The 143,286-nt window shown below is 45.3% G+C and overlaps 5 protein-coding genes and 1 pseudogene across 9 annotated transcripts; 5 read left to right on the top strand and 1 right to left on the bottom strand.

Moving 5' to 3' along the window:
- Window positions 1-9,990: 9,990 nt before the first annotated feature.
- LOC144121551 (techylectin-5A-like) lies at window positions 9,991-25,359 on the top strand. 3 transcript variants are annotated; one of them, XM_077654820.1, is made up of 6 exons: window positions 9,991-10,166; window positions 17,951-18,117; window positions 19,425-19,567; window positions 21,300-21,405; window positions 24,279-24,446; window positions 25,023-25,359. In XM_077654820.1, exons 2-6 carry the CDS (start codon window positions 17,976-17,978, stop codon window positions 25,301-25,303), a joined length of 840 nt encoding a protein of 279 aa, XP_077510946.1. In that variant the 5' UTR covers window positions 9,991-10,166; window positions 17,951-17,975; the 3' UTR covers window positions 25,304-25,359. The 3 variants fall into 3 exon arrangements, with proteins under 3 accessions (XP_077510946.1, XP_077510945.1, XP_077510944.1); XM_077654819.1 differs by having other exon boundaries at window positions 17,944-18,117; XM_077654818.1 differs by lacking the exon at window positions 9,991-10,166 and adding an exon at window positions 10,658-10,778 and having other exon boundaries at window positions 17,944-18,117.
- Window positions 25,360-35,631: 10,272 nt separating this feature from the next.
- On the top strand, window positions 35,632-45,643 carry LOC144121550 (techylectin-5A-like). Of its 2 annotated transcripts, none has more exons than XM_077654816.1 (6): window positions 35,632-35,786; window positions 38,190-38,369; window positions 39,797-39,939; window positions 40,294-40,399; window positions 42,288-42,455; window positions 43,217-45,643. In XM_077654816.1, exons 1-6 carry the CDS (start codon window positions 35,693-35,695, stop codon window positions 43,528-43,530), a joined length of 1,005 nt encoding a protein of 334 aa, XP_077510942.1. In that variant the 5' UTR covers window positions 35,632-35,692; the 3' UTR covers window positions 43,531-45,643. The 2 variants fall into 2 exon arrangements, with proteins under 2 accessions (XP_077510942.1, XP_077510943.1); XM_077654817.1 differs by having other exon boundaries at window positions 35,691-35,826; window positions 43,217-45,089.
- Window positions 45,644-49,598: 3,955 nt separating this feature from the next.
- Window positions 49,599-60,977, top strand: LOC144118769 (techylectin-5A-like). Its single transcript, XM_077651598.1, has 6 exons — window positions 49,599-49,741; window positions 51,069-51,252; window positions 54,614-54,756; window positions 55,942-56,047; window positions 57,325-57,492; window positions 59,785-60,977. The coding sequence occupies exons 2-6, from the start codon at window positions 51,111-51,113 to the stop codon at window positions 60,054-60,056; spliced, it is 831 nt and encodes a 276-aa protein (XP_077507724.1). The 5' UTR covers window positions 49,599-49,741; window positions 51,069-51,110; the 3' UTR covers window positions 60,057-60,977.
- Window positions 60,978-66,384: 5,407 nt separating this feature from the next.
- Window positions 66,385-78,723, top strand: LOC144121548 (techylectin-5A-like). 2 transcript variants are annotated; one of them, XM_077654815.1, is made up of 6 exons: window positions 66,385-66,660; window positions 67,013-67,164; window positions 72,812-72,954; window positions 73,667-73,772; window positions 77,142-77,309; window positions 78,341-78,723. In XM_077654815.1, the coding sequence occupies exons 2-6, from the start codon at window positions 67,023-67,025 to the stop codon at window positions 78,652-78,654; spliced, it is 873 nt and encodes a 290-aa protein (XP_077510941.1). In that variant the 5' UTR covers window positions 66,385-66,660; window positions 67,013-67,022; the 3' UTR covers window positions 78,655-78,723. The 2 variants fall into 2 exon arrangements, with proteins under 2 accessions (XP_077510941.1, XP_077510940.1); XM_077654814.1 differs by having other exon boundaries at window positions 66,608-66,764; window positions 78,341-78,722.
- Window positions 78,724-88,110: 9,387 nt separating this feature from the next.
- LOC144118768 (techylectin-5A-like) lies at window positions 88,111-112,108 on the top strand. Its single transcript, XM_077651597.1, has 6 exons — window positions 88,111-88,364; window positions 88,590-88,747; window positions 99,280-99,422; window positions 103,283-103,388; window positions 109,866-110,033; window positions 111,760-112,108. Exons 2-6 carry the CDS (start codon window positions 88,603-88,605, stop codon window positions 112,068-112,070), a joined length of 873 nt encoding a protein of 290 aa, XP_077507723.1. The 5' UTR covers window positions 88,111-88,364; window positions 88,590-88,602; the 3' UTR covers window positions 112,071-112,108.
- A 9,700-nt stretch (window positions 112,109-121,808) lies between these two features.
- On the bottom strand, window positions 121,809-122,871 carry LOC144118767 (ubiquitin-conjugating enzyme E2 Z pseudogene; annotated as a pseudogene).
- Window positions 122,872-143,286: the final 20,415 nt, after the last annotated feature.

Here is a 143,286-nt window from a genome sequence, read left to right as displayed (position 1 = left end):
CGCAAGCTGCTTTTTGAAATATCGGCATTCATCGACTGTAATTGGTTTAATAATTTGTGCATATTGTAGCGTAACATTTTAATCCCATAGTTGGTGCGGCAAAAAGGAATAAACCATTTTTCGGTATTGCGCAGGGCATAACCCGGTACAGTTTCAGTGAGGCAAGTCATGTTTAGAAACCCTCGATAATTATATTGTAGAGATTTTTTGTGTCTTGTTGCTAAGCGATATTGGTGCAAGCTGTGAACTGGCATAATCCGGTAGTGTGAAAATAGGTGATCGGCAGGGGCATGGTAATAAACATTGGCAATGTAACGGACAGCTTTCTTTTGCAGCATGTAAATTTTATGCATATTTGTTTCTGTTTTAGTACCCCACACCAAAAAAACAGTACCTTAAATGAGACAAAAAATGGCATTATATATCTTTAACTTGATTGAGACAGGAAGGAAGTATCGAAATTTAGCTAGAATACCAACACACCGTGACAGTTGAGCGACGACAGAATCAACTTGGGCGTTCCAGTTCATGTGATTGTGAAAAAGTATTCCTAGAGTTTTTATCATGTCTTTGAATTCTACGTTGGTGCTCCCAAGCTTTATGTCGAAGTTCTGAATAACTGTTGATTGTCTTGCATAAAAAAGTACGGCTTAGTTTTTTCAGTATTTTAAAGTAGTACATTATTTTCACTCCAGATTTTTAATCGATTTATTGCGTCATTTATAATTGGGAGAAGAAGCTGTAATGAGGTGCCTTGAAAAAATAAGCTCGTATCATTTGCGTAAATGACATATTTTGATTTATCATGTATTGTGACTATATCATTTATATATAATATGAACAGGAGAGGCCCTAAAATGCTGCCTTGCGGCACACTAGTACAAACGGCTTGAGCTGATGACAGATGGCACCCTATTTGTACTTTGTGATAACGATCTTGAAGGTAAGTCTTTTTAAGGTTTAGGGGCGTTCCGCGTATGCCGTAAAATTCCAGTTTCTGCAGTAAAACACCATGATTGAGGCGGTCGAAAGCGTGCAACTTCCTCCAGCGTAACCTTAGTATCCTGGAAATTGACGACCCTTTCCTCGTGATATGCTCCAAAGAAGTCATTGAAGAGCTAGAGTTCTATACGACGCGAACCTCAGCCTTATTCATTGACGTTGATTATCTCTACTATTCAGTACCACATCCAGGTCTCTTCAAGGCCGTCAGGAACATGGTGGAAGCTGCAGGAGCGGTCTGTTTCCAGAATGTGACAGGGATAAGTAGCGACAGTTTTTTTGCCCATTAGAGTTCTACCTTCAGTCAACGGTAATAGAACAGAATGGCCAGCACTTCGTCCAAAGACGGGGATATACATCGGTTCATCCCTGGAACCGGCATCTTGTAACATCTTTCTGGAGGCAATGGACAAACGCATAGCGAAAGAACATGACGATACGAAAGTGCAAAGGGTGTTACGGTATGTAGATGAATTTCTTGTACTTGTAGAGGGCTAACCGGATATCATGGCAGTTGTAAATATTTTTACTAGAATATGTGGTAGTATTAAATTTACTTAGGAAGCGCCAAAGAATGACAGCATCAACTTTCTATATGCACGCCTGAGTTTTTTGGAGCGTAGGCTGTGTGGGATGTATAATCTGCGCTCACAAAATCCTCCCTTCCATACGACAGCCCCAACTCGAAGAACATAAAAAGAGGCATAATTTTGAACAACTTTCAAGCGGTCTTAACAAAAACCTGTTAGCACTGCATCGCTGACAGCTTGGAGGCGCAGGGGATGCGATTGAAGGGAGCAGGCTATCCCAGCAAATGCTATCGCCAGCGCTTCGGACAGCCTTCTACAACGGATGAAAGGGAAAAACAGCGCAAATGTGAGGAAGAAGGGCAACGAATGCATGTAATCTCTTGCCACTACAAGCTTTCGCACAATATAAGAAAATCGCCAAGCTCAATAAGGTGAATGTGCTGTTTCTGCGCCTTGTAAGCTGTCAGGTGCTTGCAGTATCTTGACTAAAAAGAACAAAAAGCGTGAAGAATGTTCTAAAAAGCATTCTGTGAAGCTGTGCTACTTGCGTGGTGTGCGAGATTCCCTAGCTATGTGCCATCTAGCGGATAATTGCAAGAAATGCAAAAAAATGTGACTGCGATTTTGCTTCTGGGCCAGAATGCGCTTTCCAGTGTGAACCATTGTTCAATGAGTCGTAGATAAGGGCACTTGAGAAAGAAAACCGTCAGAGGGAAGTGATTGAAGCAGGGCTTACAAGTATATCTATAGGCGGTGAATAGTGCGCCAGTACACGCTCAATCTTTTTGTCCTGTAAAAAAAAAATGCCTTTCTGGATGGCGGCATCTAACGATAACATACTTTTGCTTTCACATTACCTCAATGTTATGATGGTATTTTAGAATTACTTTTACCTCCCACACTGGTTATTTTGGTTGCCTGTACTTCATTTTGTTTTCCTTGAGGGTTTTACTTTGACTCTGCTTTTGCTATGGCTTGAAGTTTTGAGTGTGCTTTTGCTAAGACCTGTTGACTCTACTTTTGCTTCGATGTGTTGACTCTGCTTTCGCAAAGACGTGTCGACTTTGCTTTTTGCTATGACGTCAAGACGCGTTCTGTACTTTTGCACCGCAGTCTTCCCTTCCGCGTTTGGTAGCACACCCTTGAGGTAGTTGCAGGTATCTGGCCTCAAGTGATGACGTTAGTGTTGCGTCGGCACTGGTTGCACATTCATGGTTGCTCATGTCACTGGGCACATGATGTATCGTATTGTATATAATCTGGGCTGTTTTCAATAAAAATTCAGTTGGTAGTTCAGCGCTTGTCCTCTGTGTTCTCGTGTCTCTCTTTCGTCCTTGCTGCTTCGCGCTGCCGCTTTCTTTGCTGACATTAATCTTTTGGGTGAATGTTGCCCCTAAAGTTTTTAAGAGAGAGAGAGCTAAGAATAGGCGAGAACCAAAATCAGTATAAAATGGAATACAGCGTTGAGGAGGAAACCATGAAAAGAGATTTGAAAGCCTAGCAGAAGCAGTGGTGTGGGCTAGTAGGTGTTGTTGAATGCCAATCACACTAATTGAACACACAAACAGCTAAGGGGGCCGAACAGCCCTGATGTTTTCTGAATCGCGTTCAATGAAGAAGTCGAGGCGAGCTGCGCGCTCTGAGCACTCCACGTATGCGGGTGGCTAGAGCTCAATGTGAGGCGGGTCGACAAACGCTCTCGGAACTCTGCAGCCCCTCTGCCCAACAAGATGCTCATGTCCACGCTAACACATTTCTAATGCCATAAAACACTCGTTGTAGCCTGCTACATGTTCCCAATCATGCTTACGCAAATGTTGGATTAACTTTTAGTTCTCCTGCCACGCATCGGTGCATGAAAAGTTTTTGCTTTGCAAGAAAATTTACAGCTTCTTTTCACAATGTGCATTCGTGCATGACAGCAGCCCTCAGACCAAATGCAACAGTTATAAAAGCAGAGTGTGCATCAGCTAGCCCTTAACATCTTCATTGCCGAAGCAATGCGGAAGAAATGGGTAGCTTATCGCCTTTAAATGTTTGTCATGACGTTCACTAGATGATGACGGCCTCATTTGATACTGCAAAATACTTCACGCTTACATCTGTACCCAAAGTCAACGAAGAATCATATAGGGGCCTGGGGAAAATTTTTGTCCAGTGAGTCCCCGGAGAATTTATCCTTTGGGTAATTTTTCACATGGGCCTTTTGTTCCTAGAGGACGCTTCCTCAAGGGGCAGTTTTCCGGAGACATTTTTTTCCGGGGAGGTCTCTTCGTGGGACATTTTTCCTACACCCATGTAAAAGTCACTTAAGTGACATAACTTGTCAACGTGCGAAATGCTTGCATTTATAGCAAGTCAACATGCGTACGCTGCTCTAAAGCTTTTTATTTCTAGTCATTAAGCGCAAGCAACCCTAATCGTACTACGCTCACAATGTCCCGTTGGCTCCAGTTCTTATTTTTGGCAGCTGCCACTAAAATCATCGGCCTAAATTCGGCAGCCTTCGCAAGCCTTCGCAGTCAGGGACGCCGCAGGTCGTGTTGAAGAAGCGGCACAGCTGCTTAGCATCATTAAAGGTGAGTTTTCTTCTCCATGATTGAGCGTGCCGATCGCCTCAAATTGTTCGAAGTTAAGAAAGCGAGTGTTTACTGTGTTCTAAACTCATCCATAAAGCTATATAATCCGGGTTACATATGTTACACATAATTTACAAGCTTGTACCAATAGCAGGCTTTGAATTACACACGCTATAGAACCTTGAGCAAAGTATACCTAGGTGTGAGAGTTTCCAGTGTGGACGAACACGAAGAGTAGTCAAAAGCATGTATTAGCATTATATTGCGAAATCTGGCCCAATACACGACAGCGTGTCTACATATCATGAGCCAGTCCGCTGAGTAAGTTACTAACCTAGGCGATTGACCTAGGGTAGGGCTTCGGTCTTCTAAACGAAGATTGTGCCTAATGGTCTTGCCACCGACTTCAATCATCTTTGCAAAGAAGAGCGCACAGTGACCATCCAGTGTGGACCCATGAAGTGCGGTAACAAGTAAAACCCCGTTTGCCGAGCGCACGAAAGCACGAACCGACTTTTTTAATAATGTGTGCTCGTATCTAGGACCAGGATGCGTAAAAATATTGGCTACTTAAATTCCTCCATTCGCCCGACAAGTTTAGGCACTTTACCTTATGGTCAGCAGCAGAACACCAAAAGTATTGGCTTCAAATCGTGAACCCTCCTACAGTACTTTACCACCAGAGCGAGATGGAAAGCGCGTGTGCCAAAAATGCAACTGTGTTTTGCAGCAGACAGGCCTTACACGACAAGGGTAGGGGAAACCTTACGGTTTGATTAGGTGACACAGCGAGGCAATTGCTGACACACCAGCAATAAGCTTAATCGCGCCTGCATATAGAAGTTCGCCACCACCAGAGCGAGATTGAAAGTTAGCGCTAGAAGAAGGCTAAACCAATCACTGCTTGCTGAACTCTGCCAGAAATCAGCAACATCTTAGGTTGAAAAAGAATATTTCAGAGGTTCGAACCAAGTCGTAGTGGCGGATCATAGCTAGTGACTTCAAACTGAACGTAAGGTGGATTAAATATAATAATTCACGGCCGAGAAAGTTACCGAAAGCAGGAAAAAAAATTCTCTTTGAGAACTAACGTTGAGCGTTCAAACGGTAGATATAATAACAACAATGGCCCTTTGAAGAGACACACCACTTTCTGCCATCAGTGAGTTCTCACAGCTGTACATTTTATTAAGAGTATATGCCGTTGTGCTGAGGTCACGGCGGGTAGTAGGCACGATTCCTTGAATTTCAGAACCTTGACTTCACTGAACGCTGTGACATTGCATAGTGACTTTAACTTCCTGCAACTGTCTTTTCCCCTTCATCTTTTTCTCCCCTCACCCCTTTCCCCCGTGCAGGGTAGCAAACCAGCTATTCTTCTGGTTAACCTCCCTGCCTTTCCTCCTCCTCCTCTCGCAGCTAACACTAAAAGAAGTCGAACACTCATGCAGTGTTGGCGGAGAATTTTTTCTTGCTCACTGAAAGTGAGTGCAATGTGTGCCGATATTTATAGCCAACTTGAGGATTTCGGTGAGAGTATAAGGTTTTCATCGCTTGAGAGCACGTTCGGGTTCAAAGTAATTTGCTTTCATTTCAAGGCTCTGCTGTGATGCGAGAAAACCGTCGGTGCCTTCTGAGAATCTTGATGAAAAAAAAAATGATAGTCTTTCTACCACTCCTGGTATCCAACAGTCACCGAAACGAGGGGATATCCTTTTTTGTAATTTTATCGATGGGAGAATAATAAAAGCAGAACAAAAACCAGCCACATTCTGCCGGTTGGATCTAAATTAACGACCTCCGAATCACACGTCCGGTGCTCTGCCTATCGAGCTACAGCGAGGGCTGTCCAATACTCTGGTTTCAGGTGTTTGATGTGTAGCGTCCGCGAACCTTAAGAGTGTTCACCAGCGCCACCCGCGTCCATTGTGGCGTATGCAGTCCGTCATTGTATTACCGCGCGGGCGACGTATGCACCAGGTTGAACGGTGAAGGCGGAAGCTGTGCGAGAGCCCTGTTATGCTACCTGCGGCATCAAGACTGCCAGACTCAAGGCCCTTGATGAATTAATCAGCAGACAAGGGAATGGAAAAAGAGCTGTTCGTTATGACATACATGACGGAAGCCAACAGTCACCAAAACCAAGGGGTCCAGCGGATGTCTTTTTTGTTTTTTGTATTGACCTCCCATTGATAAAACTACAAGAAAAAGACATTCCCTATGCCCATTGGTTTTGGTGACTGTTGGCTTCCGTCATGTATGTCATAAAGAGCACCTCTGTCCATTCCCTTCTATGCTGACCACTTCTAGTTGGAAGAGCCGTCTGGTGGCTCAGTGGTTATGACGCTCGGCTCCTCATCCGAAAGACGCTGGTTTGATCCCGACCGCAGTGGTTGGATTTCGCTGGAGGCGAAATTCTAGGGGTTAAAGAACCCCAGCCGCTCGCTACGGCGTCCCTCATAGGCTGCGTCGCTTTGAGACGTTAAAGCCCCATGAACCAAACCAAACTCTAGGTAGGAAGTCTATCGTTTTTTTTAAAAAGAGGACACGTGCGGACTCACGAGTGATCAGGAAACCTTCGATGACAAGATGGAATCCCTGTAGCACATAACTATTATAGTTCTGATGCCGGGAACCCAATTTTTAGCATTGATAGAAGGCCTTTACAAAGCTCACACCGCATGTGGTTTTGCAATCTTTGCTTCCGGCTGTCCCTCCGTTTCGCCGCGTTTCTCGCAGGACGTTGGACTCAGTTTTTGAGAACGGGAGCTAAAAGGATTTCATGCCTAAATTTGCCCCTGCAGGCTATACAACAGATAACTTAGCAGTTCGCGAAGTGCTGTGAATGTGTTCCCAAATGACTTTGATCTGCGGGGCATGTGACAAGTTTTCAGCTCTTTTTCTGTCGGGCCGAAAAGAAAAAAAAAAGGTTTCCGAATGTTTCGTCTCCCGGTGTTAAGTTCGTGACGTAGCTCTTATGTTGACAACTGTTTTATGAAACTTCAAAGGTTCGCGTCATTGATAAGTTCATGTGGCCCTGTCCGTAGGATTTGTATATAGTGCTAGACCGTAAAACTGCGAATCAGGTAACTTAGCCTACCTACACTGACTTAATCTGACGTAGGCTTGTATATTTAACCCAAGCACGTATACCTTCGGAAGCTATTCGAATATCGGATGTCGGAACCTATTCGCATAGAGAAACAGAAAGGAAAACGTAGGCCACAAAACGCGGTAAGGAAAACATCCTGTATTCATTTTTACTGCAAAGAACCATTAAGATGCGCTTTTCATTCACGACGTTTGAACACACTCCAAATTGACGAGAGCTGCGGCACGCACAGGAGTTTATTGAGAGCAGCAGCCACGCTGTCGAAAAATTTTTATGCTCTTTCAGTCTGACGTCGAAACATCGCTCCATCTGGCGGATATACCCCTGTCCGCATGAAATCTCGGTCTGGTAAATCACGCCGATGGCGCAGGAGGCAAAGTTGACAGAGTGCGCGACGTCGCAACTACGCTTCCATGTGTATCTGCTTGAGTTTTTTTTTTATTAGGGGCAGATTTATGTTTTAAAAACAGCCAGAAATCAAAGCTGGTGTATCGTACATCAGTAAGGACTGTATGTAGCTGATATAATTCAAGAAAAGGATAATTAATAAAGAAAAATTACTATTCAGCCTCGAAAAGTTTTATTCAAAGGCGCAAGGTCATATTGCTAAATTCAAGGCCGTCCACCCCAAATAACGAAGGTAAATAAAGCCCCTTTAAATGCTTGTCAAACTGGCTTTGCCACGTTGCACATTGGTAAAATGGCGTCTTCAGCATTTCTAACATAAAATACAGGCGCATTTTGAGCATTTTATGACAAAAAAAAAACCCACGCGAGAGAGCCAATTCAACGAGGTGAGCTTTGAAAAAGATATCCTTGGGCGCCAGCATTTGCAGATATGAGGCGCTAACTTGAACACTCACTCGGCGATCTCAGCTCGGGAAATGTCTCACACTTGGTCTCACGGAAGATTCGTGCCTTGGTGAGTGTGTTTTCTGTTCCTTGAGCTACCATTGCACCTCATTCTCCGACTGAATGCGTACCGGTTTCCTGCCTCGATACCGCCCTCGAAAGCTTCCAGATTTTGGTGGTTGGTTTATTAGGACGTGAGAGCTTCAGCCGCAGCACTCCGTCGCATTGCGCCCTTTCCGATCGCTGCATTGGTAGGATTTGCGAGACAGAGTATTGAAAATGGTGCTCGCAATGCATGCGATCGTATCGCATCCATTTCTTTTCGCCTTCTTCTTTTCAAAGTAGAGCCCTTGGAAATAAGAGTGCCCAGAAGTGAGGCTTCCGTAATTGCTCTTCATGACGCATTTTTCTTTTGTAGCGATAGCTACATTACGGCAGCATTTCGAGCCTTCAGTGTGGCGGCGGCACGTGACCGTGGCTGGTGACTTTGTTGGTCACATGACCAGCCACGTGGTGGGTCACGTGGTGCGGAGCAGCTGCTGCTGCTGACGGCGCGGCGCGAAGGTGAAACCGAGCTGCCACAGTTGCGCATGCGTCGTGCAAAGTGAGGCGAGGATGAAGGAGCAACGCCCAGCGAAACGGGGCGGCGAAAGACCAACTTTGCAATTCTACCCAGTGAGTTCCACTCGGCCAGCTGTAGCTTGCGCGTCACTACAGGTTTAAACAGAGCTAAACCACCGCCAAATTTTTTGTTCAGTTGCTAGTCAAGGTGCAATGTGATGAAAACTGAAGAATTTAATTTTTCCTTTTATGGATGCTACTTTGACACACGTACCAGATTGTACCATTATAAGGCAGTGATTAGAACTTTTTAAATGCAGATTAGTTTAGACTCTCGAGCCTGTCTGAAATCGTGTGGACCACACAGAGGGTAATACCTTCGCTTACTGTTCAGGACAGTTGCGAAAAATAAGAACAAAAATGGAAAGGAAATATATGGCGATGTGCGTTTCTTATGTACATCAGCCTTTTTGTGCAGATCCTTTGTCCATTTAAGAAAATAATGATTTACGAATTACTCCAATCAGTCGCTCTTAGTAGTTTCAGTAAGCTGGATATGAGAAAAGCGAGAAAAACTGTGAGCATAACAATCTACCCGCGGGCAGCAGTTCTTGAAATAATTCTCGTTCATTATGTTGGGCAAATCACTAAATTAGTCTACATGCTGAGTGCAATTTCTATGGAGGCGCAATTCTAGAGGCCCTTGTACTGTGCCATGTCTGTGGAAGTTAATGATCCCCAGGTGGTCGAAATTTCCGGAGACCTTCACTGCGGCGTCTTTCATAGCCTGAGACGATAAACTCACATAAAGTAAAGTTTACATGCTGGGTCACTTCAGTGAAGCCTACATTGGGAGCGCTAAAGGAGCACTTGTCAAGCTGTTTGACAAACAACCGGCGGGAAAAAAGCTGCGGCAGAAAGGGTCAAAGTGAAGAGTTAGTAAACCGGTGTCTTCGCCAAACCCCTCCCCTGTCCACTATACATTGAAGGTTGTCCTCAACAGTTTGCCCGAGAAGGCGAACAGCTCGTCGAGATATCCGCGAAAACATGGCGCGTCCATGTTGTCGGATAGAAGAAGAGAGATAGTGTACAAACAGCCACCCAGAAAAAGAAAGAAAATGGGCAGGAGAGCACCTTGGAGAGCTCTGCAGCTCTCGGCGCCGACGAGTACTCCTGCTCACAAGCGGAGCCGACTATCTGCGGCGGCCGCACACGAATATAGAAACCTCATGTGACGGCACGTTGCCGCATTGGTTTGCAACGTTTTCGTTGCTCTCTAGTTCCACTGGCTGAGGGACACTCAAGGTGTCACGTGCCCCAAGACAGATATAGTGTGAGCTTTGGTTCTTGCCGAGGTAAATGTTGAGTAAGAGTATCTCTGCTGCCACCACAAGGGTTTCGCTGACGGCAGGCGAGCCTACTTAGGCTGCAGGGCGCATTTCACCTTTCCATTGGGTCCCCGCTTCTTAGGTGGGGGCACGCGTCTTCTCGCGGGAAGTAACAGAGTACAATTGAATCAAGCGAGTTCAAGTAAGTTGCTGGCCTCCCCTTGCCTTATCTATTTCTACCAGATGGGATATTCTTCTCCAAGCAACGTCACCATTTTCGCTAAAAAACAACATAAGTATATGCTTTTTCCTGCAACGCTCAGCCGGGAAATGAATGTAAGAAATGATGTGCCAGTAATATTGATCTGATGCCGCTGTAGTGCCCGACAGTATTGATGAAACGTGGTGTTCCTTTATTTGATGTCGTAAGTGGCTTAAAGAAGGGCCTGACTTTTATTTTATGGGCGCACAGACATTCACTGCTTCACGCTTTGAAACGCTAGCAGAACCTGTACCCTATATTGTTAAGCAGTTTTTGAACAGATGTAAAACGTTGGGGTGGGCAGAATAGCTAAGAACACCTACACAATTAAATAATGAATCTTAAATACGGGACTGTGAGATTTCACTCATTAATCTTCGGCAAGCTGCAGTGTGAAAACGTTCGATTGTGCACACGCAGTATTTTTATGCAAGGCTCTAATCAAAATGTTTTTTCAAGCTGGAACCAAGACTCAAGTCTGTACTGGCTTCTTTGCAAATTGGCTACTCTCGCTTTTTGCCTTTCGTGAGTTTTCCTACGCTGCTACAACTGGTAAATAACCCTACATTAAATACTGACAGTATACTGTTCAATACTGCTCGGCGGTTATGAATATCAAGAACTACGAATAGTATAGGGGGGGGGGGGGGGAGGGGGGAGTAGAATAACTACCGTCATTACAGCGCTTAGTGCATATATGCCCAATGCAGGGGCAAGGCCTCTCCTCGCGACGCTTAGTAAGCACTAGCTTGCAACGTCCTCCCCCTTCCCAATTTGTGACCTCGCAGAAGAAGTGAAAAGATTGCCTTCAAAAAAATAAAAGAGTCGGCCCGGCTTTATTTTCGGGGGGTAACACCAGACTGTCTGCTGTCACTCTTGAACGCGTGCTCTATGAGGTAGGGTTTTTCAATTAGAAATGCTTGGAATGAAGACACTGCTTCCCTTTTTGCTACAAGTTATTCTCAACTAGAAATGAAATTCAGCAAAAATGTCTAGTTTCATTTTTTATTGACATCTGTCCATTTGACAATGCCGCCCCCTGCTGCGATTACCTTGTGTTACCGTAATAAACCTTCGGCTATCTTGTGTTCGCATAATATATGCCCTGCCCTTGTTCAATTCCTCTTGTTTCTTTCGTCTAGGATGTATTTCTGTGTATTGCTTAACCCAGACAGCATTGTTCTTTCTCTTAGCGTTATCTGCCCTCTGTCGTTTTCCTTTTTTTTTCTTTCTACAGCTTCATGCGCTGTCTACAGTTTGATTTCAGCGGCCCTTTCGCTGACCTGCAAGCTTTCACTTCTTAACCGAGGGCTGAAGAGATACAATATCATATATTATCCCTTCATTGCTGATAGAAAGCTGCTATTCATGGTTTGAGAGCGCCTGCTAGAGAAACTTCACTCAGCTTTAGCTTTCCCAATCTCTGATGATCCGCATCTGCGTGTAACCGCCCCACATAGGCCGACGTAATCACGCGAGCGTTGACGGTTCGCTAGACTAGCGTCGTATGGCGGAGCGAAACGAGAAAATCGGCAAGGGTTGCCTCATGCGCACGAAGCACAGGGCGGACGACCGTCGTCTCCCACAGGATGGTCCATAAGCTGTGCGCAGAGCAAAAATTTTCCATACACTTGTCTCAGTGACTGACATGTTGAAGGCAACACACAGGGCTTTAACTCCTAGCAGCATGATAAGCGTCTCTAGCGAATCTAACAATCAATGACTTTCTTGCACTTACACTTCTGAGACCTACCACAGCGCTATCCTTGGTCCTTTACCGCGAACCAGTTCGTCGAGGCGAAAGTTACGCATGAGCAGATGACCTTGAGAGGCGTCCAGTTTCCACTGAGCAAAAGCAGTTCGGTTCTCATCAACGCGGATAATAGTAGCAATTCGCGGGTCGCGCAAGGTTCAGTCTCTTTCGTGTTTTCAAATTTTTACAGCAACGATTTGGGCCCGTGGTTTTGACAAGCGGGGGGTAAAAAACTTGGCGAAATTCTTAACCACATTCGTAAATAAGAAAATGCGATAGCATTTTGGTTGACTGGTATGGCGTCTGAAATTAATGTGTCTTGTTGTTCTTGCGATTTCAAGATTCTAGTTGAAACTGGCTCCATTTCCTTTACATGATATGCATCAGTCATCACCTTCTAGAATGTTCGAGTACCTTTCATTGGATTATAAAATGGGATTATAATAATTCGACCCACGAATCCACCTTAATACACTTTGTGAGGTGGGCCTGCTCCCCAAATTTTGGCGTTCGTTAGAAGATATTTGGAGTGGGGCAGCTTCCAAATCTTCGGGTACTCATAATTTTCGTTTTGGCTGCGCCCTATGACTAGTGCACTGGTCTTCCCGAGGTCCTGCAAGGATCATGCGCAGCGCTGTGCAGGGCAGGTGGCCTCTGCATTGAATTTCGCATCATTGAGCAGTTTGATCAGAATTTGGTAGGCAGGTTGTGATGACGTCGAAGCGTTGCGTGACGTCTTCCCACCAATGTGAGAATTTAGTGAGTAACTAAAATTCTCAGCGTTCTCTTATTGGGTAACAGGGGTCACGTGCCTGTTATGACGTCGTCGGAAAATTCACCAATAAGGAAATTTCGGTACGGAGAAGCCGGAAATTTTTTGTGCGATGACAGTCTTATTCGGATGGCATTACAATGGAAAGAAACAATTTCAACTCCATGTCAACGCAACTGAGTACCAAAAGTGACATTCAGACTTTCGGCAGCGACTCTGCAAAACATCGCCATTAAGCGAGTAAAGAAATCGGGGGGCTTCGCGTAGCTTTAAGAACAGCCTAGTAGAGACGGCTGCATGGCCTGAGCATTGTGCGCATGCGGCTACTCTCACTGAATTTACCGGCTCGCTCCGTCATGGGCACTGATCAAACGAACAGTCGCTCATCGCGTTGTATTGCTAAAAAGATTGGAAGTGTGTACAAACACACGCAGTTAACACGCGGAAAAAACAGCACATCTGCTGCCCTGCTGTCTTTCATTGTGTCCCGTTGAAGTAGGCTGTTCACTTTATTTAGGGCTTTCGACTAAAATGCGATTAAGCAGCTATTATATTGTCGCTGACAAACGTAGCAAGAAGCAAGACCGCACAGACGACTACTGGGGCGAGGATCGCCGAACAGCCGCGCTCATTCGAGACATAGAAGACGCTCGGCCACGCCCTAAGATACTGTTAGGTTCGGCCACAAGGTGGCGCCGGCAGAGTGTCAGTAGCGTGGCATTGCCCCCCTCCCTGCCAGAAGTCATCGACTAGGTGCCACGTATGTGGAGAAAACATTAGGTAAGAATGCAAGTTAAGGGCGCGAGTGTTTTCGGCTCCGGAGGTGGACCCTGGAAAAGAGCTAACGGGTGTAATATGGCTTCATTCTCGCCACATGGACTACTTCGGACATCACCTGTCTAGAGGAGCGGACGGTTCTTTGAGGGAGCACCTCGTAGTTCACCTCGCTGAGGCGGCGTAACACCCCATATGGGCCAAAGAAACGGTGAAGAAGCTTCTCAGAGCACCCTCGCAAACGGATCAGGCTCCACACTGTTAGGGCTCGGGTAGCATGGTCAGTTGTTTTGATGCATGGTAACGTTGTTTGGCCGGAGAAGGGATGAGGAAGGATGGAAGCTGACATTTGGGAGCGATAAACACAAACAGGCTTACTAGCACTTTGGAGAAACTTATCTGCATATTTTACGAAAGAAAGAACAAAAAGTCAAGAATTAAGAGTTCATAGCTTCGGGCGACTGGATGAGCCTTGTCGCCAAGGCCCAGAGCTTTCGTTCCGGCTAAGGATGCGTGTTAAATACACTAAGGCTCCGCCTCTTTTATCAGGCGCAGGACAATTGAACACGAGGCGCCGATCGGGGAGTGACACAGCTCATATCACGCGGAGCACCGTGGGAACGGGTGAGGAGGTTTCGGAGGTCCGCTGCTACTGCGCCCCAAGCTGCACATGTCCATCGAAAACACCGGTGCTGCACTCTAGCTACAACTTCGGCGGGCTCTCCTTGCAGTCGGGATGGCACTTATCAGATACGGTTAATTAAAGGAAGGCACCATCCCCTCTTTCCTCCGTCGTCTTGTCCATCGTCGGTCGCGCCTCGCGGCGAACCAGACAAAGGGAAGGTCATCTCCCCCCTCCTGAAAAGCATGGGAAAGATTCCGCAGGCAGGTTCCCAGCTCATCTTTTTTTTTCGTGGTGTCCTCGTGGGGTCAAACTACCTGTCGAAATTTCCGCTACCGCGTGATCATCTAGGTCGATGGAATCTTCTCCTTAATCCTCCTCGGCTGGTGTTCATCCCGTTCATAACAGCACCCATACATGGTCACCGCGCGTGTAAATCCCCTCCCTGCGGCGGAGGTTGTAACGCTCCGCTTCGCGTTGTTGTTGGCGCCGGATTCGCTGTAGAGCAACTTGGCGAGCGGCTTCCACGTCACGAAAAAACTGGTCAGCGCCCACGACAGAAGAGGGAGCAGGATCCGGAAGAAGCACGGCGTCCAGCATGGTCAAGGCTTCGCGACCGTGCACCAAATGAAACGGAGTGAAGCGCGTCGTTTCATGGAGCGCAGTGTTGCACGCGAACGTTATGTAGGGCAGTATCTGGTCCCATTTTCCATCGTAATCGTCGACATACGTTAAAATCATATCGGCAATGTTCTTTTAAGCCGCTTAGTCAGTCCATTTGTTTGAGGATCGTAAGCTGTTGTCTTTCGATGGCTGATGCCACTGAGTCGAAGTACCTGGCTCGCAAGTGCCGACGTAGGCGCGGTTCACCTGCCATTTAATACGACTCTTGGAGCACCATTGACGGAGCACAATGTTGTGAATGAAGAAATGTGCAACTTCGGCTGCGGTACCAAGGAAGAGGGCCTTGGTCTCATAGTAGCGGCTGAGATAGTCAGTGGCAACCACAATATACCGGTTACTCATGGAGGACGCCGGAAATGGGCCGAGCAAGTCCAGGCCGACGTCTTGAAATAGGAGGTGCGGGGGATCGATAGGCTGCAGGAGCCCGGCCGATTTAGTCGGCGGCGTCTTCCGACGCTGGCATTCACGGCAGGTTCGTACGTAGTGTTGCGGCTACTGTTACTAGAGGCAAGTCATCAAAGCGCAGCATATAGAAGAAAATATTACTCCGGAATCAAGACTAGGGAAGAAACATTTTTAATGCGAAAGCATTTCTAGGCTATATCGGCGGGGTCGCGTCACCAAAACGTGTCACTGAAACGTGTCCGCAGCGATTGCGACGTTCTTAGAAGAGGTAGCCTCAAACGAATGGTTGTTATCGATAGAGGATGATGTGGGGATGATGCGCAAAAAAATGATGTCAATAGGCTGATTAGTTAATTAATTAGAGCCAATAATGAAAAAAAAACGTTGAAATAGCGCGAACGCCGATATGGTGAGTGGACGGGAAAAGAGCCGTGGACGAGAAAATAGTGAAAAAATATGCAAAGAGGTGAAAATTAAGTTTGAATTGAATATATTTGCGTTCGGTGAGTGATAATATTTGAAAAAAATTTGATTGGCATAGAATAATTAGTTAATTAATTAGAAACAAAAGTCAATGGACGGTTGAATAGGCTAGACGGGTATATAGAAAGTGGAGAGTAAAGCAACCATGGCGCCAAATTTAAAAGGCAACGAGCGTCGAGGAGGCGTCCACACTTTTTTCCTTCCTTGAATGCGGGCACTGCAGTTTTCTAATTTTTTCAGTCCAGTTTACTGTAGAAACAATGTCTGCGCGCACGAAATTTGCTTGTCTATGAATAAACATCGCGAGGTTTTTTTGTTGCTTTCTCATCAGAATTCATTCCTTGCGACTGCCCAACATAAAATACCTTCAACCTACCGGAAATATTCCACGGTTGTTTTGCTCAGTAGAAACTAAAATTTGTAGGGCCTGGTACAGCCCAAGCAGTGCAGCTAATCGCCCCAAGATTGAAAATATATTGAAAAAGGTCGGTCTAACAAAGGACCAGAGTGAAATCAGTCATACCCAATACTATGCCGATTACCTGATCTGCTTGGGAGGCGTAAACATGATGATTCACCGCCACTATGAGAAAACTTACATGACTGCGTTTTTGCACCTTTAAGATTCGAGTGCGTTCCTCGAACGATAACGGGCAGAAATCGATCAGAGGAGGCGGAGAGTTATATCTACAGGGCTATCTAAAGAAGCCTTCTTTTACGGTGTTCAGTGGCTTTTGCTCTCGCGACCGAGAGTGCTTCGTATAGCTTTTTAATTGAAGGGCGTCAGAGCTTATCGTTGGTGCAGTCTGGACTACAGCATAGGCCACTGGCCCGCTAAGGCATGATGCCACAGGAAATTCCACGTGGGAGGCTAATTCTTGATAAGACACAGAGCAGGCTTTCTAATGATAAACCGGAAAGTTAACCCATCAACCAACATTAGCGACAACCTACTCTGCAAATAAGTTAGCGGGGATACGGTGACCGCAGCTGGCACAGGACCAGGTTAATTGAAGAGGTATTGGAGAGGCCTTTTTCTTGCAGTGGATGTGGTCAGGCTGGTGATAATTAATGATGACTCTGCATTAGAAATGTGCAGTACGGTGAGGAAGACTGTATATGGAAAGTGAATAGAATAACATAAAGAAAAAATGATATCGCGGGAGCATTGAATTAGCCTAAATACACTTCAGTGGGGTAAAAAACGATTTTTTTAGAATATTCAGAGTTCTATCCTTCCGCAGACAGGCAAACAGAAAGTTCGGTTCACTGTGCTGCTGCATAGGGCAAGGTGGGAAACCTAATGAGGTGGCACTGGTGAAAAGGCCACCATTTCACAGCAGTAACATGTCTTCCATAAGAAACAGTTGGGCAACAATAACACTTTCAACTGAAACGCAGTTATCTGAATACTAATGGAGAAACTATCCCAAGTGGTGCCAACAGCTGTTCGTGAATGCGATCCTTGAATGGTGTCCACGGTAGAGAGTTTCCATTTGGCAGGGAAGCCTGTGCAGAGCAATCGATTCTAAATACCAGCTTAGATTAGCAATGCGCAATCATAGGATACTGTGCCTAGCAGGCCGTCCAGGTGTTCATACGCCTGTATATGTGTCCGTAGTGATGTCCAAGAAGATGTCCAACATTCTTGAACAAAAATGTTGAATATTGAAAAATTGTAAAGTACTCTTATGCAAATACTGAATGTAATGGTCCATTCTTCCAATGTGGAGTATAATCGTTCTATTAAATTTTTTCCATCCGTCGCATTGAGAAGTTAAAACTGCCATACAAAACCAATGGCCCTCTTTGGATAATAGAAAAAAACGTTAACAGCAAAAAAATGGAGGGCTGTCGACGATAGATCTGGGGATATATTGATTGTTCTAGCTAAACCTTACAATATCTGAAAAAATTGTGCTCGTCAAATTTTTCCGTTCAAAAATGCTTTTTCCAGAATTGCCCGGTATGATTTACGAAGAACGCAATTTCCCAACGTTCTCGGTGTTTCCTTATTGAATAGTGGGATACGTCTGCATTAAGATATCTCCAATCTTGAGCACGCTAATGCAGGAAGCGATGATGACAAATCGGATGGAACAGTGCAAGTTGTTGGCGGTGACACTGGAAGCGAAACGAGCGAGGCATTTGTTCAGTGACTAGTGATCTGAAAGAGGACATTGAAAAGCCAGCTGATAAAAACTTGCAGTGCTGTTCTCTCCAGCCGACAGGTACCACCGACCAACGTCGCTTACCATGGCAGGCTGTCTTCGCTTCATATTCGTGGTGGCTGCTGCCACAACCTTCTCCGTGCAGTCGGCGGCTGTTGAAAGACCGTCAAATGACGACGCCGTGGAACGTGTCTGGAAGTTCGCGCAGTTACTGAGCGACATTAAAAGTAAGTGTTTTTCCTGTTGCTAAGAGTTCTAATTAGAGCGTAGATATTGAAACGAAATGTATTTCTGCAGTCCAAAATTCTTAACAAAATTGAAATCGCGAGCGTGGCACTCGGCGCTCAGATACTGTTATTTGCGTTCTGGTTGTGATTTTACTTAATGCGCCCTTTTCATGGGAGTGCCGTTACGTAGGCATCTACAAGCATTGTGACACAACAACCACGAGAAGAGAAGTGGTGGAAAAGCTTCAATGCCACACCCTCTCAGATGCTCAGTGTTCGTGCAGCAAAATCTAAGTGACGATACCAAATGCACTGTTGTTATTTTTTTAATACTTTAGACAATAAACTGTAACTAAGTGCTCAGCAAGAGAATTTCTCCACCACAGCATTGGTAAAGAGCTTTGTAATATCTTATCGCCTAAAATGAGTACCTTTTTGTCAACACATACCCTTTTGATGCATATGGAAATCGTTGGAAAATTGTTCCTTTGAGTTACAGTTTAAGTACCGTAACATGCAACCTATAGCTCACACGCGGCTAAATGAAACGTGTGGAACATTAGAAAATAGTTAAAAGTGTTTACACTGCAGGCAGAGCAGATCGATGGGTCTAAAAATTAACATACAGAAAACCAAGGTAATGTTCAACAGGCTAGCAAGGGAACAACAGTTCACAATTGGCAGCGAGAGCCTAGAAATTGTGCCGGAATACGTCTACTTAGGGCAGGTAGTGACAGCTGATCCGGATCATGAGAGGGAGATAACTAGAAGGATAAGAATGGGGTGGAGCGCATATGGCAAATTCTCGCAGATCATGAGTGGCAGTTTATCAATTTCCCTCAAGAGGAAAGTGTACAACAGCATAATCTTACCGGTGCTCACGAAAAGAGTTCAGCTTAAGTTAGGGACAACGCAGCGAGCCATGGAAAGAAAAATGATAGGTGTAACGTTAAGAGATCGGAAGCGGGCAGAGTGGGTGAGGGGACAAACACGGGTTAATGACATCCTAGTCGAAATCAAGAGAAAGAAATGGGTTTGGGCAGGGCATGTAATGCGAAGGCAAGATAACCGCTGGTCTTTAAGGGTAACGGAGTGGGTTCCAAGAGAAAGTAAGCGTAGCAGGGGGCGGCAGAAGGTTAGATGGGCGGATGAGATTAAGAAGTTTGCAGGCAAAGGGTGGATGCAGCTGGCAAAGGATAGGGTTAATTGGAGAGACATGGGAGAGGCCTTTGCCCTGCAGTGGGTGTAGTAAGGCTGATGATGATGATGACACTGCATTTTAAGCCATTTCCGTATATCATTTTCAGACAGAATTCAGCCTCGGCACTGCACTGATCTGCTACGTGCTGGTCAGCGTAGGAGTGGCATCTACACCGTGTTCCACAAGGCTGCAGGCCCGTCAGGTCAAAGCGTGTACTGCGATATGGACACTGACGGCGGGGGCTGGACGGTGAGGCACTTTTTTTCATCCGTGGTTTAAGCCACGTTCGCTCGTAAATTCCGCCTTCCCAGCATAGAACTTGCGTGGCGGAAGGGTAACAAGGGGCGCTTCCCACAGGAACTGCGAATGAGTGCAGGATGTTGAGAGGGCGAGGAGAAAGAAGGGAAAAGGTGAACGGAATAAGTGACTGGTTGCTATCACTCAGCAAAAATAACGAGAACAACGGCCCGGGAAAACAGCTAAAACTCTGCTTCTGGTCATCGCCAAGGGGCGGCTGCTGCTCTTCTCGGCATGAAGAAAAGAAAGCGTCCGGGCAAGTTCTGTGCGGTCTTTATCTCGCCATTTCTTGTTTACCCCTCTCCGGGTTAAAAGCCTGGAGGAGGCACAACCGCTCTAGTCATAGAAACTACTTTGCAGGCCGTTACCAACACCGCTCGGACAAGATGGGCTCCACTAGCAGTTGATTTCTACCAAGTTTTTCTCCCGGAGAGCACAGTTGGAAGGGCCTCTTCTGTCTTTGCCCTCCTCAGTTCTAGCCGACTATTGGAGCCGCACAGCAGTACTGCGCGCAACTTCTCTGCAGGACTACGAGGGAAGGAGAGAGCGAATAGAAAGAGTTACACCTGCTGGTCAGACAAAGATCATGTAAGAAGACACAAGCAACAGTGAAGTCGGAGGAGTGGCCTAGGCGAAAGGAAGGAGTCGAATTTTCGTATTACTTGTCTAATACTTGAGCCACACAGCGCTGTTGCACATAGCAGCTGCGAAGATGATAAGAAAGGAGAAGGGAACGAGCACAATGCCGATTGCGCGGTGTCGACTTGAGCAAACAGCAGTAGAGGCGGTAATAGAGGCGGAAGGTGACCAGCGCAAACTGGGTGGCTCATATATGTGTAAAAGGCGGTGACGACAGGTACCACTGGAGTTATTTTTGTCGAAAGAAGAAAGCTGCCTGCCAACGTTCTTCAGCTCTTCTTTAACGGTGGCCACAGGCATCACCGTAGTCGCCACTATAAAAGGTCGCTGCTTATTGCGGCTATTTTAACAATTACATATATGGACGCCTGGCCGTCTGAAAGCAGCATGAAAGGACGTACCCGTAGATATAAAAGTGGATAGGATGATTTTGCTTCCATCTATTGGTTTGTTCTTTCTTCACCGGTGTGTCATCGCGCAGCTTTTAGTCGCCAATATCTCCAAACTAGCCCTGACAAACCTTTTAGGCAGAATGCAGCTCGTGTGCCCGTTGCAGAGTGAAGTGTGCACTGGAATACGAGGTGCGTGCTATAGTCCGAGTCCCGTGGTAAGCGACGAATGTCGAATTTTGTAGCGTGAGCTACACTGGCCGAGGTTGAGCAGTTTCGCGTGGCTCCTGAAGAGCCGTGCTGTGCATGCGCGAGCAGCAGTGACGTCACACGGCGCACAGCTGGCGCGCAGGAGCCGCCGACGCTCGTCATTGCCACGGCAGACGCACTGGCGCCGGCGCGTGCCCAGCTGTGCGCCTCCGTTGCGCAGTAGCCAAGTCTGACGCTGCGCCGGAGCCGCTTGATAGCGCTTCTCATTCTGTGCGCATGCGCAGAGGTATCAGTGGTGGTATAGATATAGCGGGGCGTTTGCCAGTGTGGTATAGCCATGGAGAAGAAGAGCGAAATTGCTGCTTGCGCTATGTATACCCTGGCATCGCCGAGCTAAGCCACTGCTAGTTTTTTTAAGCCAGACTAACTTATGTTTTCCTTTTCAGGTCATCCAAAGACGAGGGCAGTTCGGTAACAGCGCTTTTCATTTCTACCGGAACTGGACCAAGTACGCCAGTGGATTCGGCGATCCCTCACAAGAGCACTGGATTGGTAAGGTTTTCAGCTATCGCCTTAAGAGGAAGTTGAGGCGCGTGTCGTTTAGAATTAGACGAGGTTCAACGATTCTAATGCGCGAAGGTTGTAGGCAAAGCAAGATAAATATTGCGCAGGAGTTTACAGAACGTTGACGTAATCGCCGTTTAAAGCTGTTGTGCAAGATTCTCCTTATACTTATGTCTCCTGCTTAAAAGCTCTGTGATAACGTCGTATTTAGGGAGATTTTGACTTTCAGCGCCTTCAGCCACCTATTTCCGCACCACGCCGAATGCCGCCGAGCAACGCTCCGCGGGATTTATCTTCTATGGTGTTTGAATTTCCTCATTTGAACCGCGGCGGTCGAATTTCGATGAAGGCGAAATTCTAGAGGCCCGTGTACTGTGCGATGTCAGTGCACGTTAAAGAACCCCAAGTGGTCGAAATTTCCGGAGCCCTTCACTACGGCGTCTCTCATAGCCTGAGTCGCTTTGGGACGTTAAACCCCCATAAACCAAACCAATTTCCTCATTTGAGGAAGCGTTCCTACATTAGAAATAGCGCGCCTCCTTAGTAGGACGTCATCAGGCACTATCTTCTCGATGCTGAGCATTGTGAAAAAGGCCCACTGCCACCGCGGCAGTTACGTAACCATTACGAAAGCAAGCACCAAAAGACCACGTGGCACATTTGATCGCTTTAAGGTCACCAAATTTTAAAACCTCTTTGTGTTCCGCTTAATTAAGCATAAAATAACTGGACTGGTTTTTAAAACTCATCCCATGTTGAAATAGGGAACCGTTCCAACTGTACTGTTATACTGAAAGAAAGTGGCCTGTTTGACTGGCCGATTAGTGTCGCTATTTTAGTGAGTAGAAACTCTAGATATCACAGGCAAGCTGAAGCGGTGGCATCGAATACGTAGATTGCCTTCAGAAATGGTGTAAAACATTTAAAAGAACCCCCCCCCCCCCCCCCCCGAGAGACTACTGCAGCACATCTTTTCGCTCCTTACATCAAACGCCAAGCCGTTCAAAAGAAGCTACAATTCACACAAGATTGAGAGAATCTCGAGGATATCCGCTATAATTCACACTTAGTCTCCGGTAAGTTGAAGAAATGCGTCAGATTACCGAAGTGCACTTAATTTTATCACGTGTCTATTAAGCAGCGCGGTGCTTGAACAGCAGAATACAGCTTCGTTTTGAAGTACTTTCAGTTTCAGTCATTTAAGCAGCTAGTTAGATCCTTTCGTAGGGCTTCAACGATATTTTCTTTTTTATAGCGCCAGCTCAGCATCTTACTCCCGAAGATGCCGCGCTACGACTTCGTACCACAATCATAGCGTAATTTGAGGCATGAGGGACCTCGCTCTACGAAAGCTAATGTGAGTGCGCGTCTGGGTTGGGATTACAAGTACCCGCTTAATAATGAAGGAACGGCGCTGGCTTACTTTCGCGATTTACACAATAAAAATAAGGGTTGTAAATTTTTCTCGCGTAATATGTGTGTGCTAATGAAATAATTAACAATAAAATGTCATCGCGCCTCTTTTGTGACTTTTTTACACATACACTTTACAATTCTCAACACATTGCCTTGATAGTGACAGTTAGCAAACGCAAGCACATGTGCACTTACCGGTGCGATAAGCTTCAGCAGCCTACCTTACGGTCTTATGCACTTGTATGTACGCGACCGACACATTTATATTCATTATCACGGCAGTGCAGTGCAGTTCTCCCGGTGTTTACAATGAAACCAATTAAACCTCCAATTTTTACTCGTCTCTGGTTAAGGATGGTACAGCTGATCTGGATCGCTCATTAACACAGGCCGCGATGTCTCACTTAAAGCGTTCTCTCTGTCACCCTTTCTAGCGTTCCGCACAGCGAATGTGGCATAAACATCACCTTCCCAGCCAGTGATTGCTTTCGAACATTAGGGAAACTTCAGTCCGCAGGAAGCATTATTTCGCAACTTGTAAGCTTTTTTAGTAGTAGAGTATCACTGTAGACCTGATGTACGCCGCCAGGTCCTTCACCTAGCATTCAATGGAACGCGCCTGTTGTTGGCAAAATTATGAAGCGTTAATAGCTTCGCCGCAAAGTTGCCTGCATACTCCTCAGATGCATTGTCCGCGACTGACTCTGTGCTCAGGTGTCTACCGAATAAACGGGGTAGGTTAGTGTTCAACATGGGTGAAGCTTGGGGCAGCCTCTCTCTCCAATACCCGTCATCCTTTCCTTCACCTCTTTCAGGCAAAGAATCACATGATCAGCCGAATAATGGGACCATCATGCATTTCATAACCTTCAGAAGACAGTCATTGCGGGTACTAGTGTGTATCTGTAAAACTTGTACCTAAACCCGCCGCGGTGGCTCAGCGGTTAGGGCGCTCGGCTATTGATCCGGAGTTCACGGGCTCAAACCCGACCGCGGCGGCTGCGTTTTTATGAAGGCAAAACGCCAAGGCGCCCGTGTGCTGTGCGATGTCAGTGCGCGTTAAAGATCCCCAGGTGGTCGAAATTATTCCGGAGCCCTCCACTACGGCAATTCTTTCTTCCTTTATTCTTTCACTCCCTGCTTTATCTCTTCCCTTACGGCGTGGTTCAGGTGTCCAACGATATATGAGACAGATACTGCGCCATTTCCTTCCCCAAAAACCAATTATTATTATTATTATTATTATTATTATTATTATTATTATTAATATTATTATTATTAATATTATTATTATTATTATTATTATTATTAATATTATTATTATTATTATTATTATTATTATTATTATTATTATTATTATTATTATTATTATTATTATTATTATTATTATTATTATTATTATTATTATTATTATTATTATTACTATTATTATTATTACTGCCCAGGCAACCGCGCTCTGCACGCATTGACGACGGGCGACGAACAGATGACTCTCCGAGTGGTGCTCAGCAACAGCACTGAAGACAACGTGTCGGTCGACTACGAGACTCTCTTGGTGGGAGACGAAGAGGCCTTCTTCAAGTTGCATGTAGGAAAGCACTTGGGACCGAAAGGTGCAGTCTTCTTAGCACTAGATTTACCTGGGCGTTGTTAAAAACACATTTTGCAAACGGCTGTATCTAGCTGACAAGGCACAGATTTAGACAAATTGGAGCCTGGCCCCACCGTTTTGGATTGTTTGGCTCAAGGTTGAGTGGAAACAAACTTCTTTTACGGAATGCTCGACAGTAAAGGGAATGATTTGTGTCTTCAGAAGAGGCCATGATATAGTGGACTTTTGCGTCTCGTGGTGGGCTTGATAGCTTTCTGGGCTGTTTACAGAAAGGTAAGGGTATTTGAATGCGCTTCACCCAGGTTGCGACGCTGTACTACGAAGTCCCAACGGCTGCATGGCTGTCAACGTAGGACTCGTGGGAAGTCATGCTAAACAGTTATGTCAGAGTTGTTCTTTCAGCTTGTATAGCTATTCTATAACGTACTAATCTTGTGTCTCGGCCACATAAATATTGACGTCTGCAGGCAAAGCTGTCTAAAGGGCGAAGGAAACTTGACACGAGGCATATCTGACTGGAAGGCAAGCGAGAGAATGAGCGTGCTGAGTAACTCAAGACCAACACTTTCCTCTTCAGGCTGGGATGGCATGAGGAGCGCCAGCGGTCAGAAGTTTTCCACTTTCGACCTCGACAACGACGCGGTGTCGGACGACTGTGCCCAGAGATTTCGTGGCGGCTGGTGGTACGCCCAGTGCCACACGGCCAACCTGAATGGCCTGAACCTGAATGGCCCACACGACAGCTACGCAGACGGTATCGAGTGGAGTGTGCGAGACGGCGCGACCCGCTTCTATCACTACTCCTACCCTGAGGTCCATATGATGATTCGACCCGCAGGGTCATCGCAAGACGTCTGAAGTAGCATGCTGGCTTCACCGCATTTGTAATTAGTAAACAGCTTTGGTGAGTAGAAGTCGTGTGAATTATTCGTGCACCGCAGTGGTGTTAAAAAAAAATCGGCCGATAATTTAGAACAGAGGGCAAAGCACTTGCCCAGAACTAGCAAACCTCCTGACATGGACTGCGAATGCGCCTGCCAAGTAAACAGAAAAGAGTAAGAGAAAACAAGGCGATTTAATCCCACAAGTGCAGCTGCGCATGCTGACTTCCGGCCACTTTCGAACAAAGTGTTTTTGCCGAATGTCGCGTGTGTGCTGCGGAGTTCGTTCAGAGCAACAAGCCATTTTCCCTCGGTACATGAATTTTCACGAACTGCCCCTTGTATCATTCTAGGCAAGCCTAGGCTGAAACGATTATCTTCGAATGAACCGAGAATGGGGAATAAAAAGCAGTAAATGGACGCTTCACTACTCTGAAACATTGTGGTGTGCGCATCAGTGGAGTGTTTTTTTTTTCTGGTCAGACGATAGAAATAACGCTGTCTGCTGTGATTTTTCGGCTCTTATTCTGTCCATGACGGAGCGCGTTTCACGACCGTGTTGCACGAGGGGAGCTGTGAGCGAGGAGGAAGAGAACGTTATGCTGCAGGCAACTACCGCAATGATAAAACTGTGCCCATCTCTGTAATATGCGCAGATGAAAGTCGCACAAGAGGCAAAGCAATGTCTTACTTAAACTCTCAGACACGTATGGATTCTGTATAAGACAGCGAGTGAGCCAGTGGATTTTGTGTGTGTATCAGCATGCTAACCATGATTAACTGCGAGAATTTTTAAAATTTTGCATTGAGGGTTTCCGAAAAACTGCCTTTCTGACAACCGTATTGTGCACAAGTAGGAGCCAAAGACATGTGTGTACAGAGCGTCAAAGCAACCAGCTTTTGAAACAACTGGTATAGGTTGGGAAGTGATCACGAGCAGCGGAGAAGATTACATTCAACTGATAGCTGAGTCTTTCGTGCGACACCTGCAAACTAGATTCTTCTGACCAGTACCCGCCATTTAGGCAACAGTGAACCACCTTTGGGGAAATTGACCTGCACTTTGGGCAGCGCAAAACCCACATTTACTCAGCCAGGGCCGCCGCCCAAATCATCCGCCAGACACACGGATGTTGACAAATCGATAGAATACCAGCTCCTGATCACAAAAGCGCCGCTATTACTGAAAACAAAGCTCTTGTAAGGTAGAAAATAGCAAGAACCGAAATACAGGTATCGCCACCACAGGCCAATCTCGCAAGTACCAGCGTGGCGACGTCATAGGACAAGAGACGCCACCTTGGAGGAATTTTCTTTCCTACATGGGAGGCGAATCTCTGAGGCTGACAAAGGAAGGTTGCGCGGTTCAATATTGAAGTAAGTTTAGTTTTAAAACCGATAGCGCACTTTTATCACACAAGGAAGGCAGACATAGGACAACCAGAATGTTAGAAGCAAAGAAAACCGATGCTTGGCGGCGCCACAGGCGGCCAGGAGAATTTCGATTTTTTATGGCGCTTTGCGTGCCCCGTGGTTTTAGTTTTGATGCGCCTCGATTTACAAGCGCCGAACATCAGAGGAACTCCAAGTGCCGCTTCAAGTTCAGGTTAACCTTTGAAGGATCTTGTTAAGGCTTGTCAGATGATCGCCACGGTTGATGAAAAACTATGATTGCACGATGGTCGTGATCGTACAAGGTAGTTCGCAGTATAAAGTCACTTGTGACTTCGCGCTCTCGCCCGGCGAACCATTCCCGGCTGTGCCAGTCAACTTCGAACTACTTAACGGAAATCGTTTATTAGGGACGGGAGCCAAGGCACAAGGCAGTTAAGAAGAGTTGCTGATGACCTAGCCCTGTTAGGCCAGGATATACATTTGCGAAAGCGCGGTGATTTCTGCATCGGAAGACTGCATTTACTAGATACGCCTTTATAGATGATTACATCCTGAGACGTCGTGGCGGAGTGGCAGAGTCTCCGCCCTAAACAGCAAAGGCCCTGGTTCGATTCCGAGCCTCAGCACAGGATTCTTTTTTATTCAGTGAGTGGGCGGGGGGGCTTCAGTGGCTCCCATAGATGCCGCCACCGAATACGTTGGTTAGCGGTTAAGCGAAGGCTCTGTTAAGGCGCGTTTATGCTCCGGCGTAACACGCGCGCGCGCGCTGCACGGCGACGTCACGTCGGCCAAAGCGACACCCTCTATACTCCAACTACGCTTGACCGCCGACTCGTTCGGCGGCTTCGGTGCACTCGGACCGCACTGGCGGAGACTTCGAACGTGTCTCTATTTCGCGCCGAGTGCGCCAGCCGCCGCCGGCCCGGCGAGACTGATTCGGCTACCGCGGTAAGGTGCGCGTTGTGACGTAATTCAACAGCTTCTGCAGTTGGGCGGAGCTGTTCTTTTCGAGCTCTCGGCTAATTTAATCCATTCACAGTACACATCTGAAGGCACATGCAAGTGGGCGTGAGAGCCCGATCCAGTGGACCCGTTGCATCTAGCGGAAGCCGTTGAGGCGGCGTGCGCAGGCTTTAGTTTCAAGCCGCCAACTTTAAACGCGACCGCCCTTGAGCACCCACCCGTTTTTTGTGGCAAAAAGATAAATAAGTAACTTGGCCCTTCCGCGCCGTTCAAGGAATTACAGTCCGTTGGCCCCAAAGCCCCGGCCAGCCTCCGATGGGTGCAACACGCCGACCTTGTCCTGGCCCCTCGCGACTCCCCGCACTGGGGTTATGATATTTAGTTTGCAACGGCTGCTCACTGAGGAAGAGGGAAAAGACCCGCCGGCGCCTAACCTAACCGTGCTCCCTCAAAAGCATCGCACGCTCTGTGGGGCTGAGGTCGCTGAAATGCAGGCCGGAGTTTTTGCGAAAACTACGTCGTCGTGCTCGGGGACGGGATCCATCGTAACACTGGCAAGACGCCGGTGCAATCGTGAACGAAGTGACGGCAGCGACCCCCGATAGATGCCTTCAACGTGCGGCGGCGGTAGCTTTCATTTCGGTAGCTGCTAGACCGCACCGCTACTCACCAGAAATCACGGAGTCTGCGTTTACGTCACGTTTCACATCACTCCGTCCTACGACGTCATAAGAGTTCTCCGGGACGTCATAAGAGTTCTCGGGCTTGAATCGGCGCGGCGGGAAAAACTTCTTCAAATTCGAATCCAAATTTCTTTAAAATAAATGCATCTTTCGCTCCCGGACAAGCGGCAACAAAGCTATGAAATGCCGAACTATAAGATTTTGCTAACGAAAAAAGTCTGATCTGAGTTCTCCTCAGTGTCCCTTTAAACGCCGTCGGAATGTTTACACCCCTTCCACAGTCAAGACAGCAAAAGGTTTCTTAAGCATGGTAGTAACGGGCTCAGATACGCTGAATACACAGTAGAACGTACCCCGATAAACTGTATTGGTGTCACCCAGATTTCCTTCAGTGCTGTTGAGACTATTGGAAAGCGTCGCCGGTAACTTTGGCAACGCGGAATAGGCTACGTACATATGACCTCTGTAGACATTGACATTCTGCGTTCTTTCCCATTCGCTGAAAAGTAGGGTCCTCTCGAAGATTTTAAGGTGTAAAGGTGGTCTATGTTTACAATAATCAACTATCCAAAATTGTTTTACAATTAGAGATAACACACATCTGAGAGATTGATAAAACCCTGTGAGAACCCAGAGCACGGGCCAAAAGTCAGGAGACTTAGCGGAAGCCTAAAAAGAGCTGAACAGGGTGGCGTCACAAGATTACAGTTAGGCCCGTATGCGACAACAAAGAGCACTGACATTTCTCGCCCCCTAGGATATAGGTAAATGACGCGTTTCTCCTTGCTGTTCTAAGAGCCCTACTATTGGCTCCTTATGCCCTTTGCCTGTGCCACCGCTGTTAGAAAATCTCTACATCACAAGAAGCAGATTGCCATTTTGATTTGTAGATATAGCGGAGTATAGTTACCGTCTACCGGATGGCTACAACAAAGGAAAGAATGCGAAAAATGATATAACATATGACCCTGCGCTGGAAAGCTTGCCTGAGAGCCCTGACAGTTGATAGAAACCATGGTCTCGTTTTTACTCGTGCACTGAATAGAGAGCAAAGGCACTTTCAAGACTTCTACAGGACTTCGCAAGATAAAGGAAGGTTTTAGGCATCAAGCCCCGACTGTAAGCATAATAAGCAAAATAGACAAAAAGGGTCCACAAAAGGCAAGAAAATAATAGACATGTACACTACCCAGATGTGCCTATATTTCAGGGTGCCCCTGGAGAGCACAACGAAGCTAGGAAAAAAAAAACAAAACAGAAACAACAAAAGACATCAGAAAGAAGAGAGAGGACGCGAGAGGGAGAGAGAGAGACGGATGTAAAGGACGCAAGAGGGAAGTATTTAGCAGCATAAGCTCAAAACAATGCTAAGCAAATACTTGCCTCTGGATAGTTCACTGATCCCGAAGGTAGGTTTGCAGGTTTCGCTTGGAGTGCAATTTTATATCTCCAGTTTTAGAATACTACCCCACACAAGCCAAGCACATGCACATTACAGGATGCGACTTCACCTTCAGAGTACGGGGAAAAAAATCAAAGCTTGGGGAGATGGAGATTGTGTTGCATAAGTTCTCTCTTCCTTCTGCCGGGTTCGGTTGGCGTGAGCCCGTTAAGCAAGCCGAAGGCTGGCTGAGATTGCGTTCCCAAGAACACTGGTAAACTCTACCCGCAGCGACCCTATTGAAAATAGGGCTAATCTGAGCTCTCTAAGTGGGGTATGGCGCCTCGGGTTTAACGGTTGTTGGGAGTGGTGAACCGCGGCCCCAACCAGAACGTTAGCAGTGTCACCGATGATGGGCTGGACTGACTTTTGCGCAGTTGTCGGCTGTTCACCGTAGGGTCGGCTACCTGGGCACAGTCTAAGTCTGTGACCGGGGTTGAACAGTACTATAAGTTTGCTTCCATGACGGTTATCACTGCGAGGGGTAGCGTCCTCCTGTAGCCTAGCGGGGTGCTGGTTTTGGCGATGAAGGCTGTAGATATAACGCTGGGAGTAGTTGCGCGCTCGTGTAATCCAGTCAATAGGAGGCGACCGTAATGATGATCCTGCAAAGGGCAGGTGATGACCCTTCGCGGGACCCGAATAGAGAGAGTTCATACGCCGTGGCAACCTAGGAATAGGCTGCAGCGGCTGTCTCAAACACATTCGTTGCAGATAAATCCTCTGTCTAAAGTCGTCGGGGGTAGGGGGGTCACTGTGTAACCCGAGCCCTTAGATCACTCGGGAGTGCTGCTTGAGCCATGCCCTCGTTCCTGCTCCGGGAAACCAGGGCCATCTCTTGGAAACGCTGAGGCCTATGGGCGTCTCAGTAGGCTAATAGAATGAGGGCGAAGCGAAAGCTCAACTGGCGCTTGCGTCCTTTGAGAGTCTGTGAGTAGTACGACTGTGTGACCATAGGGGTGAGAGATGAAGCCCACACTCGCGCTTCCCGGTACGTAGGCAGTAGGTCCTGACTGACCACCAGGGCCGGCGTCAAATCCAAGACGCTTAAAAAAGTTGGAAGAATCGGGCTCTGGCTTCGAGCACGGCACGAAGAGACTACCCGAAGTCGAGGGCGCTTCGGCGTCTGGCACAGGTGTGCAACACAGACGCACACCACGGGGAGTAGCGACCCCGCCTATCCGAAAGCCCTTGGTTGGACCCACACACGACCAACGAGGAGGCAGTAGTGGACGAGTCCGCCACGCTTGTTGGGAGGGCTTTCAAGCCCTAGGATGGCCAAACCTAAACTGGTACAAGAGAAGTCTCTGGTGTGGGGATCCATCATTATAGGGAGTCGCTCTTGGGAAGTGGTCCGGCTCTGGCCTACTCCGTGTACGGCTGCGAGGGAACTCTTTGGCAGACTGAAAGCATCTCGACCGAAGCGGTGGCCTTGTGATGGAGCATCCACCTCGCATTCGTGAGATGTTGGGTTCGATCCTCAGTGCTGCAGGGTACCCACCGGTTTTCTTATGAATACGGGTTTTCTCCCGGCCTAGTGCTCGGCTCTTCTAGGGTGAAATACTTGAGAAAAGGGTCTTTACCGAACTGCTGCGTTGGCGGGCCAGTGATTCGTTCCGCCGCCGAACCCTAAATCCGCCTTGTGCGGTAAAAGCCCACTTGTAGCCATTTTTTTTATCGCAAACTCAAACATCCGGAAAAACAAGACTTACCGAATATAGCAGTGATACTGTGAAGTTCTCTCTTCGAAAGAAGGATCATACTCAAGGTGGGGTAAAAGACCCATTTCCCAAGCATTTCACCCTAAATAAGTCAAGCACAATGCCAGGGGAAAGCTTGCACTCATTGTATCAGCACCCGGCGACACTGGAGATCCAACACCGCACCTCCCGTATGTGAGGCGGATGTTAAAAAAAAATAGCTTGCTTTTTTTTTTGGCATCAGGAGTCTGCGGTGCGTAGAATATTTTTTCAACTTCGAGTTTTTGACCACAGCAATTCATTTGTAATAGTGGAAATGCATGCAGATCTTCAAGCGACTCCGGTCAGTTGAACGCCTCTCATTCACGGGTATGAAGAATGCCAACAGTCAGCGAAGCCATGGAAAACGTCACGCAATGTTTTGTGTGTTTGTTTTTGCTGTTGATGAATGGGTAATAATTAGTGTGATCATTCTAACCTGAAGAATTATGGCTTAGGAAGTATTTAGAAGAAAAGACAACCACATGCTGCCAGGGAAATCTCAACTCATGGCGCTCTACTGAGCTATGCTGTCGGCTGTCTATCCTTCTACGGTTTACATGTCTAACATACTCGGACAAAAATTTTGAATATTAAAAACTTGTAAGATGCTATTATGTTATTATTGAAGGTAATGGTTCATTATTCTGATGTGCAACAGTGCGTTTCTGCTAACGTGTTTTCACCAATCGCATCGAGCTCCTAAGAGTGCCCTAGAGAAGTAATGGGGAACGCTTCTGATGACAGCACAAATGCTGATACCAAAAAAAATCAAGACTACCTCACGCGGTCGGCGGATATATATTGATTGATTGTTATATTGAAATTTTACAATATATGAAAAAAAATTCATTCATAAACTTCCTCGCTCAAAAATGCTTTTGTTCAGAATTGTTGAGTATGACTTAACCTTGAGAGTGCTCACCTGCGCCACCCTCATTCATAGCGGTCGGTGTGGAACGTACTGCTATATCGCTTGTGCTACTTGAAATGTGAACAAACGGTGATGCAAGAGTTGTGTTGTAATTTTCGTAACGGCCTAGCAAGTACGAATATATTAGAAAAAAGCACTAAACAGGAGGCGTATTCTCGTGTTTCCTTTCTGTTTCACTCTTTCTCCTTGCCTTCTCTCGCGGCAAAACCGTTTCGTTACCATATTACTACAAATAACTAGTTATACCGATAGTGAACTGACAGCCTGCATGTTTAGGATGAAGTGTAATTATCTTATATAGGTTGAAGTTTATCTTACGCGTACGCACGATGGAAGTGCGCCATGCATCTTGAAAGGCGGACAGTATACGCCAAACGGCTGTTTAATAGAAAACAGTTAAGGTCCCGCTCGATGCATAGCAGCGGAAAATCAGCGTGGCTTACCGCTTCGATGTCTTCAAATGAACAGTACAATACTCCCCTCAAAGCCTTGCAAAGGATCGCAGGAGCCTGTCGTATTCTGGGGCAAGATGTGCCCGTAACATTGTGCCAAATCTGCTGTACTAAATTTCTTGGCATCTCAGCTTCAGTGCCGTTAAAGCAATTACAGGGTCTGCACTCTGCTAGCATTACTTGCCCTTTGCCTTCGTTCGCCTGATCTCCACTGGTTGGCACAGAAGTTTGTAGCAGAGCTAGCGATCGGCTGTCATTTTTTAGATCCCAGACAGCAGACGCCGATATTAAACTGGTGGAGGAAGGGGTTGGAAAATTAATCTTTAGAAAATAGTTTCCTTGGAAAGCCGTTCGTATTTCTGAAGAGGCAAAATGGCAAAGATACATACTTCTTTCTTTAGCACTTTTTTTTTCCAAAAAATCAAGGAAAGTTGGCACTGCTAGTAGTGTATTTGACATCACCCACTGTATGGATTTGCGACAAAGTTTTCGCGATCACAAAAATAGCCGCCAGACTGCCGGGCACGTCTATTTATGGAGCAGATGATTGCTTCCGGGAGTTCACTAAATTTGGCGACCATAAAAATTAGCGTTCTATTTTGTGCGTTCACTAGAGAGGGAACTCACTATCTTAGTGGAGTGGTCAGATGGTGGTACTATTATGCTAAAGACGGTGAAGGCGACGACAGTGGCGAGGTTGTCAGAACGAAGGTGGCGCTAAACAGCTGAACGAAGAGCTCGCTCCAGAGGCTATGTACGTACTGAATTTAGAATAAAATCTTAGTGTTCAACACTGTGAAAGCTCAAACTCTTCTTGCGCAATGAATTCAGCCAGACACTCTTGGCTGCATCGAAATAGTCCTCATAGTCTGCGTACTGATGTGTTCAAAATAAATTCACTGGCATTCGCAAATTTATTTTTAGTACTCTTAAAACGCACAGTGTATATTTACATGTTATGAATTTCATGCGTACTTTGTAGCTTTTATGTGCAAATTACTTTCTGAGATGAAGAGGATGAGAGTACAAGGAAGGGCACGCGTTCCAGGTCATGTACATGACATAATCCTTTTCGCATGCGCAGAAAAATGCATTTTCATTTAAAATTAAGGAAGGATTTTTCTTTTCCCAGTGTTAACATAAAAAAAAATTATGAAGTGGATACTGCCGTTCAGAGTACATATGAGGCCAGAAACACTAGGCAAGTGTGAAGTATGAAGTGTGACGGGACACTGGTTCACAATTACGTGCTTGGAACGTGCTACAAAGGCTTTTTAAAACTGCATTAGAGTCCGCAAATGTGACAAGTCATCTAGCTGCCTAGTGGAAGGTTACCCAATCGCTTCTTTGGTACAGTGAAGCTCTGCAAGTGTGGCTGACATCAACCACTCATCTCGGGGAGGTAACATTGGTTCCTATAACAATGCGTTACGTCACTCTATAGCGCAATGTTTCATTATTCGTCTTCAGATATTTTACTGTCGCGCTATTGTTTGTCCTGCATCCCTTGCCATTGGTGACGGACTTATGCCCTCTAAATACAACGGCTTGTAGAGCATGATTTCGGTTCTGAAGGGCTGCAGAGCGCGTTAGAACCCTCATACCAAAAGGTCCCGGGTTATGGGCATTGCTTTGTACGGCTCCGCTATGCTGGCAGCCAAAAGATAGTGTTACAAATCTATGGACTCCGCCATAACGTGGACATTGTTTCTGTCTGCTGTAAAGACGCATCACTACTCACCCGAGAAGCAGTTAAAGTGACAACTTAATCCAATAAGTTATTATTTTTGGTAAAGTATCTCGTAATGTCATAGCAAGCCCATCAGGAGGAGAAAAAACGTCCCTCAAAACGTCGGAACCGCAGAACGCTGCTCTTTTGCTCCCGCTGTAGAGCTCTCATCCTTCTTTCTCGAAAGCAGAATTTCAAAAGGCGCTAAACCCTTAGAAAAGAACGATAGCCGTCACGTGGAGCCAGTCATTAGGCTGATGACCCCGAAGAAGGTCGCCGCGGCACGCAACGTCCAAGGTGACAAGACAAGCTTGTGCCTTCCTCGCTCTTGCCTCCCCCTCTCTCGCTTTGCGTTCGTCCTCGTGTATCATACCCGTCGCGCCTTAACGACCCGGATTTTCCGGACAGCTCGTTCGCGAAGACGAAGAGCCCGCCGAGATACGCGCCAAAACACTGCTTGCCCATGTAGTCGGGCAGAAGCAGCGAGATAGTCCGGTTTACAGTTGCAGAGGGCGAGAAAAGCGAGGAAGCAAGAGAGCGCATTCAGCGTCGGCCGTATCCGCCTATCTACGGCCGGTCTCTTCACGGTGGGGTGTCAGGTCTTGAAGGCGTCACGCAGCTTTGACAAACGAAAAACCCAGAAAGATTAAAGGCGGTGAAGTTAGAATGAAAAAAGAGCGATTATGAAAGACAAAATAAGAGAAGAAAAGAGAAAGTCGCCTGTGCTTATGGGACAGAGTGTCGCCTGACGGGCACGTGCGCGATTTATTGTTGCCCAATGCCTCGTAACCTTGCCGTATCAAAATGCAACGTCTACCTCCGCGTCTAGTTTCACCGGCTTCGCGCGAAACTGAGTCGTGGGTAAGGTGAGTGTTTGCTCCACAGGAAGAAACAGAGACAAGATTTCACTTGCCGCGTGCAGAGATAGTGAAAGATAGTGTTTTCCCTCAGAGAATGGCGAAATGCGGGTGCTTCCCCTGCTGCCTCAGCGCTTTCTCTGACAGGAAGCGAGCGTATAAAAGCTCGACGGATGCTCCCGGCTTCCATTTCGGACTCTGCTACGCGGTCGAGGGCACGTCTCGTCGTGTTAAAGGACGAAGTCTACCGTTCCCAAGTCAGTTCAAGTAAGCTGACCTTCGGAAGATTCTGTCGTCTTTCTAATGCGCCAGTTTGCGATTAGCAAAGCAAGCTGTCAGCTTCCATCGAAAACTGGTCTGCTCGAGCATGGTACGGTTGAAGAGTGTGCTCTAGAGGCTTTCTTAATACCGCGCTGCAATCATGACTGTGTACTGCCTGGAAATGCGAGCACAATGCGATAATCAATTATTCAACGCTGCCTGCGACATTGATAACGCACAAACCTAAAGGCCTTTTGTTGTCGGGATGTTCAGTTTTTATAGTTACCAGCGTGCAAATATGCGTGAGTGAGTAGCTTACTCAAAGGGCTTTTGAATTCCTGCTCATATTTATGAATGCAATGGAATATCTCAGAGTCGGTAAGATAGGATAAAAGTATTTCACAGAATCAACTTTGTCAAGATCCGCAGTAAGAATTGCAGGGCGATGTTACAGCGTTCTTGAAAGAGAATTCAAAGGAGCATACTTGTTGACACGAGACCACGATTAAGAACTTTATTTTGTAGTGAGTGTTTGCTTCAGAATTCCGGATATTGGTAATTAGCTTTGTAAACATACAAATGTTACTGCTACAGAGTTTCCTGGAGTCAGTCATTTCAGTTCTGAATAGCGAGAACAGTGCGTTGGATAAAACAAAAATCTGGCTTGAATAGAATGCACCATTGTTAAAATTTTAATCAATAACTTTTTCCAAACCGCAGAAACTTCAGGTCGGCAGCCCGCTTACACTGATTGCAAGCAGCGCTATTTGCGCGCAAAATTAATACAAAAAACAGCCATTTTGTGTTTTTTTTCTAGTTGTTCAATTGTGGCACTTGAGGAAAGCGGTTGATATTTGAGAAATGTGCTCGAGAAATTAGTTGAACCTTAGTCAAACCCACACACTAGGCGCACACTTCTCTGCTTCAATAGCTTTCATCCCTGGGGAACGGATATAAACAAGCCACTCAGGCTGTTGATGCTGACGCAGAGTTTATTCGGTCCTCCGAAACACTCTACTCTTTAACGTAAGCCGATGTAATGGTTTTGGATGTTATTTCGTTAGCTTTTTATTCATAAGCTGATTTATTTGTCAAACGTGCAAACATTTTTGGAAATATTCTAATTGGTAATGCGCCATCATTCGAATCAATTTTGAGCAAAACACGTAAAACTGAAGACGTGATTATTTATCTTTGCACTATGGAGACCAGTGTTGCTGTGTTTTACTACCTTTGGGTTTTGCAGTTGCGCGCTGTGAACTGGAGTATATAAACATTACTCTCCGGACATCTTTACGTAATATGTTAACTTCAGCTTTGAAATCCTTGAAATCAATGAAATAAATTTAGGTAATTTTGGTATTCGCTTGCATGCCTCCTTTTTTACGTTGTCGTGAAGATTAATTCTTGAAATCGGCTGGGAAGTACTCTACAAAAAGTGTTTCGTGACCCGTGATGGCTGTGCAATGCGGGGAAACGCGCGATCAAAGGGCGCTTTGTTTCCCGTTACGATTTTCTAGCCAGATGATACTTGGTGGAGCACATTACATCACGACTGGTTTATCAGTTTTGACCCCGTTCGTTTGTTGCACATTTAGGAACATATTGCAGGTCAAGGCATTCTTTTTATTAATCGGTGATTTTTGTTGTTCATACACCTTTCTTTTCACAACAACACTGTAAGACAAAAATTCGAAAAAATTTCTGCTTCGCGCAAAAAAAAAAAAATTGTAAGAATGTCTTGCCCTGTAGCGCGCCAGTAGGAACACAATAAATGTTCAACCAACGCAATGCCACTTTTCCCAACTTTTCAGTCTTTTCACAAGCTCCAAATAAAAAGAAGGTATTAAATAACATTTTCTAGAGATATGATTGCAAAATTTTGTGAGAATGGTAAAATGTCTTTATAATGCGCTCAAAAATTTATCTCTAAGTACACAAAAGTACAAAAAATTGTTTCTGAAAGCCACATGTCCTCTTAAGCAGTATGACATATTCTACGTGCAATGAGTTTTCGGCTGACAGCAGAGGAATTACGTCGTACGGACGGCGGAAATTTAAGGTGTAAATCCTGCGTTGCGTGGAGCTGGCTACAAAATGGAGGCCAGAGTAGTTGTTTTGGCTTAACACCCAAAGAAAAAAATTAGCAGCCGTTTCACGTTTGTGCCAGAGAATTTCACCCTAACAGCAGCGATGACGCCCTCATTGTGGAGCCTTTCTTGACAAATGCGTGATCGCACAGCGAATCTCAATTTTCTTGCGTTGACAATTTGTGGTGTGCTAACTTCTTTGCGATATAGCTGAAAAAAAAAACATGAGCGCGACATTTGCCACCAGTAGAGTCCACAAAAAATGATAAAATACCGTTAATAGACTCTAAATTACAACGTGAACCGTTATTTCTTACAGTCTACAAAAACACGCACCGTGGTCGTACAGCCCTCACCATGGAACGCTGGCTGGTCATCCTCTACGTGGTGTTTGGCGCCACAGCCGTTGCTGTGAGGTCAGCTGCTGTGACAAGACCGTCCATCGAGCAAGCCCAGGAGCGCGTGCGGGAGCTGGCACAGTTACTTGGAGACATTAAGAGTAAGCGTTGTTTTACTCTTACTGAGCGTTTAATTTACAACACGAGTATCAAGACCTGTGTTAGATCTCTTGACATTTTTCAGAAATACAAATGTAAACGAGCCTTCGGACGACGAGAGATGGCTTTCATACAGAATCCATGTTGTCTAATGCGCCTTCTTCACGACAGCACTATTAGAACGAGCACGTGCATAAATGTAACGATTCCATGGAAGAGAAGAAAGATTACCACAAGAAATGATGTTAATATTATGAACACAACTGTGTAATTGAATTTGTCCATGCTTTCGCTTTCTGGATGCCAGTGTCAAATCGGTGGTTATTGTTTATGCAAGACGTGTACGATAGCGGTAGAAAGCTTTCAAGAAGCCATATTTTTCCCGCCCCACCACCGCCATGACTTTATCTGCAAGATGTAGCACCTTCTTCAGTAAGAGAAGTAGGCGACAGCTGATAAATGTTATTGTCCCGTTTTCGAACGCAATTCATCGGTCGAATGTTATTTTTTGTCGCAGGTTCAAAAACAGTGTTAATAAAATGTAGCATAACATAGAAAGAGCGCAAAGAAAAGATGTAAATCGACAGAAACATGTAAAACTTTGCGCATTTTACTTCTAGAATTATGTAAGGTTAAGTTCATTTCTAGAAACACTTCCCGTCTGGCGTCTGTCAGTTCCCATCTGCCCACATTAAGCTAAGATACAGGCGATTTTTTTCTTTCGTTGAGAATGAACAAAATATTTAATGTTAGAAGGATACCAGCCTTAAAAGCAGTTGCGTTGCTTACGTTAGCCACAATAAGAGCATAACAAAATTATTTACAACGTAGACGTAAATCTGAGGGACAACACGAAGTAATAACTGATAATAATAATGAGTTGATTCTAATAATGAGGTCCTGTTAGAACCCGTAATTTTGTGTCTCAGTAGCAAGCCTCTGATGCCGCTGGGCTTCAGAAACCGTTCGAAAGAATTCAGAGAACGAAATCAAGAAGAAAGCGAAACCAATATAAAAAGCCAACGTCAGCAGAAAGATAATTCATCTTTTACCATTTTACTAAACTGGCCGGTTAAAATAGAACTGCAGGGAACCAATTCCTACCCTCCACTTTTGCTGACGCAATCCCTAGAAGTGGAATGAATAGCAAAGGAATTATACCGACGAGAATTTGACTCCGCAGAAAGTGATATGGCAAACTGGTCAAAAGCAGTCAACGGAACGAAATCTGCTGAATCCATTTTATCAAATCAAAATGGTTACAAAAGCAGCTTTGCAGCACAGATTTCCACAGTTACCTATCTAAATCTGAGGGTTGATTATTCCCTACATTGATATCATTCAAGCGTTTTAACCTTTATACGAAAAGTTAAACGTAATTTTCTAAGATTTCAGTTTAACTGCCTTGTTTGGTTGCAACCTCTTTCAGACAGCATTCAGCCTCGGCACTGTACTGACCTGCTACATGCCGGTCAACGCAAGAGTGGCGTCTACACCGTGTTCCACAAGGCGGCGGGCCCGTCGGGACAGAGCGTGTACTGCGATATGGACACAGACGGCGGCGGTTGGACGGTGAGGCTCATTTCTTAAACTCTGGTGTTTACCACCTGTTTCCACCAGTCATGGTATTATCCACATCTGTGCAATCTTCCAAACGTAAAACAATGCCTTCTACTGCCTGTTATTTTAATTGAAATTTCTGGGCACTTGACGACATGTACGAAACTGGCTGCATGGGTGGCCTGGGCTTGATTCATCATAACAGCAATTTGTCAGCGTGTTCCCCAAATGCACCACTGTGACCACGTGGCTGAGTAAGGACGCTTTGTTTTCACGGCAGCGGCACTGCCTGCCTTAGGAGCTGTGTGGAATACATTGTGCACAGTGTATATCTCAGCCAGTCTAATTGGTTTTATCTGGTTCCAGGTCTTCCAAAAGCGAGGGCAGTTTGGAAACAGCGTGTACCACTTCTACCGGAACTGGACCGAATACGCAAACGGGTTTGGTGACCCATCTGGAGAGTACTGGATTGGTAAGCTTGTCAAGAATTAATAATATCGAATTGCGTTTCAAGAAGGCAGTAACACTTGGGCGAATCGATCAAAGGATGTACAAAGGACTAATTTTTATATTGAAAGAAACTCACAAGACTGCCTGGCATCACTGCTCCTGCTTCTTTTACTCAGGAAGTGAATTCTCCTAGGGCGCTGGCGGCATGCCGAACGTTGTCTTCATAAAGAAATTAACATAAACGAACAGGAGAACTCTGCATGACATAAGAGCCATCCAAATGTCTGCACTGCGAGCAGCAAGCGTCTCGCCATTCTGAGGAACCATGATTTACTGCTAGGCCGGAAGCTGTCGGAGAACATGTACCGCATGCTGATCACTTTTCTACATTGAAGGAGGCAGATGTGTCACTGTGAACAAGTGAAGTTAACGCTATCACGTCTTGATAGGGCTCTGCTATCTTATACGAAATACAGAGCTTCAATTCGAATTGCTGTGTATCTCGATATCTAGAATAACGAACTCTCCACGAGGTAAGCGTACCTAATAGCGCATCAAAAAACCAATACAAAAATTCATGTAACTCTTTTAAGCCTTAAATCTTTGGTGCAGGCCTTTAGAGAGCTTTGTAATTGTTAGTGCAGATTATATTCGAAGACAAACAAAGCGCACCCGATAGCGGAACAAATAAGAAGGGCACCAGTACTGCTCCTGTGAATGTGCCCAATCGCGATCTTTGCATTTGGTTTAAGTTCGAAATAAACTATTTTGAAGCTTTAAATACCCTGCGCATTCGACTTCAGCTCTTCAGCGTAGCGATAATACATTGTATTTGCACACACACAAAAAAGAATAAATCCTCTAGTCGGTTTGAGAGGCTCCACAGCATTAAAATGATATGGAAAGTAAGGTTTAATTGCCCAAAGCCGCATATAGGCTATGAGAGAAGCTCTAATAGAGGGCTCTAGATTAATTACATCGGCGTGGATGTTTTACAAAGGTGCTTAAAAAAGGACTTCTATTTCTGCCATTGACTTCCGAAAGAACCGCAGCTTTGCGCAGAAAAGGACTAGGAACGCTTAGCATTAGGCTACAGGACTATAGAGAGCGAAATTTTGAGTGGCCTTTTATTTTCCATAATAACATTTTTAAGTCACTTTATGACAAATATAAATTAATAAAAGAAAGAATAGGGGATAACCTAGATAATTTCAACAGCGAACACCTTCTGAAATATTGGCAGTTGCACACATGCGACTTTTTTATAGTAGTAAGCTAGTTAAGAATTCATCTTCACCAACAAGAAGCAAAACTGAAGGTTCCCACCTCCCAAAGCTGTCTTGTAACCTTGCTGTTAAAATATAAAAATATCAAGAGCTTGTCCTCTTCGACTTCGACACAGATCATTCAAAGCTGACAAAGCATTGCAATCCTACAGTGTGCTTTGTGCTTATTCTTAAGAAGTCATATTATCACAAAATGCTAGATGTGTGTGGCTACTCGATTGAAAGCAGGTGGTTACTGAGGCAGTTTGTTAGTGTCGGTTGCTGAAAATGTGCACAAATGAGAACTGAGGAAAATAAATGCCAGTTCAATGTTTGGCCTCTCCTGTTCTGTGCTGTTTATTCACCGCGTCCAGTCACTTGCTCTGTAGTAGCGCACTTCACGAAGATAAAAGATGCTGCCTTTATTCACTCCTATTGATAAACTTCCGCTCTACATAAAGTATAGTTGTTTCCTAACCGTTAATTTTTCGCTGCTCCGAGCCCTGCTACTACGGAATCCAATGAAATGTCGGAAGTTTCGACAAGACGAACTGACTAAATGGCGTATAAACCGCACTGCGGTGCCCTTCGTTCAAAATCCCTATTTACCGCATTCGGTCTGACTATTGTCTGTACCGCTCGCAGGCAACCATGCTCTCCACGCACTGACATCGGGCGACGAAGAGATGAATTTTCGAGTGGTGCTCAGCAACAGCACCGAGGACAGCGTGTCGGTCGACTACGAGAGCATCCGGGTGGATAACGAGGATGCTTTCTTCAAGCTTCACGTTGGAAAGCATCTGGGACCGGAAGGTACAGCTATGCTACGGGACGACTTTTGTGGTAGTTGTTAAAGAGAACTGACGGTGAAGTGACGGCGCGCAGTTTGGACCATTTTCACTGTGGCCACGCCAACTTGCTTTTTGCCTCTTTTCATTTACTTATTTATTTTAACATATCCGCAGGGTCTTGAAAGATTGGTTTTCAGCAAAAATTAGGTAGAAGAGTAGATATAGTAATAACGCCGCAAAATATGGAACTACAACAAAAAAAAAACTACAGCAGCACGTGAGTGCAAAAATATTTTTTTTTATTGCACAGGCTAACCAATAGCGCAATTGCATTCATTGTGATGTTTGACAGCAGCAGTTTGAACAGGAAGGCCATTCTAGTAATGTGATGTCCTTGCCACGCATATCTGTAAAAAACAACGAGTTTTGCGGAGATGGACGCTAATTTTTCCGCATTATCCACTGAAGAGGGGGCAAAAAAGAGTTCACAAAAAAAAACGAGGATAGTAGAATATAGCAGAAATAATACGTAATAAAAGTACTTTGAAACGATATGAGAGGGTTGGCAGGTATACGCTGGCTTCCATGTCACATATACTCGCGGTTCAGTCATAATTAGGAAGTACGAAGCAGGCAATCTTCGCATGCAATTTATGATTCGAATGAAACAATGAACAGAAAATAAATAGTTCTTCATTATCTCTAAAAAGACGAACGAGACATTAAACACTTTCACACGCCCGTTGCGCCTTTACATCTTACGCTCGACTGTGTCTATTGCAGGCTGGGACTCCATGGTGCACGCTAACGGGTTCAATTTTTCCACCTTCGAGCGTGACAACGATTCGGGGCCCGCGAACTGCGCGGTCATGTACCGCGGTGGCTGGTGGTACAGCCAGTGCCACGCAGCCAACCTGAACGGCCTGAATCTGAACGGCCCGCACGACAGCTACGCAGACGGCATTGACTGGAGCGTGCGGGGCGGCAGCACAGTCCGTCTGTACCACTACTCTTACCCTGAGGTGCGCATGATGATCCGACCCGCAGGGTCACTACTGGACCGCCGAAGCAACATACAGGCTCCATCGGCTGTGTAATTTCCAGTAATCTTTGCAATGTAGAAAATGTGTAAATATTTTTGTTTCGCAAAACTGTTCGGCAATATGCTTATAATTTAATGAACGCATGAACGTGGATCGTCTTTCGTGCATATCTACAGACATCTGGGCAGAGATGGGTTTTTTTTCTTTTCTCGACGAACCAATCATTGAAGAATGGAATGCAGTGTTTTTTTTTTCTAGACGATAGGAGAGAAAGTAGAGATGATGGTGACCGCACTGATCCGATGAGTGCCTCCCAAAGCACATAAGCTAGTGCACGCGAAAAAAAAACGTTGTCCATGTAAGGAAAACAAACATCACATAGCCCACAATTGGCGCGCTCAAGAAACTTACCATAGTTTAGTAGCGTGAAAGCGATGAATTCGTTGACAAGTGCTTATATTCTTCCTCTGTCATGCGATCGTTGCGTGTAAAGCCAAAACTATAACTACTTAAACTGTCTTTCTTTAATTCAGAGGAACACGTTTATCTATAGTAGAAGCTAGCGGTTGAGCCAGCCTGTTACTTATAATATTGAGAGGCCACTTTGAGGCGTGATTAAGTAGAGTCAGGTTTCTCTGCATTGAGTGGCAGCATTGTGTTACTCTTCTGTGCACCGCGGTCGACACCACTATTGTGTATAGTGATGACCTAAAGCGTCCTGCCTGCATAGTACGTTAGCAGTCTGCGTGCGCTACAAAATATGGGCACACTATACACTGAAAACAATCAGTGGTGGGCATTGCAGTACGCTCTGTAGGTTGTCCATTCCTACAATATCCACAAACACGATATGATTCGTAAAAAGGCCTTTTAATTCATTAATCGATGCGTGCTGATAATCAGGACGTTTGCTGTCAAGTCTGGATTCTAGAAATAATGGAACTGTTTCATTAGGCCATGGTCAAGAGCAGGGTGTACCAAGACGCAGCTTTAATGGACGCGTATTTTGCTCTAGTCGCATAACACCGATTTTGTGCGCACATCACACGAACAATGTACTCGACGCATAGGGACGTTAGTAAGAGTGACCCCAATCAAAGAGCGCCAGGCTTGCAGAGGGAGCCCAGCTCCGCAGCCCAACTGTGTTCCAAAGTGTATTGCCTCGCTGCAGCCTTTTCGCGTTTGGTTGAGGTGACGCGCAGGACCACTCTTGTAGCCTTGCTCAATGAGATCGATTCCTGATACTCGTTGCATGAGCTGCCCGCAACTTTTTGCAGAATGTCACCGACAATGGCTGAGTCCATCACGCTTCTCACAATGTCAATTTAAGCAAAAACAAAGATGAAAGTAATGGTCTTATTTTCACCTACAGGCGTGAAGCAGTTTTAAAATCGCTCTATATTTTCAATGAGAGGATGTAGTTTGCTTTAATAACTTGCGCCTGAAACCTTCACACACGCTTTTCTCCCAAGAATTACGTTGTTTGTGAAGTTCGGTTATGTGCTTCAAGTTGCTATTGTAATTTTTCCTCTCTATCTTCTGAGTGTGTGTGTGTGTATGTGTGTATTTATACGGTGCATGAAGAGAATAAAAGAGCAGGTGTGCACCCTCTTATGTTTTCTTTTTCCTTCTCAGTTATTTTCTCTCCTACGTGGTCGATTGGAATCGCAAAAGGAACACAAGGACGTCATGTTATTATTTCAGCGTGGCCAGGCTCTGCAGTTTGCGCATGGCTGCGATAATTCACAATTTTGGTCAATAACAATAGCCTCTCTGGTATAGTCTGTTACCTTAACCTTAATACGGCTAAAAAGTATAGAACAGCATTTCGAAGCTGCACGCTGGGAACTTCTCTGAAGTGCCTTATTTTGGCTTATCAGAAATACTCAAATTGGTATTCACTTGGTGCTCGTAGAATCTATTTACATTACTACCTCAAAAACACTGACAAGTGCTAGCGGCGACATTCTGCTACCTTTTTTTACCATTCCGAGTTCGCCTACTTCAAGCAAGCTACAGAAGTATTTTATTTTTCATTGTGGCTATGAGACATTACGAATGAACGTTGTAAGACTGATTAGATTCAGCAACTGATAATTATGCTCTTAACTTCTTTAGCCTTTGAAACTTTCGTTGTCGTAGCTGAAATAAAGTTACATGATTTCATTATTTTGTCCGATCTTTGAATGCAGATCATCCGATGTTGCGAATAACAAGCGAACTAAGTGTGAGCGCGTTTACTGCGTGCTTCTTCGCAGTCCGTTATATTTTATACTCTGGTAAATAGTGAACGCTCAGAATGTGGCATTTGCTTGTCTTTCATGGGACAAGCCAGGTATTTTCGAGAATGACTGACCCTTCGCAGAAACCATATCTGAAAGGCAAAATAAGGCGTGACTTTTCTGTTACTCTAGTTAGTGAAAGCCAGAAAAGCTGGAAAGGCGACAGCGACGCAGATGAGACCGATCCGTCATCCACATTTCCCACCACATAGGATTTAGGCATTCCTTCGGTTTTCACACCGATGTGCAAAGTCATGTTTTTTTTTCTTCACAAATATCTGCTCTTCAAGGTATTTCACATTCTTTCCTAGCGCTATTGCAAAATTTTGTCCCACCAAAAGCAACAGAGTGCCTCTTCTGGTTGGTAGCTGCAGTAGTGAATGATTTCCGGTGAACAGCTTCCAAAGACAAAATAGAAATCGCAAGAACTGACGAAACCATCACTTATTCATATCCGCTGAGAAGGTCCCCCTGGGGACAGCAATCGTTGCTTTGATCCAGCAACCGCACGCTCCCTTTCTTCCTGGTTGCTTATCACGTCCACAAACAATTCCAGCCCATTCATGAGATAACTGGGGCCACAAGGCAGAGTGAGTCATTAAAACAACTGCGACGATAGGGCTAGATGGAAAGTAACACTTTTGCAAAGGTCGAGTTAATGCTTTTATTCCTCTAATCCTCGTGCGCTACCCGCGTTGATGTTTCGACGATGAGGGATTTTTCCTAGAACATCGCCCCAGAGTGTCAAGGCCACAAAAAGGCATTCAAGAAATCCTGTGGGGTCCATGAGCGCCAAGAAGAGACCAAGAAGCAGCACATCTTTCACGCTGAAAAAAAAAGAAAAAAAGAGGGAAAATACAACAAAATAACGGGCATGCCGCGTCGCCCCCAGGTGTCTTGTTTTTGCGATCTTCCTGCGGCGGAGACTGAAGAAAAGATGGATAACGAAAGAGAACAAGGCAGGAAAGGGAAAGAAAGCAGGAAAAAGACGGAAGGAGGAAAGAAATGCAACTAGAAAGGAGAGAATAAAAGAGAAACACATTAGGCAGGGTGCAGGAACGAGCGCGCGGAGTAATTACCCGTATTCGAGTCGTAGGCTTGCGGCATCAGGATGCAAGGTCTGAGCGTGTGTCGAGTTTCATCCAATGTCCAAAACAAGATAAGCGGCCCCAGGCGACAATGGGTCACTGCATTCTTTTGGAAGCAATCAAAAATGGCTGAAGCCTGCTTTCTTTCTCTGCGGTATTCTTCGGGGCCGACGCGTGGTCTTCGCTGACAGCTCGCTGTTTTCGGCCACGCGAGCGCTCCAATATGGGTTCAAGGGCACGCTGTCTTCTTCTCAAGGCTTTGCTACGAAGTGGCAAACACATGTGAGCGTTGGGAGAGTGGCGCCTGTACGTATTCCACGAGACCCAGGTAAGTTAAACCTTTCTTTTCCCTGTTAGGACTTGCAAACTGTGTTCAAGACAAACCGAAATGGGACGGCTACTAGTATCATTTTCTGCTGCAAATATCGTACAAGCAGTCCATGAACCTTCTGACAACGCCTCCACGCTATCGGTGCCCTGCTAAATTATGTGATAAGGTCGCTTTGTTTGGGACAGCAAAATGGCACGGTCATCGAGTGTGACGTTTAACAGTGTGATACCACATGTGAAAACTTATTTTGTCCTCCTTCGATTTTAAAAAATATAAATTTATGAGACATTTATGTGAAAGAAATTAAATGGCATAAACGGTTGAAGGAACCCTAAATTATTACTTGCTTCGTATCACGTCTGTCTTCGTCCTTTCTTGCTGTGTGGTTGTTATAATTCCCCGACTACTACAAGTAGTTCTGTCTGTATTCGGGTATGATTCTTAGAGCCAAAATCTAAAACTTGTTATTATACTTTGAAGTTTCGCTTCAGTAGAGAGCAGATGACGTACGTAAGGAAGGAACAGATGCAGTTTGCAGCTTAGAATGAGGATTGAAGGGCAGTCAGTGATACCGTGAATGGGCGTGACGCGCCGCTCCAATAACTTCACTGCGGCCGCCATGAGAATACTCTTCGAAAATTGTGCAATACAAACGTAACCTTCAGATGTCAAGTATTACCAACAAAATGTGCTCACATAAAAGGCGCACACGGGTTCGCAGGACGGCCGCTCGTACTGTCAACCTGATTTCTTCTGTGAGTTCTTTTTTTTCTGTGCACAGTTTTCTTCTTAATAGAAGCAGCGATGAAGCAACATGTCGAGCAACAAGCACTTCTAAACTACCGACGTTTTTAGATAACGTCCGCTTGAAAATAGCGGCTGCGCACCAGGGAGCGGAGCCGGCCAACGCGATCACCGCCAATGCGATGGCGGTGCGGCTGCTTTGAGATGTGCGCGTCGTCAGCTACCACTTAAATGATGAGCGTCGGTAGATGACGGCTCCCATGCGTGCAAAAGTGTATTTAAAAAATGCAAACGCAGCTTTCACCTTGATATATTTTCGATTATTGAAACAAGACGGCTTGCTAGAATTTATAACTACAATTTCACCCGGGCACGTTAAAGAGCCTCAGGTGGTCGAAATTATCCGCAGCCTTCAACAACGCCGTCCTTCATAGCTTGGGTAGCTTTGGGACGTTATACCCCATGAAAGCAAAATAAAACAAAACCAATTTTACCAAGCCAAACTAAGAGGGGACAAACTGCACGTCGTGTTTCTGCGACTGTGCAGTGTGGAACCACGGAAGATGAGCTTTCAGTTATTGTCCCAGATCTACAGAATACGCTTCTGTAGTCTGGGATCCGTGCACTCAATTAAACATTGCCAAACTCGAAAGCATCCAAAAAAAGGCAGCTCGATTCATCTTTAACTCATATAGTTGGCGTACCTCAGCAACTGCACTTGTGGAAAAAGCTAATTTAGAACCATTACAATTGCGACGGTATTTTGAACGAATGAAATACATGCATCTACTCTACAATAGTAAGCTAGGCATAGATAGTAGCATTTATATCGAACATGTTATACGGTGATGTACACGATCAAACCATTCCAAAAAAATTAAGAGAATATATGTGCCGAACAGATACCTTTCAAAATTCCTTTTTTCCGAGAACCGTCCGTCAGTGGAACACTTTGCCTTGTGACGCTGTGGAATGCCCGACTGTCGAATCTTTCTTATCAAAATTGAAGTGCATAAGTTAACTCAACCTAAGCGTTTTTTGGTTCCCGCTATTGATATTGCTTTGTGGTTGTGATTATTGTAATTGATGATGGATCAGCGTATGTCTACCGTTAGTGTTTATTTACTAAAGCGTGCTATTGATGCCAGTGTTCTTGTGTTATGTGCCAGTGTTGTTTCTATATGCCTGAACAGCGCGAGCTTGTACAAAGCATTTTTCTTTCTTATTTTTTCTTTTTTTCTTTTTTCTTTTCTTCTCGGTGTTAATCTGCTCAAGCAGGCGGATGACACCACTGTTATCATTATCATATTTTGTAGCGCTTTTTGTACTTTCTTCACCATGTATGCTCACTCCTGCCAAAGGCCTTCTGCGAAGGCTGGCAGTACCTCTAAAATAAATATACTCAAAACCTCAACCTCGAGCATCCTGCCGTAGCGCACGCGAAATTTGCAACACGCCGTCGGAACCAACGTGCGGCTGGAAGCAGCCGCATTCAGCGCAGACGTCGCGAAGCGCGGGCAGCGCCGACACTTTCAAACTGACCACGTGACGAAGAGCAGCCAATGGGTGTCGCAGCTGCGAAAAGAAAATAAAGATGGCTAACGCAGTACTGTCGCATGTCGAGAGGTGGCGCTTGCTTTACTTAGCGACTAAAGCGGCGACAGAATAGGCCTTCGTCCTCGACGCCAGTTTCCTGACTTGATTGAAAAACATTGTACGGTACTTTTGACGGCAGCTGCGCATGGCCCTGTGACAGATACGTGCCTTTATCGTAACACCTCAGATTTCAGGGAAATCGAGACAGAAGGTGTACAGAAGCTGTAAGTGTTCGCATTTCCAATATACGGATTTCACCGAATGTGTGACTATGCTGCCGCTGCTGTGGGGAATGCCAGTAATGATCATTAAAGATCGCTGCATGATAACTGTGTTTAAGTCTATAGGCGTGGCACCGCAGAAAATCATTCCTTGAAATGCACATCTGCAATTTGTTGCTTGTTTACCGACAAAAGTAGTTTTACTTAGAAGTGTGAATGCCCCCTACAGGCGTTGAGTCGAAATTAATGTAATTGGTGTCAACACTATCAAATTCTCTTATAAAAGGCGCAAGGCGCAGAAATGAGGATGTAATGAAAAATGTTGCGAAGTCTGAAAAACCGTGTTTTATTTTTGGAACCGTATATTAGTGTAAGTAAGGTTTAATTAGCCCACTGACACGCTATGTACATATAATTTTGCACAAAGCAGCTTTTTTTGCAAGTAGGCTGTACCTAGCAGTGATTTATTCATTTAAGGTGAATTTCTTACTCTGTGTTTAAGCTGTGTTTTTGCGCCTTAAAGCGATCGCAGTAAATAATATTTCGCACAACAGTGAGCGAGGTATCACGTCGCCCACCGCTATCGTGCAGACATATTTAGCCACCACGAGCCGCATTATTTTTTGTCGTAATTTCAAGCGTTACTACCCCTTCGACATATAATTTATTTCTACGATCCTTTGGGTGTTCGACCGATAAGTCAGGGCATTTCGACGTTGCTATATTCATCAGCTATGAAACTTCGTACGAAATTTTGCAGATCCTTTAGAATGTTAACATCTACTTTTTTGAGTTGGGAAACTAATAAATGTTTGTAAGGCCTGAATTTTGTACTATGGAAGAAAAATATCTATTTTCGATGGAAACAAATATTGCGTGCCAAAGGGTTAGTGTTCTGTGTGAAAAACATTTTCCTGTGCAGAGTGTTTATTTGGCGCCTGAAGGTAAAACTGTTGTAAAGAGAACTGGAATTTTATCCCGTATATTAACTCCGATTTTCTTGTACGCATTGCCGAAAACGAGTATACCTAAGGTCTATACGGCAAATTTCCAAACTGGCAGTTTTGAAATGATGTCAACTAAGCGTGCTAGAAAAACTTAAAGGTGAAGACCCCTTCTGAATGACCAAAATGTTGATATATTGTGCACTTGCCTCAAGGTTGCCGCCTAAGGCTTGAAACCTTGGGTGATGTGCTGAGATCTACAGGCTCCTCGGAGGCCGCACGTAGTTCCGCAGTGATATTTGCGAAATCATTGAACTGACCGAGCGAAATTCAGCTAAAGGCGAGGCAAATAAACGTACAATACTCTTCTTCTTTGCTTTTGGCAGCAATCAAGTGGACGCCTCCGTCAGTGCAAGAGAGGACTTGCCATGGCACGCTGCATCCTTTTTCTCTGCATTGTCGCGAGCGCCATAACTGCCACCGTGCTACCCGCTGTAGTAGCAAGGCCGTCCTTCCAAGAAGCAGAGGAACGCATTCTGGAGCTAACTAGATTAATCGGTGACATAAAAAGTGAGACTATTTTCTGTTAACATGGTCAGAGACACTCATTATCTGTGTCCAATAGAGACTTGTTTTAAGAAACATTTTCAGAGACTGACATGAAGGGCATCGAATGACTAACTATAAGGCTGCTAATTTCTCTAGCTAGGAGGCGATAAAAACGCTGTTCCCACAGGCTGTGTAAGAAGTGCACTTATATTAGGAGGAGCCCAAAACGCTGCTTAATCTGAAAACGTTCTCTCACTATCATTTCAGCGCCCCGCCTTAGTTGTAGTATGCAAAAAAGAAGAGATATGCTCACAGGCGCTTCAACTTCCTTAGTGAACAGTGGGCGCCTCAGCTAACCCACAGCCGAAAAAGCAGTGGACAGGACAAAAGCACTATGGTAGGCGCAATAAATTACTTAGCAATAATGATGAAGTTAGTAACTCATAAGAAGGAACGCATATGTAAAGTTAACAAAGAGCCCCGCGATTACTGACCTTGTGTCCACGAATGGTGCTAAACAGGACGCCGCTTTCAAATAAAAAAATATAAGAAAAAAATCAATTTAAAAAAAAACATCAAATTTCATATGTTGTTCCTAATTATATAAAACGACAAGTTTTTTCGAAAACAGCCAATAAGTGATTTAAAAACATGTTTTTGTGACCGTAGGTTGCAAAAACATGGCTGGAATCTTCATGAAAATACCAGTTTTCTGAAAAGTGTTTTTGTACCTGACTGTACTGATTGCTGAAAACATCATGACAACGGCTGCAGGTGTTTTTATGTGGTTTATTGCATTGGGTTTCTTACCATATCTTTCACGCTGTGACTTTTCTGCGTTTCGTTTCAGAATTACTTTCTCATCCTTTAACTGTCACTAATTTGACATGATTATATTGAGTGCATTCTGGTAGCGTGAACATAACATTCTGTATAGGAAAAAAATTGGCTGGTAAAATATTTAGTGAATACCGCTATATCAACCAATTCCTTGGGAAAAAGCTATGAGAGACTTGCAGCTCCTGCCTCGCTTTGTTATCATGCCAGGCTGTCGGAGAGTTTTGTGGAGCAAGAAATCTTATCAAAAATTCATAACGTCATTATTACGTAAATATTTCAGGGAAATTTTGTATTTAAACATTTAATAGACTCTCTAATAAACATGCCATCATTTAATCTTTTAGACGAAAAATAAAAAAATCACCTCCGATCTCCTAGTACCCTTAAATGAAGCTCAATTTGCCAGTGGGCTGGAATGACTGGAGAGACTGGCCTAACGCTGTCGTACTTCATCTCGACCCATCATCATTGAGAGCATACGTCGAATCAACCATGTTCCCTGAACTCTAATCTCTCATGTCAGACCCCTTTAATGGGCCTTTGAGGTTGTCATAAATAAATAAAAGCTGTGAATTCGTTTCGGATGGACCTACTTAGCCGGCATACATAACAGCTCTTTACAAGAAATGTAACGTCAGCCTTGTTCAATCTAAGCAGTGATGCTTGGCTCTCAATACAAATCGACCGAAAAGAAAAGAAAGTGTCCGTAGGGCACAATTTCTTTTTCTTCCTCAAAAATATCATTCCATAATGGGCTAGCTACCAGGTTCAATACGGCTTAACACTTCAAATACCTGAATGGAGCTCGCTTTATGACGCAGTACATATAGAGCTCTGCCGTATATTTACGCGTTTAGCAGTCAATGTAACGAGTATAGCTTCCCCGCTATGTTTAGGTTTTTTCTCGGCTTATGATCAACATTACAATATTTAAATTACTCTAATGAAGTTGTTTAGTTTATTCGCCTTTGTCGGTAATTTATAATCTAACGCATTACTTTCCTGGTTCAGTAATTTAGATAAGCAATGATTTACTTCAGAACAGTAATTTCCAGTACTCTGAAGTGATTGCTTAACGAGTTGCCTTTAATAAAACGGACAGTTGCTGTTTGTGTAGGTAAACCACTCTCACTCCACATATGCTGGCTAGAGTGCCTTCAAAGCAGGATTGACGCAAGGCAAGCCAAGACCAGTCTTTGTTGCCCAGTTGCTGCAGAAGTGCACGTGCTGCGTTCTTCCCCAAGCAGCAAGAAGTATATACTTCTTGCTGCTTGGGGAAGAACGCAGTACGTGACACCTTCTAGGGCCTCCGGACCGGCAGGTGGCGCTCTTTAGGGTTAACGACGAGTCAGGAGCCCGCTCAGAGTGGCTCTCGTGGTTACGTCCGCCAATGACACAGCGGCGTCCGTTTACGCTCCTCACCATGGACTTCAGGGCACAAAAGGCGGAAACGAACACCTCTGAGCGTAGCCGCCGGTATCGATTCCTAGTTTAGCAGTGGCTATGTATAGCCTGCTTCAAAGGCTTCAAGCGGTGCGGACAGCTCATAGCAGCAAAGCGTTGGGTGCATCTCTCGTTTCTGCTATGAGAACAGTGTGAGCAACAAATTTTCGCCTTGCTGGCGCTTTCATATCTCTGTGATGGCTCGAGCTATGGAGGAAAAAAAAGCGTGTAGGGGGATTGACAGGGGCGGTGTTTGACAAAAGAACCAGACGGTTCGCACCATGTTTGATAGAGCATTTGTTGTTTATTTCACTCTAATCAGTTTCCGCAGAGAACTAGCGAGGATCCTGATTTGAATGGCGTGATGCGTAGTACAGCGAACATACCATTTTTGATTCGGCCGTTACTATTATTGATATTAGTGCCAACTAAAATGTTTTCATCATGATCAAAAGTTTGCGTGCAACAATAGGGAATAACACTGATTTAATGGAACATACGGATATGAACAGCCGGACGTAAACGGCCGGGCTAATACATAACTGTTGAATTCAGGACCAGAGTGCATAATACCACCACAGTGTACACGAAGCCGTAAGTGCAACCTGACTGCTGGAGAGGTCTTAAGTAATGATCTGACATCATGCGCGTGATGCTCAGCAAGGCTTCGTAGGTGTGAGAAAGGAGGACAGAAACTCGTGCTTGAGAGTTAATAGCCTTTCAGCGAGGCATATCTAGCTTTCTCGGACAAAAACTTTGCAAATTGGTAAGTTGTAAGACACCGTTATAGCAATATTGAAGCCAATGGTCCGTTATTCGGTTTTGTACAAAATCTTTCAAGTCTTTCCATCGATCACATCGAACAGTTAAGAATGCTTAGCAAAGAAATGGGGAACACTTTAGACGACAGCAAGAACATTAATAGAAAAAAAAACAATTCTAGAATGCCGTCAGGTAATATGAGGATATGTTGACGGTTGTAGTCAAATCTTACATTATATGCAAAAGTTACGTTTATGTACGGTTTACCGCTGAAAAATTGTTGGGCATGTATGAAAAGCCAGTTGGCATACTGATGAAACGGTGGTCCCATTTTCAGACAGCATCGTGCCTCGGAGCTGTATTGATCTGCTGAATGCTGGTCAGATAAAGCGTGGCGTCTACACTGTTTTCCACAAGGCGGCAGGGCCATTGGGACAGAGCGTTTACTGCGACATGGAGACGGAAGGGGGTGGCTGGACGGTGAGAGCATCTCCTCTAAACGAGCAGATTCTGCGCGCATTTCACTGAATTCGCAGGCGCGGCCAGTTTCTTGTGTGGTGGGTGAAGCGGCTCTGCTCTTGTTAATCTGTGGCCAGACTGATGAGGCTTCTTCACCCCTATCGCCTGTCGTTCGCTCAGTAAGTAGGCTTCCCTGTCGGTGCCAGGGTAGTAACGTCCCATACCGCAGGCGGTTTCGTTCGCAGGCGCGGCCAGTTTTGTGTGTGGTGGGTGAAGCGGCTCTGCTCTTGTCAATCCGTGGCCAGACTGATGAGGCTTCTTCACCCCTCTCACCTGTCGTTCGCTCAGTAAGTAGGCTTCCCTGACGGTGCCAGGGTAGTAAGGTCCCATACCGCAGGCGGTTTGATTCGCAGGCGCGGTCAGTTTTGTGTGTGGTGGGTGAAGCGGCTGTGCTTTTGTCAACCCGTGGCCAAAATGATGAGGCTTCTTCACCCCTGGCACCTGTCGTTCGCTCAGTAAGTAGGCTCCCTTGACGGCGCCAGGGTAGTAACGTCCCATTCCGCAGGCGGTTTCGTTCGCAGGCGCGGCCAGTTTTATGTGTGGTGGGTGAAGCGGCTCTGCTCTTGTCAATCTGTGGCCAGACTGATGAGGCTTCTTCACCCCTCTCACCTGTCGTTCGCTCAGTAAGTAGGCTTCCCTGACGGTGCCAGGGTAGTAAGGTCCCATACCGCAGGCGGTTTCATTCGCAGGCGCGGTCAATTTTGTGTGTGGTGGGTGAAGCGGCTGTGCTTTTGTCAATCCGTGGCCAAAATGATGAGGCTTCTTCACCCCTGGCACCTGTCGTTCGCTCAGTAAGTAGGCTCCCTTGACGGCGCCAGGGTAGTAACGTCCCATTCCGCAGGCGGTTTCATTCGCAGGCGCGGCCAGTTTTGTGTGTGGTGGGTGAAGCGGCTGTGCTCTTGTCAATCCGTGGCCAAAATGATGAGGCTTCTTCACCCCTGGAACCTGTCGTTCGCTCAGTAAGTAGGCTCCCCTGACGGCGCCAGGCTAGTAACCTTCCATTCTGCAGGCGGTTCCTACGCCAAATCGGCGCGAAGTTCTGCCACAGGGGCCTTTTTTGTCCTTTCCGTGAACTATTTCTCTGCGTTCGATGGCTTCCTTTGAAACAATTTGAGCGCAAACATCGTGTGCCTTCTTTCTAAACAGGTGATTCAAAAGAGGGGACAATTCGGAAACAGCGCGTACTACTTCTATCGAAACTGGACAGAGTACGCTAATGGATTCGGTAATCCTGCTGAGGAGTACTGGATTAGTAAGCCAGCGACGAAGTCATTTTTAACAGAACTGAACTGCGGTAAAAGCTATGAATCGTTAGAAAATTACGTCAGGCACATTGCAAAAGGCGTTAAATGCAAGCAGGCTTTTTACGGCACAAGATAACTGGAAGTGGTCATCTGACCGATAAATACGCTACACAGCACTACGAAGAGCAGCTCGAAAACGAAGGTGAACACAGGACATAAAGCACAATACACTTGCATCTGAAACATTTTGCAAAGGGCTCGCAAAAGAAAAAAAAACATTTTTAGTAACCTTAATGTCCTGAAATGCGCATCTGGCCAAGCAAAGTACATAGCCAAGATATAATAACTCATTAGAACAAGCCAAAGAAGATGTATACTACACAGACAGAAGAACCACAGATTTCAGTGGTGACGAAAAGTTGAATAATTGTAAACTTTGAATACACGACACGAGTAATTGAAGACAGTGAGTGTTTTTTCTTTATAACTGCGGTATCATTAACTGGAGCTAGATAAGCTAGAGGAGAGTGCTGCTCGTGGATGCATGATGATTTTATTGTTTAGCGTGGCTAGTTAAAGTGCCGTGTCTTACGTGTTCATTTCGCGTTTCCTTAATACTGCTGATCGTTTTAGAGATGAGTATTTACTGGCGTGTAGACCTCAATCATTCAAACATGCGGCGGGTGGCAGCAGGCATCTTCATGGCAACCCTCTACCATGCCAGACGCCATACTGTTGCGAGGCTGCTAACTAAAAGCGCGAACTGAGGTCTGATAGTGGCGAAAAAGTCGCTGCACAAAGGGAACTGGGAAAGAGAGAGCACACCCCAATTTTCTAATAGGTTTGGTGATTGGCTTTAAGTTTAAATCCATGCACTATCATGTTTGCCACGAGACATCAACAGAAGGGCGTCAAAAGTGCGACGTGAGATTTCTTGTGTAAATACAACGCCTTGCTGTGAATTTGTACACGCTCAAAGTTTAATTAACCTGTCTCGGAGACATAGTATTATCGCTAATAACTCATATTCGTTAATTATTGGGTTTGGGATGTTATAGTACAAAACACACTCGAAGACAGGAGGAAGGTATAGTGTTTTCGAATGAAATTTGTGTTTTGGCGAAGCTTCTTTGGCCCTACGAATGCACGCATAGTTGCTTTAAAAGAGTAAACATGTTGGGCATGGAAAAGAAAAAACTCGGAAGAACTTGTCTGGCAGCTATATCAATCACACTGTCACTTTGAAAGGTTCTGCAAACTACATATTCCGTTGTGGCACTTGCAGGTAACCACGCACTGCACGCACTCACGTCAGCTGGCGAAGAAATGACTCTCAGGGTGTTGCTTACAAACAGCACGGAGGACAGTGTATCGATCGACTACGACGGACTGAAGGTCGGAGACGAAGGGAGCCTCTTCAAGATTAACTTTGGAGAATATCTTGGACCGGAAGGTGCGCACCTTTGAAAATATTATTTTATCATGGTTCCGAACAAACGCTCTGATAAGAGAAGAATTGCATTCAATTTCGATTCTTCTACCATTTGTTACTTGTCGAACAACCGCAGCGCCCCTTGGAATGCAAGAATCCATTGCCGGAAGTTGCCGTGATACGGAAGGAAATTCTATTCACTGGCTAGGACAAAATCTTTTCGTGGAAACCGAAATAATTGATGGGGATTAATATCCCGTATTGTTGCATAGTGTTCTCTGTTCGTGAGACAGCTGCTCTGCTCTGCAGGGACTCGAGAAATTCTGGCCATAGAGACAAGAGTAAACGAATACCAAAGTTTATTTCAGAATACCATATCTCGTTTTCAATATATGGATTTAAAAGCCGTGTAATGAATAAAATAAGCGATTAATTGTAATATACCTCTGTCAGGCTCCACATAAATTATAATACCCATTCGTATATTACGAGATTCATAGAAAAAGGCACCCCTTGTGCGGCTACCACTAAAAATACGAATACGCCTATTTGGCTGTAAAGTTGGAGCAAGCTGCCCTTTTTAAGGGAGTGCACTAGAGGACAGTTTACTCCCTTATTACTCCTTTCTGTTTAGAGTGTAAGTGCTATTGGAACTGAGTGGGTGCTCAATGTTGTCCCACGTATACCAATTTCCCGAAAATTGCTGGTGGTGTACCTCTGGTTAACCTGGTCGAAAGCGAAAAGCCGCATCTCCCTAGCTACGTTTCGGGTCGAGCGACTGGCGGTTTCCATAGATAACCAAACTGAGACACGCGCAGCAGTAGAATTTTTTTTTTATTTGTTAAACATCTTGCTATTTTCGAAACTACATTGAAGGCGCTCACAAAACACAGTATATATTTAAAATAGCTTCGGTGATATTTTCAACTGTATTATTGCTTGTGTTTGGGGAGATATGCAACCAAACCTGGTTCCGAACGACGCGCAAACCCTGCAGATAATTTCAGAAAGCCAAATTGAATAAGAAATTGAGTTTTTAGCGAAAGGAAATGGCGCAATGTGAGACAGGCGTCATTTCCTTTCCTTAAAACCAACTTTCATTTCACTTTCCTTCCCTTACGGCGCGGTTCGGGTGTCCACCGAGATGTGTGAGACAGGCGTCATTTTGTTTCCTTAAAAGCAACTTTATTTCATTTTCCTTTCCTTACGGGCGCGATTCGGGTTTCGGTCTCCACGGCAGGCGTCGCATCGATCACACCTACCGTTCTGCAGAACGCATCAAAGTGCACCGGCGTTTAATAATAATAATTGGTTTTTGGGGGGAAAGGAAATGGCGCAGTATCTGTCTCGTATATCGTTGGACACCTGAACCGCGCCGTAAGGGAAGGGATAAAGGAGGGAGTGAAAGAAGAAAGGAAGAAGAGGTGCCGTAGTGGAGGGCTCCGGAATAATTTCGACCACCTGGGGATCTTTAACGTGCACTGACATCTCACAGCACACGGGCGCCTCAGCGTTTTTCCTCCATAAAAACGCAGCCGCCGCGGTCGGGTTCGAACCCGGGAATTCCGGATCAGTAGTCGAGCGCCCTAACCACTGAGCCACCGCGGCGGGGCCGGCGTTTAATGCAGAACCCACTTTTATCACTTGCGCATGCGATGCCGGCAGACGCAGTCCCGCTTGACCGGAGGTCAAAGTGAAAGGACAAAGTCAAGATAGTTGGTGTAACAGCCGCTGGTGTCGCTGCTGTAGCTGACGTCATGTGTTTAATCTTACTACCGCCAGTTATATTCATGGTTTGACCTTTACCTACATTCGAGGTGAAACTTGCGGCCACCGTGACCTCTAGGTACAATCAAGGTCAACCTTGCGGCCCCGCTGACAGCTCGAAAAGCTGGCGTAGTGAAGCTTTCCTCTTTAAAAACTCGGTACCAACATCATACGACATTGCGCGCATGTTTCTGCACACCCAAAACACGAAACATGGGTGTTGTCAAGCTTCTGAAGGCCTAAGCAGTTAGCATGGAGAAAACTAGCAAACTATTGGATTTACGTGTGTATGTTTTTGTGTTCATTGATGGGAGCAGTCGGAATCGAAATATATATTTGGTTTAACGCTGACAAGCCAAAACTTTGTTCTAGACTAGCGAAAATATTTGTGCTGTTGGGCTACCCTTCATATTACGGCCTAATCAATTCGGACGTTATTGGGCAAAAAACCAGTCATTAATCTCGCGCGGTTAGAATTAGCCTACATTGCAAATTGGTTCGTCAACAGATGTTCACTGACGCATTTTTTATTAATTTGTCCTTTAGGCTGGGATGCCTTGGCACACAACAACGACCAGAACTTCTCTACATTCGACCGCGATAAAGATGTCGGGCCTGGAAACTGCGCGGAAACCTACCGAGGCGGCTGGTGGTACAGGAAGTGCCATGCTTCCAACCTGAATGGCCTGAACCTGAAAGGAGTACATGACAGCTACGGTGACGGAATTGAGTGGAGCGTGCGGGGCAGCGCAAACCGCCTCTACCACTACTCCTACCCTGAAGTCAGAATGATGATTCGGCCATCGTGTTCTTGCTAGACATTTGAAGCATCAGGTGGCAATACACCGCAGCAGACACAGGACAGAGGAAGGTGACGACACCTCTGTCCTGTGTATGCTGCAGTGATAGCCTCCTGATATCACACCAACTGGCCTACACATCTACCCTTCTAAGTTTCATTTGAAGCGGATTTTTCTTTTTACTTATCGCTACATTAATAAATTTGAGCTGTGGGGGTAAAATGAATGTCGATCCAGTCTTCTTCGTAGACCTATTTTCTTAATAGCTCTCTTTCAACTTCTGCCTCTGATTACAAGTATCTTAGCGAGTACGTTACTGCCAGCCTATCGTGCAAAACGCACTTTGCACTTATAATAATAAAGCTAACCATAAACATAATTTTTCTCGCCGTAACTTTTCCCTTGCTCCCATGTTCTTAAGAATACTTCTATGCAGTATCTTGTGCGCCCAATCTATAGTACGGCTCTTTTGCTGAGGATGATTACTCCAAATCACTTATGCAAGCCTTCGAATCAGCAAAAAATCAATATTCTCGCTTTACGTTTTCTAATAATTCTTGTTCAGCCAGTTTAACCATTATTAGGAAGAATATTAACAGTTTCTTGCCTCTTCTTATTCTGTCGCATTTCAAATTTGTTATTATCACAAACGTAATTTCGCCAGTGAAAAAGACTCATTTTTTTATCCCTACGTATTTGTTATCTCACTTAGACCACCTATTTGACGCTGGTGTGCCATATAAATGCAAAAGAATCTTTAATTTTATATTTCCACCCAAAGACTATCACAGATCGGAGCCGCCTCCTCGCCTTCGTCTTTACCATCACAGCAACCGACGTCTTCAAGTGTGATGTACTTGATCATCTCCATTAATTTACACATCAGACACCCATAATTTGTTTTTCTTCATCGATTCCTCACTCTGTAACTCCGATCGACACTCAGAGCAAATAAATGAAGTGAAACAATGTCTCGACAGTCTCACCTCAAATAAGATGGGACACTTCCTGCAGCAAACAGCGACGAGGCAGGGGAATCCATATTCAAAAAACGCGAAATGAAACAAGCTCCACAACGAATACGATGCATAAACACGACATGCGCACTTGCCCCAACCGAAGCAAGGGTATTCAAAGGTAAAATGGAATATGATGTAGGCGAATGACGCGCGAAAACGGCTTTTAGACCTCATTTACACTACCATACTTTAGTTATCATTACCACCTTACATATCAACTAAAAGGAAATTAACATAAGCAGCACGTCAACAAGCGAAACATAATTTACATCAGAAGACTTCTCTCCTATCGTTTAAGGTACCTTACTGACCTCCTGGCGCAATGAACCGAGATTCTGTTAAATGAGGACATTTCAGAGGGCACGGCCACAGAATATTCCGCATGGATATGTCGGTCCAGTCCTTGAACGCAAGAGAAAGGAAATGAAGAATGAAGAGCGAACTCGTTCCTGCTGCCGAATTTGTGACCTGGTGGGTATGCTTGCTCAGTCAAATTCTATCGCTGTGGCTGCAGCATGAGGCACTTAAACGGTATGCAGATATAAAAATGACGATGGCCCGTAGCCATAGAGGCGGGTGGGTACTAAAGGACTCGTGGAAGCTGCGCTGGACAGGAGCTCTCATAGGACATCGCGAAAAGTGCAGCGTGGTTCTAGTAGAGAGCAGCCAATGAATGAGGCGCAAACAATATGCAGAATGACCTTCACACAAGCCTCGCATATGGCCCGTAGACGCAATTATACGGGCTAATGTAGATCATTCAGCGCAAAGCCATATTGTGGCACCCGCGTTGACTAATGCTTTATCTGATACGTGTCTGCCATCGATACAACATAAAAAAACAACTTTTTTTGCCAGTGATGACAATAAAAACCCATATACTTGTTACCAGCTGCAATGGTTAGTTTACCCCTGTCAGACTATGCTGTACGCGCCAGAAACAAGTGAAAGGAAAATAAAATAAAAGAGCATCAACAAAATTCGAGGGCACTTATGCTCTGCCTTTAAGGGTATGACACGACAGCAGTTCCTCTTCATCACGCAGACACAGACACTGTTTCCTATTTCACAATCGCAATGATTATGTGAAAGACCACATGGCATACATATAAAGCCCCGCTTTAACGAAACCGCGTGAGCGTGTCTGCGCGTCGTAGCGGTATACCCCCGTCTGACTCATGACCCGAGGGTCATTGGGCATAGAGTTACTTTACTGACTGTGAGGGGTTTCCGGTGCGGGTTTCTGATTGCAACTTCAAGTTGGGCTACTTAGCTGGAATCATTTTCGTTTCCGTGGATCAAAACAGGCGCTACAAATGACGAGTGCATTGTGCAAACTGCAGCAATTATTGTTGCCTTTATGCAAGGAGGAAAAGAACTGAGGAGCTAGGGTGACGTCACGCGGCCAACTTTCGCAAGCCAAGCTCTCATGAAGCCGCTCTCTGCCTCGTTTTTCGCTCTCCGAGTCAGTCCCCATCGTTTTGATGCTGATATGTTTTAGCGCGTGCGTCTGCGCGGCCTATAGCGCGCTTTCTTCCAGCTAGAAGGTTGATCTGCAGACTGCCGTGATTGTGAGGTGATATCACCTCACGTTTTCACGTGGTTTGATCACAGGAGCGGACCGACTCTCTCCTTTCTACTTCTTATGACCTAGCTTCAAGCTTGTCGCGGACACCTCCCTACCCCACCCCCCTCTTAGGTTTTTTGCCGGGTAGCACAAATCGCTGCCGGAACTTTGTGCCAATATTACCTTAACGTGGTCAGCGTCCGCCTTTGGCAATATCAAGACGCCGTATCTACAAAAACATTGATGCAATATTTTTCGCAATGTTCTGTACCCTGCTGACATATGTTGAACAATCCTGCAATAATAGCCACAATGTTCCGTAACTAAAGCGTAACATAAATGTAGCATTCTTGAAAAATTCAGTAACCCTGCAAGAGCATGCTGGCCCGCCAGTTGGCAGGCTTCAGAACAAATCACAACGCTTTGCAAGCACCAACAACGAGAATGAGAGGCTCTTGGGATCCGCAATGCAGTACAACATGCAACTAATGCATTTACCTTGGAACGGACAGCAAGGAGTCAAGCTTATATAGCCGCCATTGAAGTTTACCTCATCGCTGACAGTGCTGAATGAGTAATAAGCAAAGCTTTGTGACAAAATAATGGGACTTTACATGAATTCTGTGGCCAGTGGAATATAGGAGGATGAGTGAGTGGCAAGGTACTGGTAGCTGAAGACTGCTAGTATATATATATATATATATATATATATATATATATATATATATATATATATATATATATATATATATATATATATATATATATATATATATATATACAGATAAAAAATGTCAACGCTGCCAAAGGTCATGGTAAAATATTTCTTCAACGGCTTCATACGCTGTATGAAAAGTGGGAAAGCACCGTCATCTCTTTCCATACGGATGTTCAATTTCAGTATGACACCTTTATGAGACGGCCAAGAAACATAACACATTTGAAGAAGAAAAGATCCAAAAATAATGGAAAAACCACTATCTCAGCCAAGAGAACCAAACACTCTTCGCAAGGCCGGTCAGTAATAGTGAAAGTCTTTTGCAGGAAATATTTCACGTGAAAGGCATGAATGGTTGATTGAATGTGACAAGGTTCAGCATCGGTCTATATAAACTCACTTGAGCCTGTATAGAAAAACGCACAATATAAAAACAAAAAGTGCAGCTGGTCAGTGCCAAGATGTTCATCACGTATTTAAAGAGACGCTAAAGGGGACTCCTAAGGCATGTTACATTTATACATAATTGTCTCAAGAAAGAAACGTATATTGTTGCTGAGTACAGAACTTGCATAGGAACGAAAATTAAGTCAATTTGGAAAACAAAACAGACTCTCCTTGAGAATTCTAGTAACTACAACTGGTCGCGTGAATTCCTCACTGACCAAAATTGGTTCTTCTCTTTTCTATCGACTCTTACTGGTGTAGGAAGCAGCAACAAAATAGGAAAGCATTGCTGCGACAACTGTTGAAATACGTGATTGTGGAGTTTCGTAAAGATCGCATTCTAGGGAATGGCCTTGCATGACGTTGTCGAGTGCAGGAATTTATAAACCGCAAGCCAAGCTGGTGCTCTCAGCCTGACTCACACTTCCCCTAAACGGCGAGAAGACAAATAGAGCGGAGTGCGTTAAACTGGGCTTCGTGTGAAGCAATATTGTGGCGCCATCTTTTGCTAAGTATTGAACCAATGAGTCGGAATACGCTTTTAATTTTCGTTCGTTTTCTCTTATTCCCCAAGGGCTCCGTGCTCCCAGCACCCAGGTGCACCCAGCAGTGACGAGCCAGGGTGATGCACTGGTGGAAGAGTTTGCTCGAACATTTTTAATGCAAACTGCAACAAGCTCAGAGTCATTTCAAAAGCTGCGCTCCTTAGGCAAAAAGGGATGTTTTCAAGAGGCAAGCAGAGGAGTTAAGCTTGTTTGAAGAGACGATATTCCAACGAGTCCGATCCCAAGCACTTCCTAGGCTCAGAGTATTGGCGAAAGGTTCATAACTCAAGGAAACATGATTGTCACTTACAGAAAAATTAGTGTCAAGAAAGCAGATTTCTCTGTCACGTAGTAGTTCGCTGGTTAGTATTTGTAATGCAAGAAATTCATAAGGAGGCTCCCCGGTCATTCACTGCAAAAAGAGCCGCGACTGCGTTCGATTCCTAAATGAGCGCCGTGGTACTGGAAGAAGTCGAGATCACCTAAGCGGAGAGATCACTGAAACACAAAAAAATATCGTCGCTTGGAAGTAACTGTGTCAGATCATCGTGAATTTCATTATCCAGAAAAGATCATGCATTTCTTAGTATGACTTAGTAACCTTTCATATGTATTCTTGCGGCTGTTGTTATTCCAGTGCTTGAGGATGCCCTTAAAGGCAACCTGAAGAGATGTTAACATTTGACGCGTTTGAAAGGGTCACTTGTGTGAAACTTGCACTTAAAGCATGCGAGGTCTTCTCGCGCTAACGTTTAAAATGGTGGCGTAATCGTCTAATAAAGCGGCGTAAGCGTTCAGGTTTCTCTTCAGTGCTCAGCGATGGGCAGAGGACGCTAAGATGACGTCACTCAAGTCGGCGGCGCTACGTTTCCAGCAAAGAAACGGTTGCCTAAATGAAGGAAACCAACGCCCCGAAGGTGAAGCTTGCGCAGGATTGTTTGATATCATCGTACGACGCACGGCAGCACGTGGGCGAAGGCAGCGGACATCTGAAATTTCAGCAACAATGACGCCATCACAAGCTTCCCCGCCCTTCTTGGTCGCTGCGAGGAGAAGTCGGAACACCGTCGTGGTTTTAATGGATGATTACGACAACATTTTAAATGCTAGCGCCAAACCACGTCGCATGCGTACGTAGAAGCTTCATACACTCTAATCCTTGAATAACATCAATTTCTTAAAAAAACACACAAACACTTCTGTTTCTGTTTAAAGAGCATGCGGCTTTCAATGCATCAATAAGTTGGATGAAGCGCTCGTCTTCGTCAGTCTCCATCTGTGTTCGTGGTGATCGTAGTGCTTGGCAAAATGACGTTGATGCACGAACTATTCCGGCGCGGCACACTTCCAGATCTGTAGCCGTAGGGCTATGCTTGGGAGCATAAGCTAATGAGTAAATCTATCTTATTAAAAATGCGCCGTTCAAAACGAAACAGCGCTGATGGACAAAAATTATTGTGGGACTCTGAAAAGGATAAAAACTAAAGTGTCCCTGCCAATGCCACTAAGTATAACGGGCTAGCGCTGATGGACAGAATATAGATGAGTCTAATCAGAGTAGACTCCCCGCACCAGTAAAGTATCGCAGCGGAACTGCCTGCAAAGATCAAGTGGTACGCTACGAGATGTATTTTGTTTTCCTCGTGGGGCGGGGGTTGGCCAAGTTGGGCACCACAGACGAGCTCGATTCTCTATCCCTGCGGCTTCTTGACATGCAGTCTGAGGAAACACGACCGAACTGGAATGGATAAGTCGCTGCCTAATCCACATTAGCGCAACTGAAAAGAACGAAAAACTTGCTAGTTGATACCGGCTCGCACCGAGTTAGAAATGGAATACACATAGCACTGCACGCACAATCCAGCGTGCGAGCTTCGACTGGCGCCTTTGCCTGTTGTGACCTTGACACTGGATAAGGAGGCCTCATGGCTCAAATAAAAAGCAAGAAAATCGCGGAGAAACCCAAGATCAAGACAGAAGATATGAATGAAAGGCGCAGACGGCCTAGCTTCGATGACGAATGGCGACTCCAGCAGTCGCGCGTTCAGCACTGGTGTAGAGACAGGGTGCGATTTATTGCGGAAGACGTCGTCTGACCCCGGGATGAGCCGTCCTTGCGGCATCGAAGTGCAACGACGCCCGTCCATCAGCGTCTGGTTTCGCGGCCGCAAGGGTCAACCACGTGGCGAGGGCGGAAGAAAGACGCGTCTTTCTTCGCAGGCAACGCCGGCGATGGAACTAGAGAAGACATTTATCTTCTTGGGATTTTACATCACCAAAAAGACACGAGTGCCTGAATGGAAGGAACCCGCTTGCGAGCTTAAATGTGAGCGTTGCGACCGTGTTTCTCTGCTTCAGCCGTAAACATCTTTGAGTGCCGCTGCGCTGCACAGAACCGCTCTGCGTAGCCTCAAAGCGTTTGCAGTACCGGTGAGTTGTGGACTTCGGATATTCTTTAGATGCGTTCTGTGCACGCACTCATTCTATTTTCTAAGCTCTCGGTTTGTTGTTGTGCTTGAGTTACTCTAATATCACCAACTCCATCTTGTGATTGACTTTTTCACCTGCTTATCTGATTTCGTTTTTAACTGAGTGTAACTCTATAAAGTTACATTGAGTTGCTGCCTTCATGGTGGTCAAGGAACTTGCCTTTTTTTTGCCCACCGAAATATTTACAGTCCTTGCACCATGGCACACTGCCTCCTCTTTCTGTACGTGGCTGCGGCTGTTGCTGTCAGTGTGGTGCAGTCGGCGGCACTGGCGAAGCCATCCATTGAACAAGCCGAAGAACGCGTACGAGAGTTGACGCAACTACTCGGAGATATCAGGAGTAAGTGCTGTTCTTTTAGTGCGATAGCACTTCCATTGGGCAATCCCTGCATTTAGCCATTATGTGTTCGTCTCTCTCTCTCTGTGTTTCTTTCTTCGTCTGAAGACTGCTTTGTGGCAGGATGCCTACCTGCGCACAGGGTTGTAGGAAACCTCCCAAATATATCCAGGCGTTTCAGAGAAGCCTGCCACAAATTTAAAAAAATGAGTTTTTGAAGTAAAAATAAGCTATTTGAGGCATAGTAATTACCTGTGTTGGCGCACGTTAAAAAAGCAAGCGAATCATATTAACTATTTAAATGATTAACTGAATTCTGATAGTCAAAATTTAGCTATCATAGGTAGGCTCCTGACTGCAATTTGAGATGTCCAACAAGTCGTTAGTAATAGCCAAATCAGTTTTTAGAATTTTGAAAACTTGATTAGCCTCGCCGCTGTGGCTCGACTAATATGGGCCATTTCACGCGCCATTCGAAAACCGCGCTCTCGCGGGAGGACGAAAAGCGACGTCAATCGAATCGCGACACTCCGTGAAGCTCGTGCAACGTGTCATTCTCTGCCCTGCCTGCGTTGGAGCAGCGAAGTGGCGAGGCGCGGGGAGCACAGCAGCTCGGCCAGGTGGACTAATAATAATAATAATTGGCTTTTGGTGGAATGGAAATGGCGCAGTATTGTCTCATATATCGTTGGACACCTGAACCGCGCCGTAAGGGAAGGGATAAAGGAGGGAGTGAAAGAAGATAGGAACGAATAGGTCCGTAGTGGAGGGCTCCGGAATAATTTCGACCACCTGGGGATCTTTAACGTACCCGCCGCGTTGGCTCAGTGGTTAGGGCGCTCGGCTACTATTCCGGAGTTCCCGGGTTCGAATCCGACCGCGGCGGCTGCGTTTTTATGGAGGCAAAACGCTAAGGCGCCCGTGTGCTGTGCGATGTCAGTGCACGTTAAAGATCCCCACGTGGTCGAAATTATTCCGGAGCCCTCCATTACGGGCACCGCTTTCTTCCTTTGTTCTTTCACTCCCTCCTTTATCCCTTCCTTTACCGCGCGCTTCAGGTGTCCAACTATATATGAGACAGATACTGCGCCTTTTTCTTTCCCAAAAACCAATTATTATTATTACTATCTTTAACGTGCATTGAGATTCCACAGCACATGGGCGCCTTTGCGTTTCGGCTCCATCGAAACGCAGCTGCAGCGGTCGGGTTCGAATCCGGGAACTCCGGATCAGTAGCCCAGCACTCTAACCACTGAGCCACCGCGGAGGGTAGGAGTAGAGTCAATATTCTTTGTTGAGGGGAAAGGAGACGTGGTTTGGGGACCGCTCGTACGTTCGGCACCGAGCGTCGCGATTTGAAATATATATACTGCCCACCGCCCGAGCTTCACTACGTGTGATCACGCTGTTGAATTAATTATTGGTCGTTAGAGGTTGCTCAGGAAGAGCAACCTGTGTCCCGCAAACCCCACCGATGGTAGCACCTGCCGTCGCAGGGCAGTGGCGCATCGTTCAACTGTTGCACCACTGCGCCAGGAGTGATACGAGGACTCCCATCTATCTACGAATGTACAGTAGAGAATGAGCATTGGCGCATATATGGGATTTAAACCATTATCGTTATGTGAATAACTTCGATCCATGAGCAGTGCATCTGAACAAAGGAATGAAGTGAAAACCGATGGGCTAGCGTACCTAATTCGCATTTGTCCTAACTACGCGAATCGATCATCATTTTATTTGATTTATGAATGCATTAAAAAAAAGCCAGGGCCTACTGCTTGTTAAGCGCTATCACCATGGAATGATTCAGCTGTCTGCAAAAATTACTCGTCAATAATGAGGTAACTAAGTGAATATTTAGTAGTCTCCTCTCGAAAGTACTGCCTTAAGCTTATAAGGTCTCTTCAGCAGAGTACGCACATGATTACCTGCCACGATGTTAACGATATGCGGAATTCAGTGGCAGTGTTTTTTATTGCATTCCGGTTCAGTCTGGTGACCCCTGAAGTGTATGCTGGCTTTATTTACATGATCATTGGTGAAATTGTCATTAAGCGACCTCTCTGGTGAAGCGGTAGTCCCGGTTTCTAACCGCGAAGCAGGACGAATGTTTTTTTAACTACGATGTTTCTGACAAAGCTGTATAGCTTTTCTTTGTAGCCATGAGGCTGCGCTTGAGTGGATTCCAGTGAATATTTACTCCCTTATTTCATATGGTCATTGCCTCTAAGTGGCATCACTAATGATGCTGTCACCACCAATTGAATATTTGGGAAGCTTCCGAGCTAACGAGCGTAGGAACGCTGAAAATCTGTTATGTCTCTAAAAATATCCATTTACAATAATGTTTAAACGTAATTTCTTTCCCAGTTGTCCCGTATTTGAATTACCTGGACGCGTTAGTCTTCTCTATACTACGCTGGAACGCTGAGAATAAAAATACCGTATACACTCGACTAAGGGCTGCGCTCGTGTAAGGGCCGCTCCCCCCAAACTTGGCAATCAAAATTTTGAAAAAAACAATCTCGCCAGCATACGACAGCGTCGTCGCGTCTCGCGTACGGCGCATTTCGCGGGAGCCACCAGATGGCAATAGCTATCCTGTGGCTTCGTCACGCAGCGCTATCTGTGAGCTTCGGCCGCGCGGCGCTATCTGGGAGATATTGTCGCTTTTCTCGCCGGCGCCGTTGATCCTTTGCGCCGCCGTTCATTTTGACGACTGCGTATAGCACAACCACTTGCGATGGAAAAGAAAAAAACGCTTAACCGCGTATGATGCTGCATTCAAACTTCAAGTTGTAGCATACGCCGAACAGAATGGAAAACGTGCAGCCGGCCGGGATTTCCACGTCGACGACAAGTGCGTTCGTCACTGGTGCGACCAAAAGGAATAGCTGGTCGCAACAAACTAGACTAGGAAAGCATTCCGCGGCAAGCCTTGCAAATTTCCAACCCTCGAGAAGGAGATCATGAAATACGACACGGACATCAGGAAAGACGGCTAGCTACGCGTTTTCAACCGAGATCCTCGCGTCAAGGCCCTTGCAATCCCACGCCACATGAACATTTCACCGATGGATTTCAAGGCAAGCGAGGGATGGCTTCGGAGGTTTATGGAGCGACAACTCAGCATCCACCGCCGGACAACACTCTGCCAAAGACACCTGCGCTGTGAAGAGGTAAAGGGGCCGTTGGCGCAATGGTACATAAAAAAAATCAAGTATTTTCGTTGAAACGAAATGTGCTACACAACGACAGCTGCAGTCGCGCTGCGGACTCGATGCAATGAGCTCTGCTTGTTTATACTCGGCTTACCTAGCGCTCACTTCTAGATTCTGTCATCGCTAACGATTCTTCTGAAATCGCTGTCTCTTTGCTTGTAAACTGTGGGATGTAGTGCTAATGCTGCATGCTCTTGGCATCCGTAGCTGAACTGCTCACCAGCAGCACACAATTAGCGCTCCGCAAGGGAACACACGCGGACACTCTTAAAAGTGTCGCAATGCTGATTGCGCACTCTTCGTGGCACTTGCAAAGTGCCATGTAATCAGGATCATTAGTCAGAAAGGGACATTGATGTTACTTTCGAATGTTTTGCTGCTTTTGCTGAAGTGCTCCATTTGTTTTTTTCTGGATGCAGTTAGGAGTTCTGCGCCCAGCCAGCACATGATTTGTGGCGGCCAGTGCGAAAACATTTAACGGCAATTGAAGCATGACTGTAAGAAGAGTAACTGAAATTTGCATCGATGAACTCTGCAATTATAACAACGAGCGAGTGTTGTGAAGGCGCAATATTTGCGTGGTTGAAGTCAAGACAAGGTGGCACAACTATATTAAACCAGATTCTACGTTAGTGAATGAGTGTGTTTGCTCTGCGCCAATACCAGTTGTTGGGCGAGTTGGGGCTCACGGTGATCCTTAACAGCGCGACAGACGGGACAGAGAAGAAGGGACACAACACAGCGCTGTTTTAGACCACTGTTCTGCGGCTTTTTTAGGACATCTGTGCCCTTTTCATTCATAGCAGTTGACGGTTTTCTCTCTCTAACTTAACTCTTTGTAAGCTGCGATGAGATTCGCATAAAACGTTTGTATAAGTTCTGACACCCGTAAATTATGAAGAGGACAAGAATACTTTTACCACGGTTACCAGCGTCGCATTTCAATTAGCGCTGTTGAAAAACACGGTCAAGTATGGCTTCTGAGCGCAGTAGAAGCTCTGAATAAGTGGCAAAAAACCACTGCCGGCTAAATTCAGGGAAACATGAGAAAAACTTCATTAGTGACGCAAGTTTTTATGAAACTCTGCTCGCTGAGACCATTAGTTTCATTTGTGAAAGTCTGCGTAGCGCTGGTTGCAAGCAGTACACAGCATATTTCACACTTGAAGTTGGCGCGAGTTTCTTTAAAAGTAGTGCAGCGCTAGCGGCACGCGTTTTGTTTTTTTTTGAAGACTAGCTGCACTGGAGTTGGGGGCCAATTCCCAAGAAGCATACCTTTTTTATTCTTACTGAATATTCCAACATTTTTTTTTCGCTGCTTGAGCGCGTACACATTGATTAGCTTGCTACCCAGTAGCATTCGAAATCAAATGCAGTTTGGCCGCTGGCCCGCTCCGATTCACGAGTAAGCTTAGATGGTCGGTACCGGTAAACCTGCGGAGCTATTTTTGGTTTCTGTAATGTAGATGTATGATTGTCAAAAGTGCAAAATTGGAGAACCTTACCAGCGTTGTTTAAAAAGAAGCAGAGCCAGCCAGTGCTCTTGATTCTATTCTAATAAAGTGGCAACTATAGAAACTGTGAAAAAGCTTTCTTTTCTTTAACCAGCTGGCAGCATACAAACCTGCTTGGAATGCACCATGTGCTGGTAGCAGGCACTGAAACCAACACAAAAAAACGATTTAAATTTCACCCTTGGGCCACAAAGTGTAAGCGGTTCTTCGAACGCATCGGCAATTGACGTTTGTACAGCGTCAGCTGTATATCTTACGATTTGTGCGGGGTCTCGTGGGATCAACTTCACTGAGGCCTCTGAAGGCATTCCGGCGCTAAAGAGGAGAGTGTAAGCCTCTCAGGGGGCATTTCAGGCCTGCGACGCAAGTTGCTTGTTGCTTCCACTGTGCCATTGGTTGACCCCTGCACTGCTCGCAGTGAGCGCTTTCTCTTTAGCGCCCTCAACGACATCGCGACCGGGTGCGAGCGGCTGCGTGGTCTGGAAAGCATCTGGGCGCGCTCCATTTCTCCCACCGCCTCCGGGCCTTGGCAGCGGCCCAACAGCGGACGAGTGCCACTTGCAAAGAGGCGACGCGGTTACTGCGGTGTTTGGAAGGGCCAGTTGTGGGTTGGGCAGGTGTGGTAGAAGGTTGCACCGGGTGATTCGAATCTGTCGACCGAGCCCGAAAGCCGACCCGCTTGGGCAGCCGTGCCGCTCTGCGTACGCGTGCTTCTTACGCAGTGCGCAGCAACGTTGATCTGAGCGCTTTGTTTCGAAAACGGCATGGGCATAGCTGGGCATAGCCGGGCATAGCTGGGAACAACCAGGGCTTTCTACCACTCCAATCCGCTCGGCCGCTAATGCCAGTCGGCTTTCGTTGGTTGATGCGCTAAGATGCTGAGCTTAACTCCACATTTTTTTTCTCTTCCAGGTTCCATTCAGCCTCGGCACTGCAGTGATCTCCTGCACGGAGGTCAACGAGAGAGCGGGGTGTACACCGTGTTCCACAAGGCTGCAGGCACTTCAGGACAGAGAGTCTACTGCGACATGGACACCGACGGTGGAGGCTGGACGGTGAGGAACTTGTCCACAGACACCTGTTAGAAAGGGCGAGAAAAAGAAAAAAGAAAAATGCCCTGCCCACACCAGTAGTATCGCTGTTTTAACTCTTTGGGAACACAGGAACAAGGAATGTTTTGGGCTAAGCAAAAATAATACTACGGCGCCAATTGAAATGTAAGGCCGGTGTTCGTCCTGTTTTAATAATGTGCCCTGACAATTAGGATTCCGACCACCTACACAGTCTATCGCCCCTTTGTTTTTGTCCCATCATGATTCTGAGTAGCGCTTGATAATGCAGAATTTATCGACGAATATATCACAAAAATGTTCAAGGGCTCAGTGCTGCAACACGTACCACGTGAGTCCACGACGCAACATTTTAGTGCCTCATGGCTGTGATAATATGATGCTGGAGAGTTGATCCGTTTTTTTACCTCTATATCTAGCACAAGCTTCTGTTTGTTAAATGGTTGTAGCTTTGTGCCCTAGGTGCACATACAGAGATAATAAAACCCTATCTGTTCAGAAAAGAATAAACAGTTGGCCATGCATTTTAATTAACTTGTAGAAAGAAACGGATAAAAACTTCACAATTGCCGAGTTGGGCCGCTGCAAGGAATGTGCGAATGAATTAGCAAGCAAAACTCTGAATAATTTTTGTGTCCTGCTCAGGACCGGACCAAAAAGGCCTGATTTTTTACTCCTTTGATGGTTTCAATTGCAGGTTGTGCAGCGTCGAGGGCAGTTCGGAAACAGTGTGTACCACTTCTACCGGAACTGGACCGAATATGCCAAGGGTTTCGGTGACCCTGCAAATGAGTACTGGATCGGTAAGATGCCTGGTTAAGAAATCAGAAGGCAGGAGCGTCAACCGTTCTTGAGCAAGATTGTCACTGTCGTTGCTGTTGAGCGCATGATACTTCCTCTCGCGAGCTCTGGCGTTACTAAAGATAACTGCGCTTAAAAGGTTGCGGTAACAAACATAGGCTCTGCAACACAAAGATGGGAATAATACAGGAACTGTGCACGCGTCGTAGAGTTGTCCACACACCTGTCTAGAGCGGTCGAACGCCGCATTTAGTGCACTAAAGGGAGTGTCTAAGGCTTGAAACCTGACTTTTTTGTCCATGTACATTCCAACGCAGCGTGTTTAATTCCTCATGTCTCTAAATGCAGCAGCATTTCGCACAAATCTGAAAAAGAAAAGCGTCACGCTGAGCCTTAAAACGGTTAGTATGTTTGGTGCTCAAATAAGGTAGCAAGTCTCTCAGTGGCGCAAAAATAAAAATGTCCATGTCCTGTCTAACTTCAGTCATCCCGAGGAAACCACTCAAATGTCGAGAAAGCTCACTAAATTGTGCGCAGTAGCGGTGACATGGCCAACATTAGTATCAGGCTACAATAAACGGATCGGTGGCGCAGTTCGATCTGATCAGCGACGCAACAGCTACCACTCGGATCACTGTTTGAAGGAGGGCTGGCTTCCGTTTTTTTACTTGATGCTGAATACCGCTGCCGTGAAAGCATTTCACCAGTACCGGTCTAGTATAGGCACAAAGAGTGTACCTTCTTGTTGTTTCGGTTCCTTATGGGACGCCAGCTCACAAACGGTAAAACCTTCAGGAAATCCGAAGATGTTGGCGCGTTCTTAAGCAACAAGAGAGGAAAACGGGCCGGACACAGTATGGTGAGCGTCCCAAACGAAGTGCGCTTTATAGGAAGTGACACCGCCCACAGCGATGCGTGTCGATGCGAAGATGCCTTTGGTGCTCTACGAGGGAGGAGGAAGCACGCACAAATTGCGAGCTCTAAATCTGTCGTGTTCCACGGCACATCAGAGGTTTTTCTCCTTTTCACGAGGAAACGCAATGCATGCGAGCTCCCAAGTGTTGGATTTTCCAAAGAGTTACAGGCTGTCTTTGTAGATAGTAAATACTGTTTCCTCCTTTTTTTCCTCTGGAAATAGTGATGGGTTACTTTTATTTACACTCCGAAAGCGGCGATAGTAAAAGTAAGAGGGTTTGCACATTTTTCAGTCTTGATAATTAAGTTAAAAAGTACATTTATGTAGTAATTTTATTCTTAGCCATTTTTAAGGACATTCAAATAATATCGTAAACAACTTCCCATTGGAAATGTGTCCGCCTTAGAAACAGCTATGCACTGGATTCCTGATCTGACTGGGATTGCCGAAAATGAGTTGACACACCAGTTGGTCCGCAAAGCTTTTTATCGGCCCCCACAATCCTCTGGTCATGCGCACTCACCTAAAACGATGTTTTCCTTTTAGATGAGGCACAAGGCCCCGTTCCGACATCTTAAGCCTCCAAAATTTTCTGGCCATGCCAGCCTACCTAAACGATGTTTTACTGTATAGACAAAGAACAAGGCCCATTAACAACATCTCAGACTGGAACATTTTGCATTGTCCCATCGTCGCCTGGCCCTCCCCGCAGTGCTGGTTACCTACTCAAGATAGAACCAGCCCTATAGCTATTCCTGCTAAAAAATGTCTCTCGAATCCGATGTCAAACCTCTCTGTTCCTGTACGTGGACGTGGAAAACTAACAGTTCTAGTGTCCCTTACTGTTTTAATCTTTATTCAACCCTCTCTTCTCTAGTCTAGCGCTGGATTGGGTTTTGTCGGTGGAAAGATATGTAAGAGGATTCCCCAACACCCTCATTGAAGGGATTTAATTTATGCTCAGGTAAAGAGATTTCCTCTTCCTCTTCCCAACAATTGATCTATAGAATCGCGAATGATATGGCTGCAAAAAATTACGATTAGCCTAACTCCTGTTCTGAAACACAAACTCAACAGTTATTTCTTCCAGAGCACCCATAATCCCCCTATAAAAAAGAGCTATGAAAAATCAGAATTACATTGTGTTTGGCACCGAGATGCCATAAAATCTATAGAGCTTGTTACTAAACGAAACGCACATCAAAGGACATGAAATTAAACTGAAAGACGGCATTTGTTTGGCTTTAACGCTGCATCGGAGACAACTTTAGCTGATGCGGCACCTCTGACATATCTGTGTAGCCCTAATCTGCATGTCCTCATTTAAAGGTCACATTCTTATCTATAATTAGGGAGATTGGTGTTGAATTTGAAGCATGTGATCCTGGGTACTGTTCGCTAATACCTTGGCATTTCTTGTGAAATGTTATTTTTTTTACGTTTACCTTATTAACCAAAACAGTTGCCCTCTGTGCGCCTCTGTGTGCTATGCAATTTATCGCTTGTATCTTAGTGTCCCCTTTTTATGCGGGTACAACCAGCAAGGCGCATATTGTGTGCTGCCACTAATAAAGGAGGTAACGATAATGGATTTGAAACCTGTGCCCATTATTATGTAGGTTCTGCCTCGCTATTCCACTGGAAACAGGAGTGCAGGCATTTCAAGCCCTTAATACGAAATTCCCTTGACACCCTTCAACACCAAACCTTTCCAATGGACATTGCATTTTGAATATAAGTTTGACTGACCTCGGTCACGGCGGACGCAAGAGCGCCTCATTTGTTGGAAGGAATAACTTAACATGCGGATATGTTGGCTTACGCCGCTTTTCCGTTTAAAACGCGGTGCTGTGAATTCATTACATGGTGTTTCCACGGTTTCTACTGAATACTACATGGAGCATGAATACCAGACTTCACGTAAACATGTTCTCTAAAGCCCGATCATTTAGATCGAATGTCCTGAGTCCCTATCAGGAAGCTGTGTGAAGAACAATGGTTTCGGAATATACGCCTTCTTGCCAGAGTTGAACAATTTCGCCTCTTGTTCTGACAAATGCTTCGGGAAAAATAGCAATGCATTTGTTTGGCCAAAAAAAAAACTTTTACTATTTCTTGACTTCCTGTTTTGTTTGAAGCCTTCGATTTGCTCTTTCACAGAAACATGACTAGCTGCATTAAATGTACGAAATTCAGTCTGTTCTTCCTTGGCAACACACTGATTTCAAAAATTTTTATTAGCACTAAAGAAATCCTAGGGTTGACTTTTGAGCTAGGGGACATTACCTATCAATCTTTGTAGAGGGAAACATTTTTTTCTTCGACTCCTACATAATTTCATCATTAAAGGGTTATCGGAAAGTGATTCTGTGGGGTCTAGTTTATGCCAACGGTCATGCTGCAGCGTTTCCCGTGAAACACTTGATGTGGCTTCTCTTACTCTGACCTCAACCAGGAAATGAGGCGCTGCACGCGCTGACGTCGGATGGCGATGAAATGACCCTGCGGGTGGTATTGAGCAACAGCACAGAAGACAGCCAGTCGGTCGACTACGAAAGCGTCCGGATTGAAAACGAGGAAAATCTCTTCAAGTTGCAACTGGGAAAGCTGCTAGGACCAGACGGTGTGTACCCCGAGAAGAAACTGCGGCGCGAATAATGTAGAAGACATTTAAGGTTATGCAATAATGCTGCATGATATGCGCAAATTGTTTTGTGTATTTAATTCAGTCCAGCCATTTTTTTTTTCTGAATACTGCAATTTCAGTATCCGAGACTGCAGCAGGATAGCTGCAAAAACTGTTAATTAGGCCTGTTGGCTACTAAATACAAACATACTAAATGGAAGAAAAAAATGAGACAGTAGAGATGCTAGTCTTGTCGCATCTCTACTGCTGTATCTTTTTTTTTTGGCCTAGGTAATAGGTCTAGACTGAGAATGGTGGCAATGACCAAATTAAGAATTAGTACAGGTTCCAGAGGGTTCAGAAACATACAAAACAGGGGAAAAACTATTGAGCAAATCACCGAGACTGCTGTGAAAAAGCATTTGGTTGTGGAAAACGAAATGCAAAAATGACTATAAGACCAATACTCAAAGCATACTTATAATATACTCACTTTTCTAACTTTCACTATCTCGGTGTTAAGATCATTCCACTAGATTAACGTTAGTGGACAAATGAATATTTATAAACGTCTTTTTTTGTAGTGACGAGGTAGCAGACTAAAATAATTTCTAAGTCGAGCTGTGTTAGCTGCTGAGAATGTAAAATATCCACGTCTTCTGTTATTTAATGCGCCTTAACTTTGAACGGAATTCGCACACGACAGAGCTAATGTCTATTAGATATTCTATTAAAACCTGGTTAACCTGGTCTCTTCGTACTGTCGGTAACTTATGTAATGCCTGATTGAATAAATGCTTGCGTGAGGGCTTTATCTTGTACTCATTCTGATCTATTTTAAACAACTAGATAGGAAATCATGCTGCGTAACAATATGTGCAAATAACAAGCATGAGATACTTGTAGCCCTTTACGAATGAAACCTTTCTCGCAATGTCAGCTTAGCGGTTATCGTCATAGAAATATCGCTCTGCCAAAGCGTCCCTTGTATTTTACCACTCATTCGGCACTCACCGCTTCTGTTTCAGGCTGGGACGCTCTCAGAAACGGAAACGGCCGAAACTTTTCCACTTTCGACAGGGACAACGACCTGGGTGCTAATGAACATTGTGCTGTTCGTTACCGCGGTGGTTGGTGGTATAACCACTGTCATCTGGCCAACCTGAACGGCCTCAACCTGAACGGACCGCATGTGAGCTTCGCAGACGGACTCGAGTGGAGTGTGCGAGGATATCCCGTTCGTCTCTATCACTACTCCTATCCGAGCGTACAGATGATGATACGGCCTGTGGGGTCGGTACTGGACCGTAGAAGCAGCCTGATCTCTCTAACTCCTGTCTAACCTAACGCCACTGTGATTAGATTAAAAATGCACAAATAAAATGCTCTTTTTAAGTAGCACTGGTCCTGCGAATGATTTCTTACTTTTCTATAATGAAAAACATTTTCGTAGATTTCATTAAATAGGCCACAAGATTTTTTCTTAGAAATGTGGGTATTATTAGGGTGCTTATAATGTTACTCGATTTAAGTTTCCCTGAATGGCCTTTACTGTTTGAAGTTCTCCATGAGGTCTGTAATAGTCTTAAGTGCGAGTCAGTAAGAGATATTATGTGGTAACATTGAAGAACGTGAAGAGAGTTGCTAAAATCTGCCCTGTCGCTGCATGCAATGTTCAAACTGTTTTCTTTAGTAAACCGTTCTCTTGACGGTTGTGGCAAATGGGAGCTAGTTTGCTACAGTTTTTCTTCCTTCTCAGCTCTTGGCCAAAGCTGGAAGATATGTAGTGTAACATTCTTTATTTTATACATCTGCCGTGATATACGTCCTTTTTTGTGCAGCATGTATAATAGCTAGAAACTTACGCGCTGTTGAAATTGATATTTTGCGCACCTTGGCGCGCGGATCAACGCATGAAGGAAAGAACTCAATGCACCAATAGTTTATTCGCTACCAACCACTCAAGTGCAAAGAAAAAAAAACAGGCATTTTATCATGGGCACCAACAGCGACGAGGCGGAAATGATTAAATTGAGAAGTTGAATAAGAGTGAATGCACTGCTAGCGCTCCAAAAGTGCTTCGAGGTCCTCCCGCTGGGGCGCGCCTCTTTTTGTCTACTCGTCTTGAATATTCCGAGGCTATGTAACAGGAACTACGAACGCGATTAGACGGCTGTACCTAGTTCGCTGTTCTCACACTGTCAAGAGCTAACGACCCAAGGTCCATAAGTTGACGGCTTTTGAACTTTGGGGAAGGCATGCTAATAAGTATTTTCATGAATCCGTCGCAGAAAAACTAGGCGTGGACATGATGTACGATGTTAGGTCCAGCGAAGAGTATAGCTGAAGAATTATATTCTGCAAATGGGCAATCCCAGATCAGATATGACATTGGCTACGCTACCGGCGTTGACAGCGTTAAACCTAACAAAACGAAATGAAGGCGTTGTTTAAGCATAGCGTGTTTTGTCGGGCGTTGAAAGGCACGACGTGTCCAGTTCGGTCTAGGTGCGCAAGTGCGCCGTCTAAGGGGATCTTCTCACGGCATCACCGCAGCTTCTACTTAATGATGCACTGCACTCCCCGCTTTAATGAAATGCTGGCGGCACATAGCTTCTGTTTGCCGCCCTATACTTACTTCAGAACATAGCTTCTGTTTGCCGCCCTATACTTACTTCAGACTTTTTGCCTATTTTTTGATTTCCTAATTCAGGAGTCGAACACTACGACGTGCTGAGCATTATGCGAATAAATGCATAGTTTGCTGAACGGACACGCAGGTACGTGATTTATAGAGAAAAGCCTCAAGAAAGGCATTTCGTATAACCGGGAAAGACGCTGTTGTCCAGCCACACTGGCTGGAACTGAATTTGTCCGCCTGGGAGAAACAATATCGACCAGTAACTCACGGGCGTTCACTGCTGGGTTAGTCCTATTGCAGCAGAAAGCACACGTAAACGAGGAGCGGTATTTTGTGTAGGACAGTGTAAACTGCTTTATGTCCAACCTGGTAAGGAACACTGAATGCTCACAGAGGGCGTCTTGTGTCCAACATTCTATGGAGCACTGAATGCTTACTGAGGGCTTTAAAAGACATAAACGCGCAAGGGTTGAAAATAGAGACCCAGAAGAAAGCCCAGGAAGCAGAAGGTCTTGCAGCTAGCATTCACAAGGCCGCTTGAAAGCCTCTGCAGATTACACCGCGTATTGTAACCGGTGGTATACACATCTTCAAGGCAACCGCACACTGCATGCACTTACGTCAGAAGACGAACAAATGACTCCCAGGATAGTGTTGATAAATGGCACGGGAGACTCCTTGTAATATGTCTTCGTCAGACACAGCGTACATTACAGTACGTTTTTATCTTTTATGCCATGATAAAAAAAAGGTGAGGCTTAAGCGTTATTTAAAGTCAAATCGTGCTCACGGTACTCCCACGTACTCAGATTTTCAAGATCTGCGTTACAAATGATTTCTCCGAGCAGCCTTCGAATTTTATTTACTTGTTTTAATTACAGTTATGCTCATAGCAGCAAAATAGCTGTGAAGTTTCACGCGCTTTGCTTCTAGATAATTTAGAATTTTCGGTTAAAAGGCGTTTTGTCACGCATGTATTTCACTAAAATACGTCATAAGACAGTGTTGCATGTCTCTGCATGTCTAGAGGCCCGTAGCAGAGAGTATAGATAAAATTTGTATAGAAAAACGTGGAGGATCTGAGGGTTCAGATTTATTTGCCTAAAGGTTGTTTCACACCTAAAAGGAAAGCGGAACCGCCTGGCTGTGCTCCTCAGAGCGTCTGTGCGTCTGACACAACCACGCATCGAAGCAAAACAAAGCAGGAAAAGGGGGATCTCTGGGTGGTGGTTCTCGTCTTGTACCAATTTGCTTAGACGACCAACACCGTCGGACGCACTAGTGTTCCGCGGCCACGGGCTCCCTTGTTTCCTCTAAGCGCAAAACAACCTGTAGAATCCTAGGAACACCGACCACCGTGAAATACATTTGAATTAGCCCTGTCAAGATTAACTTTTGCCCTGGTTTGGCAAGGACAGTGGTGCTGTTGGACTTAGCTCACACTACCTTGCGTTGAAAATTTGGATATTTTGGAACATAACGGAAACAAAGTGATTGCGTGGCAATAAGCGTGCATTGTGCAAAAGTCGTGAACATACGATGAGAAGCAGATTTCTTACTAATAATTTTTCGCTGAGGGTGCGGCGCTTCCATTGCAGGACTCGTGGAAGCCCTCTTTGGCTACAACGGTCATAGGACATCGCACCAAGCCCAGCGCAGTTCGAGCAGATTGTGCAGCCCAGACTGAGGTTGAAACAATCCGTGGTATGACCATCAAGCAATTGTCACAGATGCACGTACCGGCAATATTTAGGCCTAATATACATAACGTTTAGTTGAAGGCAGTATTTTTATGTTTGTCGTTGCACTACTCGTCATACCATTTTTTTGTGATGGGTATATGCCATGGATGCATTATCAGAAAAGTGTTGGTATTCCGAAAGATGGAGGTAAAAAAATTGTCCTGAGGTCAGCGGCACTTGTCCGTCGAGATGCTGTATGCGCAAGAAACAACTAGTACAAAACTCGCAGAACGTGCACGAGTGTTGTGACGTGAATTGTCCTGCGTTAGCACCTTTCCCCTAAAACCAATTATTATTATTATTCAAATCAGAGACTCTAAAGAGAATATACATGCTGCGGAAGCCGACTCACGGCATAAATATCTTACTTAAACCCCAAGCGGTCCCATAACGAGAAGCTGATGTAGATAGGGTTGTCCAGAATTTGTTTGTAGATCGTCTTGGTTGCAGGCTGCGCGAACGTATGCTCATTTTATGTAAGTCACTTTGCTGCTGCTTCTGTGGCTAGAACCAATGTGGCTTCGCGCTTGGGTCGCCTTGCTGCACTTTCCATGACAAGTAAGGCAGGAGTGTTTTGGTGGGCTAAGCGTTTTCGCTCCAATTTCAGACTTCGTCGCATCGCTTAAGGGTTTGAAGGTCCTGCTTACTTCATGACATTTCAGCAACCATCACTAGAGATGCTACAGCAAATTAGCCCGCGGGCGAGTTAAACGTTACTGTTCTCTTCTCTTATTCTCGCTTACTGGCCAAGGGAAGGGAACTTCCATAGACGCCTTTGTCCAGATAATCCAGGCGTAAGCGCCAATTCTTCCTATAGCGGCCGGAGGAAAGCCAACTGAAGCGTCGTATTGCTGCCGTGGCAAATGTATCCAGCAGAAAAAAAATTAATCCTCGAGTGGGATAAGAACCACCGCCTGCGAAAACAGAGCAAATTTGTTTTCTGTTGCCTCAGACAATCAGGCCACCTCTGCTGTCTCTGGCGCTGCTTGCTTGCACAAAAATTATTGATTTTTACCATCAGTTCTCCTTCAGCCATCACCACGGTCTGCTACAGTATTTGAAACGGAAACTAGTTGCAGTTTCCTACCCCCGGACTGGTTGCGCATATTGGGTAGATTAGCGTATGGGGCCGTCTAGCTGCAACCGAGCGCCGCACTTGAAAACGACATAGTGCGAGGTGCAGGCCAGTCGTTCGGTGAACAAGGCTGTCACGTCATTGCGGTCGGCGTCGACGCCACCGGCACCGCATTGTCGAGGAACTACCTAAGAATTGCGGACGCTGTAAATGAAAAAGAACTGAAACAAAAAGTCCCAGACGTTTCACCTAAGTCGGAGCGAGGAAGTAAGTTAAAGTTGGGAAAGCTTCCGCTCCTTATCTATATTAATGCTTCCATGCCCAAAGGGAACGAGAACTTTGTCCTGCCCTTATGTACTCTACAAAGCAATCACACCGAAACAAATTTGTCTTTGCTGAGAACAATGCAGACTCGTAAAACTCAGAAAAGGAAAGGCAAATATTTGTTTAAACCAGTAACTTGTTGCTTCTGGTACTTGGTGAAAATTGCGGTAGATATTGTTATGAAATATTACTTACACAAAAAAATATAAACGCTTCCAACCTTTGCACTCATATATTCCTTTCTTACCAGCCTGAAAAGCTTGTGAAAGGTGCATAAGCACCGTATTCCCTTTCCTTACGGATGCTCATTTTCGGTGTTATATATTTATAAGACAGCCAAGAAACATCATGCGCTTGGAGCCAAAAAGAATCAAAATATTAAGGACTGCAAAAATTCTCTTTCATATTCCGCTTTATCGTACACATTTAGCAAAGACGAAGAATGACACTTCGCACGGACGGTTAGTAATAATTAAAACTCTTCTGAATGTAGAGAAAGAGAAAGGAATTTTAATGAGAGGAAAAAAGGAGAGGTCGGCCGGTGGAAACATGACCCTGCCCCACTATTCCACACTGGGTAAAGAGGAACAGGAGGACAGGAAAAGAGTGAATGAATGTTGATGATGGCATAATACAATGAGCTTCATGGGGTGATGTCCACACACGGCCTGGAACTCGCATCGCGTTGATTAGAGGCACACGAGAATGATGCCTTGAACACACACCGACACATATCATTAACATATACTAGTGTCGGAGCACCGTGAGAACACAAATGTGCACACTCACGCATAATATCAGAGCTGTCATTGTGTATGCACTAACGTGGTACGCTCTGTAAACCAAGTAGGCAGTGCACAGGCGGTCACAGACGGGTACCCAGGCCTGTTTCACATAAAAACCTGAGCACGGCCTTCGTCGCACACCACCCATCAGCGCTTTTCGCCCTGACGCCTAAAAGAGCTTCTTCACAGAGAGGGCGAGAGTCCAGTTGTCTCAAGGCCGCTTCCAGTGTTCTATCACCAGTGTCGTTCGGGCACTCGCAAAGAAGGCGTCCAATAGTATCTGCAGTGCGGCACTGTATGAAATTTGGATTAGTTTCTATACCGATTTTGTGAAGGCCGTGTTTGGTGTAGGCAACGCCAAGCCGTAATCGCTGGAATAAAATCTCTTGGCAGAGGCAGATGGCAGAGGAAATAGTGAGCTGGCGTCGAGCTTAGAGATGCGGTCCCGTTGATGGCTGGAATCGTTTCTGTGCAACTGCATTGCGGCATTCCTTGCATTAAATGCGCTGTCGAGGCTCCAATATCAGATCTGGAAAAGGCTATTTCAATAAAAGCCCCAACCCATCAGCATGAGCTAGCCGAACCTCGGCATGAGCACGCTTGTTTCCCGCTATGCCACTTTGGCTCGGTATCTATTGAAATTTTATGATATGGTCGCGGCAAAAAGCCTCAGCTAAAGAAAGCACAATATGCTGAAGTAGCCTCTCGGATGCCCTTGGTTTAACCTAAGTTCGTATGAGCTGTAATGCTGATCTCGAGTCACAGAATAGGGTCCATTAATGCGCGGACTGGTGACAAATTTAACGGACAGCCTCTCGTATGAGTGCCAATTCTGTTGCCGTGGACGACGTTTTATGCAATAGACTGGAACGGTGACCTAAGGCATCTCCAGACACTATCACCACTGCAGCTGATGAGCTAGTTGTCACGGAGCCCAAAAACGTGCTGGGAGTCACCATACGTAGATGCAATGTATGACAAGGCTAGCTGTTTTAGACCGACTGTTGGGATGTGCTTCTTTTTTGTTATCCCTGGAATGGTTGTACGTATGTACGGTTTCGGTGTGTCCTAAAGTGGCACCTGCGCAGTCTGGTGCGGCATTAGTTCGTAGGCACCGAATTGCACTGCATCCATAGAACTTTGTAAAAGGTTGAATCCGAACGCACAGTTATAATATTGGTCGGGAGGTGATGACGATGTCTGGACAGATGTCGCAAATGCACACGAATTGGTAACTGTTGAAAATAAAATCGCGCTGGGCAGGCGCAAGCCTCGTAAAATGTGCCCTATAGAGAAGTCGTGCATGGCAAACCAAAGCATACTCTTAGAACACGAGCCTGTTCGCTCGCAAGCGCATGTAGGCCTGAAAGCCTTACCCCCGAGAGAACGTGCGCACTGTATCTAAGACTGACCACCAGCGCCTGGTACACGTGAGGTAAGGATCGCTCAGATAGACCGCAGGATTTCCATGCCATACACCGCAAAATGCTTGAAAAGCTGTCCAGCTTTTTCTTAAGCAAAGATACGTGCTTCATCCAAGACTGATCACGGTCTATCGTAGCGCCTAAGAATTTGTGATGTGTTACGTATGGAACAATATTTCATTTGATTGCGTTGGGAATGCATCTTTTTACCTACGGCAGAACTGGAATAAATTAGAAAATTGCGGAAGAATCCTGCTTCTTTTTCCCGTCCCTATTCTCTGTTACCATATTTTTAAACCAGATACCATTCACTCTAAACGACGTGTTTTTCAAAGGGAAGAAAAGCTCCCAATCTTTTCTGTCTGCCGATAGTTGCGCCGCACGCCACACCGGACCCCATGAGCGCGTGCCCAATCCGGCCTCCTTGCGCTTACCGGCAAGGCACCTAGGGAAGATCATGTTTGGAGAGAAGGTGAACGTGGGGGTTGTCATTCACGACATAGGACGACAAAGTTGCAGAGATGCTCATAACGACGTTGAAGATGGGAAGAACTTTCCCTCTCGGTATGCTATGCGAAAGGTAAATAATAGAGACATTTAGAATAGGGTGACCCTATCGATTGGGGGCATAGCAGTATAACGGGGCGCCAGTGCGCAGGCGGAATACAATAAAAACCTTCTGGTTATTGTTCTGATTATTCGTATGCGCACTGCCGTCCCTCTATTCCCCTATCCCTCTATAACCGATAGGGTCCCCCTAACATAAAAGTCCTTAACAAAAACTGCTGCTCTCCGCTACGCCCGCCATGTCGGGTTGTCTCTAGTGTATATTTACCGAATGAAAGTGGGCTCATCCTTTAGCAGGCAACTTACGAAACAAGCACAGAAAGCATCACCACCCACAAATTTACATCGATGGCCTCGCGGTCACCATAGCTTTTTATCCGTAGGGCCTTCGTTTTGGGGTTTTATTTTGTAAGTAGTTCCTGGGGCAAAATGACGGCAACATATTTGCCGCTCAAATTCTAGTAAAATTTGGATTGTTCGATGAAAAAGAAGTTGAATAATTTGGGGGTTTTTCCGGGTCAATTTTCGCACGAAAAGCTTATTTAATTTAGCGCTGGCATTAGTGTGGTGCAAGACATGCTCTTTTTCCTTTGGTCATTACTTCGGTGAACAAGATTATATTTTACTGTACAGTGCCATATCGCCTCCGCAGCTCCTGTATGCTCAGTTTACATTTGTTTACAAGCATTCCGGCGATCGTTATAACGCACCATAGCCTTGGAGCAGGACGGCGTTACTGTGGGTAGTGCTTGATAATGAGATGTGAAAAAGACTCGCGGTCTCTAACTGTGTCTCGTACGCTCACTTCTAAAGTACTTTAAACCTTATCCTCATATTGAGCAGCGTCATAAATGGCAAGCCTTAAAGGAGGGCTAAATTACTAGAGAACTGAAAGCACCCCTAGCTCTAGATAGCGGCATATTTTTGTCTGGCGTCTTCAGATAGAAAACTGCATTGTCCAGAAGGCCATTTTCGAGTAGAAGTCGGATTTAACCTGATCTGTAAGAAATTTCTTCTGGATACCAGGAGCCGGTAACATTGGGTTTCACCCGAATTTGAAGGGGCTTATATATACTCGCTGAAAAAATTAAGCGGCACCGAATCTTAGCGCTTTGCGCGTTTGAACCACGTTTTATTGACCTGCACTTTGGATGTCTGTCGCACTATGGGCGATAAATATCATCGAAGTGACGGATACAGAGCAGTCAAGAACAACTTTAGGGAGCTGTATGCTTTCCGCCCCTGTCAACTTTTGCTTTAGTGTTCATTCGCACCGATCTTGCTTACAGTGGATTTGAAGTGCGGCAGCAGAGCCCAAGATCGCAGTATAAATGCCCGCCGCGGTGGCGAGGCTATTAGATGATAGGTGGTATACTAAGGCTCATGTGCTGCGCGATATAAGTGCTCCTCAAAGAACGCTGAGCGGTTGAAATTAATCCGGAGCACGCTACTACGGCGTCCACTTTAACCCACGTGCAGCTCCTATACGTTAACGCCCATTACAACCAAGACAATAGATCGGGAGGTGTATGTGCATGTGCTTGCACACGTCTAGCATGCAGCGGAAGGCAGGCGCATAAAGGCATTGGCCGAAATAGCGAATACGCTCTCTGAAAACAGAATCGGGTGCAATGGATAATGCGGGGTTGGACCAATGTCATTTTTCCTTTTTTTAAGCGGGGAAGGGGGATGAGGGGACTTCGTGAACGTTGGGGGCGCGTCCAGAAACGTGTACATGTAAGCACGCCCCGCTTCTTGACATCGAGTCTGCAGAAAGGCGATATGAGTTGAAATGATACGAGGAGAGATAGGAAAAAAAAAAGCTGTCTACTTAATAACAGATCCCCGAAAGGAAAAAAAAAACGAATAGATAGTGCAATGCCTGCACGAATTCACGTGCTAGCTTGGTCTGGCCCGTCTGCCTGCAGCGAACCCCTCCCTGATATGAGGGCTCATGGCTTAAGTAAAAACGAGTAAAGCGTGGTGATAAAAAAGGAAACAATATAAGGAAAAAAAAGTCTGCTTGAAGAACACAGACGGCTCAGCTTAAATGACAAATAACGACTCTAAAAGGCGCACGCTCAGCACGTCTCTACCACGGCTCCGAGGGCACGATTTACTGCTGAAGACGTCAAGTAAACCCGGGACGAGGTGTCCTTGTGGCACAAAAGAGCAACACAAACCGTCTGTCAGCGTCTGGTTTCGCTGCCGCCACGGGTCAGGCACTTGGGGAAGGCAGAAGGAAGACGTATCTGTGCAGGGGGCGCCGACAGGGGTCTTAGAGGAGACATTCCTGTTCTAAAAAAGTGAACCAGCAAAAAGCATGAGTATTCAGTGACGAAACATGTGCATGTCTGGCCCGAGCTGGCTTACAAGCTTAAATTCGAAAGTTGCCAGTGGTCTCTCGTGTCTTCAGCGCTTCACCTCGCTCAGTCCAGAAGCTGCATTGCTCCAAGTTGCTTACCCCGGCCGGCCAGCATCTACAACAGTCTTGGTATGGTTAAAGGCTTTGAAAATTTTCAGGCGTACCCTCTCCACCCTGTTCCTTCTGCTCGCAAAAATCTGAGTTGGTTGCTTTTCTTGAGTGTCTGCACTACAGGAGCCTAGAATTTTAGAAATACTTCATAGCTACCATTTGTGACTGCCGTTTTAATTACCAATATCTTCAAGCAGCACTTCAATACTTCGTGTTTTTTTTTGTGAATTGATGCATTTCCAGACCTCGTAGGACCATGCCACATCGCCTCGTCTTTCTGTGCGCTGCTGCGGCGGCGGCTGCAGCAACTGTGGCGGAGTCGGCAGCAGTTGCGAAGCCTTCAATCGAGCAAGCGGAAGAACGTGTACGGGAGCTGGAGCAGCTACTCGGTGACATCAAGAGTAAGCGCTGTTTTTTTTTTTTTTTCTGAATGCATAACAAAAGCCAAGCAGACTGGTTTTTAGAATCCACCAAGATGGAATGATTCAGCAGTCAGGGAGAATTGCTCAAGGTTTTTGCGAAAGCTAGGATTAGATATAGAGTAGGCTCTTCATGAACGTATACTGGCCCCAGTGGAACTTTGTGCTGGGCTAGCTGGTCCCCTCATTCTTTGAAAATTGGATGTAGCATTGTTAGGAAGACCACAGACGGGGCATTGCCTAAACGGCCGTTGAAGGGAGCGTGCTCAAAACCTAAAGCATCAAGATCAGCTTGCTAATTTAATTTCGCAAGATATTGAGTGCAAGTGCGTGCCGCGTTTTCAAGACGCAAATATACTGGGCACAGGTGCTAATTCCAGACTATTGTTGAGGCTTCATACACAAAAGGGCGGACCAGTGCATCTGCGGTACATGCTTTGATTTTACACGATAGCGCATACAGCTCATTCGCTTGAAAAGCCATCGCCGTGACCCTAAGATTGAGAGGAAGGCCCTGGAAGTAAGGCGGCAATATTCCCAGAACTTTTAAATGGAAAAATAAAATCGCCGGCATTAGGATTCGAACCAAGTCCTCTGCATTCGAGGTGGGCGCGCAGCGCATCTGCCGCAAAGGGATGTTTTTTTTTTGTAAGCATGGTATTTATTAGAGGAAAGCAAATTTCTACGTGCAAGAACTATGTTCAAAGAAAGAAGAGAAGAATCGCAAATAAACATACTGCTCAATATGAGATACCTAAATTAAGCACGAGAAAAGACGCAACATAGGGCACATCACTATTACATCATAATACTACATACCTAAGCCACAGTGCACTAGAAAAAGGCAATGAAGAGCACAGCACTAGGAGTGGTTGCCAAGTGCTCCGATTCAAACTGGGAATGGGCATACAATTGCTTTAGGTGAACAATTATTCCGCTGAACTTGAGTTTTGAAGAAACAACAGATTCACAATGTCGGTACAACATGAGCGTTTTCCAAAGGCTGTGCGTTCCAATCAGAGAAAAAAAAAGTGTATTGGTTCATCAGCAAATGGCGGCGCAGTGAGATATCGTACAGAATACAGTGTCAAATTAAGTCTTTTTTTTAAATGTCCATTGAAAGATATCCCAAAGAAATATTGTATCTTAGTAATTGATGAAACAACGTTTAATCATTTCTAGAACATCGCAAAGGCAGCAATTTACCGTGGACACAAAGATACCTTTTATTTACTAACCATGTTTTAACGGGCGTTCTCTCGATACGTAGCTTATAGAAATATATCTTGGCACACGGCGAGAGGGTTCTTTTGCGTACTATTTTCAGTGCGTCATGTCCCGGTAAACCAAATACACAGAGCAGCCTATGGGTGCAGGGAAGATCATACAAATTAGATCCTTGTACAGCCGTTTCCTCGACATTGAAAACAGCAATTCAGGGAAGAAACGAACAAGCACGAACCGAAAAGCCCAATAAACCTCATGCATGAAGCCCAACAAGCATGGGTGGTCAGATATATTACAAGACACAATGAGGTTCGGTAAAACGTGAATTTATCTGACGTACAATAATGCATGCACTATTATGTGTGCAGTGTCACGGAGAAACAATAAACGTGAAGCTAACTTCCGGACATACAGATGGACTAAACCAAGGCTGCCAGCGCTTACAGGCCGGAAAACGTTATCACGCCTCATAGATTTAAAAGACGAATCGCTCACAAAAGTGGCTAAAAGTGTGCAAACGCTGTATATAGATTCTTGTTCCTTGAACAATTTGGAGTAAATAAATTTTAGTGGCGAGGAACAGATGACGTGCGGACCGATGCTTGTCTTATCAGCGCAGAAAAATGCGAGGTGACCGGTTTAAGCTGATACCTCTACTTCATGACTCATAATACGGAAACCACTGAAGGCTCTATTCTTCATAATACCTATGCAAAGTTGTTCCAGATACAGTGCAAAGAGAACCGGGGACAGTGCCAACCTTGTTTCACCGAGGACAGAATGCAGACTGGTTGAGAGAGACAGCTAGTAACACTAAAGCGCGTGGAAGAGTTTTTGCAACAACGGCATATCCCAAAAGAAAGAATTGAGCCAATATTGACATGATTTAAAAGAGAAAAAAAAATAAATGGTGCTCGCGATTTAACGCCTTTGTGAGGTAAATTTAAAGAGTGCTAGTTGTTCATGAGTGTCACTGCAATACTGCAACACCGCGAGTACAACATTTAGATTAGACTTTAATGACCGAACCCTCAAGCCGCCTGTTTGATAACGTCCAAATAAAGTAGACATTGCAACCTGTTGCCGATATTAGCGAAAATCTTATTATCAACATTAGAAACCGTTATTGCTCTGTAGCGAATGGCAAATCGTAGTTCTCCCTTTTCATAATTTTTTGGTATGAAGAGAATATTTATTTATGTTTATTTGTTTACATTACCCCTCAGGGCTAGTGGCATTACAGATGTGGAGTGGTAAATATACAAAAAAAAGAGAAAATACAGATCGTTACAAGAATGTTCAAAATTGCATCAGAATATACAATGCTAGCCAGTGCTACGCGGAACTGCTCATACTTTACAATGCCAGTAACTTCGGCGGGAAGGGGGTTCCAGTCACCTGAGGTTCGCGGAAGGAATGACTGCGAGAAGCATTTTGTGTTGCGTGACACAACTCCGACTCTGTGATTATGATCAATGCGGCGGGATACATAAATTGGCTGGGGGATAAGGTGATCACATAGAGCGGGATGAAAAGGGCGATACGAAACACTTTCCAACGCGATGTCAGTGTTAGGAGGCAGATATCATATTTCATAGTAGTTATACTCGCTGTGCGGTTGTAGTTAGCAACCATGAACGTACAGAGTTTTTTTGCATCATCTCAAGATCATTAATTAAGTTGCCATGAGCAGGGTCCCATACAGGTGTTACATACTCGAGTTTAGATCGTATTAGTGTTTTATAAAGCAATAGTTTCAAATTCGAAGGAACATTAAAAAAGATGCGACGTAAGCAGCCTAGCATGCGATTAGCATTTTTAATAATGTTCTCGGTATGAAGGGACCTGTTAAGATTTTAAGTAATGTGAACGCCTAGGTATTTATATGACGAGACTGATTCCAACGAAATGTTATAGATGTAATAATGAGGCCGGGTGCAAGTTTTTCTAGATAGACGCATAACTTTGCATTGTTAATATTTAGCGGCATCAGCCAATCTTTGCACCAGCTCCCTATTGTGTTGAGGTCTGACTGAAGTAATGTAATGTCGTTAGCCTTGGTTATTTCTCTAAAAAGGACGCAATCATCAGCGAATACGTGAATATGAGAGCTTACAAGAGAGGAAAGATCATGTAAATTAGAAACAGTAAGGGTCCGAGAACTGAACCTTGTGGAACCCCGGAAGACACGTCGGTAAAACTGGAGTTATAACCGTTAGCAAAAATAAATTGTGAGCGAGTATGTGGAAAACATTCAATCCATTTCAATAAGTTACAGCCAATATTCAGTTGTTTCAGTCTGTGCAGTAAATGTTTGTGACATACCTTGTCGAAAGCCTTCGAATAGTCTAGAAATATACAGTCAGCTAGTGATGATAAGTCTAGAATACGATGCAATGCATGTGTAAACGATATTAACTGCATTTCGCAGAACTATGTTGCACAGACGTAAAAAAGGAATTAGATTCGAGGAAGTTAACAAAGTTGGTGAATATAATATGTGCAAGCATTTTGAAACAAGTACTGGTAAGGGATATGGGACGATAATTACTAGGGGATGCTTTGATGCCGGATTTGTAGACTGCAACCACCTTTCCGATTTTCCGCCCAGTAGGTAGCGTTGATTGGTCAAGCGATTGCTGAAAAAGTTTGGTTAGTATAATGGAAGAATAAGCTGAAGTGCTTTTTAGAAACCTTGGGCTAATGCAGTCATAACCTGCAGCGGAATTAACAATGAGTCCATCAATAAGCTTATCGACACCAGACGTAGCAGCAGCTATAGGTGGCATGGAAACATCGTTGAAGTGGTGAGTTACAGGTATATGTACATCAGACATGGCTGTAAAGTTGTCAGTGAATGTGCGGTTTAGAATCGTCGCGCAAATTTCGGAAGCAATGAGGTCGCCTTATGGGTCAGACAAAGCGATGCTATCATTGGTGCAAGGATTAATGACCCGAGAGAGTTTTTTCACATTGGTAGTTGCCATATAGGGTAGAACATGTTAGTGGAAGTGGTTTTTAGCGTCTTTTAGCGCCTGAACATACATGTTGGAAGCCGGCGTATACGAAGCCCAACGCTCACTAGTTGGCGAGAGCTTTGCGACGCGGTAATGGCGTTTATTTTTGTTAGATAAACGCTTAATGTGATTATTGTACCAGGGAGTGTTTGAGTCGGTGGTAACAGCGCGTTGAGGAATGTATTGTTCAGTGAGTTGGGATACTTTAGCTGTGAACATGCTCCAGTTAGTTTCAACACTGCGGCTATCAAAGCTATCAAAGAAAACATCGATTAAAGAAGACAGTTCATTGTTTATGGCCTGAAAATTTGCTTTGTTGCTGTCACGTGTAATTTTGTTCTTCCTATTAGTATTCGGAGCGGCTAGGTTAACGTCAAACTGCATTAGCAAGTGGTCGATGATGCTCTGTAGGTATGTAATAGGTCAGGGTATGTCAGATCTATTTGTCAAGATTAAATCTAGTGTATTTGCCGCGCTGTCTGTTATTCTAGTTGCTTGTGTGCATAATTGCACTAGCGAGAATACTGAGCACACATCTAAAAATTACCGGCCTTGAGACGAGAACGAGGACATGAAAGGGGAGTCAGTATTTCATGTTATTTTTGAAAAATTGAAATCCCCCAACAAGAATAGTGGGGACGAAGGAAAGCGTGTTGCGACGATAATAATAACATCGTAAAGTGCATCACTAAACGCAGGCGACGAGGAAAGTGGACGGTAGCATACACCTATTACTACTCTCAGGTGATTAAGAGTCAGCGCAGACGATAGTATTGCGAAGAAGAAGATGAGACAACGAAGCTGGCAGTGGCACGGGACGGAGCGCTCGCGCTAGGCCAGCTGCCATTAAATCATCTCATTGCCATCGCTCATTTCGCCTCATTCTTCAGCTGGTCGGCACTTAACAATATTTCTAGATTAGTCTAGAGGTGTATGCATTATGATGGCATATCATTTTAAATAGCGAGAAGCACTCCGCCACCTCTCAGCGCGCCCCGATCCCAGCGGAAGAACGAAATACGAAGAGCACCGAAAAACACATCAGTGTCGCGAACACGTGCAGTGAGCCAAGTTTCTGTTAACGTGACGATTTTAGCGGAACAGGTGTCGATAGCTGATGATAGAGAGTTATACTTGTTAAGAACGCTTCTGATGTTAGTAAAAGAACCGATACTGAAGCTGTGGATTCCTGACCACTGCCCCTCTTGTATGCCTAGGATCCGAGCTGGCGGCATAGGCCCAACTGGGATTTGCGCTGCGTGCATCAATGTTAATTACGGTGTTTGTGTTTGAATCTTACATGTAACATTTCTTGTTCATAAGTAACTTGTTGTAGATCTTCTTGTGGGTGGGAGAATCAGGTTGGCTTTTCTCAAAATTGAGAGGCGTTTTACATGCCAGACGTGTTGCGACTGTATAATCTTCGGTGTGACCTTGCTTTCTTTCAGGCTGTTGCGCTTGGAGAGGATCAAGTCTTTCGTTTTAAAATTCACAAATTTCGCAATGACCGGACGACATTTGTCAGTACTGAAGGTTCCTAAATGGTGCGCGCGGTCAATAGCATGGGGCGAAAGGGGGTCAGAAAAGCAGCAGGTAATAACAGTAGTTAGTTTTTCCTCAGTGTCCTGCCAGGCTTCAGCATCTGGTATGCGGTAGAAAATTAAGTTGCTGCGCCGCGATCAGTCGTCAAGCTCATCCTGCCGTGATTGTAATGACCTGACCTACGTGGAAAGTTCATCTGTTTTAGTTCGAATGCTTTAAATTTCCTCTCTGAGCTCTGCTATGTTTTTTACAGTTTTTCTCCAGCAGCTCTAAGCGGTTCTTAATATCATTGATTTTTCTTTCAAAGACTTTCTCTCCGTTTTTGATAACCTTAACGTCGGCAGCTAATTCCGTCTGAGCTTCAGAACGTTGCAGGGAACCAGTGTGAGCGTCCTTTAGCAACTGAAAAATAACTTTCATCTGTTCCGTGGGATCAGAGGGTAGAGATTCAATGTCTAGGAGCGAACCAGAGCGTTTGCTCGGGGCCCAGGGTTGCTCTCCCCATCACCCGCACGCAACAGCAAAAGGGTCATAAAAACATTCACAAAAAACCTCGCACAGCACTTTGGGACACGGGAACAGTACTAAGCAGACGTTATTACTTTTCTTGGCATATAAAGGAAGGGCAGTACTCACCTGCATAGCAAAAGGGAAGCGGTTCAGAGCCAGATTGCAAGTACTGTCGCCGTGTCCACTGAAGCGGAAGTTTTCATCCCGACTTCTTAAGTACTTGGTTGAGGATGATGTGGCTGTCGATCGGAAAGGTGGTTGGCAGGCGAGTTCTACCGGGCCGAGTGCTTCCAGATAGGGTGTGAAAGCAGGATGCGAAGAAAGCACCTCGCGAGACCCGCAGGCGTGGTAGAAATCCACTGTCGGTAATGCTGAAGGATGGAATATCAGGCCGCACGAAGTGGCTGATAGCCACGGCAGAAAAAATGCAAGTAGTGCCTGCATAGCAAAAAGGAAGTGGCTCAGAATCAGATTGCGAGTACTGTCTCCGTATCTACTCTTTTGGTAAATGACCAACGATAAACGACAACTTATTGCTGCACACTCATTATCAGAGAGCGGAGTAATCATAGACAGCCAGTGCGATACATGAACGTCATCACCCATGCTTGGAGTGACAGCAAAATGAAAAGAGGCTTAGTGACCGGCAAACTCATTAACTATTGCATCTGTACTTTTGACCGGGACACCACCACAGCAGAGCTCAGAGACTCGCATGGCAGTCACCAGGTGACGCTCACCAAGCAAAGCAAGTCAAATTGGCTCCTGAGGGCACAAAGCAGAATTGCTGCAGGATCATACACGTGCCACACTAATGCGTACCGTTTCAAACTTTTGAAGACGACACTTAGCAGTGGCGATTTCCTCAGTGCACAAGACTGGAGCCTTGTTCGTGCAAATTATAATGGCTCTCAAGCAACCGTTCGTCCTCACCGTGCTTAAAATAAGACCTCGTGGAACGGATCTTAAAAGCCAAACCACGAACGTCTTGCTTAAGCATCTAGAGCTCCCTCGCTGCAAACAAACAAGATCGTCAAGCAAGATTCAATAGGTATCTTGACTCGCTGCTTGAAGTAGTCCTTGTCTAGCACCATGGAAGCTAAATTCTATGCCACAAAGAGTGGTTGTCTCAAGCTTTTCGGGTGGGCACCAAGTGAACGCTTTGTGGCGCGAAAATTTGATTGGTGATTAGTAATCGGCAATGCGATCTGTAATTGCGATTCTCATCATAAATGTTATCAGTAATGTCATTGTACTGTGGTAATCGGTGAGAAATAAGAACGAAAATCAATAAAAAGAGAAAGAAGGAGGAACAGGAGCTATGGTGTCTACTCTTAGGGCGAAACTTAAGCCCCCTTCCATGTTACGCATCAGTAACTGCTTCTTTCATTTTTATATTTTTTAAAAGAAAGAAGCAGTTACTCATGCGTAACTTGGAACTGCGCTTAAAAATGAAATAGACTTCACAGTATGCGCTCAACCTGACATCGTTCAGGATGTGGACGTCCTCGGAAAGGTGCGTTGTAGCGACGACAGAATGGTAAGGTCTCGAATTAGATTAGACTTGAGGGGAGAACTAAAGACGCTAGTGAAGAAGTCCATTAACGAGTTAGCGATAAGAGGGAAAATAGAGGAATTCAGTATATCGCTGCAGAACAGATATTAAGCCTTAAGTGATGAAGACGATCTTGATGTCCATACAATGAACGATAATCTGACAGCTATCATTGCGGAGTGCGCAGTAGAAGTAGGCGGTACGACGGTTTGACAGGATACCGGCAAGCTATCTCAGGAGACAAAAGATCTGATTAAGAAACGCCAAAGAACGAGAGCGTCTAACCCTACAGACAGGATAAAACTAGCAGAGCCATCGAAGTTAGTAAATAAGCGCAAGGTAACCGACAGAAAGAAGTTCAATATGGAGAGGATCAAGCATTCAATTCAATTCAATTTATTCAACATCTTGAGGATGTTGGGTGCATCGAGAAAAAGCCAAAGAGAAGGCTTGACAGGGGTCGACGCACCCTACAATGACACTTGCCTGCAGCATCTGAATACATTAATAACAGATTTGTACTTATTATTTGTATTTTCTTTCCTAAGTGCTTACTTGCAGTTTTATTTTATTTCCATATTCACGTAGTGATCCTGTTATTAATGTAATAATATTACCAATTATTATTATGATTACATTAATAACAGGATCACTACCTGAATATGGAAATGAAATAAAACGGCAAGTAAGCACATAGGAAAGAAGATACAAATAATAAGTACAAATCTCAGTTGCACGAAGTGCTCACCTAAGTGTACCTAAGTGTACATAAATTTAGAGGCCTTATTTAATGAGCACGGAAGAGTGTATGAAAGCATTTGGCGACCATAATTCGTTCGAGTTTTCGGCACGAACCCTGTGAAACCAGTACGGGTGGCATACTTCAGTTCTTTACATTTTAAGTTCGACAGGTGCACCATAAATGCTCTAAAGAACGGAGGTAGCCTGAAAGCAGGGAAGAGGAAACTAGGCACTGGTAAAAATCAGATGTATGCGTTAAGAGACAAGGAGGGCAATGTCATCAGCAATATAGATAAGACAGTTAAAGTAGCCAAAGAATTCGACACAAATCTATACAGTAGTGAATGTAATCAGAGCGTTAATGAGAGAGACTGTAGCGCACAGCAAAGTGTCATCCCGCCAGTAACGAAAGAGGGTGTAAAGAAAGCCTTAGGAGCAATGCAGAGAAAAAGCAGCTGGTGAAGATCAGGTAACGGCAGATCTGTTGAAGGACTGAGGAGAAATTGTGCTAGAAAAACTAGGCACCCTATATACGCAATGACTTATGACCTCGACCGTAGCAGAAGCTTGGAAGAACGCAAATATTATCTCGATACATAAGAAAGGAGACGCCAAGGACTTGAAAAATTACAGACCGATCAGCTTAGTGTCCGTTGCCTAGAAGATATTTCCTAAGGTAATTGCTAATAGACTCGGAGCAACCTTTTGCTTTAATCAACCAAATGATCAGGCAGGCTTTCGTAAAGAATATTCCACAATAGATCATATTCACACTATCAATCAGGTGATAGAGACATGCGCAGAACATAAACATCCCCTACATACAGCCTGCATTGATTACGAGAAAGCATTCGACTCAGTGGAAACCTCAGCTTCTTTACACGTATTGCGGAATCAGCGTGTAAAAGGGCCTTATGCGAAAATATTGGAAGATATCTATAGCAACTGCACAGCAACCATAGTCCTCCATAAAGTCAGCAATACAAATCCAATAAAAAAGGACGTCAAGCAAGGAGATACGATCTCGCCAGCGCTATTCACCACCTTTCTACAGGAAGTATTCCGAGGCCTGAATTGGGAGCAGTTGGGTATAAGATTTAATGGAGAATACCTGAATAATCTGCTATTCGTTGATGACATTGCCTGGGTGAATCACTCAGGAGATGAACTGCAAATCATGATCAATGAGTTAGACAGACAGAGCAGTACTGTGGGTCTAAAAATGAACATTGAGAAAACAAAAGTAATGTTCAACAGCCTAGCAAAGAAACAGCATTTCAAAATTGGAAGCGATGTGCTGGAAATAGTAAAAGAATTAGGGCAGGTAGTGACAGCTGATCCGAATCATGAGAGGAAAATAACTATAAGGATAAGAATGAGGTGGAGCGCATATGGCAAGTTCTCTCAGATCATTAATAACAGTTTACCAATATCCCCCAAGAGAAAAGTGTACAACAGCTGCATCTTGTCGGTACTCACCTACGGGGCAGGAACGTGGAAGGCTAACGAAAGGGGTTCAGCTTAACTTAAGGACAACGCAGCGAGCCATGGAAAAAGAAAATGATAGGTGTAGCGTTAAGAGACCGGAAGCGGGCAGAGTAGGTGAGGAAACAAACGCAGGTAAATGACATCCTAGTCGAAATCAAGAGGAAGAAATGGGCTTGGGCAGGGTATGTGATGCGAAGGCAATACAACCACTGGTCCTTAAAGGTAAAGGAGTGGATTCCAAGAGAAGGCAAGCGTAGCAGGAGGCGGCAGAAGGTTAGGTGGGCGGATGAAATTAAGTAGTTACCGGGCATAGGGTGGGCGCAGCTGGCAAAGGACAGGGTTAATTGAGAGATATGGAAGAGGCCTTCGCCCTGCAGTGGTTGCAGTCTGGCTGCTGCTGCTGATGATGATGAACTGCTTCTCTTCTTTTCCAGGTTCCATTCAGCCTCGGCACTGCAGTGATCTCTTGCACGGAGGTCAACGAGAGAGCGGAGTGTACACCGTGTTCCACAAGGCTGCAGGTTCATCAGGACAGAGAGTCTACTGCGACATGGACACGGACGGAGGAGGCTGGACGGTGAGGACATTGTCCACAGATAGTAGGAGGGCACATAAGAGGTTCGATGTGTTTCAATTAAGGTAACCACAGAGAGTATACTTTTGCACCAATTGCTTACGCATCCTTAGAATGCGGAATTGGTTCATCGACCCATTTTCGGCTCTTCTGGTTTTGTCCTGTTATGGTCCCGTTATGGAGAATTTGTCGTATATTTATCGCAGTGATTTTGAACGGCCTATTGCAGCACCATGTTCCTGGTAGGTCCACCTCAGAACATATTAGTCTCCCACGTTTCGGACAACGTGAAACTGAAAAGTCTATTCTTTCCTTGGAGCTGTATTGTAAACGCATGCCCCTCTTTGTTTAAATGTATTAGGCTTGCGCTATGTATGCATTTACAAGGATATAAATGAATTTCTGCTCAGAAAAAGACTAACAGTTCAGCATGCTGTGAAATTTTCTTCTACAAGGAAAATAAAGGTAAAATTTTATGGCTCGTCTTGTATGCAAAGGCTTGTTGTCACTGAACGCACTAGTTGTCAATGACGATGTTTTACATTGTCGCTTCTTGAACTGCATACGACAAAACGCCTCTTGGCCGGTGTCTTCGATTTCATACCAAGTGCTATACATTTCGTCTGGAATGAGGGCGGCTTTCGGGTTGCTAAAGGTACTAGAGTCCTAATTAAAACGTAAGGTTATACGAGAGCGCGTTTTTGATTTGCCGGCCTTCACACGATTAATATGATGTGGTGTATCTTTTATTTTCAGCGTAATTTGTCCTTATCGCCTAGTGGCTCTTTCTGCAGGTGCCGGTACTAGCGGCAGAATGACACGGCCCACCGAATGGCGAAGTGTGAAATGGAGAACTAGAACATAACTGGGATATAAGCCTCACGGTATCCTGGCGTTTCCTTTTAAACCATAGAGAACAGCTGAAGGTGTGCGAAATGAAATGACAGAAAGAATTCAAAGCGCTACAGACGGGACAAGGTGAAAAAGGAGACACAGAACACCAGCGCTACTAACAACTGAAAGAAATTTATTGCTACAAGAGGAATATATACCCTTTGGCACGCTCACTGCGTAAAAACATGAAAAATATATAAATTTCTTTCAGTTGTTAGTAGCGCTGGTGTGTTGTGTCTCCTTTTTCACCTTGTGCCGTCTGTAGCGCTTTGAATTCTTTCTGTCATGAACCAACTGGCCCGCCTGACTCCCCTCTTGGAAATGAAATGGGAGATGAAATTTGGGTTGTACATGGGGACACGGTGTCACCACTTATGGCACGATCTAAGCAGCAGCATTTATTGACACATAATTCTAAAGAGCATTATGTGATAACATGCGTATTGAGATGCAGATAAACATTCTTAACACAAAATAGCCCATAGGAGAGTAAAAAGAAGGTACGGCTGTTCTCAAGCGCACCGGCTTTTAGTGTAGATGGTAGGCAAAGCGGTCCCAAGAGTATTTTTTTACTTTGCACTTTTAAAATATTTCTAAGGAGCTTGTCCTCAAACGGCATGCTCGAATGGACATTGGAAGATAGTTTAAATGGTTGCAACCATGCCAGTTCACTGTTTAAATGAAGCGGTATTTGAGACAGGATGCATTCGTATAGATATTTTTATTAAATGAAAGAAATGATGGCCTCAAACGGACTTCATTTTCATAAAACATTTTCGGAACATAAATTCTTATGTTTAAATAGCTTTATTTTTATTGCACTTCACTGTTTGACAGAGTTAAAAATTTATCACTTATTTTGCTAGTCGCGCAGGTTGAATTCTGGAGTTTAAACACCTGCCACACCTGCTTGGTATTTTCCGAATATATTGCAAAAACAGTGGTGGAGTGTTTTTATTCAAATGCGTAAAAGAAATGAGTGTTTTGAGCAAACAAACGTGCTATCCCAGATGCATTTTTTAATGTGGTGCTTAGCCGCGCATGGGCAACAACCTGATAATAAAAGGTATATTTTCGTGGTTCTGCCGAATGCAAGAAGAGGTACAAGATGAAGAAATGTGCCAGAAATGGCTTTATAAACCGGTTCAAATAAACAATCCTGAAGGGTTGGCACCAGGCGCACTTTAGGAATGCGGCTGTGTTACGAATTTCTGGTTATCGAACTGGTTTCGTGTATTTAAAGAACATTTTCACGTCAAACGTTCAAAAATTCAATGAAACCGAGGTTTTTTTTTTTTAATGGTGCGACTATTTCATCTACCGAATCAGAAAAGCGAAGATACGAATACAAGTTTTCTTTATAAATGATTTATAAGAAGAAAGTGTCATACATTGAATGTCAAAGTTGAAAATTTTCTTTGCAAAAGTGATATTTATGGGCAGTTAAAGTTCAGCAGTCAATACTACACATATTAAAAACACTGAGGGAAATTGTCGTGGTTCTGATTGCAACAGTTTATTTGTAAATGTACTCTTCCCAAGGCGCCATAGCAGGAATATGTTTATCTTTTAGCTTCAAATTGACACAATATTTTTATTAGATTTTCGTCACGTTCACAATAACTTATATAGAAAACTTCAAGGAACGTTTCAAAAACTTTGTCACAGCAGAAGCTGAGATACACTACAAAATTCTAACGAAAACGTCGCGAGGCACCATCCTCCCTCAAGAAGAAGGGTACTCTGTCCAAGCGCTGGCGTTGATTTCGATAAATAAAAATACGTAATACATACGGATGGCCATGGAACCAAATTTTCTCTTAAAAACATGCAAAATTCAACAAGTTTTAGAGATTTTAAACGAGGTTTCAACTGCTCTGCTCGACACCTCTGGTTCCGCGCTTAGAAGCTTCCTCCTATTAGTAACTGCATTAAGTTGCTATGCTTTGCGGTGGGGATATGCCCCCGATGCCGACGTTAGCATTTCGAATATTTACTTATCGATATCTACCCCGGGAGTTCAGGAACATGCCCAGTCAGAAATAGGGTGTGCGCTAGAGGACAGCTTAATCCCATTTTTCTCACATATTGGCTTATCCGTAATAATGTGTATGCGGCAAAATTTAATCGATTTATAATGCTTATTTCTTCATCTTATTTACTGGAGCCTCGCTGCTTTTTTTGAGCATTGCGTGTGCGACTTGTATTTTTTTAACGGAGGAGCCGTATTTTCGGTAGTACCATGAGAACTGAGCATGGCTAAGCAGAATATTTTCAGACACGTTATAGGCACGCATTCACCTATGCTGTCAAACGAAATTTGCTATCTATTGAACACAACAATTGAAGCACTCTGAAAATTGAATTACATGGAGTTTCGTAACTATGAATCACGTAGAGCAGTGCTATTATTGCATTTGTTGGAAAGAAAAATCAGAAAACGACACGAACGACGCTTTCCGCTTACGGCATATGGCTGAAGACGGAAAGCGCACGCACGCACGCACACACACACACACACACACACACACACACACCGCGCACACACACGCGCACACACACGCGCACACACACGCACGCACGCACGCACGCGTGTCTCTCATAGCCTGAGTCGCTTTGCTACGTTAAACCCCCATAAACCAAACCAAACACACACACGCACACACAAACGCACGCACACGCACGCACACGCACACACAACTCAGTGGCGCTTAGAATTTATATCGATATTTATATCGTGAGAGATAGTATTTTATGCAGCATACACCTACCTTATGGTATTTCTGTTGAAGAGGCACAGTGCCCCGTCGAAACGTGCAGAATTTTAATGGAGAAAGGTTGCAACTTTGCGGTCGGAAGAAAGAGTGAGAAAATGTGTTCGCAAAAAAATGTGGATCATTTTATGTGTCCTGCCCCCTGCCGACGCCCAGAGTCACAGTTTTTTTCCATTTTGCTGCTTTCATTCACAGGTTGTGCAGCGTCGCGGGCAGTTCAGAAATAGTGTTTTCTACTTCTACCGGAACTGGACCGAATATGCCAATGGATTCGGTGACCCTGCAAATGAATACTGGATCGGTAAGATCTTTATTGTCAAGAACTGAGAAGGCAGAAGACACAACTATTCCTCCGCAGGAATTCCATTGCCACTACTATTGAGTTCCTGGCAACCTTTGTGCGTGTGTGCGAGTGCGCGCGCGCGCGTGTGTGAGTGTGTGTGTGTGCGTGTGCGTGTGTGTGTGTGGGGGGGGGGAACCTGATGGGAAGCGAGCTGAAAGTGACAGTGAAAGAACATGGAAATTAAAATACAGGACGGAGTACGTGCGGCGGCCTCACAGGCATGGTATGGCATTTTCGTAAGTGTTTAAGTGGCACGCGGCGTTAAACAAACTGCGTTGGGGGGCAATTTATTATGCGATTTTAACTGACCCACTTCATGTAAGCATGCTACATGGCCGTTAGGAGTGTCTTCCAACTGAATGTCATTCGAATTTTTCAACAGCATTCAGTTTAGATGGCTTGATGGTTTGATTCGCCGTCCTTTCGCCCCGCCCACAGCCGTGCCGCGCGACTGCTTTTGGCTCCGTTTCTGTTTGTTTCAAGTTCTGCTGCCCGCTTTTTTGTGATGGTTGTTTACAAAATAGGTTGTATACTCGATAAGTGAGGGCTTGAAGATAATACACCGCCACTGAACATTTATCACGCGTGCGTAAGATTTCCCCTGGACAGAGCCAATGAGGACGACTGAGCGTCTACTCTTCTTTAAATCGCTGCGTACAAACAGGTACTGCTACTTTGTATGACAGAAAACGCATTCTGCACCTGATTTCCAATAAATAATCTCTTATCTCTTGTGCGCGTTGTACCCGTGCTTTTTGCTAAGTGCGACGATTTGTGGCAAGCGCCGATCCGATCGCCCGCGTGGGAAACACTTGACAGCCGGGTTGCTGACATCGCGTAGGACCGGCGCTTCTCGCTAATTGTAATGGCTTCCCCCGACATTACAAGGAGTTTATTTTAAACCGCTTTATCCAGAAGTACATTCAGTGAACGTTCGCGTTCATTGAAACAGCCCAATTTTCTATCCACAAGCTGGCGACGGCGATTACTGCTTCTGGCCGTGAAGCACTGCTCGGCAGACTGGGTCACACCGGAGCTTCTCGTTCGTTGTGGACGCGTCCTGCGATATAAGCAAAAGTCGATTTCAGGTTACTGCTGGGAAAACTACACTCTATGTCGATTTCAATTCGCTGAAAGTAGGGAATTCGCTCTTCGCAACCACAGAAATCGCAGGCCGAGCCCTGCGGACTTGCTAGGCCTAGTCAGCACGAAAGGAGGTCGTCGTCGGTTAGAATTTAACAATTTAATCAGCGCTTATCTCTGGTGAGTGTTCAAGTGAGCACATGTGGAGTGTAACCCTAGTTTGGCTTGTTTCCAGTAGGATAGGGCAGAAACAAGGGCGAATATATTCACACCGTCGCCTCACCAGCATGGAGTTTTCGTTCAGCCTCCGACCTGCCGAGGTCATGAAGGCTGACCACTCGCTAATCGGATTCCTCGGTGTCGTTAGCCTAAAATAGCGCTTGTCCTTCGTCTTCTTTCTCTTGGTGTCCCCCGTAGCAGCGCTTTCGAAAGTTTTAAAATGATGTACCAACTCGCTCAACTGTCCGTGTTACTCCTAAAATATGTGCACACTACAATTATGTGCTGCTGTTGATCGCGATGGTGCCGTTGTGGGACTAGTGTGGCTGCAGTGACCGCCACCGTTGTCGTTGCAGAATGAAAATGAGGTTAAGTTTTGGAAAGCATTTGGAAAATGCCATGTAGCACCGCGAAGCCTGTAGAACCAGAATTCCATTCCAGTTCTCGAATGCCATTCGACTCAGATGCCTTTCGAACGTACCCGTGCAGCACAGGTATTAGCTCTGGCCACTGAAGCATTCCGTATTGCATATGGGGTTCAAGCTCAAGGGCATGCGTTTCACTTGCAAGCGCTATAGAAGAAATATTCTAGGAATAATGAAAGATAATATGATAATAGATATAAACCCTACCTTCGTGAAGCAAACTTTGGAGCGAAGTTAGTTTTTATTTATTTTTGTTTCAAGTGCAAACGCATCCTTCCATTAAGCTCATCCTTCTCGTCGCTATGGTCGGACAGGGGCATGTATTCGTCGATTGCTCCCGTATATGATGGGGTACAAAATTAGTGAACTTTACCGACGTAGTTTTCGGCAAAAGATACGGTATATTCGTAAAAAATTGACGTATTTAGCCTCCAAGCTTTTCATTTAGTTTGATTAAGAAGACAGCGAGAGAGAAAGAAATTTTAATCAGAGGAAAGGAGGAGAGGTCGGTCAAGGAGACAGAACAACTAATGACCAATAGTTGTGGAAGATGGGCTTATTTCGTTTATGTCGTTTCTCGTTCTTCCCGTTTCGCTGGGTTAATCGAAGCAACAAGTGCCGCACAACAAATTTCGAAACCCGGGCTTTCCTGATGCTGACACAGCCAATATCACATGAAAGAAAACTATACTGAGGGCTGCATATGCACAAGCAGTAGTGGCTACCTGAGAGAAAATTATGACAGCGAATCCGTCTTTTTCAGTATTGGAGCGATGATTGTAAGTAAGGCTGATCTGAAAAAGTAAGTATAAGAAGGAAATCCTCTCCTAGAGGGCCTTTAAGATAATTGAATAAATAAATAAGTGCCCTTTCCCCCGTCTATGTAGTGATGAGGGCAGTTAATAATAGGTTTTGGCTTCGGAATAATCGGGCAGTAACCCATGTGTCACTCGCTTCATTGTATATATGCGTCTATTGTCGTTGTGAGAATGGCTTGAAGCTACGTTCGTGATATATCTGAATATTCCCAAGGTGGTCTGAGAGTTTGAGGCAGTTTGCGTTGGTAAATGTGATAGTATTGCGGTGTTTGTGCTTGGAAAGTGAGCGTATTTTGTTGGTTTATTGTGAATTTTGATGTTAGATATTTGTGTTGTTATTTGCACGATTGTATCATATGTATATGATGTTTCAATTTGAGTATGAGAGTAGAATTTAAGTAAAGATAAAAGGGCTACTCATACTGAACTTAGGATTAACTGGATAGGTTGACAGGTACTCAAATTAACGTGTTGAGGAATTCTTACAGTTAGAGCAGTTTGATTCTGCTACTAGCAATATCTCAAGCGGGCGCTATCACACTGGGATCTGTAGCATTGCATGCCACTGCGAATGAACCGCTACTGGGCGTGCGCGCTCTGCAACTTCTCACTGTCCCCGACGAGAACGCAGTGACCTATCATGAACACTTGGCACGCAGGCCTACTTGCTTTAGTTGTGTGGGTTCTTTGTGACGCTTGAATTGCCGGAAACAAGCTGATACGTCGGCTGGCCCATAACGCTCTTTCTGAGGTTCCTCAGTTTTGTGGAAATGCGCGTTCTGGCAAAACGACGTCTTCCTTCACAGGCGAGGTGCGCCAATGTCCAACACAAATGTCTCAAACGGGACGTCTGCCCGCTATCCCCTTATCACATGGGCTTTGCCACCACAATATGCCTCTTTAAAATCTGCAGGTATCCTTCTTTTTAAGATACCAGTTCCCGTGCGCGAGCCTATAATAACATCAATTTCAATGTCTACGACTGCGCTTCAATCTACACTCATACCTCACTGCTCACGAGGAGCGTTTGCGTGATTGCATCGGCGATAAGACAAGCAATTAGGGATCCAGCAGATCTCCCGACATCCTCAAAGATGGAATTTCATTGATGCTAGAGTAAAATCATTTCCTCCATTCCCCTTCCCATTAGCCCTTCTGAAGGGCAACTGAAGAGGTTTTAGAATTAGATGAGTTTAAAAGGGCCGAATGTGCGTAACGTGCTGGTAAAGCCTGCGAAATCGTTTTGCGCTAGCATTTGAAATGGTGGAGTAATCGCCGAATAAAGCGGCGTCAGCGTTCTGGCTACTCTGCAGTTACAGCAATGCCGCAGAGGCCCCGATAATAACGTGACGCATGTTGGCGCTTCGTTTCCAGCGAAGTAACGGTTGCTTCATGGAAGAAAACCAGCACAACCAAAGGTGAAGCTCACGAAACGTTGTTTGGCGTCATCGGACGATACAGAGAAGCATACAGACGAAGACAGCGGACAAGTGAAATTTCGGCAATAATGTTGTCCCTACTATTTTCCCCGCATTCCCGAACGCAGTGAAGACAATTCTCAACCTTGTCGCAGCTTAATCGACGATTACGTCATCATTTCAAATGCCAGTGCAAAAACATTTCGCAGGTTTTACCTTGAAGCTTCATAGATTCGGATTCTTGAATAATCTTGAATTCTCAAAAAAGGATTTCAGCTTCCCTTACAGAATGACGAAAGATTTGGTTGCCAGCCAAACAAATGCCATTAATCTTTTGCTAAGGACCCAAACTAAATAATAAACAATTCCGGAACCCTTGTTTCTTCCCGAAAAATGCACATTAAAGTTGCAGCGTAGTTCGTACCGGAAAGAAATATAGAACTATAGAGTTTATTACTAACTAGCGAACCCGCCGCGATCGATTAGTGGTTATGGTCTTCGGCTGCTGACCCGAAAGACGCGGGTTCGATGCCGGCCACGGCGGTCGCACCTGGATGGAGGCGAGATTGTAGAGGTCAGTGTACCCTGCGATGTCAGTACCCGTTAAAGAACCCCAGATGGTCGAAATTTCCGGAGCCCTTCACTATGGCGCACCTCATACCCTGAATCGCTATGGAACGTCTAACTCCCATAAACCATAAACTATTACTAAACTAGATGCGTTTTAAATGCTTTGAAATGAAACTCTAAGACCGCATTTGTTATGCGTTTAGCTCCATTTTGCGGCGCTAACGTGATGCCAGAGTAGCCCTAATGTGTACGGCCCCATTCCTTAGTTACAGTTACCGCTACCTTAAGAACGATCGTCGTTGAATTTGGAATGTGCGGTCCTGAGGCTTGTTCAGGTATGCATGTCCATAAGTTCACTGAAGCTGACGAGTTCGAAGGAAAGATAAGTTGTATGGTACAGCACCAAATACTGCATCTGCTACTGAGAAATGGCACGCCAGGCGTCCAGAAAGATTTAAAGAGATGTGTTCTGAAGTTTTACACTTTTTTTTGTATTCACCTTCTTAACCAAAAGTCTGCACTTCTGTGAGACGGCGTGTGCTGTACTGTTCAGCGCTCGTATCTTAGTTGGTCTCTCACAGTCAACATCCCTAATTTGTTCGGGTACCTCCAACAAGGCGCAAATTTTATATTCCAACCAAAAAATCAGACAAAAATTATTGCTTGAAAACCTGTGGACTCCGTTTATGCAAAATCACCCCATTTGTTGGAAGCAGCTGCGCAACGTAGGGATATTTTGAATTAAGCCACCTTCAACCTCTATCGCCGAGTGTATACCTGTCGTTTCTACGCCGTATAATGATTACTGTATGGAGTCTGCACAAAATGTTTAACGTCAACACGTTTCCAATGCCCGCGCTATCCTGTTATTATGTTTATAGACACTGCGAAGAAGGTCTGGGAAGAAAAATGGGGTGCAAATGTGCGACTTCCAGCTGCGTCGACAATTGACTTTTTTCATCTTCTGAAAAACGTAAAATGGGATGTCGTTTGTTGGACAAAAAAAATAATATTTACTTTCTCTAGACCTAACAGTTAGCTCCAAGCACTCGACGCGTCCTTTCACACGATTCAGACCAGCTGCACAAAATTAACAAAGTGATATTTGTTGCGAATTGGCGATGGCCCGATTTCTCAAATTCTATTAGTAGAAACGAAATTCGGGTGTTGGCGCTTGAGTGGGGGTACATAATCGCGCAGAATATGGAGGTGATGAATTTTGTCTTTGATTTCTTCATAATTTGGGCATTCACGCCTGGTATGCCAGTCAGACGAATATGTCGTACTTGATTCAGGTGCCAGAAAATGAATAACAGTGCACTGAATAAAATATTTTTGCGTGCTGAGTAATACTGAACTATCAACTAAACCGTTGAGTTCCCCTTTATATTTTGCTGACAGTCCTCCCTTGTATTCTTAGCATTTTTATAAAGGCGGGTGTACGCTTCAACAAAAAGCGTTTGGCGAAGAAGAAAGTTGAAAAATTGCCAAGTATTTGTTACCTTCCAAAAGTCAACTGCCTCATGGTACATCTTGAAGTAATTTTCAGCTCTTATCCAAGTTGTCTTATACATCGAAAAGACTTAACTATGTGGACACGCACCACATCTGAAACGTTTTCACGATGTCATTGGAAATATTTCGTATCATTTTTTTCCATAAAACCAATAGTCCAAAAAGCTTGACAGCGCTGGCTTTCAATTCCCAGAGACATTCTGAGTGCAGTTTTAGCATTTCTTCGCATGCGAGGCGTGCACAGATCTTGCACTTTGTAATGGGTTATGAGTAGTCGTTTCTATGGAGTTTTTTTTTCACCAGTGATGATGGTGTTACGCCCCCCCCCCCCCCCCGCCCCCTATGAACACTTTGAGCACTTTTTTACTCTAAAGTTTCTGACCGCAGGTAATCAGGCGCTACACGCGCTGACATCAGATGCGGATCAGATGACCCTGCGAGTGGTATTGAGCAACAGCACAGAAGACAGCCAGTCAGTCGACTACGAAAGCGTCAGGATTGAAGACGAGCAAAACCTCTTCAAGTTGCAACTCGGAAAGTTCTTGGGACCGAACGGTGCGTTGAAAAACAAACTGTGGCGCTAATGATGTAGAAGATGCTGATGGCTACGCGTCAATGCTGCGTGCTGTTTGCAAACACTTTGTTTATTTTCTCATTTTTTAGTTTTTACATTTATTTTCCTCAATACTGCTATCCTCGGCAAAGATATTGCCCGACTCAAGAATTAACATAAAAGGCAAATTTCTTAGATATCTAGATAGGGGGAAGAACCTTGAAGGAGAAGCTGTGGAAAACCAAGCAGCGGAAAAGTTTTGAAGGCGAAAATTCAAACAAAAGTTGTATTCGATCAACATTATCTTTTTTTACTATCTAAATATAAATATAATTTCACTTGCTTTCCTAGGGTGAGAAAGGGATATTTAAAAATCGTTTTACATGCACTGACAGTACAGAAAACTAAAATAATTTTTTACGTCTGGTTGCATAATTAGGTTAGAACGTGAAGTACTGACGCTGGCATTTGTTTAATTTACCTTCAGTTTATATGGAAATTGCCAGCGACATAGCTCATTTGTATGAGATATCCGGTTCAAGCTTGTTGTAGATTTAAGTTGGGTAGAGACGTAATGCCTCCTGGCTGCTTGTACTCTTTCGAACCATTGTTCACCACTGTTATCATTTTCGTAAGCGAGAATAAGAAGCACGAGAGACTTGCACGCCTGAAGCGTAGTACTACATGACGAATGAAACATTTGTCGCAATTCCAGATAAGGGGGAGAGGGGAAGAGAAATTAATTTAATGAAAGGAAGGGTGAAGGGGTCAGATGGCTGTAATGTGACCCTGGCCTGCTACTCCACACTGGGGAAAGTAAGAGGAGGGCGGGTACAAATGGAGGGGGATGATGTCTTAGTAAATAAACAGCTTGCTGTGCAGTGGATTAGAGGAGACTGCACACACACTAGGCGGCACTCATCTCTCGAGACGGCATGTATCACACACACACACACACACACACACACACACACACACACACACACACACACACACACACACACACACACACACACACACACACACACACACACACACACACACACACACACACACACACACACACACACACACACACACACACACACACACACACACACACACACACACACACACACACACACACACACACACACACACACACACACACACACACACACACACACACACACACACACACACACACACACACACACACACACACACACACACACACACACACACACACACACACACACACACACACACACACACACACACACACGCACACACACACACACAGGCCACGGTTTCAGACAAGGGTTCTGCATACTTTGACGTCCTGGCACAAACGGGTGGGCGCTCACATCGCGCACTGTTGCTCAAAAAGCTGAAAGTACAGACACATGCCCCGGAACAAACGCTTATGCACATGTGTGGTCCGCACTCTACACCGCGTAGGCGCGCATGGCACACGCAAGTGGCACTGCGGGGAATTTAGGCCTATTTCACTGAAAAACCTGAGAACCGCCTTCATTGTATACCAGTCATAAGTTAGGTCCGGCCTGGCGCCTACGATAGTTTCCTCATAGAGAGGGCGTCCATCCTGCTGTCTGAGAGTATTTTTGATGGCCCTCCTTGCATCACTCTAGTGAAGGCACTCGCATATAATATGATGGATGTGTCTGGATGGTTGCAGTTCAATCAATTCGGGCGAGCTTCAACTCACTGCTTCCTCTTGCTTTTCAGGCTGGGACGCGCTTAACGACGGAAACGGTCGAAGCTTTTCTACCTTCGACAGGGATAACGACCTGTCTCCCGAAAAGTGTGCGGTTCGCTTCCGCGGTGCTTGGTGGTACAGCAAATGCCATGCCGCCAACCTGAACGGCCTCAACCTGAACGGACAGCATGAGAGCTTCGCAGACGGAATCGAGTGGAGTGTGCGAGGATACCCCGTGCGTCTCCATCACCACTCCTACCCCAGCGTCAAGATGATGATACGGCCCGTGGGGTCGGTACAACACCGTAAAAGCACGCTGATCTCTGGATCTTCTGAGTAACCGAACACTATCGTGATCGCATTTCAAGGATCGAATAAAATCACTGTTTTTAACAGTAGCGCATTTTGGATTATTGCATGCTTTTAGGAAATTTAAACGGACTTCTGGGTGTTGTTTTTTTTCAACGGAAAACAAAAGACTTCTCAAAGAAGCGTTGGTATTATTTCAATGAGAACAATGAAGACCTGTCAAGTTTTCTTCAGTTTTTTTTAGAACTATGAGCTGTGATTAACTTATATTGAGGAAGGGTATTTGTTGGAGACGTCATTGTAGGCGGCATCCTCAGTCCAGGGCACCGACAGCTTCTGCTATCCTGCGTGCCCGAGTGATCAGTCGTTGCTGATCGCTGAGTCTAGGGCAGGACCGAGGAGCTTTCCTTGATACTGGCAGCGGTATCTCATTAATAAGAATCGTACAGTACTTTTAAAGATCATCAGAAAGAGACAGTGCATTGAAATTGTTAAGGTATGCCTTTTCGCTGAAATTTCAGGCCTCTTTTATTGATTAAACACTTCTATTGACGCTGGTGGAAAATGGAGAATGCTGTGAGAGTTTTGATTCGTTGTCAGCTTCCAGTCAAAGCGAAAAATCATACAACATAAGTGTATTTTTTTCTACTGCTGTTTGAATTGACGCTTTATTTGGTATCATTTGTTTGTTTTTATTTATTCACACATGCTGCGAATCCCATCCTGGATTATTGCAGGCAGGGCACACATAATATTATTGAACATAACACATTGGATTGAGCGAGATTTGGCAACATGTTAGTGTTAGGAGCAACTTATTGAGGGTTGAATAACAGGGTACTAATGCACGAAAAAAGAGAATTGGTTTACAAGTACACATATTCATATTAATTAAGAATTTTGGAAAAATAAAAAGAGACAATTAGGGCAGACAAAACTGCAAAGAAATAAAAATAACAATGGCTTGATGTTTCTTACAAATAATTCACAAGCAATGAAACAAAGCTATCAATTGATGAACTATTAAGAATTGATGGATCTAGTCTATTCAATTCACTTGTGGCTCATGGAAATTATGAAAATTTGAAGCACTCAGTATGCAACGGTTGTTCTTTGAGTGTTTTTGTGAATCCTTATGCTTTGCGGTTTTTGTTGTATCATAACTAATGTACCTCGAAGTAGCTATGTTTATCTGCTTGTGAAATACAGCAACTGAAAACTCACGCGTTGTAGAAGCTCATATGCCGTGTGGCTTGACATGTGGCTCATAGCATGTGGGACAGAACACAACGTCGCGACAAATTATTCGCAACCAAGAAAACCCTAGGAGTGACATTTTCGTTCAGGTCCAAACAAACATTCTCTTGATCCAGTGCAACACGGGGACCATGCAGACACGGTGGCAATAAGAAGCTGAGTGTGGATATAGTGTGCGGCTGCGGCTTTCGAAGCATATCGAGGCCCTTTCACTATCTCTGGGCAACCTGATCGTCCTCCGGGCAGGGACTGACCTCATCATGTCGGTCGCTACAAGCGAAAAGAGGCAAAAGAAGCCGAGCGCGTTGTCCAGCTAAGCTCCCCGAGACTTCAGTGTTGTAGTTACCACCCATTAGAAGCCGTAATGTGCGCCGCATCATTCCTGAAGGGCAGTTCGTTTTTGGGGCGCTTTTGCAGTTCAGTATTACATGGGTTTTCCCGTGCAGAGCGCCTGTTCCTCTTTAACGTTCGCTGGGGCACGCGGCTTTTCCAATGCTGAACCGGATTACTAGGCTACGAACCCAGCCGCGACAACCGCTAGGCGAAACGTAAAAGTCACCAGTGTGCTGTGCGATGTCAGTACACGTTAATGATCCCCAGTTGATAGAAATGATTCCAGAGCAATCCCATTACAACATGTCTTTATCTCTTGCACCTTTCACTCCCACCTTTTTCTCTCCCTTACAGCACGGTGGAGGTGTGCACCGAGAAATGGGACAGTCACTGCGTGGTTTCTTATAATAAAACAAAGTTTCAGTTAGAACTTCCAATATTTGCAGTGAAGCATCGGCGGGCAAGTTAGGACGGGCTACAAATGCGAGTGGTCGGCTGTGACTCTTACGCTCTTTTCATGCTGTCACAAACTAGCCACCACAGGCCTATTTTTCGAAACCTTTTGATTTTCGGTGGCGGTCTGCTAATAAGCCCTATCTTGAATCCGTATTTCAGCAACTGAGAAACTAGACCGGAGGTAATGCAAGGTATTAGGTCGAGTGAGTAGTGTAGCTAGACAAATTTAATATGCAGTTAGGCAATCAGTGATCCGGCTCCATGCGGTGACCGCCTGATGCGGTTTCAGTTGTCGTATCGCTGAAAGCAGCAGGAGAAAGAGGTATCGTTGGTTAGACCTCTCTTGAGCACTTTACTGTGGCGGATTGTATTATTCTAGGCCAAGCAATAATATCCGGGCGCCGCTTTCAAAGTAAATTAACAGATATGTCAAGTTCATGGTCCGTTCAAGGAGTTGGGCGCGTTAGCAGATTTCGCTACCCACCTAAGAACTGCGTCGGCTTTTCGCGAAGTCACCACTCCACGCGGCACCAGGCGGCGAAGTAAAGAAACCGCCTATAAACGTTCACGAAGCAGACGCCCCTCGCCAGCCTGACGGAAACCCGTTAGGCTGGCGGAGTTGCGAAAGTAAAAAAAGAAGGGACCGGAAACGATTGCTGGAGCATTACGCAATGCGTGCCAGCAGAGTGATACATCGTTTAATAATTTTCCTCCGTGTTGTAACGATTGGAGCCGAAGAATTATTCCATGCATTGCAAATCCCTGCCGGTCGAACAAAAAAAAAAGAATTGACGCCAGCAGCCACTCTGTTCTAGCCAGTTCTTGCGGTACGACTTTTTCTTTAGTGGCAGCTAACATCTCCTCATAAGCGCCCTAACGTGAGGAACTCCTGAGCAGCTCTTAAGCTCCTTTTCGCCTTTGAAATCACATCAGCACACAGAAACAATTGAATTATACAACAACAAATTCAAGCTCGAGCTACAAATACGGTCATCAGGGAATGCGTCCAAAAATGGAATCTGTAACTACTGGATTCTCTCGTCGCATCATGTCTTAACTGACCAGCGTCACTGGGTTCAAATTTTGAACGCGCGTGTTACGAAAGGAGCCATTTGCGTGATAGTTAGCCTGTTCTGCCGCTCACATGACACAGTGCAGATTTGTGAGCTGCGAGCATGAACGTCGCATGGATAGTTTAGTCAGCGACCGACCAATGACAACAAGAAGCGTGCTGAGCCGCTGTTAGTTGTGCGTGGCTATTTTTTATTATTCATATAAAAAGTGTGTAATCGAAGGTCGCTGTGCAGCTTATAAGGCGCTCATTTGGTCAAATGCTTCATACCTCATCAACTACTCAACTAGCAGTGAAGATTGTACTTACAGGTATGAACATACTACACGGAATTGGCCTGCCTTTTTTCAAACGAGGGACATTCATATAGTGCTGCAAGTACTGACATCGCCACCTTATATATGCCAGAGTTAAAAGTCAAACCTAAAGGATGATCCTAGTTTTGGATCTTAAGATTCTGAGTACCTTTTATGCACCTGTCATGGTATCGCCAAGCTTATACCTAGGTTATACCACATATGCGATATATCTAAAAGTAAAAATAAAGTAATCATTGCACAGTAATGAAACGATATTAAGTTAATGAATGACTTATTTTCCAACTATCTCGACGTGCCTCCCTATTAGCTGCCAGCATATTCCAGTGCCACGATTTTTGTGAAGTGATTAGGCACTAACATCTGCCTCACAAAAGTGATGCAGGCCACCTTCCATTTTTAGCATACATCAGAAGTCATTTGGGTGCCTTCTTTTATACCTGGCAATTAATTTAAGAGAACTGTTTGCAGCTGCATATACAGGCTCTGAAACATGCAACAGCAGTCAAGTGGTGTTCTAAAAGACATGGTCCGCCAGATACACCTGAAAGCCAACACATGAATCTGATTTTGTATGTTTCAAGGCACATGACAAACATGATATCTTTTTGCACAGTAGAAGCTTTTAAATGATCCCATGACTTCCTAAAGCTGTTTTCTGAATCCAGTGTGTGCACATGAGTGTAGTATGTGTGCAATAACCGCTCACTGGATAACGAGCACATTGATCTCTCGCCCTTGTATTACCCCTTTTTCACGCTGTTAATGCAACTTTAGACGCATTACTAATCGGTCGACTTAAGCTCAATCCTGCGTGTGCCTCCTGTACCTTATTTTGGGTTGTAGCGCGATATCATTATGGCTTCCATTCTGCTGAAAATCCTCCGCCGTGGTCGGTGTCGACGTTGTAAGTGAAAAAGCAGGCTGCGCACCAGCCACTTAGGTCACGTGAACAGGTGACGTCTTCACAAGCTGCCCACCGGATTGTGAGAAAACTGCCCACCGTGGCAGTCGTCTCTTAAATTAATGACTGATGGCGAGAGTTTGTTTGGAGTGAGCACCCTGGCCTCGCAAGCTTCACCGGTGGCTGTGTTTGAAACAGCCACCTTCCGGGGAAGTGGCGCATCATAAACTGAGGCACCACTGCGTCAGCAGTGGCACGAGAACTCCAAGTGAATTAGGAATGCAAAGCAGAGAATGACCGATTCCCCATATATGGGCATGAACCCATTAACGCTATCGCGTCATATCCTTAAGGCACTAACAGCGACATTTGAGGTAGTTGGCGCGGCATCTTGGAAAAAAAAGGCCGCGAAAAACGACGGACGTTGTGTCTGTGGTGTATGTGGAGTGGTGTCTGTTCTTTCTAATGGTGAATTCCAATCGCAGGCCCGGAGCGGTCTGCACGCTCTGTGACAGAGCTCATGAATCCGGCGCAGAGCGCGCGACCTGAAATTGCGATTGGAGTACACTTGCTCTGGCCAGAGCATGCAGGCCAGAGCATGTAGGGCGCCGCTATCGCCGCTGAATAAGAACGTCACGCAAACTTCCGGTCGGATCCGCCGATTTCGGCGGAGCAGTCCCGACTGCTCCACGGAGCAATCTCGGCTCACCAACCGCTCCCTGTCTACGATTGGAAGACTCGATCCGTGCCTCAGATCTGCGTTTGGAATACAGTTGCTCCGAAAAGAGCAGGAAACTTTGCTCCAGAAGTGCCCCAACTCTGCGATTGGAAGTCACCATAAGTCCGTCGTCTTTTACGCTCTTTTTTTTGTAAAAAAAGCTGAACCATGCCCTCCAGTTTTTTTTTTAATTTCCTACTATCGCGACGAATTCGGGTTCCTGCACGGGCGCATTTAATCTCGGATAGTGTATACCATGCAGTAAGTACTTTTAGGCAAAAACTTTGGTAATAGCTCCGGAAAGGTTCGAGAAGGATTGTAATTTCTGCAAGGCTCAGGCACGCTCCAACACGTCATTGGAGTATGCAATTTCGTCAAGGCAATCCCTCCCTCTTGCCTGCCCCACTACCCCACCCCATCCCCCATCCTCCGTTACCGAGCGATAAAAGACCTTGATAGCCAGCTAGCCCCGCCCTGGAAGACCAGCTCGTCCTGATCTCCAGTTGTCAGGCGGCTAGGGAAGCATATGGCATATGGGTCCCGTGAAGAGGGAATCAGTTTCATCGATGGCGTCTAAGAAGACGTCGTAATTAGCCCGGCTGAATAAAGTTGTTTTTCTCTCTTAGCTCTGGCTAAACCTGGAGAGGCGCGATAGCTACATCTGGCCGAGTAGAACTCGCTCAGTCGAATTCTAAAGTCAGTCTTTCGCCGCTCCGTTTTGCTTGGCGTTTCTTGTTCATCTTCATACCTGGACGTGGATTCACTCTCCCTCACCTCTCCCCCTCTCCACTACCCCCCCACTTAGTTTTGTCGGCCCCCAGCAGCTGCTCTGCACCACGTGACCAACCACGTGACCTGCCACATGACCAACCACGGCGCCGCCACTGAGCTGCAGGGGTGCCACGCTGAAGGCTCGAAGTGCTAGCGTAGTGATGCTCTCGCTACAAAAACCTGAAGGGACCCTTAAGCTCCGCCTGCAGTTTATGACGCCATAGCGTTAATGGCTCCAATCAGCGACATGGTGTCCTCTGTGCGCATCTCTCCGCCTCGGTTCTGCCTACATACTCATGTATCAAGAATTGGTCATTTTCTAAGTTACGTTCATAGGTCGCTGGGAGACCTCATACCAGCCCTGGTGCCGTGGTGCAGCATTTAAACGGTGCGCCTCTGCACCGACAGGTGGACGTTTCAAACACAGCAACCGGTGTGGCGTGTGAGACCCAGGTTGCCCTGCCGAGAAAGCTCTCGCGGCAAGTGATTAATTTTACTGAAACCTACTACGGTGACCAGATTGCTCACAGTGTGGTTGGCAGGTTTCTACCTGCCACGGTAGGCGGATTGTGGTGACGTCACCAGATGACGTGACCTAGCTGGCAAGAGATCACCTGCTTTTTCGCTCATGACGTACACGCTGGATTTTCTGCAGAACGAAACCTTGACGATGTCGCGATAAAACATTACGCGACATATCTGAGACATTTAACTGTCCCCCTAAATTCTTTTACGGAGAAACAGATGTCAGCTTTCTACCCGCGCTGTTTTGCTTGGCGCCTACGCAGCTCCAGAATATTAGGTGTGCATGGATGGCAGACCTTTAAAGGTGAATTGTTGCAAAAAACACACAGCAAAACAGTACAGATTGTTAGCCGGAAGTGAAAGAGGGCTAGGGTTCGAAGAAATTGCATAAAAATAAAATTATGTGTGAAGAGAGCCTATGCGAAGCATGAAGGTGTCTAAATTTTCTGCCTTCACAAAAATTAAAAATTAAAGTCCTTATAAATCCAATAACTACATGCAGGGATTAGCAAGTGAAATCAGTGAAGACGCTTCTCTTTAATGTCTTCACAAAAATTCAGCACTTAAGAAACCTTTTCAGAACAACAGAATGTGTTCCCGCAAGACCGCGATGATGCGATCGACTTCTGCTTATCTAAGTTTCTTTCGGCATCTGTTCCGACGTATCCCATGGAAATCTAAAGAAGGGTCAGACGGGCCTCGTCGCGCGTGAAGTTACCCTGTTTAGTGGCGGGCTTCTTAGAGAATGCCTGCGGTAGCGAGACTGCGTGATGACCTCACGCGGGAACTTGTCTATGGTGTCCGATAGCATTGATGCGCACACTTACTAAAAAGGGGCTATGCAGAGCGGATGTTTGGCGAGCATCATCTATAGCGCTGACATTGTCACGATAGAGACCGTTCGGCTTCTGCCACCGCCGCTTGCTGAGCATTCGTTTCGAAAGGTTGCCCCTTGGGTGTTTGCACGCGCAAACTCACAACACCGAGAGAAGGGACTGACACAAGCGACAAGGCCAAAATTTTTTTTAACCACCTCGGCAAAAATGGACTGCGAATTAAAGCGCTCTATCTATGCACGAGGAAGAATGTCCCCGAAAGAAATTTTGTTAATATGTGAACGGGATACACCAAGTCACGTCCTCGCTTATATTGAGATCCCCTTTTCTGCAAAGAGAGCTTCTAATTCTCTGCGGTGAACTGAAAAGTAGTCGACTCTATTCCTTCTTCTAGCGCTGATTGCTACCAAAATGTTAGCATCACCAAACACGGCCCACAGGAAAGCAGTATGCGAACGGCGCCTGTCGTCGGCGCCGGTTAGCGGGGTGCTTTTGATCTCACTCTCATCGATTAGAAAATCACCGAGGTCCCTATATATGAGAGTGAGATCAAAAGCACCGCGCTAACCGGCGCCGACGACAGGCGCCATTCGCATACTGCTTTCCTGTGGGCCGTGTTTGGTGATGCTAACATTTTGGTAGCAATCAGCGCTAGAAGAAGGAATAGAGTCGACTACTTTTCAGTTCACAGCAGAGAATTAGAAGCGCGGTGCTTTTGATATCGCTCTCATCGATTAGAAAATCGCCGAGGTCCTTATATATGACCCCGCCGCGGTGGCTCAGTGGTTAGGGCGCTCGACTACTGATCCGGAGTTCCCGGGTTCGAACCCGACCGCGGCGGCTGCGTTTTTATGGAGGAAAAACGCTAAGGCGCCCGTGTGCTGTGCGATGTCAGTGCACGTTAAAGATCCCCAGGTGGTCGAAATTATTCCGGAGCCCTCCACTATGGCACCTATTCTTCCTTTCTTTCACTCCCTCCTTTATCCCTTCCCTTACGGCGCGGTTCAGGTGTCCAAAAATATATGAGACAGATACTGCGCTATTTCCTTTCCCCCAAAACCAATTATATATTATATTATATATGATAATTAATGAACACGGCACTGCCCTGTGCCGGGAGACGCTTGCAGGACATAAGCACCTCGGTTGCTCTACTGTAAACTCTGCGAAAAAATTTCATGACTGGAACCGCTCTCTCGCTCAGAAATTACACGCCGAATTCAAATGCCACAACTTTGGTCTGACGTTCTAGGGTGACTCTAGAGCTTATTGGAATTAAGTGCTCACCGACGAAAACACGACAACTCTGCAGGAATCGGCGGGAAATTTGCCATAGCTGGGAACAGCAATAAATTCTCGAGTGGCAACCTATGCGCGACCTCTGTAAACACGTCATTTTGCTCAAGGTAGCAAAATTCCGAGCGCCCGCTGAAGCTGAGTTTACTCGCAAATATTGGAGTGAATGTGAGCTCGCACGCGGAGGCAAAGCATGTCACAAGACGACCGCAGTTCGGTTCTGAAAAAACACAAGGGAGGTTAATTTAAAGCCAATGTATTTAGAAATCACTCTTGGTGGTAGTGTTGACCAATTAGCCACTATCAGGCGCTGAAATGAACACCGTGAAACAATAAAGTCCTACGCGAAGTAACAATAAAGTAAACAATAAAGTCTTATGCGAAGTAGCGTTCAGAGTGCGACAACCCTGCAGCAACTCCGCCCAAGCACTTACCAGTATGATCGGGCAAATAATTCGTCTAATGTATCCGTTAGAGTAACCGTGAACCCCAGTAGTTCTTCAAGAGCACGTCCTTTGATGGTGCTTTTTCATATGTCCGAGACTGAGTGAAATTCCTTAGTAAATACAACTGAGCCTGCGTAAACTATTACAGATTTGAATCCACGTAAGCCTAGAGGATTCTGGGTCCATGCGAGTCCTAATTAAGGGCACTTGTTGATTACAGTGGATATATAATCGTTTGGTGTATGCTCGTTTAACGTCCCAGAGCGACTTCGGCTGTTAGGTGCGAGTAGTGAAGGGCTCCGAAAATTTCGACCACCTGGGGTACTTTAACGTGCTCTGACATCGCACAGTACACGGGCCTCTAGAATTTTGCCTTCATCGAAATTCGACCGCCGCGGCTGGGATCGAGCTCGCATCTTTCAGGTCAGCAGCCGAGCGCCGTAACCACTGGGGCACCGCGCCGGCTGGAGTGGATATGTAAAGAAAGTTTCGCTTTCACCAAGGATATTTTTTTAAATAGGGTAAAGAGTGGAATTGTATAGCCATCGGACAAAACATTTGAATAGTGTTATGTTGCGTCAGTGCACGGTCGATTCATTATTTTCGTTATTAGCGTAGAAGAGAAAAAACAAACGGTTTTCTCATACGGAGACTAATAGTAAATTTGAAATCAAATAACATTTTTTGGTCTAAGTACGGCGGCTAGGGTTTTGTCAAAATTTAATTCCTAGCTCGATTGTGAGATCTAAACATCACAAATTTAAAGCGCTTGCCCAGCGCCAATATATTCAGCTTGGCTGTTTATTTTAAGCATGCTATAAATTGAAAACGACAATGATTGAAGGTGTCTAAGAATTATGAAGACAGGGATTTGTGTTTATTGCTTCCGAATTGTATTTTCCAGGAGGACTGACCTCTAAGAATTTGTGTGTCCACTTGTGTTACCGAGTCGATATCACGAGGCCTTCACAAAAGATTCTTGACAAGAACTACTTTCCAGTTTGTTCTTCACTTTCTCGTTCAGTTTCTTCAAGTCTCTGAGTAGCGTCTGGTACTGAAACCTGCCCTTTTCAACGACGAGGTCCAACATCGCTCTTCCAGTTAGGTGAAGATTTCTTTTCGCGATGTCTTCATACGTGTCGTATGACTCAGAGAAAGACTTCAAAATCAGCTCCCTGAACATCTCTGGGAACTGAGGACTGTCCTGGAGGGCGGCGTCCACCATTCCGCACACTGCCACCCTGATGGTCTCGTGTTGTACGAAATCGTTGTATCGCCTGGCGTCACCCGGCTTCCTCTCCCCCGCTACGAAAAGGGGCTCGTCGTGGTAAGGGTTCTCGCACAGCAGTGACCGGATTGAGGAAAGCACGCCTTCAATTCCTCGAGCCGGGCTGAGAGGTGGTCCGGGCCTTGTCCCGAGTATGCTGAGGCAAACCTTACCGCAAGCGTAGAGGTTCGGGTTGAAGCCCACGCGGCCAGAGTCCGTGGTCATGATTCGGACGCGCGGTGGGCTCAGAGGGTAGTCCGACGGGTACTTGATGAGGAAGTGGAAGAATCCGCCTTCGTACGGTGTGCCAGCGGGGCCCACAATGAGGGCGTGCACCTTGGTGGCGTCGTCTTCATCGGGCGCGATGAACAGACCCGGAGGAGGCTTGGCGCAGAAGTTCTCGATGTCCCTCTTCACACGGAACAGGCACTGAGGTGACGAGTGCTCATGCTGGTACTTCAGAGGGTCCCAGAAGGTCTGTGGTCTGGGTTGGAAGATGGACGGCAGCATCTTGTCGGTTTCCAGATGAGAGGGGTGATAAATTTTGAAGGCACTTGACCGCCACGCAGGCACAGCCACTGCGTTGTTACTGCGGACCTCTGCGCTGGTTCCAGGCGCTGCGTCCTCTTCTTTTTCCTCGCTTATCGTGCTCGCGACGGAGAGCCGAATTTGCGCTTGTGCGGGGCTGAGAAGTAAAAAGCCGCGGATGTAATTAAATAGTCTTGGGTTTAAATTGAAAATTTTATGTTGGGCTCCTTGAGGGGTGAAGACCGTAACTGTACCCTGTATTGCCTTTGTGTCAATACACGGATTGACACCTCTCATATCTGAAAGGCTTCTAGCTCGGTTTTTGGGAAAAACGCGCGAGGTACCTAGCGGGGAACTGGGGATTGGGGTATCTGTTGTTGGAGCAGCGGACGGTGTTGCTTCGGCAGACGCGCTGGCTGTGACAGGAGTCTTCACATGCCGTCTTTTCCTTCACTACTCTTTCTTTTACTGTCCGTCTGTCACAACGTGGCTCTGAGGGTGGACCAGTTGGAGCCAGTCGAAGGACCCGTCCACTATATTGTTCCGCTGCTCTCTGGTCTCCGCAACGCATACGCGTACACAGCTATATTCAGTGTGGCGTTCTTGCGGCCCTACAGCAGAAACAACGAACGACGAGGAGCATAACACTGGAATGGAGCAGCGCTTGTTGTGGTTAGGATGGACATCTTGGTCGACATAGGAACCTCGATTCGTCGAGGTATCCAAAGCGCTTAATGACTGGCGGAAGCAGCATATGCGATTGTGGCGCAGTGTAATGGTGAAGTCATACCAAATCCAACCGTGGATATAAAAAACGTGAATATTGGCATAGTTCTCAACACTACTGCTTGACACCAAAAGCACATAAACGTAACACCAAACTTGATGTTTTAATATATTATTCATAATTTTTATATAAAATTTCAAAATTAATTTTTGCTGATTACATAAGGACCCTAATTCTCGGTCGCTGCTTCTGTCTGCAGGTGCCAGTTAACTGCACCGGCCTCCAAGTTGGTTTTACGCCATGAGCGATTGCTCCATAAAATGAGCATCTGAAAGACTATCAGTAATGTAGCACCTTAAAACAAAAATAAAACTTTGCCCGGCAATGTTACATCAAGCGGACGGCACCTCACAAGGCAAGCTTTACTAAATCCATTCGCTTTCCTCTTTTTCTCATCTGTCCAGGCACATAAAAACTGTCCCCAAGATCATTGAGTTTCTTACTATTACGAGATGGAAATCTGGCACCTCGCCTAAGGTAGTTTGCATGGAGCTTCCTTGAGACCTCCTGAGCCACCATGGGCGCTCTCAGCATCACAGAGAGCTACCGGCTGCAGAACGACAAATTTAGGCCAAAAATAATGAAAAAAAACGGTGTTCGATAATAAAGAATGCCCTAACATTCAATATCATATTTATAAGTTGAAATAAGCGAGGAGAAAAGCATGTAAATATAAAGTTTGCCCAAAATAACCGACCACTTGCTCTCCTATTGGCCAAGTTTTGCAGACAACAAAAGCCAACATTTCGTGCTTAACAACCGCTTTTTTTTTTAAAAATACGTTTATGAAAAAAATTTTGTCGCTCCAACACTTTAAGAGGCTTTTTATGGCACTTCGGAAACCAAAAACCTTTTATTGGCGTCGTGTGTTGTTGCGTTTTCAATACTAAAGCTTTCGCGCACTACGTTTGCGCCGAAGTCGTCTGCGCTGTGGACGGAACGGGACATCTCAATAACGCCACGCTGTGTTCCTGAAAAAAACCGACTGTCCCACGCCACGTAGCTCATCACCCCATGATGCTTTGAGCACCCATGGAGCACTCAGGCGCAGCGCGGCCAGCTTTCCCTCTAGTTAATAGTAAGCACCTCTATGCCCAAGATAGCATTGAAACGTAGTCTTTAAAAAAAATGGCCACCGGAGCAGCACAAATAGTTATTACACTCCCTTATCTCCTCAAGATTGGCAGCGCCTGCGCAGCCTTCCAAGGTCGCCAGAAGGAAAACTTCCTTGCGCTAAAGGAGTTATATAGCAAAAAAAAAAATTAGACTGCACAGCATCTATGCCACAGCCGAAACAACTACCATTCAGCGGTCGGATCTGCAGACTTCCTCCGTTTTATGGCTGAGATTTGGAACATATAATAGGATGACCTACACAGGACGTTTTTTACACAGCGGCTCTGTCGCCTGCAGATGTCCAGTATCATCACGGTCTTCCCTGGGTCAAGTTGTAAACCATGAGTGTCTGTAAATATAGAGTTTACGACTGCTCCCTGAGGCCTTTGCTGTATCTCGGGGTAAGGGAAATATCTAAAGGAAAGGAACATGCAGTACTCATCGTAGTTCAATTGCTAGCGAGCCGCGAAGGATTTTTAACACATCGCGTCGTGCAGAAAAGGATTGCTAGAGACAAGCTTATATAAAAATAAAAAAAAACCATGTAGGTAGGGTGCTCACAAGTCTAATAACGCATTTACTGTTAGTGAAGAAAGTCGACAGGCTGTTTGCTTTGGTTTACAGGGTCAGTTTAATGATACCAAATTCTTTAAAATGAGCAAGGAGTAGAAATTATCGTGACGCAAAGGGGTTTTTGCACCGTGTCGTGAACATATTTCATGATAACGTCAGAATATTTTCGATAAGCAGTGCAAGCTGTGAAATACCAGCCAGAGGCGTGGGTGGAATAAATTTGATTTTGATCAGAACGCTGAAAGTCATCAAGCGGGGTTGGCCAACACAAGATAACTTCTCTGTATAATTATGAGTTCAGGCCCAGCAATTGTGGACAAAAGCAATTTTGAGTGGTAAAACGTTTATGACCGCAATTTTTTATATAATGTAAAATTTCACTATAACAATCAATATATCCGCAGACCACCCGATGGCAGCCTTGTATTTCTTGCTTTCGATTCACGTTTTTACTATCGTCAAAACGTTTCCCCGTTGGTTTTCTAGGGCAGTTTTAACTGTTCTATGCTATCGCTGGAGACACTCTAATAAATTTTGCTACAAATCATAATATTGAACCATAACCTCCGATATTTGCATAACAGTGCCTTACAATTTTCTAACTCTTAAAATTTTCCTAGAGAAAGCTGGACTTGTAGACTGCTGCTGGAAACAAAAGTCCGCTGTGGTTCGCGTACACCGTTTATAAGAACACCAGCAAACAAAAACGTAAATCACTTAAGCTTTCTCTGTTTAGAAAAGCGCTGACTCGATAATGAAACCTTTCGGTCATGGTGCTGCCTTGAAATAATTTTTACAAATATTTCTTACCAGTTTCCAGTAATCCCCAAAGGCACTATATTTTTATACCACCCGCATTTATTTCTTAATGCCCGAATCTGGTACTGAGTTTATTTGTTCAGTAATGCAGAGTTGCCTTGAGTGATCAGAAGTAAGTTTTGTATATCATTATTATTTTGAGACCTATACACCGGCTTTGCACAAATTTCTGCCTCGAATTATTTTTATGCTCTTTTTTTTCTATTCAGTTCTCAACTTTTCTACTGAGAACATGGGAGGATGCGCTCGACGAAAAAACATGCTGCGTGAACCAGAGAGAAAGATAGTACGCACGTACAACGTCCTAACTTTCAACGTGCTAGAGAAGAAAACTTGGAGGACGCTTCCATCCATCAGAAATGATTAATAACCCCCAAAATAACACCTTTGCGCTGCCTGGCTGTAAGGAGGGATGCAGTCCCGGATGTTAGTGGTATACCTAATGGGCTATATCTTCTTTCTGTGAGATCCATTTGTTTTACGCATATCCGCCTCTGTTGCAAGAAGCGCTACATACCTGGGAAATGCTCATTGTCCACAAGAACTACTCGTGCCTACCCTTGGATGCCAGGCCAAAGCGCAGCTATATCGGGCTACGCATGACGTACGCCCTTCTGGACGAGTAGTACAATCTACCACGTCTAGGGGAATATAACGACCTGCTTTATGACATCGGCTGCTGGCTGTTATCCGAGGTACACGACCGGAATGCTCACCTTATTCTGCTCGTGTTGTCATTCATGTACCGCACTTGACTCTTTTTGTTGAGCTGCTCCAGGACAGGGGCGGCTGCGCGTGCAAGGTCAAACAGCCCATAAAGGGCAGAGGGAATGGCGGTTTGGGTGCTTGCTGCACGATGTTTTTTGAGCGAACTTGGTACTACATATATCGCAGGAGTGCTACAATCTGGGGCAGTTGGTACATATTGTCTTGAATGAATAAGCCTGTAAAAAGACGCCTCGTCTCTGCGCCTTCATTCGTCTTTTTACTGGTTTATTAATGCGTCAGCATTGTATGGCTATGAAGGCAGTTTCGGCGCGGACTAGATAATCTCGGTCCTATAACGGAGGGACTAGTTGATATATCGGAAAAAGAAAGGTAATATTATTATTATAATAGATACCTCAAGGGCCCTTGAGGGCTTTACATGAGGAGTACATGAGGTATCGTCGGATAGAGCATCGAAACAGGATATGCAAGTGACAAAATGGTTAAGGCGGGGTTTATTTGGTAATCAATTAGAGCCGAAAAAGTCAAAACGTGGGCGCGGCCGGAGTAAAAAAAGGCGCCAAATTTGAAAACGCCGGAAGTGGGCGGAGCTAAAGCGTGGCGGCAAATTTTAAAAACCGGAAGTGTCCACGGAGCGAAGCGTAGCGTCAAATTCGGAAACCAAGCGCGGCGCCAAGTTTGAAAACTCAAAATGGGCAGTGATGGAACTTGATTAATTTAAGCAAAGAGGGGCGAGGAGGCGCGAGGAGGCGTCACTGATGAAATGAACGGCGGCGCAAACAAGGAACAAAAGGCCGTCGTTCATTTTGTCATGCACCAACTCGCCCCTCAGGCCGTTATTCTGAGGCGTCACTGCTTACGCATTCCTCTAATGCGGGTGCCGCAGTGATCTCTTTAATTTTTTATTCTATAGTGTCCGTACATGTCCTTTGCTGTGACTCGTATTTACGTTTCCCTCTTATATTCTGACATTTAGGTCCTGTGTTTGCTTTCCTGAACACAACAAGAACACTGACCGCGAATATTTATTTCGCTGTATCAGTAATGCTGTAGGGACTCCATGAAGTTTGGTTTTTGTTTTGCGAGGTCTAAAGTCCCCAACCCACTCAGACTATGGAAGACACCGCAGTGGAGGGCTCCGGATGATTTCGAACACCTGCGGTTTTTTTTGCGTGCGCTGCATTCACACAGTACACGGGGTTTGAGCACTTCATCTCCATCGAAATGCGACCACCTAGGCCTGATTGAATGCTCGTAATTTGCAGCAATAACCTGCAGGAATTATGAGCGTTACTTCTCTATCATCATGGCCCATGTGTGTCATTTTATAGGGTCAACATCAAAAATCCTAATACACATACTATTTAAAGAAGTTGTGCATTTGGCTGCAAAAAACTGTAGCGGATGCGGGATCAACTTTATATTAAATATCAGTTATAAAATCTGGAAAACTGTAATTTCCGCTCGGAGGTACGGGGCTCGGAATTTCGGCTGTTTGGGCGCATGCACTCGCACGTGGTTACGCGAGCTTCTAGGGCACAGAGCGCTTCTATATCAAAAAATTTGCAAATTGCTCTTTCCTGTTCCCCGCATCTCATGTCATCTCGAATCGGCAATGCCTACAACTTCGGTATCCGGTACCACAACTCGCATGCGGCAGATGCGGGGTTTGATCCCCAGTGCTGCCGGGTACCCACCGGTGGTACAATGGGTACAAGCTTTCCCCTGCCTGGTGCCTGGCTTCTTTAGGGTGAAATGCGTGAGAAATGGGTCTTGGCCCCCACCTTGACTACAGGAAAAAAACCTTGTGACATCGCGATTTTTGGCCACAGACACTCTTGCGCCATTAAAAAAATCATTATCATCATCATCACCGGTACCGCAGAACTGGCGTTGTCTTCCCGTCGTTTTTAAAAAACATTGAACACAAGCACAGAGCAATTCCCTTCATCACTTACGGCAAACGAAGCCGACTCTTCAAAAGCGCTTTAGCTAATATTGTATTTGCAGACACATTAATACCTGTTTTATTACAAGAGCCCCATTCCGTATTATGTGTGTTTGTGCCTTTTATACATGTGTACGGTATATGTTTGTTTTAAGTAATAAAATATAGATCTATGTTGCGGTTCACTATGTATGGCACTCGGCTGCTGAACGCAAATTGCGGAGTCGTTTCACTGGCGCCGATGTACTGAACACGCACTTGTGTTGCACTGTGCCAGTGGACGTAATATTTAGCTGTCACGTGACGTAACAGGCACCACTACGGTTGTCTACGCGTAGCTTGCACAGTGCACATTAAATCGAGTGGCTGAGTGGTTTATATAAACGTGCATCATTTCACAACGGTTGTAGTCCACAAAAGTGTCACCCGATATGATGTTGCTGCCGTTATCATGTTGATGAGATGGCCATAATGAAATAAGAGCCCTCGACTGCGGTGTCCCTAACTACCCTCTTGCAGATTTGGCATGATGAACCCACATGGCAGCATAGGAGCACATAGGAACACCCCTGCCAGTGCGTTAGATATCAAAGAAAAAAATGATATTGAATATCATGCTGGAAAGAAGAGTAAAAGATATTACTGAAAACCATGAAAAGAGTGAACAAAGAAAAAAAAAACAGCACATCAGTAATCGTCAACAGAAAGAATCCCAACCAGCAGAAGTAAAAAAAGGAAACATAAGCAGCAGAAGCAAAAGCTAAAAACTCAATTATCTATTTGCCAACGCCACCGAAGGTTGATTCATGCATATGTCCTGGCACGTGCGCATGCGTAAGGCTTCAATGAATTCACGGACTACTCGCCCTCGGTGCCTTAAAAGAATCGTCACTTACGCAAACATTGGTCTGTATTTCTTCTTCTAGTTCTCAGCATCTGATTCGATAATCAGTGAAAAACTGAGCAGTGCTGCGTATGTTCCTGTCTCTTTACTTCTACTGGTCGGCGATTCTTTCACGTGACGATTGCTGGTTTACTGTTCTTTTTTCTTTGTTAGTTTCTTTCAATAATTTTTTTTTACCTGCACCTTCAGGAATCAATTTTCAGTTGAGAGTTTTTTTTTAAGCGAGATTTATTGCCTCAGGGCATCAGTGGGCGAAGGTGTGATGAAAGATGTAGTAACGATTAAATTAGTGGGAAAAGGCTAGCTGATTTTGTGAACTCCAGTAGACAGCGATGGTATGGTCCCTGCATCCAGGCAATATATGAAGCATGGTTGCTTGGTGAAAGACCCGAAACCCTCAGGTACCGGATCCTTGTAGGCTTGAGAGCAGGTCAGTCCCACAGTAAGTGGTGAATGCCGGCTTCAATGTCCTCGCGTTCACATACCGGCAACCCAGGCCGAGGAAAGAAATCTCGGTACTCAGACCACTTGAGAGTTAGCGCTCGCCCCTGTGGTTCTGCGTCCTGCCATCTTCTGAACGCGCTTTTTTGAACCATGCATATTAAACAATTCGCCCAACTTTCTGCTCTAATCATTGCCATGTTGTAAAACTTAACGGAAACAAAATTTCGTAGAATCAGTGGTATAAGGTTTAATTTGCAGCGAGCTGGGCACGACGCATGCTGCTGCCGACATTGGTGCTTTACAGCGTCATTACAAGGCCCCACTTTCCGGAACGGCGAGTGGCGTGGTATGCGGCGCGATTCGTCGACGCGGGACTGCTCGTGTGCGTGACGGCCGTCTGGTCGTAAAGATAACGCGCATGGCGAACGCGTGCAGTGTGGCTGTCCGGACGCCTGGACGGCGTCTTGTGAAATCATAGCTGCTCTTCTAAGGACAGTCAGAGTGAAGGGCTAACGGAGTGTCCTCTTTGGAGCACCGCTATTTTCTCAGTAGGACTGGCCATGCTGCGTCTTGTTGTGTGAGATTTAGGTAGCCTGGAACTCACGCTTGCAGGTGGGAATGAGCATGAAATTCTTTTAGCTTCCATTTGAACTAAACTAAAACAAACATAGGAAGGAAACTACGAGTAATCTGAAGCTGCACTTATCCAAAGTGTTTCGAAACTTTCCGTATGAATACTTCAGCGCAGAAAAAAGCTTCAGCATGACATTGACCACAACGGGATCTGAACCAACGATTCTCCAGAGATAGCAGGTTCAGTTCTCATCGAGCAAGCGCTGCCCGTCACTGCAGTTTGTTTTTTGCGTTTAAACATGGTACTGATTCCAATGAAACGTTGAACTACTCGTACAGCCTTCCAACATTTTAACACGAACATGCCAGCGTCGACTGCCTGGTGCAGCAGTGCCGTGGGAAGCAGAGCGGAAATCGTGAGAGGGAACGGGCATGCGCGCCATCATGATGCTGTAGCTAGCGTCGTCTGCTTAGCTTTTCGTTTTCGTGCAAAGCACCCCCTGCGAAGCAATTTTTATGGCCGAGTTCTGATAGCGTTTGTTTCGTGGTCTACCTGCTGCGTGTTTGTAACTGTGGACTGGTGCAAACCCGTAGCGTTTCAAGCGCGATTCAAGGCTCCGGTTGCATTTGCGGGTAGTGTCTCGAGACCATTTACTTCAACTACCTGTAGGGTCCTCTTCAATCAGCTTTTCGTAAGTAACGATTGCAACTGGTCTCTTGGGCATGCTAGGCTGTTCCCAAGTGTATTATGCTTTAAGAGTATCCGACGCTATATGAAGCGGATAAAAACAATTGCTCCCAGTTTCTTGGGCCTCCGATGCATTACAGCCGATGATGGGCAGTGGTAGCTTCGCACTAAGCAGAACAGCCAACTGGGGAAGCTCACTCCAGCAGCACAAATTGGGAGCATGCCCTTGCCTCGCCTCACGTCTACTCCTTCCGGCCCAGGAGCGCCGGGCAGTCGAAGCTCGCGCGTGTATGTTAAAAATTGGAAGGGTGTACACCAATTATTTACACAGCCTTTAGCAAGCGAAATGAACGAGATCTCAAACGAACATGGCGGAAGCCACCGAAACAACCAAGGTGCATAGGGGATGTGTTTTTTTATTCGCGGTTTTTCATCAATGGCTGAATAAGAAAAGCAGAAAAAACGACCAGATGCCTTTGGTGGGATACGAACCCACGTCCTCAAAATTTCACGCCCGGCACTCTTACCTACTGAGCTACGGCCACGGCTGCCCAATCGCCTGCTTTCGGGGATGTTTATGTGTAGTGTTCACCAGCGCCACCCTCGTCCATAGCGGCGAACGTAGAACGCCCTGCATTATCGCAAGTATCATGGGAACGTGGTCAAACGGTGGGGGAAGGAGCTGTACGAGAACCCTCTTATGGTACCTATGGTATCAAGACTTCCAGATTTGAGGCCGTCGTAAACTATTCAGCAGGCAAGGGAATGGAAAGTGGTGCTCGTTATGACATACATGACGGAAGTCAACACCCACCAAAGCCAACATGCTTAGGCTTATGTCTATTTTTAATTCGTAGCTTTTCATCAATTGGTGTTCAATAAAAACAGAAGAGAAAAGAACCACATGCCGCCGGTGGGATACCCGAAAGCAGAAGATTGTAAAGCCGTCACCGTGCTCAGCTAGTAGAGCACCGGACGCGAAATTCGGAGGTCGTAGGTTCGGATCCAACCGGCGGCATCTGTTCTTTTAATTCTGGTTTTATTAATGTCTAGTTGATGAGAAATGCAATTAAAAATAAGGACATCCACTGTGCGCCTTGGTACTGGTGGCTGTTGGCTTCCATCATGTATTGCCATAACAGGCACCTCTTTCCATTCTTTTGCCTGCTGAATAGTTTACGAGGGTCTCGGTTCTGGCAGTCTTGATGCCGTAGGTTGCATGACAAGGTTCTCGCACAGCTTCTGCCCTCACCATTCTACCATGTTCCTGCGTGGTACTTGCAATACTACGTCCGCCGCTATGGACGAGGGCGGCGCTGGCGAACTCTCTCAAGGTTCGGTAACGCTGCACATAAATACCCTGATAGTAGAAGATTGGACAGCTGGCGCTGGAGCCGAGTTGGTAGTGCACTAGACGAGAAATTTGAGGTCGTGGGTTCGGAATCTACCGGCTGCATGTGGTTGTTTTTTTCTTCTGCTTTTATTATTGTCTCATTGATGAAAAACTACGAACTAAAAAAAGACATCCCCTAAGCAACTTCGTTTCGGTGGCTGTTGGCTTCCGTCATGAACGTCATAACGAGGACCTCTTTTTATTTCCTTGTCTGCTGAATCTCAAAACAGCATACATTGAGGCAAATGAATCCCAGTAGGCAAGCAAGAAGAGTACGTGTGCAAGACGGGCAGCAAGGGTATGGGCCGTCGCCATAGCCTTCGGCACTGGGTGTCCGAAATGGCCGTCTTTGTCATAGCTCATCCGTTTGTTCTGCGCCGCGAATGTTCTGTGAGACCGCTGAAGTACGGGTAAGAGGTATGGCGCGTCGAACAGCGAATGCAGCGAGATGTGCAGATCGCGCTGCCCAATATTTAAATAATAAACAAGCAGCTGAATGCGGCGACATGTCATACAAAAGGAGTGGCGAAGGAAGCCGAGTGCGTTCTCCATCGAAGGGAACCGACTAGTGGTGGCAGCTCCACAATGTACGCAAGGAGATGGTGACTATGGGCGCAGAGGAGCTTAAAACAGACAGGGCGCAGAAAGCAGGGACACGTTCAGCAACCAAAAGACCTGATCAATACACAACAGTGAGTGCCGACCCCTATAGCCGTTCTGAAAGGCGATATGCCCTGCTTGGGATTTAGTTCACCATGTCATTTACACCAGACAACAAAATGGTCTGCAATATTTTAACTAAGTGATAGTGCCAAAGTCCATCAAGAAGGCGCGTGGAGGGCATAGGAATTGATTCACGTGTTATTTAGTGGGCAAGCCGTGAGCAGGCTTATATGCATGCAGCACAAGAAAACGATCGAAGAGTAGAGCTATAAACGAAGATGATGATCCCGTCTAAAATCATGTTCATCGATGAATGCCACAAAATTCATGTTTGTTCATCTTAAACTTAGTGTTACTGATGAGGAATAAAATAATAACCACATAATAAATAGAAATGAAATAATATCAGAAATCAAAAGTTAGGCTCGACTCGAACAATGGCCTTCTGTCAATCTAAGAACATTTTTTTTTCTGCGCAAAAAAGTAAACCTTTCTATGAGAAATGACAAGATAAATCCCATGTTCCTCCCCACCCAACCCCCGCTTTTTTTTTTACTTGTTCATGAAACGTGCTGCTAAGATTTTTCTTTGCATTGGTCAAAATTATCCACACTCTAGCAGAGTAACAGGCGTCAAACAGCGGCAGCATATGCGCAGCCAAGAACACAAAATTTGCGGTGTGAAACCTAGAAACGAAAGCCCACGCCCCGTCGACTGTGACGGGTACCCTCAGGATCTAGCTTTCTGTTGATACCGACCATAGTCGATTCTAGGTGATCATCCTTGTTTACAATTAGGCAATTTGAGTCCTCAATGGGCATGGGATGCTCCTGTAAGAACATGAGATGCCCGAGAGTAGACAAGAGGATTTGGCCGACTCGCACTTTTGGCTAAGTGCAAAGCGGCCAGTGCTTTGTAAGATGGCGAAGAAACAGACGCCCTACAAATGAAGACATGCCCCATAAGCACTGCAAGTGGCTTCACCGCAAAGGTGCCGCTTTCGTCTCCAGCAAGTCAACGAAAACTTGGCGCCTAGCAAAAATCACTCTCAAACTGGCCACTCTGCAATAGAGTTAAATTGTTGAAGGCTGGTTGGTTAACTTTCGATGAAGGTAAAGAACTGCGCAAAAGGATGAGGACAAGAGGTGCAGAGGTAAAGGACTGCGCCAGTTATGTCGTATTCGTTTCTTTACCTCTTGTCCTCGGCGAAGTTCTAAAGGCCCGTGTACTGTGCGGTGTCCGTGCACGTTATAGAATCCCTGGTGGTCGAATTTTCCGGAGCCCCTTAACTACGGCGGCCCACGTAGCGTGAGTCGTATTGGGACGTTAAACCCCATAAACCAAACCAAACCAAACAAAACAACTTGTTCTAACATAGGGGTTAAGGTTTTGCATATGCGAGGGCAGACGGCTTCAAGATATTGCCGCGAATCTGTGCGCTGTTTGTTTGTTTATTCTTGAAAGCGGCCTGAGCGCGGCTTTGTCACTTTGTTTTCAAGACGCGTCCAGATCTACTAGATCGATCACAACCAGTCGGAGACGATTCGACGTGGCTCCAGAATGTTGTGGTAGCTTTGCACGCCGTATCTCGAAAGTTCGCTATCAGCTTTAAATTGAGCACGGCCGACAGCGGCGGGCATTCTGTTCGACGACCACCAAACACGCTTGTTGCTACGCTGCTGCCTAGTGATTCAGTTTATTATGGGCGCAAGTCAACCCAAATAAAGTCCTTTGTTTAGACGCCATTTTTCGCTGCCTTTCTGCTCTCCTGATTGCAGTCACCCTCTACGTCATATCTGGGGGAGGCGCGGGATAGCCGTTCATGTTCCGGACACCCCCTTCAAGTCATTACGCCAGCCCTCTGCGCTTCAAGCCAGCAGTTCACCGAGCCAGCCAACGTCTCCCGGGAGAGCAGCCTGAGTTCTGGACCAGGCTGGACTGCACTCGGAAGAGAAAAGATGCTGCTACGAGAACCCCAACCATGCCAAAGATATCGACCCCGATCATACTGCAGCAGCCGTGGGTGCCGCCAACTGTGAATAGATCTCAAGGCATAGACCCCCAAGAATGGTTGGAGCAATTTGAGCGTGTGGCATCATTCTACAAGTGGGATGATGCCGCTAAAATTGGGCACGTATTTTTCTCATTGGAGGGCTCAGCGCGTACTGCCGACCGGAAAAGTTTGTGAGAGCTGCGATGCATGGCAAAGCGAAGCAAAACTTCATCGCTGCGCCGTCTACCGCCACAGAGCGTGGTGTCGAGGGTCACGGTACGCCTGGTGCGGCAGTACCCTGAATGAGCCTCGACACCACGCTCTGTGGCGGTAGATGGCGCAGCGATGAAGTTTTGCTTCGCTTCGCCACGCATCGCAGCTCCCACAAACTTCTCCGGTCGACAGTACGTGGTACAAAAACCGCAAGTTGTCCCTAATGACAAAGGCGCTATTTAGGAAGGAACTTTTGAAAGTATTCACCAGCGTCGGGAGAAAAGAAAAAGCCGAACGACTCCTTGCGTCCAGGATCCAGATTTAGAACGAGCCCGTCAGCGGTTACGTCGAAGTGATGACGCGCCTCTTTCGCCGCGCCAACCCCGAAATGACCGAGGAAACGAAAGTTGAGTTGTTAATGCGCGGCGTAACAGAACAACTCTTTGCCAACCGCGTCCGCAATCCGCCAAAAACTGTCGAGGAAATGAAGCAAGAAGCCTGCACAATCGAGAGGACCCTCGACGTCTGGGCTGGGCAGTACAGCCGCCCTGCTTATGTCTGTGCAATTCCACCGGACACGACGACGACGACCAGCGACAACTTACGGGAAGTTATCGGCGAAATCGTCCGCGAGAAGCTACGACGACTGCTGTCAACTTCCTAACAGCCTCAAGCAGCGGCTCTCGTTGATGTGGTGTGAGAAGTGCCACTGGCACTTCGCACCGCGACTTCGACGGACACACAACCCCAGGCCATGATTTACACCGCCGCGGTGCACAGCCAAAGGCGTCCTCCCACCAAGCGCCAGGAGCCGTATACACGGCCCCAAAGATCCCAGCCACCCGCCTGCCCGACTCATTTGCAAATTCACCCAAGAAAATCAAACCGCTGGGGCACCCGTGACCAAAGGAGCACGCTCTGCTTCCATTGCGGCGAAGCCGGCCACATTTCTCGGCACTGCCCGCACAAAAAAAAAATGGGCTTGCGTGGCTTCTCTACTGGTTCCCCAAGACGCAGTTTCGGCCAAAAACCACAAGATATCGACGAGTACCTGCGTTGAGAAGAGGACGTACCATTTAGCCGTCTCTCCTGCTGTCCATCAGCGTCCACGCCACGTTTTCCGTCGCCGGGCAGCAGCTGCGCAGCAGATCTTCGCGGAAGGTCCCCCAGCCCTCGCAGGGGGAACTAAAGAAAACATCCTTTGGAGGTAAGGTTGCGCACCGGCGAAACGACGAAGATTCTCTACAAACCACGCCGCATGAAGACGGCACATCCGCTACGCCGACGCCGCGCACAAACACGAACTCGGTCACGAAGCGACCAGACTTGAAAATGACGCCCCCACCCAGAAAAGCCCCGACAACATGAACAACCCTCGATTTACAAATCCGACGAAGCCGGGACCCGTCGCCAAGGACAACCTGCAATGCAAGAGACAGGATATCTGACTTAGAGGTGGCTATCGACGGCCTGAAAGTTACCGTTCTAGTCGACACAAGGGCCGATTATTCAATGATGAACTGAGCATTCGCTGCGCAGTTGAGAAAAATCACGACCGCTTGGGACGGCCCACAAATTAGCACCGTAAGAGGTCACCTCAGTAGGCCGTCAGGAAGATGCTCAGCTTGAGTGACTGTAAAGGGCCACACCTGTCCTGCGACCATAGATTACCTTCGACGTGCGAATATTGGGCATAGATTTTCTAAATGAACATCAGGCGATCATCGACCTTCGAACCAAACTCATAACGCTTTCGATGGATGAAGCCATTCCTGTGGTGACCACCATGGAGCGCATGTTACCCTCAGTGTCGTCGATGAACAAGTGAGCGTCCCACCGTGATCAAGCGTCATCGTCACCGTAGGTGCCATGGATGCCAAAACATAGCTCTCATCGAGGGGGAACACGGAGTTTCTTCTAGAGCGAGGAATCGGCATCGCAAGAGGCATTGCTCATTTCCGCAATGGTAAAGCTGGAGTGATACTGAAGTCCTTCAGCAAAGAATACCGCCACGTTAACAAAGGAATGACGATTGGTTTCTTCGAAGAACTATCCGACATTCGCGATGCTTTCACCCTCTCCGATCGAGCCTTAGAAGATTCACCTAAGGAAGATTCCAAGCACGTCTTGTACATAAACCCAACCATGCCCCGGAACAAACAACACTAAATCCGCAATCTGCTTTGAACATACAGCGAGTGCTTCTCTTCATCCACGAAGGTCCGACAAACGCCGATTACCAAGCATCGCATTGTAAGGGGGCAGCACGACCCGACCTTTTCGCCAAAGACCCTACTGTGTGTAACCCCGAGAACGACAAGCCATTCGGGATCAAGTGGAAGCAATACTTCGCGACGACGTCATCTGGCCATCGAAGGGCCTCTGGGCGGCACCGGTTGTTCTAGTGAGAAAGAAAGCCGGCGCACTTCGATTCTGCGTCGATTACAGCCTCTTGAACAACATAACGACGAAGGACGTCTACCCTCTTCCCCGCATAGACGACACACTAGACCTGTTCCGCAACGCCAAGTATTTTTCATCGATGGATCTCAAGAGCGGCTATTGGCAAATTCAGGTGCATGAAAGAGATCGCGAGAATACCGGAATCATTACGCCGGATGGCCTCGTCGAGTTCAAGATTATGCCATTTGGTCTCTATTCCGCCCCAGCAGCGTTTCAGTGAGTAATGAATAATGTGCTGGCAGACCTGAAGTTGCAAATTTGTCTGCTATATTTAGATGACGTTGTCTTCGCTTCGAACTTTGTTGAGCATCTTAAAAGGCTTCGAACAATACTATAGGCAATCACGTCGTCCAGCCTGACCTTGAAAGCAGAGAAGTGCCACTTTGCCTATGAAGAGCTGCTGCTTCCAGGCCACATCGGTAGAAAGGAGGGAGTATGCCCAGACCCTCAGAAAACCGCTGCTATCGCACAGTTTTCACTGCTGACCGATAAGAAAGCTATGCGCAGATTCCTCGGACAGTGCGCTGTATTATCGACGATTTGTCGAGAACTTTTCGAGAACCGCAGAACCTCTGACCCAACAGAAAAAGGCAGACGTACCATTTAAATGGGAGGCGCCTCAAGCAGTCCTTGAGGCCCTTACAGTTGTACGAAGCGAAAGGGCAACATGGCAAAATAATGTCACCAGATTCCTTAAAAAAGTGTGGAATGACCTCATGATAAATGATCCTTTTATAGCGAGAAGTTCTATGGATGTAGTTCAGTTCCTGAATGACAACCAGGCAATAAGATATGCCTTTTCGGTTGATTTTGACGACCTTTTTTATTCCGTTCCGCATCAAGAACTGTTTGCGGCTGTGAAAGAATGAATTGACGATAACGGACCCGTTCAGTATCAAAATGCGTCGAGAATGTATGTAGAAAACATTTTAGGGATTTTAGATTTGGTTTGTGTAGTACGTTTATCTCCTTTGACAAGAAGTTTTATCTGCAAAAGAAGGGGATATGCATTGGGTCACGCGTTGCCCCGGTTTTATGTGATATCTTTTTAGCGTCCAATGATCGCTATTTGAGCGATCATTTTGGGCAATCTAAGATTTACTGTGTTCAAAAAGTGTTTCGTTACGTGGATGACTTTTTAATTGTTTTAAACAAAAATGGGGCCATTCCCAATAAGGATATACTTATGAGTGTACTGCAAAACTTCGAAAAGCATTGCAGGGGGCTCACTTTCATGTACGAGCTCCCGGTTGAAGACAGCTTGCAGTTCTTGGATGTAAGAATTAGGGTCATGAATAAGCACGTTTGTTAGACTTACTTGCCCAGAGCGCAAAAGTATTGCCTTATAATTGATCCCATTTAAAAATTGTGAAGAGAGGGATTGCTAAACTCCGCTTAGAGTCTGCACTCCGAAAATCTTATGTGCATGATATGCAAGATAATTTTGAGAATCAATTGGCTAGGCTTGAGGCCGCTGGTTTCCCTGGGTCGGTTGTTGTCGCTGTTGCAGAAGCGGTCTTGAAGAAGTTGAAGCCCCGAACTCGTAAGGAGGCAATAACTCCTCCGCAGGCTAAAGTAAGGCCCGAAGTGATGCCCTACGTGCGCAAATTATCCCATGACCTCAAAAAGGTGGAAAACCGGCACAATGTGTCTTTGGTCTTTTCAGCCCCTCAGAAGCTTGGCCAGTTAGACCGACGCATCACAGGTAAAACCAAAAAAACCTGGCTGTAAAAAGAGGCACAGGAATCGCTTTGCGGAATGCACTGCCGACATTGTGTACAAGATCCCCTTGACATGTGGCAGGTCCTACATCGGACAAACGGTGCCTGCGTCAAGTACCGGCTCAGGAAGCACGCAAGAGACCTAAAGAATAGGGAAGGTGCTAATCTTGTCGAGCACTGCGCAACTTGCAAGGATTGCACACCGATGTTTTCGGGAGTGAGGATTCTGAGCAGAAGCAGGCTAAAACAATTCTTGAAACGATAGAGGCATACTATATTCAAAGAGCTGGGTCAGAATGTATCGCTGATAATTCGGTCCATTTGAATAACGCAGAAAAGGCGTTCCTTTCGACGTTTTTGCGATAAAGATGTGATGAGAATTTTTTTCCCTAGCACGGTGTGCGCCTGCACTGCACTGAGAATATTTAGGCTGTGTGTGCGTCTCTGAATAAACAGTTGTCAGTCAGCGCTGTGTTCGTCCTTCTTCTCTTCCTTCTTCTTGTCTTTGGCTTTGTGCCGTTGCGCGGAAAAAAAAGCTTCAATAAAGGCTGTTGCTACGCCGCCGCCGACTTATTCAGTGCATTGTGTGCGCAAGTCAGCCCAAATAAGCAGTTTTGTTTAGACGCCATTTTTAGCTGTCTTCCTGCTTTCCGGATTGCCGGCACCATTACATGACAATATGATTAAATTAAACGCCCTGTGCTTGCCCTCAGTGTGTCTCTATTTTTTTTTTCTTTTCTTTGTCAGTGAAGCATATGTGATATCAACCCGTCCAAGTTTCACGCCTTGAAACTGTAAGCTGACCAATTTTAAAGAGGGTGGAATAAATGGGCGCATTTTCGAATATGAAAGACCGCCTACCATATAGAAGAGCTCATGACGAAATGAGTAGAGCAAGAAAGAAACTATTTTACCAGCCGGCCTGACAAGCATTATAAAGTACGAATGCCCATGAGAATTTCTTCTTTCCATGCTCATCCGTCGGAAGCCTCAGGAAGACAATATCTGAGAAGGCAAAGCCTCTCTCACTTCCCATTTATGTATTTCAGCAGCAATCCACTGCTGCAGCGGTAAAACTTAGGACACGTTTAACAATGGGCTGTGGTGGTCTTTTCGCTATAACGTTCTCAACAGAATCTGCTTTACACGTAGATGATTTGGACAGCACATACCACAAATAAAAAAAAAATAATGAATACCCTTGCTGCCTCTGGTAGCCGGATGTTCAAGTGAAATTTCGCACTAAAACTGGTGCATGAGTTATCCAGGAGTCGTACCATACTTTTTTCTGATTTTGATCGCACGTGCGTTACGCGTTGAATATGATGATACCTGACAAAATATTCTTACGCGCAAACCGTATGAAAGAGGCCTGGCTAGTGAACAATAGGCGCAGCGGAGCATTTGCCAGAATCCTACGAGAATGTTACTTCCTGTTTCTTTTCGACGCTATTTTCAGCATTCTGGAAGCATTGGTCTCCGAACAAAACAGATAATTACAACGTCGGGGCACTGCTATCTAAAACAAGTCAGACTTCGTATCTACCCTAGCTTGCTATTGAAGGTGTAGTGATTTTATTCACAATGTGCCCTCTAAAGTTTGCCGGTGTTAGCAACATTCGTGACGCTTGATTAGATGTCATTCTTACCGTCGAAAAATCTCTGCTACCTTTCTGAGTGAGGGTATTTCTGCGCGAGTAGTTATCGGTCAAAAGCGGCTTTTACAAAAAAAAAAACATGTTCTCTTGCTGCTTTTGGCAGCCGGATGTCGATAGTGAAAATTCTTAAAACCTCTACATGAGTTGGGCTGTACTTGCGCCACAGTTGCTTTCAGAATGATATGCATGTCGTCAAGCTGTCTTATGGTGGAAGCCTTTCTTGTACAGGTGTAAGAGCTCCGTCTCGCTGAGCAACTGTTCGCGTCACTACAAGATAAGAATGGCATTGCATGCATGGTCAGGATAGATAACAAAGTCTTGGTTCCTGTCGGAACGGTCGCCTGTGAATAATAACATGGCTTACGATAACTGTCCGCGAGTTCAATGGGAGGATTTGATGACGATGTCAAGGCATTGTTTTCTTCTGGGTGATCATGAGCTTCAGGAGACAATTATATTACCCCACAACGAAGGATCTCGGGAGAACTACGTTTCCATCTTCCCAATGGCATTATTTTTCAGGCTTCTGCATGTGCGACAAGAGACAACATTCGAACGAAACATCAACTTAAGACCAAAAGTAACAATCTGAACCAGGTAAAATTACCACACATATATTAAATAATTACTTTTATGTTTATAATTGGCATATAAGTTTGCTACTACAGGTTGCCACGTTACTGACTAAAAGTGGTGCCTATCGTGTGATATATTTTCTATTTATTTTATGTCATTGGGTCTATGTTGTTGTTAGCTCAAAATACTACAGTTATCCTATCTTACTTGCAGTTTCGAACGTTACTGTAACAGCTATGGGAAACGACCGCTCATAGCTGTCTAACGCGAGCGATTTTTGCTCTCCTTTTAAGAGTTTAATGGCGTTTCGTTTTGATATCGAAGTTATAATTATCGACTACACCTGCTGGTATTTATAAAATAAGTGATACAGAAAGAAATGAGTCCCCACGTTTATTGTCCCTGCTTTCAATGTAGAAAAAAGTAGGAGCAGCCATGGCTTTAGAATTTTTGTCTTGGAGGGGAGTGGACAGAGCGGCAGTTCTTCAATTGAAACTTAATTACTATGTTTGTCGTGTACTGAGGCAATAATATCATTCAAAAGCCTATTGCATGAAGTGCGCCACTTTTTTATGTGGTGTTGGCAGCCACAGTTCACTGGGACTTGTTTCGCATCAAATATACGAAGCTCCACAACCCTGCTTAAAAAAAGCTTCACGATTCACGAACTTCACTCAAGATTTATCATAAAATTTACTTCATAAATTATACAGATGTCACAAAAGGTCTGAACACTGTCATATATATTGTTCGATATTTATGACACCTTGAAATTTGTATTACAGAACCTCTGCTATAGTTAATACATGAAAAAGAGTTTTTCAGTATGGATGGTATTCTCCGTACTGAATTCCGTATACTGTTATTTCATGTGCGCCATTTTAGCATTAAAGCCACACTAGGAAAAAAATCATGTTGGCCTGTGCCGGTAGGTTGAAACACTCCAACTACAAACACTCTACTTTTACTGTAAATAGTAGCTAAATAAAAAATAAAACACAGGTGTAGGCACCACTAGCGGATTTGGCAAAAAAAAAAACATAAGTTGCGCCGATGCAGTTTATCTGCTGCAGATGCCAGAGGCTAAGTTTGATCGCCGTTCACTTCAAAGCGGCGGCCAAGGAGTTTTTTTCGGTGCAGAAGTCACGAGTTTCTAAAGAGTGGCGAGAAATTAAAAAAAAAGGCAATTTTGGCTGCAAAAATTGGATCTTTTGCTGCCAAAAATATACAAACATACCCAGAAAGAGCCGCATGATAAAT

The sequence above is a fragment of the Amblyomma americanum genome, chromosome 2 (assembly GCF_052857255.1).
Source record: "Amblyomma americanum isolate KBUSLIRL-KWMA chromosome 2, ASM5285725v1, whole genome shotgun sequence".
Lineage (NCBI taxonomy): Eukaryota > Metazoa > Arthropoda > Arachnida > Ixodida > Ixodidae > Amblyomma > Amblyomma americanum.
This window is presented reverse-complemented; position numbering and strand designations above follow the sequence as displayed.

Bases quoted from the DNA above. Each gene is read 5' to 3' on its own strand.
- LOC144121551 (XM_077654818.1), top strand. From the start codon at position 10,673: ATGTTTTTTCAAGCTGGAACCAAGACTCAAGTCTGTACTGGCTTCTTT. The intron at 18,118-19,424 runs GTAAGTGTTTTT...TATCATTTTCAG, and splicing joins GTTACTGAGCGACATTAAAA to ACAGAATTCAGCCTCGGCAC. The intron at 21,406-24,278 runs GTAAGGTTTTCA...ATTACTGCCCAG, and splicing joins CTCACAAGAGCACTGGATTG to GCAACCGCGCTCTGCACGCA.
- LOC144121550 (XM_077654816.1), top strand. From the start codon at position 35,693: ATGCTCCCGGCTTCCATTTCGGACTCTGCTACGCGGTCGAGGGCACGT. The intron at 35,787-38,189 runs GTAAGCTGACCT...TATTTCTTACAG, and splicing joins CCGTTCCCAAGTCAGTTCAA to TCTACAAAAACACGCACCGT. The intron at 38,370-39,796 runs GTAAGCGTTGTT...AACCTCTTTCAG, and splicing joins GTTACTTGGAGACATTAAGA to ACAGCATTCAGCCTCGGCAC.
- LOC144118769 (XM_077651598.1), top strand. From the start codon at position 51,111: ATGGCACGCTGCATCCTTTTTCTCTGCATTGTCGCGAGCGCCATAACT. The intron at 51,253-54,613 runs GTGAGACTATTT...TCCCATTTTCAG, and splicing joins ATTAATCGGTGACATAAAAA to ACAGCATCGTGCCTCGGAGC. The intron at 56,048-57,324 runs GTAAGCCAGCGA...TGGCACTTGCAG, and splicing joins TGCTGAGGAGTACTGGATTA to GTAACCACGCACTGCACGCA.
- LOC144121548 (XM_077654815.1), top strand. From the start codon at position 67,023: ATGGCACACTGCCTCCTCTTTCTGTACGTGGCTGCGGCTGTTGCTGTC. The intron at 67,165-72,811 runs GTAAGTGCTGTT...TTTCTCTTCCAG, and splicing joins ACTACTCGGAGATATCAGGA to GTTCCATTCAGCCTCGGCAC. The intron at 72,955-73,666 runs GTGAGGAACTTG...TTTCAATTGCAG, and splicing joins CCGACGGTGGAGGCTGGACG to GTTGTGCAGCGTCGAGGGCA.
- LOC144118768 (XM_077651597.1), top strand. From the start codon at position 88,603: ATGCCACATCGCCTCGTCTTTCTGTGCGCTGCTGCGGCGGCGGCTGCA. The intron at 99,423-103,282 runs GTGAGGACATTG...TTTCATTCACAG, and splicing joins CGGACGGAGGAGGCTGGACG to GTTGTGCAGCGTCGCGGGCA. The intron at 103,389-109,865 runs GTAAGATCTTTA...TTCTGACCGCAG, and splicing joins TGCAAATGAATACTGGATCG to GTAATCAGGCGCTACACGCG.